At 37.5% G+C, this 143,192-nt stretch overlaps 1 protein-coding gene across 1 annotated transcript; it reads right to left on the reverse strand.

The window, feature by feature from the left end:
- Window positions 1-7,352: 7,352 nt before the first annotated feature.
- ADAM7 (ADAM metallopeptidase domain 7) lies at window positions 7,353-120,515 on the reverse strand. The gene is given in 26 exon segments (XM_066252634.1): window positions 7,353-7,507; window positions 7,681-7,841; window positions 9,664-9,740; window positions 62,805-62,949; window positions 63,657-63,693; window positions 63,696-63,761; window positions 64,624-64,702; window positions 66,015-66,095; window positions 67,648-67,667; window positions 68,881-69,062; window positions 69,996-70,098; window positions 70,484-70,679; window positions 72,021-72,110; window positions 81,492-81,666; window positions 83,464-83,594; window positions 85,214-85,298; window positions 87,942-88,111; window positions 93,129-93,200; window positions 106,127-106,180; window positions 107,461-107,507; window positions 107,510-107,655; window positions 108,601-108,674; window positions 110,710-110,788; window positions 111,956-112,032; window positions 119,391-119,494; window positions 120,464-120,515. Coding segments are annotated over 26 exon segments (2,658 nt in total).
- Window positions 120,516-143,192: the final 22,677 nt, after the last annotated feature.

Genomic DNA, 143,192 nt, shown 5'->3' on the forward strand with positions numbered 1-143,192 from the left:
GAGGATTTTTATCATGAGTAAATACAGATTTTTGCCAAATACTTTATTTCCATCAATGGATATAATGATAAGATTTTTTAGCTTGTTGTTAGGTTGGATCACATTAATTGATTTTGAAATGCTAAAACAACTTCACAGGTTTGAAATAAATTCCACTTGGTCATGGTGTATTTAATAATGTATAAAAGGTCATATTTCTTTTTATACATTATTAAATTAAATTTACTAACACTTTATGATGTTTATTTGGTTTTGATATTAAAGTAATGTTGACCTCATATAAGGCATGTTCCTTTACCTTCTATTTTCTAAAGAGATTCTGGAGAACAGATATAAGTTTTTCCTAAATGTTTGGTAGAATTAATCATTGTTTCCCCCCCCCTAAAACTCTGTAATTATTGTGGTAGATTTCTGTTCATAGACACAAAGGTATTTATAAGTTTTATATTTTATGTTTTAGAAAAAGTGGCCAATTTCATCTAGTTTATGAAACTTGCAGACATAGACGTGTTCATAGTATTTTTTTATTATCTTACTAATGTCCAATGAAATAAACTCTTTTATTTTGGATATTAGTGATTTGTGCTTTCTCTCCTTTTTTTCTTGGTTGGCCTGGCTAGAGGTTGATTAAGCTGGTTTATCTCTCAAAGACTAGCTTTTGGTTTCACTGATTTTCTCCATTATTTTCTTGTTTTTAATTTCTTTGACTTCTGTTTTATTTTTTATTATTTCTTTTCCATTCCTTGCTTATGCTTACATTAATTTCTCTCTTTCCCTTTTCCTCTTTTTCCTCTTCATTCCTCTCTTCCTCTCTTTCTAAAATCAATAAAAAAAAAGAAAAAAAATAAACCTTAACAACTTCTGGTCAATTATTTAAGTTCCTGTCATTGGTATAATGCAAACAGAAGCTAGGTGCTCACTTAAAGAGGTGATCTAAGAAGATGCATGTATCAGTTATGTTTGTCACAATAATCTTGCATTACAGATCATCCTAAAACGTATTGGCTTAAAAATGTTTATTATTATTCGTGAGTCTACAGATCAAGTTGGCAGCTTGTCGAGGTTCACTGAGGATCTCCCACATGCCTGTGGTCAGTGGGATATCAGCAGGCCGTTATGCTCACCTTCTCTGGGCTTTCTCACAGTTCTGAGACGTTCCTGGGCAGCCAGAGGGACTTAGCTCTGTTTCATGTGGTCTTTCGCCCTCCAGCATGTGGCTTTTGTGGAGGCAGAGCACCAAGAGAAAAAGTGGAAGTGTACAATTTCTCTCTGAGTCTAAGGTAGGAACTGGCTTAGTGTTCCTGCCATCACATTCTACTGGCCAAAAAAAGTTTTGAGGCCAGCTGAGATGCAAGAAGTAGAGAGATGAGAGTTTTTAGCTCTTGATTGGAGCTGCAGAGTTGTTCTTCAAAGAATGTGGATACAGGGAGGGGAGGTGGAGAATGAGACTATTTTTTTGTAATGAATATACTTCAGCAATTACATGTCAGAATGTGGGGTTGAATTAGATGAGCTTCAATGTCCTTTCGATTTTAAAGAAATTTAAACTTGAAAGGAATTCTTGACTTTTTTTTTTTTGTCTCAGAAGGGTGATCCAATGCCTCTGATAAGAATAATTGTTGATTTTAATATACATGGTGGTCTGGGAAGCAAACACCAAAGAAGAATTTTATACATATAAGGTGGGTTGGGAACCTATGGCTAGTGAGCCAGATGTGACTCTTTTGATGGCTGCATCTGGCTTGCAGACAAATCTTTAATAAAAAATAATAATAACGTAAAAAATATATAACATTCTCATGTATTGTAATACATGAGAATCCTACCATTCATTTCCTACCACTCATGTTCATGGTTGTGGGTGGCTGGAGCCTATCACAGCTGTCCTCCGGGACAACACCAAATTTTTATTGGATAATGCATATGTACATGGGTCGTTGTATAGCTCTCATGGAATTACATTTTAAAATATGTCACGTTCATGGCTCTCTCAGCCAAAAAGTTTCCTGACCTCGATAAGAGATTCACAGGAAATGCCAGTGAAGGCAGGGACCACTTTCAGACTATGATGCAACTAGGTACCTGTGCAAAGAAAAAGGAAAGGAGGGATTGGATAGAAAGATCCTCAGACTTCAGAGTAGTTCTGAGAAGTTTTGGTCATGCCAATATATAGGAATAATCCAGTTCAGTTATCTCTGATGTGCTCAGTTATTGGCTGAGAGCAGCCTATGTAAACTGTGTCTTGCTGTGAGCATAAAGATATATCTCAAAGTGTGGCAGCTAGAGATTGTCAATCCCCCATGTCCCCTATATCAGGAGTTCTGAGCAGAGTTGGTCAACCCCATCTACCATAAAAAGAAAGTATAAGATATAAAAAGTGTTCAAAAAATTTTTGAGGTCAAATTATTCCTGGGTTGGTCACATTAATGTAATCGGACCCAAAGTACTGGGATCCTTGGGCTGGATGCCCAAATTGTCAAGGGAGGGCACTACTCAAACACAAGAGATGATCTTATTTGTTGTGGATAGTACTAATCATCTCTCCATCCAAGCTCTTTCAATTTCTACTTCCCAAATATGAATATCACGTCTTCCTGTTACTTATGCTGTGCTCATTGCAATGCCTCTCATCTACTGCCCACTTCTCACACACCCACATTTCCAGATTGAGACCAAATTCCCACATGTATAATCACTCTTAACAACAAGTCCTTACCTCCAAACACCTAAGCAACATTACCATGCCACTCTTTACCACTGAATATGTCTACTCTTATGATATTGTTAGCTTGCCATACCACTTAAATTTTAGGTTATTTGAGGACAGAGACTATGAACTAACTATCTTTTATTTATTTACTTATTTTGTAGATAACTAATTTTTTTTCAATTAAAATTTGCTTTCAACATTATCCTGTATTAGTTTCAGATGTACGGGATAGTGGTTAGAAAATTTATATACTTTATAGAGTGGTCCCTCCGGTGTTTCAAGTGCCCACCTGGCCCCATACATAGTTATTACGATATTATTAACTTTATTCCCTGTGCTGTAATTTACATTTCTGGAAATTATCTTTTAGATTGCCAACATTTGTAATTTCTCTTTTCTTGTTTTGTTGGGTAATATGGGGAGAGAAAAGGGAGCTGGTGGGAAATCAGCCTGCTTTAAAGATATGCACAGCTAAAAGAGAATATATGTGGGATGTAGTGGTACAAAAGTAATTATTACTTTGTCATAAAAGAAATTCCAAATCTTCACACTATGCTTCTCTGTCAATGCAGTCTGTGTGCACTTTCAGTCACAACTAGACTGAACGACGAGTATCTGTGGGGCTTTGAAAATTGGTGAGACTCCCTCCCTATGATTTCTTATTTCCACATCCTCGTTCATTCTGTCTCAGATCTATGACAATGCTCTATCATCATCCCCATCATTATATTTGTTGGATCATTCTGATAGGCTCCTAGCTGGCCTCCCTGATTGTATTCCAGCACTCCAACCCATCACTTACTAGCATCTCCTGTCATTTTATAAAATTATGAATAAGTTATATCATTTTCCTGTGTGAAACAATAGTTGATTACAAATATGAAAACATTCTAATTCCAGATAGCCTGCATTCTTTCTCTTGGAAACAGTTTCTTCATGTATTTTAACTCAGTTGTCCTTTTAAATTTACAAACTCATTTTTTCATATGAAAACATTATATTAATGTTTTTATAAGAGTCTTCTTCATTTCCTCTGTTTTAAAATTCTTCAAGATTGAGTCTAGTTTTCTTATATTTTAATCCCAATTTTCATCTTGCAATATTTTCACTGGGATATAGATTTATTGAAATATTAACCCCCAAAGTTGCTTATGAGGATGAACTTGATCCCAGAGTCGATTCCAGCAATTTTCATCCTCTTCCTCTTATGGCACACATAAACTAAAATTCTGCAGCACACCAAAAAAATTTTTTTTGCTGACTGGACAAAAAAATGAGTATAAATTTGATTCATTCACACTGGATGGCTATTATGTTGTTGGCTGTTGCCATTTTTTAACTTGACAATCTAAGGGAAAAGAGGTCAGTGCCCTGACTAAATAGTCAAGTATTGCATGTTTTAAAACTTTTTGCGACACAGCTGGTTACAAATCTGGTGTATTGTATTCTGATATATTTAACCTTTCAGTTAAGTAACAAACTATGGTAAGTATTAATTTTTTTTCTTGCTATCTCTTCAGTAGTTTCACATCTCACCTTGAACTGATGGGCTTCTTAGAATTTAACTTAAAAGTTCACCAAGAGGTAGGTATATTTACATTCTTTTTTTTTCTTTAAAACAGTGAAATAAATTGGGCTGTTAGAAATGAGGATAAAGTGCAATGTAATATAAATTTAGAAAGTAGGTCAAGCCCTACTTCTATGTCAGGGATAAAAAAATGGATTTAAGATTCAGAAAGGGAATATTCAGTAATTGACACAAAGAGAGAAACCCCTAAAGTCAAAGTCATTTTTTATTCTGTTATGGAATTCAGGATCCGTAATCAACAGCATAAACTCTAAGGAAGGTAACTCCAGTTTGTTCACTGTTAAATTTACAAGGTATAATGAGATTTTTGAAAGCCAGTCAGTGAAAGAAGAAAAGAGAGAAGAAGTGAAAGAGACACATGGTCAGGCAGCGAGGGGTAGGGGAAAATCTGTGGATTAGAAACTGAGTTTAATTCTGGTTCACCACTTGTGACCAAAGGTCAGACAACAACAGACAGTGTCTGCTTGTGGCATAGGATGTGTCATAAAATGGAAAAATAAAATAAAATATGTGACATTTTTGAGAAGTACACATTTTTATTAAAAAAATGAACAATTCTTATGATTGACAATTTAAACTATGTATATAGTCAGTTATATATTTTAATTTATATTAAGATCAGTAATATAAAAATGACAACTACATTATTTTCATTAATATTTTTTATGATTAGGAAAATCACTAAATGAATGTGAAGGCTCTGGAATTAGATAAAATAAAACTTGTAAGTTTTGGTCCATTAAACATAAAAAATTTAGCTGAGAGTTCAAGAGGACTGCTCTTTGTAGAGGAGAACTGATGTCTTCAAAGGTTGCAGTGACTTTTTCAGGAACAGTGGGTAAAGTATATAATGAGTTTTACAAATTGAAACATTAGTGTATTATTCTTTGTGCTCTCAATTGTTTATGATGATATAGGAATAATCTTACCTAAGGCAGAAACAGGTAGTATTATGACTTCTGAAGATTATTTCTTGAAATAATTCAGAAATAAAAGAAGTGTTGTTAGTAAATGGAAAATATTATTAGAGAGGATGTACAGGTTTCTTTTATGCACTAATACCCACTTGGTTGATGTCATTAAGATCTTGTGTGGCTGCTAACAAGTAGATTGGCTCTTTAATAGATTTAAGTTAATCATTACCTTGTGAACCATTCCTCAAGAAGAAATATATTTAGAATATTAGAGCATTTGTTATCTATGCCTCTGTGTCTTTCCACTAATGGGTTTGGAGTTTTGTTTTTTTTTAAAGAGAGAGACAGACAAGGAGAGGGGGGAGAAAGATGAGGAGCATCAACTTGTAGTTGCTTCACTTTAGTTGTTAACTGATTGCTTCTCATATGTGCCTTGAACTGGGGGGCTCAAGCTAAGCCAGTGACCCCTTGCTCAAGCCAGCGACCTTGAGCTCAAGCCAACCTTGGGATCATGTCAATAATTACTGCGCTGAAGCTGGAGACCTCAGGGTTTCGAACCTGGGAACTCAGCATTCCAGGTCAACATTCTATCCCTGCACCACCCACCATCAGTCAAGCCCCATTTACTGCTGTCTCTGGAAAATGTTTTTCATTTATTCTTCACCGAATCTTTGCACCTTGAAAATTTCAGGTAAGTGGCATTCCTTAGATAAGTCTTTACTACTTTTTTAAAACTTAAATGCATGTTTCCACACTATCTTTGGCATAGGAAGATATTTATTACAGTATCTGAAAATTGTAGATAATTAGTCTGTTTCTTCCCATAGACCAAGTAGACGTAGGGGCAAGACCTTATAGAAATGTTTTTCTGGTTCTGAGAACAATACATGATATGCTAGTTTTTCATATGAAAACAATGAAGTGAAAATGAGCATGTCATTTCTAATTGGAAGGCTGAATTTGAGCCTCAGTTCAGCACCCTTCTGGTTGTTTCACTTTGGGAAAATCAATTAATCTCTCAGGTTTTTAGTTTTCTCAGATTTCAAATAGGAGTAATAACTTTGTTACATGCTTATTTAGATGTATAGGTGAGATTATGTAAAACTATTTTGTAAGCAGAAAAATGCTACACAAATATTACCATTGTTACTGTTCTATAAAAGGAGAGAGGTGTTAGGTCTTGGTCTCATTATACCAGATAAATTTTGATATCAAATGCCATATAGTAAAAGCCTCAAATCCTTCTACAAACATAATTCCTAACTAAAATTACATTATGAAACACAAAAGTATCAAAACTCTTGAGGGAGAAGGGCATGTTAAGATGTTTGAAACAAAGGTTTGGGGGAAGGGTGGAGTTAATTTCCAACCAATGTCACTGAAGCAGGGACAGGGAACAGAAAAGACACAAGTGTATAGCTTATTTTACCAGTGGTTAGATGCATAATTAGAAAACACACTTCTACAAAATGTATGAGTAAAGAAATTCTTATTTAGAAATTATTTGTAAGGTATTTTTCCCCGCCGAGAAGAAAGGAAGAGGGCCGGAGCCGCAAAGTGTGGAATAATAAACGGCTTTATTGAGTACAGAGCACACATCCTGCCCGGCAAGGTTCCCTGGCCCCGAGGAAAGAAAAATGGAGGCTAGGGAAGTTGCAAAGATTAAACCACGTGGGAGATATTTAAAGGGTCCCTCTAGGGAAGTGGAGCTACTATGACGTGGTAAAATTTCACTGGCTGGCAGACAATCGCTTCTTTCCAAATGGTTCCTGGGAAGCTTCCTTTGGCGGGCTTGATTGTGGGCGGTCCTAGCCAAAGTTGGGCGGGTCTGAGTTCTCCACATGAACATCCCTCTATCCACCGACCTTACATTATTAATGTACATATCATGTTCTATAAAAACTAATATTTATAGAAAAACTGGTTTTGATGGTTTCTCTTATTTTCAGTTGTAGATTAAAAACACACAACAACTTTTAGAAAAGATAAAATAAATGATAGAATGAAACATGTTATAGGAGACCTATGCTCCCACTAAAATCAACTAGAAAGTCAGGTAAAATATAATATTAGAAATAATAAGTGTCAGAGAACCACAGAACTATGAGAACTACAGAGTAAAATTGTAGAGAAAGGAAACTTAGATAGTCCAATCAGGACATTCTGCTCTTCGTGTGGACATGTCCGCTCTGGACTTGGGCTGAGTGTCTGGGCTGAGCCTCTGGGCTGAGCCAGCTGGCTGCAACAACACTTGAGGTGCAGAATATGCAGCAGGGATAGTGGCAGTCATGGAGCCTGGGTGACAGATTTAGAGATATGAAAACCCTCAAACAGATGGCCAATTTCCCTTTTAATACATCTGCTAAACTACAAATCTACCTAGGACAGGAGGCTAAAGAAGTCAGCTCAAATTTCATACGAGTTGAGTGGAATTTTCTGTGACTTCCTGCTACTTAGAAAATAAATACTATTGACAGGGACCTGGCCACAAGAGATGAGACCTGAAAATGCCCCAAGGACAGGTGGACGGGTCTGGAAACGGAGCTCCACCGTCTTTTTCCCTGGAGGCACCAGCAGACCTGGGTACAGCTGTAATTTAGGAATCCAGACCTCCAAAACAGGACCACTGCTGTAGACAGACACCAACAGAGCTTTTGTCATTTACTCAAAATTAGAGTGATAAAATTACAAACTTGAGGGGCTTTAAACACAGCTGGTCTCCTCAGGAGTATTGTCAAGTTGTCATATTATGTGGGATGGGGCGGCTAAAGACCTAGGCTGAAAACCCCTGAGAAGCAGGGAAGAAATTCCTTCCATTTTTTATTGCTAAAGAGACAAAGAATCACAATGGCCTTAACTCAAGAGCCACATCCTAGCAACAGGAACAAAAAATAACTTGACTGAGTCTTAACACAACTGCAATTTAGTGTTGGCTCACAGCAGTCTGGATTAAAGTGAACCATCTCGTTCTAACCATTAAGCAAAGGAAAGATGGCTCCTGTCTTGAAAAATATAAAATAACCTGAACTAACTACAGATTTTTGCTGCAATATGTGGCATTAGGAGATGAGAATATAGGGCCAACCCTAAGGCACAAAATAAACACTAGAAGCATACCAGCAAGTAGTCCATATATAAGAATTAGCAGACAAATTCTTTAAAATAAATTTGGTTATTATTGATTTGCTCAAGAAAATAGGGGAAAACACAATGCAGAATTTTAATTTGTAATTGGCATATATATAAAAAATCAAACGGACATTATTAAACTGAAAAAAAAATACAATCTTTGGTTTTTTTTGTTGTTGTTGTTTTTGTATTTTTCTGAAGCTGGAAACAGGGAGGCAGTCAGACAGACTCCCACATACACCCGACCGGGATCCACCCAGCACGCCCACCAGGGGGCGATGCTCTGCTCATCCTGGGTGTCGCTCTGTAGCGACCAGAGCCACTCTAGCACCTGGGGCAGAGGCCAAGGAGCCGTCCCCAGCGCCTGGGCCATCTTTTGCTCCAATGGAGCCTTGGCTGCGGGAGGGGAAGACAGAGAGAGGAAGGAGAGGGGGAGGGGTGGAGAAGCAGATGGGCGCCTCTCCTGTGTGCCTAGGCCGGGAATCGAACCTGGGACTTCCGCACACTAGGCCGATGCTCTACCACTGAGCCAACCAGCCAGGGCCAAAATATGATCTTTGAATTGGCGATTTTAACAGCAAATTGCATGTATCAGAAGACAGAAGAGTGAATAGGAAGTACAGTTTATAGGAAATATCCAAAATAAAATAAAACACACAGAGAACAATAACTTAAAAAATAGAACACTATAAGAGACATATGGATTATGCTCAAAGGGTATTTTCTATATTATCAACACTCAAGAGGGAGACGAGAATATGGAAAACAAGTTTTTGTGTGTGTGAAAATGGCTTTATTTTTCCTTAACTGAACTTACTTTATGTCTTTTTTTTTTAAAGAAAATTAAATTTAACAAGGTAACATTCGTCCACAAGAATACATAGGTTTCAGGTAAATATTTTTATAGTATTTGAACAGTTGATTGTGTTGTACACCCATCTCCCAAAGTGAAATCATTTTCTATTATCTTACATTTGTCCCTCTTTATGCCCTTCCTCCCACTCCTCTCCTTCCCCCTCCTCCATGTTTCCTGTCCCCCTGGTAACCACTGCACTCTTATCTATGTTCATGAGTCTCAGTTTTGTATCCCACCTATGTGTAAAATTATACAGTTTTTAGCTTTTTCTGATTTACTCATTTCACTCAGTATAATGTTCTCAAGATCAAGAAATAAAAGCTAAAAATTATTCAGAAGTGATAAAAAAAATCAGCTCATGGCCTTTTACCAGAGGAAATCAGCTCAAGAAAAGCTAGATTGATAAATATAAATTAAAAAGTATTTAGGTATTTAAACAGATATATTTTTAAAAAAGACACATTACCTTTGAAGGATCAATAGGTAGTTCACTTTCCTACAGAACTGATGGAATTCAGAAGAAAGTGTAATATCTTCAAAGTGCTGAAACACAAATAACTAACAATCTTGAATTCTATAACCTGCAAGAATATTCTTCAAAGATGAAGGTAAAAATAAGGACACATTCAGAATAAAACTGAGTGAATCCATCACAAATAGGCTTATATTTAAAAAAAAATACAAGAGTTCTACATAAAGAATTAATGATTTCATTAAAAGTACATAAAAGAATGAGAAGCACTGGCAAAAGTAAGTATGTGGATAAATGTGAAGAAATATTAACTGTAAAAAAGAATACTTGTACTATGAATTAAAATATATGTAAAATTAAAATGTGTGACAAAAATAATATGAAAGTCATAGGGAATAAATGGAGTTAAAGTGTTAAGTTCTAGCATTATTGGGAAGTGGTAAAAGTTATACTTATGCTATTATGTATGACTCAAGAATGACTACTACAAAATATGCAGTAATCATTATTCTTCATGTTTGAGTTATTTATCTCAATGTAATGAGAAGTTTACCCATATTTACAGAGGCGGATTAAGGCCGGTTGAGGCCCTGGGCACAAAAGAAAACATTGGCTCCTTAAAAAAGAGAAAGAGACAGGGAAAATAAAAATACATGTTAACTGTATTTTTAAATAAATAAAAAATATTATGTACATTAATGTTAAAATTGCACATATGAAACCAAACTTGATGTCATTAGAAAAAAGTATAAATTTGTATATAGTTTTGCAGGACCTTTCAGAAGTTGGGCGACCAGGGCATGTGCCCAGTGCGCCTGCCGTTAAATCTGCCTCTGCATATTTACCAGAATAAGGACATGCTTAATCTAGTCCCAGTTTGATGAGATGGTTCCATCTGGAGGCTAGGAAGTCTCAGATCCAGATGCCAGCCAGTTCCATTCCTTTCTGAGTCCTCGTCTTTTGGCTTGTAGGTGGTCGTCATCTTACTGTGTGTTCATATGATCTCTTTTTCGTGCATGTATTGGGAGAGAGAGTGAGGTCACTGGTGTCTCTTCTTATAAGGGTAATAATCCCATCATGGGATCCCCGACCCTCATAATCTCATTTAACCTGAATGACCTTCCAAAGGCCCCATCTCCAAATACCATCACAATAGGAGTTAGGGATTTAGATGAATTTTGTGAAGACACAAGATTCAGTTCATAACATCACTGTTCAGGAGAAAATAGTGACAAAGTGCTGGCCAAGTTCTGATTCTTACATTGGTCACTCTTGACATGGATGGGAACACTGTAAAAATAAAACAATATATATGGACGAATCACTGTATCTATAACTTAAAAATCTGTGCACATTTTGGTGAATATGTTATGATTTTAAAAAACAAGTGTCTCATAAAACTACATGATGTCCTTCTTGTATTCATTATAACTTCATGATTTCTTGCTTTTTTTTTTTAGATTTAGGAAAAGTGCCAAGACTGTCTATATAAACTTTAAATCCTTCTTTCATTCTAAGAAGCTTTATTTTGCATTTCTCAAAAAGCAATCAAGCCTTCCAAATATCAAACCTTATTTTGAAAATGATTTATAAAAATTCAACATGAGAAACTGGGAAATATATCTATTCATACAGATTACAATTTTTAAAATTAAAAAATAAATACAGGACTTAGCAGAAACTTAAATTTAGGTGGCCTTCCTGCAAAATTCTGAATCATTGTATTTCTCCATTATCCCCTGCAAAATCCTGAATTACTCTATTTTATACCCCAAATCCCCATAGTATTTACCCATTATTGTAAGAAAAAGTACTGTGGAGCCAAGCAAACTGAATTCAAGTTCTGGTACATCTGTACAGTGCTGCTTTTTCTGTAAAATTTTAAGTAGCTACTACTTTTATTGTACTTTTAGGGGGAAATTCATGAGTAGTGTAAATTATTCTTCTCCAGTTTCATGGACATATGAGAGAAGAATTGAAGGAAATGAGTTGCAACCAAGTGATCCCACAGAAACCTGGAACTTCTTTTTCTTTCTCTCTCAAAGTCATGAGCTAAGTGGTGATGATAGGGAATGAGCCTTCACCCTTATAAACCCTGGTCTGGGGCTGTTGAAATTGATCTTATTTTGCAGAAGATGACAATTATTTGCCACCACATTAATGGCCTTCAATTATTGTGATTTTTTGTTTCTCATGGGTGTATTTTGCTCTGCACCTCTCTTACCCATTATTGTCAGTGTTTAACATTATTTCTTCCTGCTCTCTAGAGTCCTTCTTCTAGGTTTAATGCCCTTCATACTCTCTAATCCTTGTGACTCAGAAGTTTTATAATCAAGGTCACTTGACCAGACTCTGCCCTGAGAATATGTAGATTTAAGAGACTGAGATTGAATGCCTGCTCCTTGTCATATGAAAAGTGAATGATTAGAGATCTATTTTCCTCCAGCAGGTTCTTGGCAGCATTCTAGAAAGTAGAGATTATTAGGTAAATACTATTAAATAAGCTAAGTTATTAGAGGAGATACAACTGGTATCTGTAGTCAAATATATATATATATATATATATATATATATATATATATTTCATCTCTAAGAGATGTATAAACACACTATAAAATTTATTTATTTAACAAATGGAACTAGATTATATGGACATCCAGGTGCAAAAGAATAAATCTAGACACAGAATTTACAGTCTTCACAAAATTTAACTCAAAATAAGTGTTATATTAGGGAAATAATGTAATAATCATTTTGTAGTGCCTTTAGAAAAGTGTTCAAAAACACATGTAATAAAAATGGTTATAAGAGTATGAAAATACAAACTTAAAATGGATTGCATATTTAACTGTAAAGTATAAAAATATAAAACTCTTAGAAAACATAAGAGAAAACCTACACAATCTTGGGTATGATGATGATTTGTTATATCCACAACAAAGGTACAGTTCATGGAAGAAATAATTATCTAGACTTAATTAAAATTAAAAACTTCTGCTATGATAAAGTCAAGAGAATGAGAATGCCTATTTGCAAAAGACACATATGATAAAGGACTGTTATCCAAAATAGACAAAGAACTCTTGAGACTTAACAATAAATAAAGAAACCAATTAAAAAAATAGAACAAAGGTCTTAACAGACACCTCTTAAAAGAAGATGTACAGATGGAAAATAAGCATATAAAAAGATGCTCCACATCGTATCTCATTAGGAAAAAACAACAATAATATACCATTACACATTTATTAAAATGACCAAAAAACTGAAAACACCAAATGCTGGCAAGATGTGGAGCAAGAGGAGCTCTCGTTCATTATTGGTATGAAAGCAGAATGGAACAGCCATTTTGGAAAACAGTTTGACAGTTTTTTTACAAAACTAAACATACTCTTACCATTGGATCTAGCGATCACACTCTTTGGTATTCACTAAAGGAAACTGAGACTTATGCCCACACACAAAAAATTTACACACGGATGCTTTATTCTTTTTTTAATTGAATTCATTGGGGTTACATTGGTCAATAAAACTACAATAGTTTCAAGTGTACAATTCTACCATACATCGTCTGTATATTGCATGGTGCAGGTGATTTATTCTGAACTGCCAAAACGTAAAAACAAAGAAGAATGAATAAATAAACTGTGGTACATCCAAATGATGGAATTTTACTCAGTATTAAAAATAAACGAGCTATCAAGCCACAAAAAGCTATGGAGGAAACTTAAAGGCATATTACTAAGTGAAAGAAGTCAATCTGAAAAGGCTACATACTATGTGGTTCCACCTATATGACATTATGGACAAAGCATAACCATGTATGCAATGAAGAGATCAGTTGTTACCAGGGGTTGAGAGGGATAGATGAATAGACAGAGCACAGAAGATTTTTAGGCCAGTGGAACCACTCTGTATGATACTATAGTGATGGGCACATGTCGTTATGCAGTTGTCTAAACCTATAGAATGTACAACCACAAGAATAAAAGTCAGGACTGACCAGACAGTGGCACAGTGGATAGAGTGTTGGACTGAGCTGCAGAGGACTCAGGTTCAAAACCTCGAGGTCACCAGCTTGAGCCCAAGGTTGCTGGCTTGAGCAAGGGGTCACTTGGACTGTTATAGCCCCACGGTCAAGGCACGTATGAGAAAGCAAACAATGAACAGCTAAGGTGCCGCAACGAAGAATTGATGCTTCTCATATCTCTCCCTTCCTGTCTGTCTGTCCCTGTCTGTCCCTCTGTCTCTTTCTGTCTCTGTCACACACAAAAAAAAGAGTAAGTCAGTGTAAACTGTGAACTTGGGGTGATTATGTGTCAATGTAGGTTCATCAATTTTAACAAGTGTACCACTCTGTTATGGGATATAGATAATGGGAGAAATTATGCAAGTGTACAGAGGATCCTCAGGTTACAACAGTCTCAAAATATGACGTTTCGAATTTACGATGCTCACTCTCATTAAAACTTAAAAAAATTGAGATGTGAGTGTTTCAGCTTATGCCGATAGAGTCGTGCTTACAGACTACATGGGTGAACCAGTTTGGTTGTGAGCAGCGGAAGAATATGCAGTACGGTGTACAGTACAGTATATTTCTGTCCTTTTTCTGTGGTTTAGTTGTGTTCTTATGTTCTAGATTATGATTTTACAACTGTGTGAGGATAAGTAAGTGACTTAGGCTAGTGTGTGTTTCGACTTACACCAAAAATTGGGTTCCATCACTGTCATAGGAACAGAACTGTGTCGTAACCTGAGGACTCCAGTATATGATAGAAACTCTGTACCTTCTCCTCAATTTTGCTGTAAACCTAAATCTATACTAAAAAAAGGATTTTAAAAATATTTTTGTATGTGCATGTGTGTATGGATAGATTACATCGATTAGTAGGTAAGTTGATAAGTAGGTAAATTTGCATAAAGAATTTGTCTGTGATTATTAAATAATAGTCTATTGTGTTAACAGTGTTAATAATTTTGACTGAAAATTAAAAGTATCTTGACTTCCTTTATACAGCTTTATATTTTTCCCAATTTGTAAAAAGATTAGCTTATGATTAGGGAAATAAGGTGTACAATTTTGCCAAAATAAAAACTATGTATAATTTTGAGGCCACCTGAGTTTTCTAACACTTCCTGGGGATCCAACAATATATATAGACCTTGTTTAAAAAAATAATGTGATTCTATTGTTTTGCAGCTGTCTGAATTGTGCTTCTTTTTCTTCTTCTTTTTTAACCAATTCATATTAATTCATGTGCCCCCATAACTGAAAGGAGGCTGATTAAGGGGAGACTCATTCAGTGATGCAAAAAGCTTTAGAGTAGGATACTGTATATATATATTTTTAAACCACTCAGCATCCTTCCTTAGCTAATTGTATCTGATTAGCTCAAAATTTATGGTTGCTATTTTAATTGTCTGAGAAAAACCATTAGAGAATTTTAGCTAGAGTGTGTTTATGCATATTCATGGGCATGCAGCTTCTGCATTAGAAACCACACCCCCATCTCTGCAGTATCTGCAGCATGAGTAAGGGCATCATCAGGAACTCAGAAGGAAAGGAAAACTTGACACCAGGCTCTCTGCAGAAGGCACAGAAGGTCAGCTTTGCTGTATTGACTTTTATATAAAAGTATTTCTGATCAACATTTTTGCAGCATGGAAATCTTTTTAAGCTTCTTTTATCTGTTTTGCATGATTTACCTAGTTACAAATTCCTCATAAAGTTAAGATCATCATTTTTTAAAATCAGAGATTGATAGGTAGCTTTGAAAAGATTTTATTCTTGTATTATTTTGGAAAGTACACGGAGGGAACATTTTGCATGTATACATGGTAATGAACCTAGAAAGTGGTTAAATATACAGACAAATATGATGGTTCATGCTAAGCATCTCAATGAGGCAATAATTTTGAATTTGATATATGAATATAGGGGCATATATAAGCGAGTTGATAAGTGGGTAAATATTGACAACTTGCTTAAAATCACATAACTAGCTGGCTAAATCTATTATATATATTAACTTCATATGTATTGTTCATGTATGTGCATGTGTGCATGTGTAACACAAGGGTCAATGGTAAACTTCCTGATCCTGTAGGAAGTAAGGAGTCCTCCACACAATTTTTTTTGTCAGTTTTTGTGACTTAGATTCTCATGGCTTCCTCTAGCTTATACATTGTCTTTGAAGTAATTGCACTAAGCAGGCAAAAGTTGACATTAGTCAATCTTTGAGAACCTCCCAGCACCCTTCATCCTCCCCATGCCAGTGGACCCACAGGAGTAGAGACATCAATAAAGTGTGGACTCACTGAAGTTTTCATTGGGAATAGAACTTGAAGCCAAACACAGAACTTCAATTCTCTTTATGGTGTGTTTTATTCTTAAATTTTCTACTAGGATCTCTCTTTTTGATCTAAGTATTTAATCTTTCTTTTTTGTTCTCTTTCCCCCTATTTTTTCCAAAAAAACTTTAGTATTTATGTTAATTTACAGAGAAATTCAGCAAATTTGCACAGCCAAACTTGTCAGTGTGTTCTCAAAACAAGTTTTTTCTCATCTACATAATACAATCTATTTAAGAACAGATGGGATTATATAACATAAAACAGATTATTTATTTATTTATTTATTTATTTATTTATTTATTTATTGGCTACAAAATACTTATTTTTAAGCACTAGTGCATCCAGGGTTCCATTTTCATTTTTTTCTTTTCCTCTCTTTCTCTCTCTCTCTCTCTCTCTCTCTTTTTTCTTTTTTGCAGTGAACAGAGAGGAGAGAGATGAAAAACATCAACTTGTAGCTGTGACACTTTAGTTGCCCACTGGTTGCTTTCCCATATGTGCCTTGATGGAATTAGGGCTCAAGTTGAGCTAGTACCTTGCTCAAGTCAGTGACTTTGAGCTCAAGCCAGAGACCTTGGGCTTCAAGCCAGCTACCTTTAGGCTCAAGACAGCAACAATGGAATCATGTTGATGACCTCATGCTCAAGCCATTGACCTCATGCTCAAGCTGGTGAGCACATGCTCAAACTCAATGAGCCCATACTCAAGCTGGTGACCTTAGGATTCAAACCTGGGACCTTTATATCCCAGGTCAAGCTTTATCCACTGTGCCACCACCCATCAAGTCAGGATTCCACCCTTGATTGCCTTCTCAAATGGTACTCTTCCTATATCCCCTTTCCTTCTCTAGTGTTTCAAGCTCCCATTTCTATTATAGTGATGTGCAAATTTCTGTAGCAACTTCCACCTCCTCCTGTTTTGCAAACCCACACATGGATCTGCATACTGAACCAATATATTTCAAAGTCCCTCTCACACCTTATATTCCACATATTCCAAGCAAATCTCACTACATTCCACAAACAACCAGCTATTTCCTTTTGTGCTCTTTATATTTGTTAATTCCATCATTATTTTTAGAAACACCCAATCCAGAAATCTGGGAACAATTATTAAGGTCTACCTTTACTTTATAAATAATATTGGATTACTAATGGAAATGTGTCTCATCTAAAATCTGTGGTATCCTTTTGAGGCCCATCAGCCCTCCTGACATCTTCATTATATTTTTATTCCTAGGCTATGGAAACTACCAAATTAGTCAATTTGCACTTTGTCTTGTTCATATTTCAATCTATTTTCTTCCAAGTGCCCTCTTTTACTCCCCTCTCCTGCCTAAAAGGTCAAGCTCAAGTATATGAAGAACAATAGTCACCCCTTCTTTTTTTTCTAGTGAGAAGAGAGGAGATAGGGAGACAGACTCCCACATGCACCCTGACTGGGATCCTCCTGGCAACCCCTGTCTGGGGACAATGCCCATGTCAACCGAGCTATCTGCAGTGCCTGAGGCTGATGCTTGGACCAACTGAGCTATCCTCAGAGCCCAGGCCAATGCTCAACCCAATCAAGCCACTGGCTGTAAGTGAGATAGAAGGAGAGATGTAAGAGGGATAGAAGGGGAAGAGAAGCAGATGATTAGTTCTCCTGTGTACCCTGACCAGGGATCCAACCCAGAACTTCTGCACATTAGGCCAATGTTCTCTCCACTTAGCCAACCAGCCAGGGCCTACAGTAGTCCTCTTTATTGACCATTTTGCTTCCCACAGTTTCAGTTACCTGTGGTGAACTGTGGTCGAAAAATATTAAATAAAAGATTATAAAAATAAACAACTTCTCAGATTTAAATTGTGCACTATTCTGAATAGTGTGATAATATCTCGAGCTGTCCTACTCTGTCTCACCTAGGACACAAATCTTCCCTTTGTCACTTGTAGCTATCTCGATTATCAGATCAACTGTCATGGTATCACAATCCTTGTGTTCAATAATTCTTATTTTACTTAATAACGGCCCCAAAATGCAAGAGTAGTGTTGCTGGTAAGGAGTTTAAGTCTCGTGCTTGTCTATATTTTACAAAGATAAGATCAATATTCTAATTAAGTAATTAAGCCTCAAGGCAGTTTGGCATGAATAGAACTGTGCTCAAAGACAGCCTGCATTAATGCACAGACTGCTTCCTCTTTTCCTGGGATTTTTCAACATATGAAAGCACCACTTCTAGTCAAGAGACTTGCTGTGCTTGCTTATAAAGGGGGCATACTTTATCACCAAAAAAATAAGAAGTCACCAATGTTTTCTTTTTTAAAAATGATAAGTTACTCTAGAAGTTGAGGTGAACATGTACATTTTTCAGAACTCATGTACATGCCATATTTAATTAAATGTTGTTGCATACAAGAACTCTATGAAGTAGGTTGGACTACCACAATTATTATTAGTCAGCTAAGAAACCTAAAGTTTAAGCAAGAAAACAAGAATAAAAAGAAGAAACTATATTCTAGAAGCAGTAAGTTATAGTACACATTTGCAAATGCGATTATAACAGAGCTGGAATGAAGAACCATCATTTTGAACTGGTAATGCTGTATTCCTTACACCAAAGCACACAAATATAATCACTGATCATTTAACTACATTTTAAAATCTCTTATGTAGGTTTTTCTTTGGATCCAGCAGAAACCTCTGCAGTATAGTTTATGTATGCGTATTTTAGGGAAATAATTCAGAGGAGGCTATCAGCAAGTTGAGGAGAGACTTCCTGTATTGAGTGATCATAAAATATCTTATATAAGCTACTGGAGACTATCCAGTTCTTTCTGGTTGCAGAGAAACTTGTCCTTTAACTCTTGGATACAGGAATTTTAGACTCAACCAATGAAGTTGAAGGGAATACATTACCTCATCAAAAGTGTGTTTCTTTGGCTGTTCACTTTTCAGGTAGCTTTAAGATAGTTTATATTACTTTAACCCTTGCATTTATAAATCTTCTATAGTACGGTATTAGAGCTAACTCCTGATACTAACATCATCTGGGTGATATAACACATGGTTAGATTAAAGAAACAAATGCCACTTATTTCTATTCAAAACATAAAACAATATTAACAATTTGATTTTTTAAAACTTTAATTTCCTTTCTGCTGAGTCATACTATCTCTATTTGCTTGCTGAAAAAATATTAGCCCTTGGGAAAAAAATAGAGCAGAGAGAATCATAATCTGATATCCTTTCTGTGTACCACACCTCGTGGTTTCTGAAATACCCAACATTTTCCGTGGACTATACCTCTTCACCCATTTGTCTTTAGCAAGCTGGAGAAGGGGGTTGAAATCAATGTATGTGGAAACAAGTGATGAATACAAAGAAGAGGTAGGAGAATTTTTAAAGGAATCCAGGGACGTATTACTCTTGGTTTATCAAGAACAGATAGATACTTGCTCTTGTTATAAAACACTGTCTTCATCTTCCTAATGCCACTGACCACTTGGGCAAAACTAAAATCCACATTGTGACCTATTTGCCCTATTTCATGAGAGTTTTGTACTAGTATTGTGACCTAGTGTATTGCTATTTGACAAGTTCTATATTGTGTTGTCAATTAGGTTGTAATTCCATGAGGTTAAGATTTAGGAGCTACTATATATATAGCATCTTTGTTAGAACCCATCACAATAAAAATCTGAAGATTCATTAATATGGTGATGATTGAGCCAGAACTCAGGAATACAAAGATGATAATGACCATACTTCTTAACAGTTAATAGGATGACAGAATCTACTCCAGAAAAGAAGACCTGGGTTTTTGTTTTTTTTGCTTGCTTGTTTGTTTGTTTCTTTTTCTCAGTTCACAGACCACAGACCTAGTTCCTTAGAATTTTAAAGTTGCTGAAGGTATAATGAGCTTGGAAAAGATCTAGATTTGGCACCTAACTCTGCCACACTTTCTGTGTTGTAATTTTGGATAAACAATTTAAGTGCAATGAGCTTCAGTTGCCTTGCTTATAAAACTGGGATGAGTGGAGCCTAGTTCACAAAATAATCATAGGGATTACCAGAAGGCACATAGATCCACTCACCTGGCCATCTTTTTTACCATCTTCCCTTTACTCTGGGTAAGATTATTCATTCTGGATGATAAGAAAGAAAATTTTGTAATTAGCAGAAATTTTCTGATTTCACCTCCTACTTTTTCATTCCTGCTCAGGTATGACAGACCAAAACCCTTCACTTGTTGCTTAACTTCTTTCTAAGTATCTAGCCAATGCCTATCAAGACAGAAAGAATAATATTGACATCATCCAATTTCTGAGTTAATGGATCTTAAATTAAATTTGTTGTCACTGATCTTCTTCACCTCTGATGAACCTTGACCATCTGAATATTACAGAGGTACAGTCTTCAGCTTTACCTCTGATGTGTGCCTCTCTGTTCCAAATGGCTGCGTATTGTCTCCTTGCTCAACTTCTCAGTTCCATGATGAGGTAAGAGCCTTAGCCTCAATTTTGCTTCCCTTTACTAAAACCTAGACCTTGTTGCTGCCAATTGCTGTTCCTCAAGAAAGAGCTGTGCTAGCCTCTCAAGCTAAGGGGACTCATGTCATAAACCACAGGCATGACCGGTTTCTCTGTTATCACTGCTCATAGTAACCTGTTTGTCTTGATCTTTTTTGGGAATTCCTTTGGATTACTGAGTCCCTAGTTAGCACACACATCCTTCACGATCAGTTCATTCATTCATTTACCCTTTCATTTTTTTTTTCATGCATGAGAATTAACTCCATTGGCCTTGATATGAGCATGTCTTAGCCTCGTGTACTATACTTATCCCACTATGACTCATAGCTGAGCCTGAATTATCCTTAAGTGCTATATTATATCTTTTATAGAAAAAGGTATTCAACTGGGAAATGAAAAAAATGTTAACAAATCCAAATACATCTTAAATAATTTGACTATATCTTGAAATTTTAAAATTACCTCAAAGGAACTAAGCAAGTAGGGCTTCCTAAGTAGAATTATTTACATTAGAAACAGACAGGTAAATAAAATAATAGGTTAGAAAGAGGAAACTCTTTAAATGTATAGTTAAGCAACATACTGCACTTGATTAGATAGAGACAGAACATCCAAAAAACAAAAAACAAATTTAATGCAAAATTCTGTCTTCTCTAAAAAAATGTTAACAGAGCGATTTTTTTCCTTTTTTTTTTTTTTTTTTTGTTTTTTAGTAGATGGATGATTTGTTATAGTCCTAATAAGTTAATGGAAATGATCAAAATCTTTCCAACTATTTCTTGCTTTTATTTAAAAAATCAATACCCAGCTTTCCATCAAATAACAATAAAGAATGAAGCCAATATGTAAACTACAGAGTCTGCCAGAGTGTCTATTTAAAATGACCTAAAGCAAGGACAAGTACCTTAATGCCTTTGTGATTCTCCAGTGTTGCACCCCTGGAGCCAGATGTGTGCTCTCTCAGCCAGCTTGAACAGGAACTGGGCCATCTATGACAGTTGCTCACCTCTGGTTAGCCATGGGGTTAAGTTATATTCTCCAACTGAAATTTCAGTGGTCCCAGAGATCTCTTTTCCTGCCAGGGTGACCTTGGATCTTTGATGTTGAGATGAACACACAGCAAAGCCACAATTTTAGTTTGGCCCTTGGGACACCAATTGGACTTACATGTTAGATTTCTCTCTGTTCAAATTGTTAGCTCCCTTCTACAGTTTATTTTTCTTATATTCTTTCTGGTCTCCATGATTAATATTCTGTTGTCCTAAATAGCTTGTTAATTAACTTATTTTCACAACAAATATTTATTGAACAATTACAATGTGCCAGGAAGGTACTGAATTAGAGCAGGAACAAATGATATTCTCTTACTCTCACTAAATTTATACTCAATTGAGGTGACAGATATTTCACAAGACATTACTACCAAATGTAGTGAGTCTTAATAAGGTTAAGTATAATTCCCAGCTCCTCTAGGAGCTCGACCTTGAATTCTGCCCAATGAGATAATTTCTTCATAATGACAATTTACCCAACTGCCAAGAATCCTGCCCCTTTCTCCTTTAATTTCTCCACATGATGTCCTCTCTATCTTGTTGTGTTTCTCAACACTGATCACTTAAAACCTCATAATTAAGGCCTTTTTCACCATTTCACTACCCTCGGAGCTGCCTTTTATCTCTTCAGCAGGCCTCCGCAGCAAGTAAGTTACTTCTAGCAAAGAGCTGGCATTGTCTCTGCCACCCACCCACCTTGTCTTATTCTCCCTCTCAGCTTTATGTGCTAGAGTCCCTGGATTCTATGCATATCAGCCTAGTACAAAGATTTCTGCAAATATATCTTTATGCAAACTTTGACTTAGCACTTTGTGACTTTTTAGGATGAAATGCAGTCTTTAACAAACCTGCTGTCTTTAACAGCCTAATTCATTTTAAGGCCACAGCTATATCAGACAGTTTATTAATGAAGTAGGAACTGTTTTCTTATGAACAACATGAAGATAATGAGTGTTGATTTGAGGATCAAAAAAAGACCATAGCCCTGTCCGATTGGCTCAGTGGTAGAACGTTGGCCCAGCATGTGGTTGTCCAGGATTTAATTCCCAGTCAGGACACACAGAAAAGCGCTCATCTGCTTCTTCACCCCTCCCCCTCTCGCTTTTCTCTCTGTCTTTCTCTTTCTCTATTCTCCTCCCCTCCTGCAATCAAGGTTCAATTAGAATGAGTTTGCCCCAGGCACTGAGGATGGCTCCATGGCCTTCACCTCAGGAGCTAAAAAATGGCTCTGGTTGCAAAGGAGCATGGGCCCCAAATGGGCAGAGCATCACCCCCAGTTGGCTTTCTGGGTGGGTCCCAGTTGTGGCACATGCAAGAGTCTCTCTCTGCCTCCCCTCCTCTCACTAAAAAAATAAAATAAAATAATAAAAGATCACGTGTAGAAAAGTACTTTTAACTGCAATGCACCATCCCCATGTAAAATATTCTTACAGTTGCTTAATAAGGGCTGCCCTAGAAAAATGAAAAAAGCACTATAACCATCAAGATGTGCTTACCCAGGAGAGTAAAATTTGTTCTCCTTGGGTGTCAGTTTTCTCTTTTATTAAATGCAAGGGCAGGGCCGAATGACTTTCTAGCATTAATATTGATTCCATACTGCTATTGTATCTTACTAACGTTTAAATGTTTCAGTAAGATAAATTAAACAAATCCACTATCTACAAACATTTATTATACACAGACTGGTACAAGAAAGTGTATTGAGTGCTTGGGACATACAATGATTTCACATCTGGCCACAATCACCGAAAGAGTCTCTAATTTGGAAGAGAAGCAACATGGATGGAAAGGTGTAACTGTCAGCATGCAGTTAAGTGTTAAATAAGAATAAGATAACAGAATTGAAGAATTGGAACAAACTTTTCCTAAGAACCAATGCTTTTACATCATTAAACCTCCATAATAACTGTGCAAGGTATATACTGGTAGTCCTATTTTGCAAATAAAAGCTATGAGACTGAAACAAAGTCCATACTTTATCAAGCTAAAACAGCTAGTTTTATAATAAAATATAGGATTTTCCACTTAATTAAAGACTTTGATATTAGAAACTACATGTTCCTTAGCTTATAATCTACTACTGAAACTGGAGAGCTGTTGAGAGTGAAAGGGTTACTGTTAACAATTACTCTGGAACAATAGACACAAAACAAAAATAACCTAGGGAAACTAGGATGTATGATTATCCTACCTACCATGTTTTATTTACTCTTTATCACTGGGGGCGGGGGGAAGATATGGAATAATTTAGAGCAGGATTGGAGGCAAGTGTCCATGTCAGTAACTTGGTGGAAGTGTCATGTCTCTGCTCTCTGCATCTTCAGCTGTTTTCTCAGATTGTTAGTAATAAAGTCAAATATTCCTTAGCTCTGTAGTCTTGATATCTTACATTGCTTCTTCCTTCATAAATTCAGCAATCATTTTCTTGAAATTTTCAATGAATTCATACAGTGGTAATGACCTTGGGCTTGCAGGTGGGTCCCCAAATGAACCTGTGAGCTTCCTTAACCACCATTGTACCTTATTTCTGCTAGCTGCCTAGTACTTGTGACATCAAACACAGTGATGTTTAGGAGTCATCAACTGGCCTAGGTTGGCATTTTCACTTTCCCTGAGAGTGTGGCATTTGGAAAGTTAGTTAGCTTGTCTTTGCTTGAGTTTTCTCATCAATAAAAATGAAATACTCATAGTGCCTACCTGATAGAATATTGCTTCCAAAAGTGTTAGATACTTTTAGTATTGCTATTAGATAATTAGAATTTTCATTTCTTTCTGCCAAGCAGAGAATAAGATAAATAGCTCAGTACATATGATTTACTGACACTTGACAAAGAGAATTACCAGTAGTGACTTTGAAGTTTTAAGTCTTGGGTTAAGATCTCAGCTTTTCCAAAGAATGCTTTTGGCCTAGACATGTTACCTTTTCTGAGTTTCTTTTCTGTATAAACCAAAATTAATGCTTGCATTCACGGAGTGATATCCACCTTACAAGGCCATTATGAACATTAGAATAAAGTATTTTATATTCTGAAGAAGGTGACATAAGAGAAAATGATTATAAATTGCAATTCTAACATTTCATAACTTATTTAATAATTTACTCAATAAAATGTGTATGGCACTTCCAAATATTTTTAAGTATAAAAATAACACAATAGGTGAATTATCATTGGCATGGTTGAATTAAGATTAAAAGAACAGTGTTTGGTGAAGTAAATTGCGTGCAGAGTTTGCTTATGAAGCAGAGTCATGGAGAGTAAGTGGATGCCATCTGCTCATCGTATGTCAGCCTTTGAATCCTGCATTCTCTTGTATATGTAGTTCATGTTCCAAAATTAAAATATATTCTATATTAAGAAATAGAGAAATGGAAATGTTATCAGGATTAGAGCTATGTCTGCTTGGAAGAAAATTCTGTGGCGCATTGCAGAGAAATTTGAGTAGCAATGCTGAATCCAGTTACAGAAGTCAGCTTCAATTCACATTTGCTACCGAGGTCCAGCAGCCAAAGAAGCCAAGAGAACCGGAGCTCAGCAGTAGGCCGGAAGGGATCCCCGGGGCAATTTTTCATAGAGATGTAATAAATCAGGGGAGAAAGAAAGGACTCTATACTGCTTTAAATTGTTATACAAATCAGATTAAATACAGAAGTCCCTAAGTGAAAATCCTATTAGGACAATTAGAAAAATGTAATTTTGTCTAAAATCTGTATTTTAAAAGGACATGGTGAGATTAATATTCACTGTTATTGAAAGAGAAGTGTTTCGATCAACATTCCCTAGGCATATGTGGATTCTGAGTGCCTGATGTTGTAATGCCATTATCTTGCTTATTATTCCCATCACGAGGGACAGTCCCATTTTCCATTTAGAGGAAACAGATCAGGTTAACTGCCCCAAGCTCACGGACTGACCATTCCGGGCTTGTTCTTTCTTGTTAGTAAACGCCACCATCATTCAAATATGTCAAGCAGAGAAATTTTATAAAATGCCCTTAACACTTAAGTGGTTGAAAGAGCTCGTGGTTGCTTAGCAACAGAGCTTCCAGAGGTAGGTAATGCGACACGCTGAAGATATCTCTAGAGGAGGAAGGAAAATATGATACTTCCAGCTGTAGATTCCTCACAATATTACGTGAGAATAGCATTTCAGTGCCCCGGGTCAGAGGTGGGCGTGGGGGTGGGGTGGAGAGGCGGAGAAGACCCAATGATAAAATGCTGTACTTGAACTAGATGGTCACCAGAGTTCCTTTCACTATTTTATCTATGATTGGATAAACCATCAAGCTTACAAAAATTAGGGGCTATTTAAAAATGAATATGAAGTAATAAAAAAAAAGAAGCATCTTATTTTTTTTAAATGAAAAACATCAGAAAAGCAAACGTAAATCAGAGAAAGTTGTTTGATTATGTAAATGAGATGCAAAACCAACTTTTATTTTATTGGCGAAAGTACTGGAATATCTGCACTGTCCCTGATCCCTTAATTTTAATATACTGTGAGCAGTATATTATAGCCTTAGCCCTCGAGACATGACATTTATCGTTGAATTTATCATTGATTACAGTGTGCTTGGCCAATCCCAAATCAAATTCCTTAGTTACCTAACTGTGTATATCAGATGCCATAAAGAGTTAATCTATGGTTCTTTTGTATGATTTACTTAAAAAATACTTTTGGAGCAAGCATAGCATGTAAGGCAGTGTACTTGTGCTGAGGAGTGAACCTAAGTAAATCACAAACTTCACCTTCCTGGAGCTCCTAGCCCTGCAGAAGGAAGGAAAACGGACACAAATATCTTTAAAACACAGAGAGGTTCATGACAGTTGCAGTGCTCAAGAGATCACCTAGCAAAGAGCCTTTTCATTAGCTTCCTTGAGACCTAGAACGCTTTTATTTTATGACAAAGTTTATATTGTAGCCAGTCTTGGAAAATCTTATGCATCTGCCATATCTTAACAAAAGAAGAAAGTGAGGCTAGCGTTAGATCATGCAGATAGTCAGTGGCAAAGGGACAATCCAAACTCATGCTTTCTGATTATACATTTAGTCATTTTATGCAAAACTGGCCCTTGGTATAAAGTGGAAATCTATCAATGTACACAGCAGATATAAAAAAACAAAGGATGGTCTTTGAAAGGAGGGAGAAGTTGCATCAGGAAGGAATTAGGAAAAAATCATGGAAGCAGTGGCATTTGAATTAGACATTGTAAGACATACTGACTTAGGTCTCTGAAGATTGTAGGAAAAACATTCTTGGCAGAGGGAATAATATGAGCAAAAGAAACCAAATATAGATAGTAAGACCATATGGTTCAGAGGCCATGATTTTATTTAGTAGGCAATTGATAGAAATTAACATTTTTGAGCAAAAGAATGTCATCATATTTATGGTCTTGGAGGAGTTGTATTTATAGTAGGAATAAAATGTCTTTGTCCAGATCAATTAGGCGGCAGCTGCCCTGGCTCAGGAGGCATGAAGGTGTCAAGCAGAATGAGGGCTATCAGGTAGGAAAAAGAGAATGGACTCAAATGATTTTAGAAGCAGAAAGAATGGTACTGTGGGATTAGATGAAGCAATGCTTAAGTGATCATATTGTCTCAAGTATGGTGACAGGAGGGTAGGGATGTGAGGGCTACAGCTGTAGGTCATGAAACCATCTATCCACAGGAAAATATTGCTAGACCGAATGTTGATAAGTGGGCTAAAGAATGATCAGGTCTTCTTTATAAAACTGTGTTCCCCAAATAAAGTAGCAAGGACCATATTTTTATGCTTTCATAATATTTAATTACAATATAAAATACCTTCAGAAAAATGTACAGATATTAAATGTGAAAATATTTTTTCTCAAAGCAATTGCAGTATTTTCTGCATTTCTGAAGAAAACCTCATATTCTATCTCAGTCTCTTTCTTTTCTCCCCAGAGGAACCCACTTTCCCATTTAGTTTTGTTTGGTTTCGCCCTTTATAAAACACACCATCTAGTATATACAAAATATAGTGTTTATTTTCTTTGACTCAAAATTGTGCCTGCAAATTCATCTATAATGTTTCATGCAGCAGTAAATCATACTTATTCATTCTTTTGTAGTATTTTATTGTTTAAATACACCACACTTTATTTATACATTCTACTATTTAATGACATTATACTAAACGTATATGACTTTAGATGCATGTATGCATGTATTTCTATTGGGTATATACATGGGAGTGTTATTTCTGGGTCTTAAAATGTACATACACACATATTCACACACCCACATGGCCTCGAACCTGCCACACACATACACACATCCTTAGCATACTACCAAAGAGTTTCCCAAAGTGATTATACCAATTATACTCTCACCAGCAGAAATATGAGAGTTCTGGCTCCTCTCCCACTTGATCATTATTTTATTCTATCAGCCTTTTCATATTATAATTCTGGAGAATGTTAAGTGGCATTTTATTGTGGTTTCAATTTGAATTTCTCTAATGGCTGATGAAATTGATCATCTTTGTGAATATGTTGTCATTGGGTCATTTGTGAATGCTTGTTTAGATTTCTTGCCTGATTCTGTTGAGTTATCTGTTGTTTGCTTATTGATAAGTCAGTCTTTTATATACTTGTAAGGCAAACACTCTTGAATTTTGTTTCGCAAGTGTCCTTCCTCTCCCATTCTGTTGCTTGTGTTTTGACATATTTACATGGCCACAAATTGCTAATTTTATTCCATCTATTCATATTTTCCTTTATCATTAATGTTTGTGTGTATGTCTTACCTTAGACATCTTTCTCTATCACAATATCATAAAAAGATTTGCATACATTATATTTTCTATTATTTCAAGTTAGATCTAACAATCTACCAGCAATTGATTTTTGTATTTGCAGTAAGATAGGAATCAATATTCACCTTTTATTAGAAGACTATCAAAGGGCCCAGCAGCATTTAATGAACGATTACCATTTCCCCACTGCTGAGACATGAATTGACACCTGTGTGGGTCTACTTCTCCACCCTCCTTTTCCTCTTATCACTCTTTTTGTTCTATCCTTCTATATTTACAGACTGTTTTAATTAGAGTAGCTTCATAAAGAATCTGGACGTCTGCTAACACTGTCTTCATCACTGTAGAATTTTATAAAATTCTTACTACCTGGAAGTATGGGTTATCAAGCTTGCTTTTCTATCTGAGCCATTTCCAGTCCATTTCATTTCCAGTTGCCAAATAATATTTTTAAAAAGCTTGCTATTTTTCATATATAGTTATAGCCCCCTCCCCCACACACACACAACTTTAAAGATTTTGGGTTGTAATAAATCTCTAGATCAGTTTAGGAAGAATTTACAGCTTTAAAATATTAAGTCTTCAGCCTGACCTGTGGTGGCGCAGTGGATCAAGCATCAACTTGGAATGCTGAGGTCACCGGTTCAAAACCCTGGGCTTGCCCAGTCAAGGCACATATGGGAGTTGATGCTTCCTGCTCCTCCCCCCTTTCTCTCTCTCTCTTGCTCTCTCTCTCTCTTTTCTAAAAAATGAATAAATAAAAAATAAAAATAATTTTAAAAATATTAAGTCTTCAAAACCATAAACATAATATGTTTCTCTCTCCATTTATTAGATCTTCTATAATTTCTTTTTAAAAGGTTTTGTTTTCTTTTTGCTTTTGTGACAGAGACAGAGTCAGAGAGAGGGATAGACAGACAGGAAGGGAGAGAAATGAGAAACATTAATTCTTTGTTGTGGTTCCTTAGTTGTTCATTAATTGCTTTTTCATGTGTGTCTTGACTGGGAGGCTACAGCAGACCGAGTGACCCCTTGCTCAAGCCAGCGATCTTGGCTCAAGCTGGTGAGCCTTGCTCAAACCAGATGAGCCCGTGCTCAAGCTGGCAACCTCAGGGTTTCGAACCTGGGTCCTCCACATCCCAGTCCGACGCTCTATCCACTGCGCCACCACCTGGTCAGGCAGTTTTGTTTTTCATGAAGAGATTTTCTAACATATTTTGTTAAATTTATCCCTAAGCATACAATTAATTTTTTAATTTTTAAATTACAACTGACATTCAATATTATATTAGTTTCAAGTGTACAGCACAGTGGTTAGACATTTATATAACTTGTGAAGTAATCTCTTCCATAAATCTAATACCCACTTGACCCATCTGGCACCATATGTGGTTATTACAATATTATTGACTATATCCCCTAGGCTGTACTTTACATCCCCTATCACTATTTTCTAACTACCAACTTGTATCCCTTCACCTTTTTTACCCAGTTTCCTAAACCCCATCCCAACTGGCAACCATCAGTTCTCTTTATTTATGAATCCGTTTCTGTTTTGTTACATATATATATAATTTATTAGTGAGAGGAGGGGAGACAGAGAGACAGACTCCCACATGTGCCCTACCAGGATCCACCCCACAAGCCCCCTACTGGGGGATGCTCTACCTATCTAATGATGCTGCTCGACAACCGAGCTATTTTTAGTGCCTGAGGCAGAAGCTCCACAGCTATCTTCAGTGCCTGGGGTTAATTCACTCTAACCAATCAAGCCATGGCTTTGGGAGTGTAAGAGAGAGGAGGGGAAGGGTAGAAAAACAGATGGTTGCTTTTCCTTTGTGCCCTGACCAGGACTCAAACCTGGGACATTCACATGCCAGGCCAATGCTCTACCACTGAACCAAGCAGCCAGGGTCTATATATATGTATTTTTTTATGTTTATTGTAGTGATTTTAGAGAGAGAGGAAGGGAAAAAAAAGAGAGACAGGAAAATCAGTTCCTGTATGTTCTGACCAGAGATCGAATTGGCAACCTCTGTGCTTTGGGACAATGCTCTAACCAACTGAACTCTCTGGCCAAGGCTGTTCATATATACAGTGATACCTCAGTTTTTGTCAATAATCTGTCTTAAAACAATCGGCAAAATCCAACTGACAAAAACCAAGGCAATTATTTCCATATGAATCAATGTAAATTCAATTACTGTATGTAGTAATCACTTACATGTAATTGTAGTATTAGCATTCACAATTAATAAAAAAAAAAGCACAAAATCACTGAGAACAATGGAATTGTTTGGCTAGATGCATGGGGTGATGCTTACACAATGAGAGACAACACCACACTGAGCAGAAGAACGCATGGGTTGCCCTCTGTTTTTGCAAAATTAGCAGCAAGGTCACGTGGGTACGCTGATGAAATCTGAGACAAATTTTTCACGGAAAAAATTGATAAAAACTGAAATTGATGATGATGGAAATAAATTAAAACTGAGGCATTACTGTATATATATATAATATATATATTTAGATTCTACATATAAGTGAAATTATATGGTATTTATATTTATCTGTATGACTATTTCACTTAGTATAGTAAATACCCCTTAGGTCCATCCATGTTGTCACAAATGACAAGATTTCACTCATTCTTATGATTGAGTAATATTCCGTTGGATACATGTACCACATCTTTAACCAATTGTCTATTGTTTGACTTTAAGTATACAATTTTTATGGTATGGTACATGGTATTTTTTAAATTTTATATTCTAATTGTTTTTTGATAATATAATAAAATACAATTTACATTTATATGTGTCATGAGACCTTGTTAAATGCACATAGTAATTGAAACCATCTGTAAATTTTGTTTATTCAACAAACATTTTTTTAATTATTTTTATTTATTTATTCATTTTAAAGGAGACAGAGAGAGAGAGAGAGAGAAGGGGGGAGGAGCAGAAAGCATCAACTCCCATATGTGCCTTGACCAGGCAAGCCCAGGGTTTTGAACCGGCGACCTCAGCATTCCAGGTCGAAGCTTGATCCACTGCGCCACCACAAGTCAGGCTCAACAAACATTTTTAATAAATAACATTACATTCTTTCTCTCTCCATCTTTATGTGATTTTTTCTCTTTTATTAGCCTTAATGTACTAGCCAAGCCATTCAACACATTGTTGACTAGAAGTAGTATTAAATAGAAATAGAAGACATCCAATACATTGTTGAAGAGAATGTATCCTTGTCTATTCCTGATTTCAGAGGCAAACCTTTATGTTTTTCACAATTAAGTATAAATTTTTCTATAAGATTTTGTAGATTCTTTAAATTAGGTTAAGTGAACATCCTTCTTTTGTTACTTTACTCTGAATTTTCATCATAAATGATGTTAAATTTTATGAAATGATGTTCTATATAAATCACGATAATTGTGTACTTCTTTTAGTTTATTAATATAATTTTTGTTGTTTACATTTTAATGTTAAATGGACCATTTTCTCCTAGAATAAACCTAAATTTGTTGTAATGTGTTATTCTTTTTATATGCAAATTAATTTTATTTGAAGCTATTTTCCTTTTGATTTTCCCAACCATATTTTGACTAACCTGCATTTTTTCTTTTTATAATATTCTTTGCAAGGTTTGGCATCAGGGTTATTCTCCTCTCATATTTTAAACTGGGAAAAGTTTTCCTTGTGCTATTCACTGTGAGAATTTTGCTACTCACTGTAAGAAATTGTGTAGAATCATAACAATTTATTACTTACACATTTGGTAAATTCATTGAAGTAATATTTGGATCTAGAGTTTTCATTGTGGGAAATTTTATGGGTTTTTTTTTGTTTATTTATTTTTTGTGACAGAGACAGAGAAAGGGTGAGATAAGGACAGACAGACAGGAAGGGAGAGAGATGAGAAGCATCAGTTCTTCATTGTGGCACCTTACTTGTTCATTGATTGCTTTCTCATATGTGCCTTAACTGGGGGTCTACAGAAGACCGCGTGACTCCTTGCTCAAACCAGTGACCTTGAGCTCAAGCTGGTGAGCCAGCACTCAAGCCAGTGACCTTGGGGTTTGAAACCTGAGTCCTCCACGTCCCAGTCTGACACTCTATCCAGTGTGCCACCGCCTGGTCAAGCAGTTTTATGTTTTTGTTTTTTTAAAAAAAATATTGTTTTAATATTTTAAGATGCATAACATTATTTACATTGTCTATTTCTTCTTATGTTGAATCATGCCTCCTTGATCTTTAATTCTTCCCTTATTTTCCAGTTACTGGTATATTGTATTTGTTCAAATAATATTTATTAAAGTAGTAAAGGACTTGGAAGTAGATTGGATGTATGAATATATGCAAAAACATCCTCTAGGAAGCCAGACTGTATATATGTGTACACACAATACCTTTCCATGTGTGTGATTCTAATTTCTAATTAGCCTGGCTATAAGAGGCTCTGTTGTAAGGCATGATGAAACCTCTACAACTGCTCAATGCAGAGCTGAATAAATTGACATACCCTGAACCTGAACTATGAGACCCAAATGTATTCCTAATCTCTGAGAGCATGAGAAATCCTGAATGAGTTTATAAGCAATATTATTTCTTAATATGGGTTGTCATTTATACACAGGGAGTATGATCTAATGGATGTTGCAAAATAAAGAGACCCTCTAAAGAGTGGAGATACAACTAGTCAAGTGAAATCAACATCATGAATGCAGAGAGGTGCATTTGGTTTGGAACAAAACAGAAATCTACAAATGAAGTCAAGAGGACAGGTCTAGTCCCCAAAATGAGGCCAATGAGGCCTAAGTCCTCTCTAGTTCAGTTGGGCTTTGCCTCCCATTTCTAATGTCATCTGGAGTAATTAGAGTGACAACCAGGAAACAGAAATGGAAGCCTAGGTCTATAGTCTAAAAGAAACTGGTGGTTTGTGCAAAACTGCAACTCAATTGACGGTTGAACATGAACGACCACAGATAGAACAGACTGGACTTGGTAAAAATAAGATCAATCCTTGATCCTAAGGATGGCAGCCAGTTTCCTTATAGACTTCTCTGGTGTCATCTAAATCAGTGCAAAGCTGAGTTCTCACAGGATAGACCAAGTTTAGTTCTCACAAGATAGCAAAGCCAGGAACAGGCTCATATTTTGATAGTGTAAATAGTCTTCCAACCCTATGTTCTCAAAGGAGTCTAATTCTAACTAGATTACCTATGTGTTTTAAAGACAAAATTAGGAAGTGTGTTGCCTTATCCCTTTGGAAACAATTTCTTTTTCTCAGTGGAATGTGAAATTTAGACAAGTAAACATCTAAGTTATGTGTGAGACCTAGAATCAGAAGTGCTTCCCCAGTGGGATTGCAATGAAAATACATGAAAAGGAAGTGCTCGCAAATTAGCTACAAAGTCATGCATGAGGAGGAAGTGCTAGCAAATTAATGGCCTCAAAGACAAAGATTATCATAAACATTTTACACTCAGGGTATTCTAGTAAAAAAAAAAAAAGCAAGCTGTAATAAGAAATTAAACAAGAAAATTAATAACGACCTGCCTTCTAGTTTCCCCCGTCCCCATAACTGTGAGGAGATGCCTTTCCTCTTTAGAGTCCTGAGCTAATGAGTTATGCATGGTTTTATCAAAAGCATTGTTACAATGCTTTAATTTGTTGCTGCTTTATGACCTAAAACAACCTGGGAGATGGGGATATGCAGGATGTCTGTTCTTGCTCTTTGATGATTCATTGTTGCCTTCTCTTTCCCTTGCTCTTTTCTGTGCATGTCAGTATTCATAAATATCTCTAATAGAATATTATTAAAGAGGATAAAGTAGGGAATCATAAAGTTAATGAAGCTATTTTTAACCCAGTAATATTTGCTGACATGTACTAATGTTTTCTAGTGCAGGTTCTCTCCCAATGGCTTTATGTATATTAATTCTTTTCATCTTTGTAACGACCTTTTGAAGTGAATATCATTATATTTTACATTTGAGGAAAGTGAGGCACAAGAAAGCATACAGAACTTGATCATGTTCACATGTGTAGGTAGCGTGGTTCAGGTTCAAATACCAGCCTTCTCAGCTCAATCTAACCACCAAACTATGCTGCCTCTTAATGATGTGTGAGCACTTTAGGCAATAAGAAGACACAATACTAATTTATTCAATAAACTGAACTTTAGGATCATCTATAAATTAGATACTATTGTGCTCTAGATATGGTAAATACACGTATGACATATTGTTGGGAGGATACAGAAATATATGCCTCAAACCACAGGTATGAAAATAGATACCCAAGTTCAGATTTTGTATCTAAGATTATTTTTTTTAAATCAGTGTTGGACTAGGAATAAATTCAGATTTTTCTTGCACCCAACTTAGACTTTAGCTGTAGCCCAGTATATTTGAACCACTGAGTTTTACAGAGGAATGTGTTCCTGCAGTGTTTTCATATCTGCTGGATAATTCCTTTATCACTATTCCATTTCTTGTTTTCCTTTCTGTTTATGATCTAAATAAACTTCCAAAGTCTATTTCTATAACTGGAGGTAGGTGAGAACACTAACTCCCACATCTTAGTTCAACCTTGTGGCACCTCAATTTGGCTTAAAGAATACCATTCTCAAGTGTTTGGTTCTGTAAACTATGAAGTTGTAGTTTCTGAGAACTGGTGTTGCTAACTGGAGTTACTGCAGTATAAACTAGACTGGCATCTAGGCTGTATTTATTGTACGTAAATTTATGCAGTATAATATGTAAATTTATGCAGTATAATCAAGTCAGCCAAGGGAAATGGATATGGAAGCAGTCACCTCATTGGCCACTGTACAGACATGTTGTAACACGATGACACATCTCCTGTTTCCCAGTGAATTTTATTACATTATATAATGTTTGGTGGCTTAAGGCTGATGGCTCATTAGGTCACATAGAGTCATTGGAATTTCAATGGTGGTAATTCCACAGATCACAAATATGAGTTTCTGTGATTCCCAGATATTATAACTTTATAATATTTTTTATTTTGCTTTTTAATAGAGAGAACTGGTATTTCAGAGAATAGTTGTAAGTAGCAATTCTATACCAAGTCTGGACTTGAGTGCGATAGGCTTATCAATCCAGGACATTGACAAAACACAAGGAACTTTATTTATTTTTTAAATTTTTATTGAATTTATTGAGGTGATATTGGTTATTAAAATTATAAAAGTTTCAGATGTTCAATTCTATAATACATCATCTGTACACTGTTGTGTGTTCACACCCAAAGTCAAGTCTCCTTTCATCACCACTTATCACCTTTTTACTCTCTTCTCTCTCTCCCATCCCTTTTCCTTCCAGTAATCACCATGCTGTTGTCTGTGTCTATGAGGGTTCTATTTTTTTGTTAATATCTTCACATTTTTCATTTAGCAACCCAAACCCAGGGAACTTTAAAAGTTGTAATCTTTCTCTACTTCTGAGGCTACAGAATGCCAGAGCCATCCTTGCTCATGGCCCCTAATCCTTGGCTGTTTGGGTTTTTTTTAAACCACTATGACTTGCAAAAATTGCTAATAAAGATTTTTCTTATCGCACAAGCAATAAGAAAGGATGTGAAACATTTGGGAAATACAAAGTGCTCTATGCATTTAAGCATGGTTCTGTTCATTCTAAACCCAGAACTACATGCATAATATCACCTTGCATGAAAGCAAATACTGTTTTTGCTTAATTAGGGGTGGAGTTGAGGCATTTGATGAATAAACTGATGCAGAGTGAAGAGACTAGAGTGTATTTTCAGCTTTGTCACTTACTAGGTACGTGACCCAGACAGATTGCCTCTGAGAGCCTCAGTTTCATAATCTGCATAATAATCACACACACACACTCATGCCTCTCAGAGATTTGCAAGGGTTGAATGAGATAACACAGGCAAAGTATTTAGCAGAATATTTAGCTATGGTTTTCCTCAAGTTTAAATGCTGAATCACAAGAGTGGGCAGTGCTCAATATAAGATACAGGCTAATAACCAGGAAAGTTACCACATTGAAAGAGAGAACCCTATTGGTATCATTCCTTCTTCCCATCCCAGCCGCTCTGCTTGTGATGGGGAACTCGGGAGTTAAAATTTTACCTTAAGTAATAGTGGCTTTAGTTATAATCAATAGGCTTAACAGTTTACACAAATAAAAGCTTTGTCCTAGAAACTGGGATACCTGAACGAGCCTACATGACTTAACAAGACTTGCAAGTAACACGCTTTTGTGCCCCAGGAACTGCAAGGCTTGGGATATGGGCTAGAGATGGCTTTGAGAACATAAAACCCCTGTCTCCTCAGATTGTTGACCATCTGAATAAAGCCCCCATAGAGATCTCAGTCTATACTTATTGGCTGAAGTGGTGACAGGCAAAACAAACTCCTAGAGTTCCAGTTTCACTTGGAATAAAATCCATGGGCAGCCAGATTAGTGTTCAATGAATAGATGTGACTCTCCTTGAAATGGTCCCATAATGGATCATGGTAGGTTCACTCATAACAAAGAAGTCACATTGGAGAAATTATCAAAGAAACATGGTGCAGTGGAGGTGACAGGCATTTAGAGATCTAGTTCCCTCTGGTAGCGAGCCAGCAAGTCACCTACATAGACTCTGTGTGTATCACTGTCCTCACCTGAAAAATCAAGAAAATAGCTCAATGACCTTCATAGCCTTGAACCACTCTGAATCCATAAAATAAAATTTCCTCATAAAAGAGATTTTTCTGCAACTTGGAAAATAAACCAACTGCTAAGGCAGAACTGTGAGCTGCCCGATCAGGCAGTGACACAGTGGATGGAACACTGTAGTGGAGCCCAGGTTCGAAACCCTGAGATCGCCGGCTTGAGCATGGGCTTATCCGATTTGAGCACGGGCTCACCAGCTTGAACGCGGGGTCAGTGGCTTGAGCATGTAATCATAGGCATGACCCCGTGGTCACTGGCTTGAGCCCAGGGTTGCTGGCTTGAGCAAGGTGTCACTCACTCAACTGTAGCCCCCCGGTCAAGGCTCATATGAGAAAGCAATCAGTGAAGAACTAAAGTGCCACAATGAAGAATTGATGTTTCTTATCCCTTTCCCATTCTATCTGTCCCTATCTGCCCCTCTCTCTGACTCTCTGTCTCTGTCAAAACAAAGAAAGAAAGAAAGAAAGAAAGAAAGAAAGAAAGAAAGAAAGAAAGAAAGAAAGAAAGAAAGAAAGAAAGAAAGAAAGAAAGAAAAAGAGAAAGAGAGAAAGGAAAGAAGAGCTGTGAGCTTTGAGTACAGGCACGAAGCTTGTCTCTGTCGTTTCCTGAATGAAATTTAGCTTTGACAGTCTCCGGAGCACTGGTTGTTGGCAAAGCAGTGGGCTCCATCACTGAGGAGCAAAGTATGTGTGACCTTATTCCAAATGGGAATGTTGCCAGCAGACACAGCAACATTTTTCTAACATTATTAACAGAGCTGTTCCAGACCTTGAGGATTTTACAATAAAGTCATATGTATATATTTAATAAGCATTTCATTTGCAATGTTTTTTTTTTTATGTAATGTCCATGCATTTTAATAAGTCCATTAGGCATTAGAAAGCCACAGTGCATTCTGTTCTCTCCTAACACTCTGGGAATTCAAATGTGTTAATAACTGTTTTGAGTGGCATTTCAGCCTCCTCCACATGAATAAAGTTCTCCCAGGACAGCAGCTGAGGCAACTGTTCTCATTATGTCCAGAGTATACAGCGTGGGTACTTAGTTTAATTGTCAATATGATGAGTCAGTGCTCACAAAGGTCCTAGGAAATGCTGACTTCTGAGTTAAATAAGTGGACAGGCAGTTCAACAAGCATCTACTAAGATGCTTAAATTTAGAAGGAAGCCCTATTCAGACCCTATTAGACCCAGTTAAGGAATCTTCACCTTTCTGAGTTTGAATGCAAATATTTTTTATTTTATTTGTTTTTTTATATTTTAGTGAGAGGAGGGGAGGCAGAGAGACAGACTCCCATATGTGCCCTGACCAGGATCCATCCCCCAAGCTTGCTATAAGGCGATGCTCTGCTCATCTGGGACATTGCTCCATTGCTCCATTGTTGAGTAACCCAGCCATTTTTTTAGCACCTAAGACAGAGGCCAGGAAGCCATCCTCTGCGTCGGAGGCCAACTCACTAGAACCAATAGAGCCATGGCTGCAGGAGCGGAAGAGAGAGAAAGAAGGGGGAGGGTGGAGAAACAAATGGCTGTTTCTCCTCTGTGCCCCGACCGGGAATTGAACCCAGCATCCACATGATGCTCCACTACTGAGTGTAGTTTCTAATCTATCCAACAACTATGGCTGTCATTTTTGTTTAAATGCAACTTTGATCATGTTACTGTCATTTAAATTCATTTAATGAGGTTTCATTGCCTTTAAGATAAACAGTTGAGGACATCCTGTACAGCTTACCTTCAACCTGCCCTCATATCACACTGTCCTAAACAGTTTATAATTCAGCTCCACTGTCTACAACAGGGGTAGTCAACCTTTTTATACCTACCGCCCACTTTTGTAACTCTGTTAGTAGTAAAGTTTTCTAGCTGCCCACCAGTTCCACAGTAATGGTGATTTATAAAGTAGGGAAGTAACTTTATAAAATTTACAAAGCAGAGTTACAGCAAGTTAAAGCATATAATAATTACTTACCAAGTACTTTATGTAGGATTTTTGCTAAGTTTGGCAGAATAAATCTTATAAAACAACTTACTATAGTTAAATCTATCTTTTTATTTATACTTTGGTTGCTCTGCTACTGCCCACCATGAAAGCTGGAATGCCCACTAGTGGGTGGTAGGGACCAGGTTGACTACCACTGGTCTACACACTAAGAGTGGAGCCATCAAACTCTGGTAGGCATACTCCCCGGTTCTCCCTGGAACAGTAATTCTCTGCTTGACAAACCTTTGCACATTTGTTAAAATTCTTCCTTTGTGCCATTCATCATATTATTTTATGATCACATAGGAGCCTATTTTGTTTTCCCATGAGGCCTCAGTTTATTAAGGTAGAGCTTTATACATCTGTACATCCTCATGTACTTGTAACAACACCTCGAGCACATGTAAAATAAAGAAGAAAATGGATAATTAAATAAGTGGAACCTAAATGTTATTGATCCATATTTATTTATTTTGTTATTTTTATGCCAATATCCCTCTGAAATCTATAAATATTATTGCTCTCTGTCTCTAGTTTTCATTTGTTGGTTTTTAGAAGAGTCACCTGGAGGAGCGGGGTCCTAGTGAAGAAGGTCCTGGCTCTGGCTGTGCTGTGATCTCAGAGATGATGTGTCGTCTGTCATTTTACCTTTCCCTAAGTCCGAGTGCTTGCTTTCTTAAAGATGACAGTGGACCCAGTGAGGAATTCAGTGTTAGATTTGGCTTGGGCCTGATAATTCTTTCTGAAGGTGCAATGTTGAGTGAAACAGTGTCCAGCTGGTGATATTTTCAGCATAGAAACCTGTTAAACTACAGAGGCAGCATTAATGAGATGGGGTGAATTGATTTATTTTTCTTCTGAATTGCTTGGCAGTCCCTCAATAGTCAGGCATCAAATTTGCTCAGTGTGCTACTTAGATTATTTCTTCCTTCCCTCAGCCAGTCTAATGACTGCAGTAGGTAATGCTATTTTAAACTATGTCCTTCTTTGGAGAGGATCAGACACATTTCCGGGAAGATCAAGTTAAGCTCTAGCTATCTTCCCTATTAGACCTCAAGAGGCATGCCGCCAAGTCAGGACTTTGGGTCATTATTTTTTTTATGTCACGATCTCTGATTTCTTGGCATAAACTTTTATGTCAGGAGGGTGATGCTGATATAATATGAGAAAAAAGAATAGTTTAAATATAGGATAAGAGTGATTTTAAATGCTGAAGGATTTGTTTAAAATAATTTGTAATTTTAATATCTAGTATTACTTGTTTGATTCCTGTTGAAATGGCAATAGACCTTTGAACATTTCCTTCCTTTTAATCACTAGTCTGAAGAACCTGGAGAAGATGTGATGTCAAATTAATACCCTATAGCTTTATGACAAAATCATAGGTTTGCCTAATTGGTGGTGGCACAGTGCATAGAGTGTCAACCCAGAATGTTGAGGTCCATGGTTCAAAACCCTTAGGTTGCTGGCTTGAGTGCATGCTAGCCAGCTTGAGCCCAAAGGTCACTGGTTTGAAGCCCAAGGTTGCTGGCTGAAGCCCAAGGTGGCTGCTTTCAGCTTGGGAGCACTGGTTCAGCTTGAGTCCCCCCATCATTCCATCAAGGTACAGAAGAGAAGCAATCAATGAACAACTAGTGAAGCAACTATGAGCTGATGCTTATCATTCTTTCCTTCTTCCCTGTCTCTTCCTTCTTATCTCTCTTTCCCTCTCAAATCAATACATTAAAAAAAAAATAAAAACAACTCTTCCAAAACAAACAAACAAACAAAAAGGTAGGCTCACCTACTATACTTTGATGGCAAACTTTTTCTAAATTAAAGTCACTTTTCTCAGAAATAAACTCAGGTCATTTAATCTGTCATACTTGTCATAGAGCTTCGCAGTGGATAGCACACAAAGAATGTGGAAAGGTTGAGCAGGTGCCTGAAATCTGAAAGGCTCAGTGCAGACACATTCTTTTCCTATGTGTTAAAAATGACCACTCATCTGGTGCATTCTTTATTTTATTAAAGCAAGGAAGAAAGTTTCATCTAAGGCTCTGTTCCTTTATTGACCCCAGCCATCCCCTCACCTATTTGCCATGCCAAGTGTCAATAATTTTGTTGGTTTTTCTTCTCTGTACATGGATGGTGAAGGCAGTAACAGAGAGCTTCCCCCAGCACTCTAAGCTGGATTAAAACATCACTCAGGCAGAGCTCTGTTCGGAAAGCATCTTTCAGAACCTGAAGTAGTTGTACAACACAAGAAACATTTCAGTGTCACCAGTTCCCTTAGGAACTGGCCAGGAGAACAGTAAAAAGTGTTAAACTCTCAGTTGCATCTCCAAATACAACTTCATCATGTATACTAACATCTCAACCAGGGTCTGGTTAAATCAAGAGGTGACTGCTACCTGGCTTCCCTTTCTCTTTCTTACTGTTTAAACCCATCGTTTTTACTGTGACTGAGAAGGTTGGAACATTTGGTGGATGAAAAATGAGAGTAGGAATGAGATATATTAATTTCTCTTACACATATCTGAAGGTCTATGCCTTTTCCTGAAAAATAAAATTACACCAACAACATGGTAAGGATTGAAAGTATACTCTTTGGAGTTAGACTTTCTGGGTTGATATTCTGACTATACTGCTTCTTAGGTTATCTCTTTTGTCCAATTATTTGATTTTGACTTTGATTTTCTCACACTGTAAAATGAAAATAATAATAGTAAATTCATAGAGTTGCTTTGAGTTTAATAATACCTATGAAGTGGTAAGAATAGTGCCTGAAAAATAGTGTGCACTCAATAAATGCTATCTTTGCTCTCCTTTAAGCAAATCATTGTATCCTTGAGCAAGAAGCACTATTAAATCCACTTATCTAAGATTTTATAATGCCGCTCTGACATTATCACTTCCCAAGTAGCACGCCTGTGATCCTGAAGGCTCCCTTTTCTATGTCTTCTATCCCTGGGGTCCCCTGAGGTTTAAACTCATGTGTATCTTCTTTTCTTAGAAATCAATATCCATTACATATAGCTCGCAATTACCACTTTTCCTGGAGGAAGATGTTAATGGGTTCTGTCGAGGCCCCCTAACTGCCACTTGCCTACCTAACAGCTCCAACAGCTCCTAAGTTCCCTAAAAGCCTGTGTTTCTGGTAGAAAGTGATCAAGAAGCTTTCAATAAGCTCAGGAGATTAATCAGTATATCTCACTCCTGGATGATGACTATTACAGAGACATCAGTTGTCATATATGGTCCACCACAAAGTCATATACCCCTCTGGCTTTTCCTGATACTCGCTATCCATTCTGTGTCTTTGGGCTAAGGGGGAGCTCTTCAAGTTTCCATGGAAACAGTGGCTAATTCGCTGGGATTTTTTTAAAGTGGATAAAGAGATAATAGAAAATTAAAATAAAACAAAGCCAAAAAGTAGACACCCACAGTTTATTTGTTTGTTTGTTTATTTGTTTTTTCAGGAGACTGAGTCATTTTGGGGTATTGACATGTCACCTTTGAGACTGGATTTCTGAAATGAGGGAAATAGAGTTAATTTTTCCAATGTAAAATCTGCATTCCAAGCTTTCCATTTGCCAGGCTGGGTCCCCTTGTGTTTAAGAGCATGGTCCCTGTTTGTGTACTTCAAGTCACTACCCTGGCAGAGAAAGGGCATGTGGCAAAATTGACCCAGGATTACATCTTTAATATCCAGGGACAGGAGTTTAACAAATTTCTTAGTAAACTGACTTAAAAATCATGATTCTGAAGGCCTAACAAAGGGATGATTTCATGGAATTTTCTAGCTCACAGATTTAGTTTACTACTAGATCACCACCTCGTGGTCACTGTAGAAACTTTATTGATGGGTTATCAGGTGTCCACTCTCCGGCCACACATTTGCACGTTAAGGAAATGATGACCTTTCTTTAGAATACAACTATTCAATGTTAGTGTATCCAACGTACTTTTTAAAATTCAAAAATACCACCTATCAGGACAGATGCCTTGAAAAAAAGGCCAAGTGGCTTTGTGGAGCTGGTTGACATTTGAGAATAATCAGTGTTATATTGGTAATGCGAGTTTTGTTTGTTTGTTTTTAGATCACATCACTGCTGTCCTGGCAGAGCTGATGTAAAAGTTGTCCTTAGCACAGTAGCATTTTAGATAATATCATATATAGTAGTGAATATGGGTTCTGATTTACTTTTCTGTGTCTCTTTGAGTTCTTATCATTATTTTTAATTTTTAAGAGTTTGAGCAAAAAATGTATTCAAATGAGGCAGTGCCAAAAGGGAATGAGCCAGGAGCACAGGAAGAGAACTTTTTTTATGAGTTGTTTTTGAATGACTTCCTTGAACTTCAACTGCAGAATCATGCCCACCCTGTACCCCCTGAAATGTGCAGCTGATGTCTCTGTGGGGGGTCTCAGTTCATGTCTTCTATTTCACACTGCTTTTCTGTGGGTTGCCCCAGACCCAGGTCACCTAGTGGGCCAGTGGTTTGAGCAGAGGTTTTGTTCAAACTCCCCAAGCTGGTAAAGCTTCAGCCTGGGCTGCTGACTTGCATGTAGGTTCTGGAACACAGTTAAAGCTCACTTGGTTTGCACCGATCTGTGAGATTTTACTCTCTGGATGCTCCTGTTGTCCTCACGCCCACGAAGGTCTTTACCCAGGCAGCAGGGCTGTGTGGATAGATGGTTACACCTGCTGCTCATCTCTCCCTGCCTGAGCCCCCCTTTCCCTCCCCCCCACTGCCCCATTCTGTTTTGAGCTGGTCCACTCCTCACCCTCATTGAGACTGCAGCCTCAGCCCAATAAAGATGCATCTTGTCCTATATTTTTTCCTATACACACTTTTGCTGATTAATCATTTGAGTTTCTATTCCCCAACCCACATCCAGCTCACTGGAAGTCATTAAAAAAAGTGAACACAAAATTATATTAAAAGTCTTGGCAGGGGCAATATATGTTGTGGGACCTGAGCTCAATCTTCATTAGGTTCCAGACAAATCCACCTCGGTCCAGCCCAGTGGCAGAGGGGACCTCAGGACCCAGACAGAGCATCCCAGGGCTGTCAGAAGTTCAGCCTCAGTTTAGGCAACTAAGAGCAACAGCAAGGGTTCTCAGACTGCTATAGATGGGGCAGCAAGACATTTGTGGGACTGAGCTGGACAGGCAGGCTACTAAGGCTGCAAGTCTGTCGTTCCACAGCAAGGGTTCTCCTGGCAGCAACTGTGGGTTCAAGGGAAAAAATCCAAACCACTGGAGTTGACAAGAGCCAGAAATATTAAGACTGAAATCATAAGTAGCTCCGTAACCAGGGACAGAACTGGGCTTCCTGATCTGTAGACAGTAGTAGAAGGAAGGTCTCTAAGGAGTACAGCAGGTAGTGGCAGCATCTGAATGGAGGGCCAGTAACATCTCTAAGGGCTAGAAGAAGTCAGCAAGGGTGAGGAATATCTTAGCTCTCAGAAGGCCCCTGGGATCCCAAGAGAAGGAAGCAGGCTAGAAGTCTAGAGTGATTATCTAGGCAGGCAGCATGAGGCAAGAGGATTTAGGGGATACCAGACATATTCATAATTGGAGGAAGAGAAGAAATTTGAAAAAAATCACTAAAAATGAATAGTTAGAGGGTTGTACAGCCCAAGGTAGAGCAGGTAGGTGGTGATGGTGTGTTCTCTGGAAGAGGAATGGGAGCAATAACAAATCAGGAATTCTATCCTTTTTTTTTTATTAATTTTAATGGGGTGACATTAATCAATCAGGGTACATATGTTCAGAGAAAACATCTCCAGGTTATTTTGACATTTCATTATGTTGCATACCCACCACCCAAAGTTATATAGTCTTCTGTCACCTTCTATCTGGTTTTTTTTTTGGTGCCCATCCTCTCCCCCACCCCCTCCTTTCCCGTCCCCACCCCTAGTAAGCACCACACTCTTGTCCATGTCCCAGGGTCTCATTTTTATGTCCCACCTATGTATAGAATCATATAGTTCTTAGTTTTTTCTGATTTACTTATTTCACTCAGTATAATGTTATCAAGGTCCATCCATGTTGTTGTAAATGATCCAATGTCATCATTTCTTATGGCTGAGTAGTATTCCATAGTATATATGTACCACATCTTCTTTATCCAGTCATGTATTGAAGGGCTTTTTGGTTGTTTCCATTTCTTGGCCACTGTGAACAATGTTGCAATGAACATGGGGCTGTATGAATCTTTACGTACCAGTGTTTTTGAGTTATGGGGGTATATATCCAGAAGGATTGCTGGGTCATATGATAGTTCCATTTTTAATTTTTTTTTTTTCTTTTTTTCATTTTTCTGAAGCTGGAAACGGGGAGAGACAGTCAGACAGACTCCCGCATGCGCCCGACCGGGATCCACCCGGCACGCCCACCAGGGGCGACGCTCTGCCCACCAGGGGGCGATGCTCTGCCCATCCTGGGCGTCGCCATATTGCGACCAGAGCCACTCTAGCGCCTGAGGCAGAGGCCACAGAGCCATCCCCAGCGCCCGGGCCATCTCTGCTCCAATGGAGCCTTGGCTGCGGGAGGGGAAGAGAGAGACAGAGAGGAAAGCGTGGCGGAGGGGTGGAGAAGCAAATGGGCGCTTCTCCTGTGTGCCCTGGCCGGGAATCGAACCCGGGTCCTCCGCACGCTAGGCCGACGCTCTACCGCTGAGCCAACCGGCCAGGGCCCATTTTTAATTTTTTGAGGAACCACCATACTTTCTTCCATAATGGTTGTACTACTTTACAGTCCCACCAACAGTGAATGAGGGTTTCTTTTTCTCCACAGCCTCTCCAACACTTGCTATTACCTGTCTTGTTGATAATAGCTAATCTAACAGGTGTGAGGTGGTATCTCATTGTAGTTTTGATTTGCATTTCTCTAATAGCTAATGAAGATGAGCATCTTTTCATATATCTGTTGGCCATTTGTATTTCTTTCTGAGAGAAATGTCTGTTCATGTCCTCTTCCCATTTTTTATTGGATTCTTTGCTTGTTTGTTGTTGAGTTCTATAAGTTCTTTGAATATTTTGGATTTTAGGCCCTTATCAGTGCTGTTGTTTGAAAATATCATCTCCCATTTAGTTGGCTGTCATTTTGTTGTTAGTTTCTTTTGCTGTGTAAAAACTTCTTAGTCTGATGTAGTCCCATTCATTTATCTTTGCCTTCACTTTCCTTGCCTTTAGAGTCAAATTCATAAAGTGCTCTTTGTAATCAAGGTCCATGACTTTAGTACATATGTTTTCTTCTATGTAATTTATTGTTTCAGGTCTTATATTTAGGTCTTTGATTCATTTTTATTAATTTTAGTACAAGGGGACAAACTGTAGTCGAGTTTTATTCTTTTGCATGTGGCTCTCCAGTTTTCCCAGCACCATTTATTGAAGAGACTTTCTTTTCTCCATTGTGTGTTGTTGGCCCCTTTATCAAAAATTATTTGACCATATACATGTGGTTTTATTTCTGGGATTTTTATTCTGTTCCATTGGTCTGAGTGTCTATTTTTCTGCCAATACCATGCTGTTTTCATTGTCGTGGCTCTATAATATAATTTGAAGTCAGGTATTGTAATGCTCCTAGCTTAGTAATTTTCCTTAGGATTGCTCTGGCTATTTGGGTTTTTTTATAGTTTTATATAAACCTGATGATTTTTTTGTTCCATTTCTTTAAAATATGACATTGGAATTTTGATGGGAATTGCATTAAATTTGTATATTGCTTTGGTTAATATAGTCATTTTGACTATATTTTTCTTCCTATCCAAGAACAAAAAATATTTTTCCATTTCATTATATCTTTTTCGATTTCCCTTAACAATGCTTTGTAGTTTTCATTATATAGGTCCTTTATATTCTTTGTTATGTTTATTCCTAGGTATTTGTTGTTGTTGCAACCATGAAGGGGATTGTTTTCTTGAGTTCATTTTCTGATGTTTCGTTGTCGGCATATAAGAAGGCAATGGACTTTTGTATATTAATTTTGTATCCTGTGACCTTACTGTATTGGTTTATTTTTTCTAGTAGTCTTTTGTGGAGTCTTTGGGTTTTTTTTCTTTTTGTATTTTTCTGAAGCTAGAAACGGGGAGAGACAGACAGACTCTCGCATGCGCCCGACTGGGATCCACCTGGCATGCCCACCAGGGGGCGACGCTTTGCCCACCAGGGGGTGATGCTCTGCCCCTCCGGGGCATCGCTCTGTTGCGACTAGAGCCACTCTAGAGCCTGGGGCAGAGGCCAAGGAGCCATCCCCCGCGCCCGGGCCATCTTTTACTCCAATGGAGCCTCGGCTGCGGGAGGGGAAGAGAGAGACAGAGAGGAAGGAGGGGGGCGAGGTGGAGAAGCAAATGGGCACTTCTCCTGTGTGCCCTGGCCAGGAATCGAACCCGGGACTTCTGCACGCCAGGCCGACGCTCTACCACTGAGCCAACCGGCCAGGGCCTTTGGGGTTTTTGATGTACAGGATCATATCATCTGCAAAAAGTGAAACCTGTACTTCTTCTTTCCCAATATGAATGCCTTTCATTTCTTTCTCTTGTCTGATTGCTCTGGCGAGAACTTACAGCACTATGTTAAATAAGAGTGAAAAGAGTGGGCAACCTTGTCTTGTTCCTGATTTTAGGGAAAAAGTCCTCATTTTATGCCATTTAATATGATGTTAGCTGATGGTTTATCATAGATGGCCTTTATTATGTTGAGATATTTCCATTCTATACCCATTTTGTTAAGTGTTTTAAACATAAAATAACATTGTATTTTATCGAGTACCTTTTCTGCATCTATTGATAAGATCATATGGTTTTTGTTCTTTGTTTTGTTGACATGGTGTATTATGTTAACCATTTTATGTATGTTGAAGCATCCTTGTGATTCTGGAATGAATCCCACTTGATCATGATGAATTATTTTTTTAATGTGTTGTTGTATTTGATTTGCTAGTATTTTGTTTAGTATTTTAGCATCTGTATTCATTAGTGATATTGGTCTGTAGTTTTCTTTTTCTGTGTTGTCCTTGACAGGTTTTGGTATGAGGGTTATGTTGGCCTCATAAAATGTGTTTGGCAGTATTGATTCTTCTTCAATTTTTTGGAAGACTTTGAGTAGAATAGGAACCAAGTTTTCTTTGAATGTTTGATAGAATTCACTATTATAGCCATCTGGTCCTGGATTTTTATTTTTGGGGAGGCTTTTAATAGTTGTTTCTATTTCCTCCCTGTTTATGGGTCTGTTTAGGCTTTCTGCTTCTTCATGACTCAGTCTAGGAAGATTGTATTGTTCTAGGTATTTATCTCTTTGTTCTATACTGTTATATTGGTGGTATATAGTTTTTCATAGTATTCTACAATAATTCTTTGTATATCTATGATATCTGTGGTGATTTCTCCTCTTTCATTTTGGATTTTGTTTATATGAGTCCTTTCTCTTTTTCCCTTGGACAGTCTTGCCAAGGGTTTGTCAATTTTGTTGATCTTTCCAAAGAACCAGCTTCTTGTTTTATTAATTTTTTCTATAGTTTTTCTGTTCTCTATTATATTTATTTCTGCTCTGATTTTTATTATTTCCTTTCTTCAGCTGGTTTTGGGTTGTCTTGGTTCTTTTTTTTCTAGTTCCTTAAGATGTGAAGTTAAGTGGTTTACTTGGGCTCTCTTTTTTTTGTTCATATAGGCCTGTAGTGATATGAACTTCCCTCTTATTACTGCTTTTGCTGCATCTCAGAGATTATGATATGTTGTATTGTTATTGTCATTTGCCTGTATGTATCTTTTGATTTTTGTGCTTATTTCTTCTTTGGCCTGCTTATTTTTTAAAAGTGTGTTGTTTAGCTTTCACATATTTGTCGGTTTGTTTACCTCTCTTTTGCAGTTGAATTCTAGTTTCAAGGCCTTAGGATCAGAAAATATGCTAGGTATAATTTCATTCTTTCTGAATTTGTTGATGTTATTTTTGTGGCACAACATATGGTCAATTCTTGAGAATGTTCCATGTATACGAGAGAAAAATGTATATTCTGGCACTTTGGGATGAAATGTCCTATAGATGTCTATCATATCCAATTGTTCTAGTGTTTCATTTAAGGCCAATATTTCTTTATTGATTTTATGTTTGAATGAATGATCTGGAGCCATCAGCGGTGTGCTGAGGTCTCTAAATATGATTGTATTTTTGTCAGTTTTTGTTTTTAAGTCAGTCAGTAGCTTTCTTATATATTTTGGTGCTCCTTGGTTTGGTGCATATATATTAAGAAGTATTATGTCTTCTTGATTCAGTGTCCCCTTTATCATTATGAAATGACTATTTTATGTCTCTGATTACCTTTGCTATCTTGTAATCAGCATTGTTAGATATGAGTCTTGCTACACCTGCTTTTTTATGGATATTATTTGCTTGGAGTACTGTTTTCCAACCTTTCACTTTGAATTTGTTTTTATCCTTGTAGCTTAGATGTGATTTTGTAGGCAGCATACAGTTGGATTTTTTTTAATCCATTCTGCTACTCTGTGTCTTTTTATTGGTGAGTTCTATCTATTTATGTTTAGTGTAATTATTGACATTTGAGGGTTTCTTATTGCCATTTTATATATAGCTTTCTGATAGTTTTGTACCTTATTTGGTTCTTCTTTTTTATTTTTCCATTATTTGTTTTTATTTGGTTGTAATCCATACTTATTTTCTCTGTTACTACTTTTTTTCAAGCCATGTGCTTTTGTGGTGGGTTTTTCAGGGGTGGTTACCATTAAGTAATGGAAAGGATACATATCATGTTCAGTGTAGTACATTATCTCATGAGTGCTTCTGCACTCCATCCTCCTTTGCTACTGTTAATCTTTGTCCTCTCCTTTTTTTTTCTTTGTCACAGATTAATCTTGTTTTTATTATGATCTTGATGGAGCTTTTACTTGTAGTTTTGTGTTGTTTTGGTTTTTTTTGTGTCTGGTCAGAAAACCCCCTTTACTATTTCCTGAAGTGGGGGTTTTCTGGTGATAAATTCCTTCATCTTTTCTGCATCTGTGAATGTTTTTATTTCTCCTTTATATTTGAAGGATAGCTTTGATGGGTATAGTATTCTTGGTGGGAAGTTTCAATCTTTCAGAACTTGGAATATTGGGGTCCACTCTCTTCTAGCTTGTAGATTTTCTGCTGAGAAATGTGTTGCTAATCTAATGGGCCTTCCTTTATATGTTGTATTCTTCTTTTCCCTGGCTGCCTTGAGAATTTTTTCTTTGTCATTGGTTTGTGCCAGTTTCATTCTGATGTGCCTTGGAGTAGGTTTGTTAGGGTTAAGATAACTTGGTGTTCTGTTTCCTTCTTGAATTTGAGGCTTTAGTTCTTTCCACAGGCTTGGGAAGTTCTCATCTATTAGATGGAAGAAAAAAATGATAAAAAATACAATAAAAAATGGAAAAAGTTATAAAGACTGTGGATTTTTCCTGGTTCATCAGAGAAGACAGGTTCTTCTCTGCTGAGAAGTTATCTTCTTTCTTTTTCTTCTCTCTCTTTTTGGCTGTTGGCACTGTACCCCAGGTTCTGCCCCTGTGGTACTCTTAGGCAGAGATCTACTGGTGTATCCCTATGGTGATAATATAAACTAGGCCTGTTTTATTGGTAGGCAGGGTTTGTTAGCATTTGCAGGCTCCGACATTTGGGGAGTCCGTTTTCTGGAGCCTCTACCCAAATCTCTTCTTCCTGAACCAGAAGCCTGGGGACCCAGCTGTGAAGGTACCCCAGCCACTGCCTGGAGAGCAATAGGTTCTAAGAGCTGCCAAATCCCCCCTCTCTCCCCACTCAATGCAGGGTTCTGGGTAAGGCTTTGCCAGTCAGAGCAGCCAGCGTAATCAGGCTGGACTGGGAGCCAATTGCCTTTCAGGTGTCTTTCTATGAGCCTCTGGGCATGTCTAATATGCCTCAGCACTCCACAGGTCTGCTCTCCAGAGTCTGTCTGAAAGCTGCCTGTGCACCCTTCCCCCCACCACTTCCTCAGTTTTCTTCCCCAGCAGTGTGCTTTGTTAGCCTGTATGGCTGGTGGAGGTGCCACACCCAGACAAGTCCGAGTATAGGGAAGCCAGCTTTCATGCACTTCCCACACACTGTTGTTTGGGAAGCTGGGATTATTCAGAAACTGTGGTCACAGCCAACACAGAGGGTCACTACTGACAGTCTCCAACCCAGGAATGCAGGCACCCATGTCTGAAGCACTAGGTGGATGCACTCACACACTGCCCACTCTCACTGACCAGGATACCGGGAATAAACAAGGCAACTGCTCACCCACCTCTGCTGGGATCTGCCGCTGGCATTAGCTCTATGTGGGCTGAGCCACAGGCACACTCTCTCCTCGGCTTGAACGTCTGCCCTAAGCCCAGCTTTTTCTTTGCCTCCAACCCTCACTTTCTCTCAGTTCCAAGTAAAAGCAGCCCTTGCTAAGGTCAGTGAGGAAAGCAGAATACTTCATTCTCCGTCTTATTTCCTTCAGAGTGGATTACATATTCAACTACCTTTTCACCCAATCATACCTTTGTTTGATGTATGTGTATTTCAGATGCTCCTGAGTTTGTTTTTCTGTCTCTAGTTGTTGAATTTGTTGATGTTTCAGGGAGAGGTATCAGGAGCACTCCTCACAGCGCCATTTCTCTGACGTCACTCAGGAATGCTATCCTTTTATAGGGGAACTAAGACATCACCAATATGTATACTGTTCACCAACATTCGTATTGTTCAGATGAACATGAATATGTTATTTCCTTTCATTTTAAACATCAGAGGATTATTGTTTGCTAGTCTATATGAGGTTTTATATTTTATATGGAATTTCTTTTTTCATAAATTTACATAAAATATTTAAATTTGCATCTTTTGCTTTAAGTACACATTTGTTAATATTTTTTCTTAAAGGGATGGTTTTAATTAGAATTACACTTACTGAGCATCCTAGGTATAAAGTGCTGAGTCACTGCTATCTGATCTCACTCTTTTCTCTCACCAACCAGTCAGCATAGCAACAAAAATCACCAATGACAACTAGGCTTCTTTTTTTTATTTGCAGCCTTTAGTTCATTGAATCGTAAAATTTACATTTAGCACTTGAAAACTTTATTTCAGTAAATGAAAAAATAATTGCATATACCTTTAACAGTTTAAAAAATAAAGAAGAGAGCACAAGAGAACATGCTGAGGAGCATCAGAATAAGAAGTAGCTGAAATCATTAAACCCCACACATTATAATCAAAGGATAGAGAGGGCTGGAGATGGCTCAGAAATCACTAAGTGCTCAAATCTATAAAATAGGAGGTTCTCACAAGTCCTTCATGGGAATCATATTTCTTCTCTGCTGGACTTAATTTTCTGAAATCCTTGTAACTCTCTGATTTCTCTGGCAGGTTCTTAAAGAATGCTAAAGTTTTGGGAATTTTGAATGAAATTCTAGGAATTGAGAATTAACCAGGAACATGTCAAGTCCTTCACTGCTGCCAACACTATTTTAAGAACTATTCTGCAATTATGGGAACTGTTCTTCTACCTCCCTCGCTGAAAGGAAATGAGTCAAACAGTTGTCTTTTTAATTAGCTGGTAGAATCCATGCCTTCCTGCACTGCACTGCTTGTCATTTCTGGGGGAGAGAACTTCATTTACACTAGATCTAGTAGCAATCACATCATGTTCAAATGAAGGTAAGTACTTTCATGCTCCCAAAGAAATAATTTCTTAGAAATAATGTTTTATGCTTCTTAGACTCAGGGTTGTAATTGACAACGCTGTTGTCAATTGACAACCTGACTGTCCTCAAGGTTATGACTCTTTTTTAAGTAACTAGACTAACATTTTTATAGGAAAATACTAGAGTAAGGAGACTGCTGATGTTTTCATTAAGTTAGAGGATTTGAAAAACTATAGTGACTTTTTGTAGCCTATGTCTACACTACAGGTTATGAATTCTACAGGCAAATATTACAGAAAAGAAGTTGTTTCTCTTCAACATTTTCTGTCAGGATGAAGAAAGTTTGAAAAACTGTCAACGTTTGTGTAGCAAATACAGAGGAACGATTGTGAAGGCCTTGCATCTGGAAGCCTCAGCCCAGCCTCACGCAGCCACCTTGGATATTCAGTTTCAAGCTCTAAATAGAAACATATGCTTAAAAATAAGTCATGCTTGGGGAAAAATCTATAAGCACATCCTATTTCAGTTACTTTTTATGTCTACTAATTACAATAACTTTCCTGGATTCTGCTGTTGACATTTATTCACATTTTCCCATCTCTCATTAGCCAAGGCTAATTAAGCAGTTACTGTAAAATGAACAAGCTTATCACGAAACAAAGAAAATCATGTAGGTTTTCATTACAGGAAACCAGTTTGCACTAGGAGTGTCTCTCTTCATGCTTCAGTATTAGACAGGTTCATCATGTAAAGAGGTAGGACCATTAGAAATATCCTTTCTATTCTCTATTCCAACAATGAGGTTGTACCAGGCAGGATTCCTTGTAAGAATGCTTTGCGGGGGAGGCTTTGTGTTAACCCAGCACATTGTAAGAACTCAACAAAAATCAAAGAATGGATGAAAGAAGGAAAGAAAACAAAAATTCTGTAATATAACCAAGTCCTAATTTGTCTACCTTTGACAAAAACCACATCTCTGATAAATTTTCTAACACAAATATAACAATTCAAAAGTGAAATTATCCCTCAGAGACAGTCAGGTATTGATTTGGTAAGTGAAAACTATAATAAAGGAATCATGAAAAAAATACTTCACCACTAGAAATGATACTTTTTCTGTGATTACCAGTACTATTATGGCCTTGAAAATACTCCATGAGAAACCATAAGTATGTATACCATGGCCAAGAAAAGTTTGAGAAAGAAGTTTTATTTTCTAAAATGTATTAAAAATTGACACTGTTGGATTCCAGGTATACAGAGTCTTGGATGAAAGCATCCTGCACTGGGTTGTCTATTAGAAATGTTAGTGTATTAAAGGAAACGATTCTAACCATCCTATTTTGATATAGCAAGGGATGTCCCCAGTCAATCAATGAGTAGGGAAAGAACACAAAAGGATGCTAGCATATGAAAATGTGCAAAGGTAAGGAGGTATCACTTGTCATGGGGACCTACCATTCTGGCACTTTGACTGGAATCTGTGAATCCTCTTGGCTCTGTACATGCGAGTTTCTATAAGACCTAAATGTCATTGTGTCAGCAACTACACCAGATATGGCACAGAGACACACCTTTACATGGGTCCATACACACACAAACCACTTCTTCTTGATTCATAAAAGCTTTAAGGCAGTTTGTAAATTCCTATGGGTTAGGGTGGGGAAGATGGTTCTGGTTAAGTGTAGTTCTGTCAGAAACCATTTTTGTTGTCAACCTTGTGAATGTCTCCAACAATATATTTGGTAAAAGATTTCCAAACATTCTTTAAATGTTAGAGCTTTCATTTAAAAAGTGTACCTATTGGAATTCCAGTAAAACCCCAGTGAACTCGCCTATTGAATATGCAGCATCCACTGAGACCCCCTTGTGTGATAGCAGAGTCTGGAAGTACAGACTGAAAGCTATCTCAGTCACAGCCTCTCAGCCGCAAATAAGACAACATAATGATAACTGCTCATTTTGAAGACATACAATTGAGAGTCTTGGTGCTTTTAGCACTTTGTTCTGAGTAAGAGACCCCTCACTCTGTGACCTTGAGGATACAGATGCAGACAGTGGGACTCTAGCATTTCAGGTGATCATAGGATCCTATAAAATCTCTTGTTTTGACTCAGTTTCTAGCTCATGGGTGTGCTGCTTTGGCTAATTTAGTTCTCTCTTGTCAGCACTGATCGGGAAATAAACACCTGCAGTCAGTGGAGAGTCCTCAGGTTGATCAAATCTCACCAGGGCCATCACTGCTTTTTGACCCCTGAGAACCATGGCCAGGATTAGCATGAGGTGAGTGAGGCATTTGTCTCAGGAGCAACATTTACAAGAGGCAAATGCAAACTCAGTAACTGTGATAATAATATAAAACTAATTGAACACTGTCAATATTTTAAATAAACACAGCCTCTGACCGTGTACTTGCACAAGCCGTTGTGCTTTCTCCTTGAATCCCAGCTGATCTTTTCAAGGGACCAATGAATGGTTTGGTGGCATCAAAATTATTACTAAAATGAACAAACGGGTAAAACTAACAGAAAGGACTACACCAGTGTGATGTAGTGAGGGCTGTAAAAACTGGTGGGAAGTCCTTCCAAGGACTCTGCAGTTCGTCACTGGTGAAGGAAACACTGAACCTGCAATTAGTATTCAAGCAAGTACAACTCTTTCCAAGCCCATGAAATAAGTTTTCCAGTCATCACTGGAATACAGTCCTACTCAATGTTCAAATATTAAAATTCATATGAACAATCTTATTCCCTGGGTTGCTCTTTTGTGATGGATGAGTTTAAGATTTTATCTATATAGCCAACTTACATATGAGAGGAGTGGAAGCTTCCTTATATATTATGTAATGAGTAGCACAAAGAAACTCGGTTATCCTCCAAATCTTAGTATCTTTAATCGACTGGGTTCCTGCAATTCTACAACTGTTACATCTCTTTGGAGCCTGAAGGTCTTTGAGGACCTTTGGAACTTACTATGGTAATACAGATATGCCTAAGGTTATCCCTCTCCCCCTCCAAAGTGCTCTCTGTTAACCCCCAGCAGATATTAATATAACTAAAAAGCACACTCCAGTGGAAACAGGATCTAGGAGAGGCATTGGTGCCAGAGGAAAATATGACACTTATGTAAATGTACTTAGCACACAGTGCCTGGTTTATATTTAGCACTTAATATGTGTTAATTATCAGTTATGCAGTTTCCTTAAATTAGTGTGCAAAACAGGTACTATTGATGTAACAGGGAAAAGATACCAAACACAGACTTTCCCAAACAAATTTTGCTGAGAACTGCACTTTCACGGGTAAATAATATGTCACACAAGTACCAGGTAAATCATTATTATGTATATAATTTTATGACAAAAATACAACAAACCTAAACATGAGATTTGAAGGCCCAAACTCTCCTACACAAACTACATTTGTATGGTATATACACCATTTGTAGTGAGTTAAATTCATATATTAAACAAATATTAAGTTCTTCTTCTAAGTTCTTCATTTATCTAAAAAGCCAAAGGCCCTTAAGAAGTTCGCATTCTAGAAGTAGTCAACATATCCCAACTTTATTTAAACCTCTCACTGGCTTCTGTCACTACTCGTCACTGATCACATGCACAGGCCACCTTTCCCTACTGTCTTCTGTGGGAGTGCACCTGTTTTGCACACTAATTTAAGGAAACTGCATAGCTGATAATTAACACATATTAAGTGCTAAATATAAACCAGGCACTGTGTGCTAAGTACATTTACATAAGTGTCTTATTTCAACCTCAAGGCGAGTATATGACATTGACATTAAAATTGTGTGATTTCATCTCACAACACCTTAGTGTAGCTTAAAACATCACACAATATTCTCTGTCCATTCAAGTGAACAATTAAAATTCATTTTTATCACCTTGGGGTCACTACTGGCATAATAAAAAGCACAAATGGATAAACATAATAAACTATCATATAATCAGAGAAAGATGATCTATGTGTCCTTCAATACCAGTAGAAGCATTTCTGGCCCTGGCCGGTTGGCTCAGTGGTAGAGCGTCGGCCTGGCGTTCAAGGGGTCCCAGGTTCAATTCCTGGCTAGGGCACACAGGAGAAGTACCCATCTGCTTCTCCACCCCTCCTCCTCTCCTTCCTCTCTCTCTCTTCCCCTCCCGCAGCGAGGCTCCATTAAAGCAAAGATGGCCCGGGCGCTGGGGATGGCTCCTTGGCCTCTGCCCCAGGCACTGGAGTGGCTCTGGTCGCAGCAGAGTGACGCCGTGGAGGGGCAGAGCGTCGCCCCCTGGTGGGCATGCCAGGTGGATCCCGGTCGGGCGCATGCAGGAGTCTGACTGTCTCTCCCCGTTTCCAGCTTCGGAAAAATACAAAAAAAAACCCCAAAAAACAAAAAACAAAAAAAAAAGAAGCATTTCTGGTCCAGTGTCATATATGTGTTCCTGGGGGTGTGGTAGCAGCAGGATCTAAAATATTGTGCAGGCAAAAGCAAAGGGCTTATGGGACATGTAGATTTGGAGCGAAGCATTCAAAACCTCTGTTGCTCTGTAACCAGGGCACCAAAACACCAACTTTAAAATACTAGCACCTTTATGTTTCATTAGTATTTGCATCATTATAACAATAGTCAATTGATAGTTTGCCTCAAAATTTAAGGCTTATACTTCCTCCTTCAAGACAATCCCATTAAGCAGTCTCATCAGTATACTCTTATCCAGCATGCTTTCTTAAGCCCTGATGGGTTGGGTCAGTGGATAGAGTATCTGCCCGGCATACAGATGTCCCAGGATCAATCCTTGGTCAGGGCACACATAAGAAGTGACCATCTGCTTCTCTTCCCCTCCCGTCCCCCTTCTATCTCTCTTTCCCTTTCACAGCCAGTGGCTCAATTGGTTTGAGTTTCGGCCCTGGGTACTGAGAATAGCTCGATTGATTTGATCATCAGTTCCAGACAGGGATTGCAGGGATATCAGCTGGGGCACATGGGGGAGTCTGTCTATCATCCCTCCTCCCACCTAAAAAAAAAAAAAGAAAAGAAAAGAAAAAAGAATGCTTCATTAATTTTTTTAAGGAAATGCCTTTATAGCTCCTTAATCTGCACTTACAGTTTACAGACTTTTACTGTGAGGACATTACTGTAAATGGTTTCTGATGTCCACATGTACACATTTCTGTTGGGTTAATGCATCTGACAGGAATTGCTGGCCACAGGCCATGGGTATGATTAGTTTTAATGATCAGTTTTAATAGTTCTGTTTTCTCCCATTGTTTATATCATTTAAATTTTCATTAGCTGTGTATGAGAGTATTCATTGTCCATATCTCCATTAGTAATTAGTATTGTGTTCCTTTATTGACTTTTAATCAGCTCACAGAACAATATAATATAGGTAAGAAACACAAGAAAAAGATTCATGGCTTAATGAACTCTTTGAGGTAAATATCCTTGTAATCACTGCATTGATTAAGAAATACAACTGATGCCTGGCCTGTGGTGGAGCAGTGAATAAAGCGTCGACCTAGAAACACTGAGGTTGCCAGTTCGAAGCCCTGGGCTTGCCTGGTCAAGGCACATATGGGAATTGATGCTTCCTGCTCCTCTCCCTTCTTTCTCTCTCTCTCTCTTCTTTTATCTCTCCTCTCTAAAATGAATAAATAAAAAATATTAAAAAAAAGAATAACGGGCAACTATATAAGGGAACAAAAAAAAGAAATACAACTGCAACGTCAACTTTCCTGTCATTATGCCTATCCACTTCCTCCCCACCAAAACAGTCACTTTTGTGACTTAAAATAATGACTTATTTCTTACATGGGGTTATGGTTACATGGCATTATAGTTTTACCCCAAATATTTATCTCTCAACTTTATAACCTAGTCTTGTACATTTTTAAATTTTAATTTTTGTAAGAAAAAAGATGCCTATACTTCTGTGTATATTGCTGTTTAAGTTAATTTTGTCTATTATTTGAGGACTAGGTCAAGGTTCCTATCTGTACATATGCATATTCCATTATTCTATCACCACCTGTGAAAAGGCTCTTTTTTCTCTACTGAATTGCTTTTGCACCTCTGTAAAACTTCAACTGGTTCTAATGCCTCCTTATTTAGGTCTTTGAAATCTTTTCTCAGCATTGTAGTACCATTTTGCATGTAAAGTTTAGTTTCATATTTTGTCAGGTTTATCCTTAAATATTTTATGTTTTTGGTGGTAATTCACATTATATTTTAGAGTTTATTTTCACACTGTTACCAGTATATGAAAATATAATTCATTTTTGTTAATCGTTCTTTGTTATATAACTTTGCTAAAATTATTTGTTTCACAAAAAGTTCTGCAGATAATTTGGTCAGGATTGTTTTGAATCAATAGATCAATTTGTGAAGAATTGGCTACCCAACAATAGTGAACCTACTGATTCATAAACATATATAGTATTTTAATCCATTTATATTGGTCTTTAATTTTCTAATCAATGTTTCTTAGTTTTTTATGTTTAGGCTTGTACTTTTTTGCCAGATTTTTCCTCAAGTATTTCACATTTTTATGCTATTCTAAATGGTATTTTGTTATATTATTTTGTTTTTTGAATTGTTCATTACTTTTTTATGGAAACACAATAGATTTTTGTTTACTAATTTGTATCCTGAAATCTTACTAAATTCACCTTTATTCAGTATAGGATATTTCTATAGATGACTATGTCTTCTGTAAATCAAAAGAGTTTACTTTTTTCTTTATAATTTTTTCCCTTATTATAATGGCTATAATCTTAAGTATTTAATAGAAATGGTGAGAGTGCTTTGTGCTTGATACTAGAGGCAAAGCATTCAATCTTTTTCATAAATACGATTTTAGCTGTAGGTTTTTGGGAGATATCTTTCATCAGGTTCAGTAAGTTTCCTTATATTTCTAATTTATTGTGTTTTATCAGTAGATATTAGATCTCTTTCAAGTACTTTTCCTGCTTCTATTGAGATGATTATACGATTTTATTATTTTAGTTTGATAAAACAGTGAATTAACTTGGAGATTTTTTTAAAATTTTAAATGTGCCTTGTATTCCTGTGATTAACCCCAAGTGGTCACAATTCATTAGCCTTTTTCTGTGAGATTTAATTGACTACAATTGAATAATAATTTTTAATCTTATTTTTATTAATTTTAATGCAGTGACATGATAAATTAGGGTACATATGTTCTGAGAAAACATCTCCAGATTATTTTGACCTTTGATTATGCTGCATACCCCTCACTCAAAGTCAAATCGTCCTCTGTCACCTTCTATCTGGTTTTCTTTGCGTCCCTACCCTCTCCCCACCCCCTCCCTCTCCTTCCTCGCTCCCTCCCAACCCCTCCACCCCACTCCCTGTTACCATCACATTCTTGTCCATGTCTCTGAGTCTCATTTTTATGTCTCATCTATGCATGGGTTCATATAGTTCTTAGTTTTTTCTGATTTACTTATTTCACTCCGTATAATGTTATCAAGGTCAATCCATGTTATTATTGTAAATGATCCGATGTCATCATTTCTTATGGCTGAGTAGTATTCCATAGTATATATGTACCCAAGCTTTTTAATCCAATCATCCTCTGACGGACATGGGCTGTTTCCATATCTTTGCTATTGTGAACAATGCTGCTATAAACATGGGGGTGCATTCCTCCTTCTGGAACCATTCTATGGTGTACTTGGGGTATATTTCTAAAAGTGGGATGGTTGGGTTAAAAGGCAGTTCGATTTTCAAATTTTTGAGGAATCTCCATACTGTTTTCCACAGAGGCTGCACCAGTCTGCATTCCCACCATCAGTGTAGGAGGGTTCCCTTTTCTCCACATCCTCGTCAGCATTTATTCTGTGTTGTTTTGTTGATGAGCGCCATTCTGACCGGTGTGAGGTAATAATTTATGCACCCAGAAGTATTGAGAAGTAGTTTTACTACTGTGATGATTTTGATTTTGGCTGGGTGGGTAATAGAGAAATACTGCCTTCATGACGTGGGTGGGGATCTTTCTATTTCCTCTCATTTTCTGGAAGAGTTTGTATAGAATTGATATTATTTTATCATTAAATATTTGGTAGAATTCAGTAAAGCTATATGGGCACAGAGTGTTCTTTGTGAAAGACTTTTACTACAAACTCAATATTAGAAACTTACATTTCTTTTTCTTTTTCTCTTTTTTAAGTGAGCTGAGAGGAAACAGTGTGACGGAACCCCACATGTTCCCCAACTGGGATCTACCAGGCAAGGCCTGTCTGGGGCCAATGCTTGAGTGAACAGAGCTATGGAGTTATTTTTAGTTCCTGAGGCTGGCACCCTTGGACCAACCATTTGAGTTATCCTCAGTGCCGGGTGCCACACGTGAACCAATCGAGTCACTGGTTGTGGGAGGCAAAGAGGAAGAGATGGAGGAGAGAGAGGAGGAGAGAAGCAGATGGTCGCTTCTCTTGTGTTACCTGATCAGGAATTAAACCTGGGACATCCATAAGCCAGGCTGATACTCAACCCAATGAGTCACTGGCTAGGGCAAAACTTCAATTTCTTTATTAGGTAGACACGGGGTTATTCAATGTATTAATTTTTTTCATGAGTAAGCTTGGTAATTTGTAACTTTCAAAAAACTTATCTCATTACACTGTCATATTAAAATGATGCTTTTTTATATTTTTTATCAATTTAATAAATGTATAATCTCCTGTGATGTCATCTTTCTGATTTCTGATAGTCTGTGCTATCTCTCTTATTTTTCTTCTGATCAGCCTTGCTGAAGTTTATACGATTTATTAATGTTCTCTGCAAAACATATTTGTTTTACTTGGTTTTCTGTTATCTATTTCATTGGTAACCAATCTAATATTTTATTTTTTCCTGTTCTCTGCTTATTTTCATTTGCTTTACTCTTTCTCAGTTTCTTAAATTTTTTTTCCATTGATTTAAAAGAATGGAAGAGATAGAGATTAGAAGTATCAACCTGTTGTTCCACTTAGTTGTACACTCATTGGTTGTGTCCCATGTGTGTCTTGACTAGGAATAGAACTTGCTGCCATGGTGTGCCAGGATGACACTCTATTCACTGAGCCACCTGGTCAGGGCCCTTTTTCTAATTTCCCAAAGTGAAAACTGAGGTCACTAAAAAACGGAGGTCACTAATCTGATACTCGCCTTGTTTTCTAACATAAGCAGTTACTGTTATAAACTTTCCTTTAATTACTAAATTCACTATTTCTTACAAATTTTGACATGTTGTGTTTTATTTTCTTGTATGTTAAAATACTTTATAAGCCCATGTGGTGGTGTATTGAGTACAGCATCAGCCGGGTACACTGAAGATCCAGGTTCAAAACCCCTAGGTCTCTAGCTTGATTGCATGCTGATCTAGCTTGAGCACAGGCTTACCATTCAGGTTTCCGGCTTAAGCGTGGCATCATAAACATGACCCTATGGTTACTGGCTTGAGCCCAAAGGTCGCTGGTTTGAAGCTGGATTGAGCCCAATGTTGCTGGCTTGAGAAAAAGGTCACTGGCTTGGTTGGAGCCCCCAGTCAAGTCACATATAAGAAGCAATCAATGATCAACTAAGAGTACTACAACTATGAGTTAATGCTTCTCATCTCTCTCCCTTCCTCTCATTCTCTCTCTATTGCTTGAAAAAGAAGAAACTTTCTAATTTTTCTTTTTTTGACCCATGAGTTCTTTGGAACTTGTTACCTAACTGGTGATTTTTTCAGGGTTTCTTTGTTAACGACTTTTAATATTATTTTATTTTGAGAACATATTTTGTATGACTACAATTATTTTAAATTTATTGAGACTTGTTCTTTGTCCTAGAATATGGCTTATGTATTTTTTTCCAGTTGTGTACAAATCAATACTTTATTTAACCCATGTAGTTTGCTCTGAGATAGTGTCTTAGTTTTCTTGAGACCTGCAATCCTCTCCCCCCCCATATGTAGATTGGAACCTTGATGGTATGAAATAATGTGAAACTGTTCTGCACATCCTCCTTCATTTAGCTCTAGAGCTAGTTCCACTTCAAACACACATACAACTACTTTTTAAATTAATTATTGCAAATTAATTATCTTACATTCAGGGGATGAATATCAGGCAAGATTAGCTCAGTCCTTGTCTGAAGCCCATCACCAAAATACCCTTTATTCTCCACGCCCAGTATATTTGGAGGCAGGCGGTCAAGAAGGAAATTAAGTATTGACACCAGATATGGGATAAGTCTGAGGGTAATATTAAATCATCTAGAAGTCTTTAAAAAGACTGTTATTCAGGTTACATCCTATAACAGTTAAATATGAGGGAAGAACCAAAATTAGTATTTAAAATAATCCTATAATTTTAATGTGCTGCCAAGCTTGGGAACTACTGGGATAAACATTAGGATGAGAACTCGATTTATTGCTACTCTGACTTGGTCTTCAATAAGAGGTTAGAGTTCGTGACCCTGGCCAGTTGGCTCAGTGGTAGAGCATCTACCCAGCGTGTGGAAGTCCCAGGTTTGATTCTCAACCAGAGCACACAGGAGAAGTGCCCATCTGCTTCTCCACCCATTCCCCTCTCCTTTCTCTATATCTTTCTCTTCCCTTCCCATAGCCAAGGCTCCATTGGAGCAAAGTTGGCCTGGGCACTGAGGATGGCTCCATGGCCTCTGCCTCAGGAGCAATGCCCCATATGGGCAGAGCATCGCCCCTTGGTGGGCATGCTGGGTGGATTCCAGTCAGGCACACAGGAGTCTGTCTCTCTGCCTGCCTGCTTCTCACTTCAGAAAAATACACACACACATGTGCACACAAACACACACACACACACACACACACACACACACACACGAGGTTATAGTTTATCCCATCAAGTGTCCTCTATGGCCACAAACCCAATAGATTCTCAATAATGGTCTTCTTCTTCAATACAGAAAATACAGACATACCTCTGAACTTTCTCCAACTTAATACATTTTTGGTAAAGAATAAAACTGTGATAGCCCCAACACTGATAATGCTCAGGACAAACACAATAGCCAGGATGGCGATATCTGGAATAGTAAAAAAAAAAAAAAAAAAGCTTCAACCAGGATTTCGACTTTAAGACAGTGGGATATTAACATTTAACTGAGCTGTTATGAACTTGGTTCTCTTCTTAAAAGACTTTGATCCTCCTCCCAACATTGAATATAAAGTAAAAGGCCAGATTATTATACAAATTATCATCTATATTAGAAATTAACACTCCACTCAAGATCTCATTATATTTAAGGGAAGCACAATCAGAAGAAAATTTTTGATTATCAGTTATTAACAGACTACAAAAAAACCCTTTGTTGGATAATGGGCTCTTAGAAGACCTAATCCAAATTTAACTAAAAGAAGATATATTAATTCTAAAAAACAATGGAAATAAATTCAAATTTAGATATTTATGCAAAATAATTTATAAAATTCCATAAAAATTCATACAGAAACAAAATCTATATGTGGTAGACTCAGAAAAATAAAAGCTTTTTCATTGGCTAGACTTCTTTTTTTTTTTTTCAGGGACAGATAGAGAGTCAGAGAGAGGGATAAATAAGAACAGACAGGAACGGAGAGAGATGAGAAGCATTGATTACAGTTTTTCGTTGCGACTCCTTAGTTGTTCATTGATTGCTTTCTCATATGTGCCTTGACCACGGGCCTTCAACAGATTGAGTAACCCCTTGCTCGAGCCAGCGACCTTAGGTCCAAGCTGGTGAGCTTTGCTCACACCAGATGAGCCCATGCTCAAGCTGGCAACCTTGGGGTCTCGAACCTGGGTCCTCCGCATCCCTGTCCGATGCTCTATCCACTGTGCCACTGCCTGGTCAGGCTCATTGGCTAGACTTCTGATATATGAAATACAGTAAATTCTAGAATGCTCACTGGTAACATTTAAGGTTTCTTCCCAGTCCACAAGTACCTCGTCTTCCTCACACGGGCACTTGAGTTCACTTCCATCCACCTAGAAGAGCAGTCAACCATATAAACAATTTTATCAAATGACTGACATAAGCTGTGTTTTGCACTTTACTTAGCTTACTGCCAACTAGTTCTACATCAGACACACACACACACACACACACACACACAAACATTTTAATGTTAATTAACTAAACTGCATAATAAAATCAATTTTGGAAAGAATAAGCAAACAAAATACAAGAGTTAACCACCTTTGAAGACAACTTTTGAACAAGGAAATAATTCAGACAAATTCAAGACCAGATAAGGAAGACAGCTTGAGTTATCTTGCTAGCAGGCATCAATTTCATTAAAGGAACAGCCCCTGCTAGAGTTGAATATATCAGGACCAAAGAACAAACTCTAACTAGGTTTAATAATAATAAGGTAACATAAATGTGGGATAAAGGTGATGGAACAATTTTTTGTTCATCAGAGAGCATTATTTAATGATTAAGAACACACACACTTCCTATGTTTAAGTCTCAGCATAAATTGTGACTTTTTCTTCATCTGTCAAAATAGGCATAGGAATAAGACTCATTTTTTTTAAGTTGTTATGAAGGTTTTAAGAGTTAATAGATATGTAAAGTGCTTGAAACAGTACCTGATACATATAGAACTCTATATAAAGTGTTACTGATTAATTGAGCTTAGGAAAGATGTTACCCACAAACATAACTGCTAGGTTCTGCTATTATTGAATAGTGTGATACAGTAAAAAGATATATAATTTTTTGTTTTTGTTTTTTTAAACTTCAGGCAAATGTTGACATTGATGTAATTTAATTATAAGTGATATTATGATAGATCCAACTTTTAAACTTTAGGTTTAAACTAAATGTACATAAGTTACAAGTTTTCTTAGATTGCCCATCTAATAATAAAACATATATTTACAACACTAGCAATATCTATATGTGATACCTGGTTTGGCTCTTTGGATCAATTTTATTGTTGATATGTGAAAAAAAATGGTTCCCAAATGTACATTTTATTTAAAAATCACCACACACATGCACACACACAAATACAAACACACACATACATAGGCCCAGGAGTAAGTTTTATGTTAATAAATGTCCAGTGAGACATTAATTTTTATTAAGTTTTTTAGATAAAGGAGAAGAGAGATAGAAAAGGAGAGAAAATCAATATGTTGTTCACTTATTTATGCATATTACTGGTTGATTCTTGTATGTGCCTTGACCAGGTATCAAACCTGCAACTTTGGTACAATGCTCTAAACAACTAAACTCCATAGCTAGCAGGGCCTATGGTAAGACATTAATTAAAAAAAAATAAAATCTTACAGCATTTTTATTGTACTGAGAGGACCAATTGGTTGAACTGTAGACCTTTTCAATAGTCAGGCATTCACCGTTGTTGCACACCTAGAAATGAAATAACCAAAAAAAAAAAAAATAGAATTTACATAATTTTTTTTACTCTGAAAAATCACGTGTAGAATCTTCTGTAGAATAAGAAATCCTCTATAAATGTTTGACGGCCATTTGAAAATAATGAACTGTACATTCAAATATTGTTATACACACCTAGGCTATATGCAGTTCATCGTTGAACAAAATGTTATGTACCACATGGCTATACAGGATTGAACACTGGAAAACATTGTTTTAAAACCTATGTAGATATCAACTAGAGGGAAATAATGAGATATTTCTTCTTTTGATTTTTCCATTTCTGAAAGTTTAATAAAGAGATAACTATAGTTTTACACCAGTTCTGTGTCAGAGAGCAGACTAATTTCCTCCCTCCTTCTCTCTTCCTATTTTCTATTGCTTTCCCCTCTCCATTCTGTCCTTCTCCTTTCTTCCCTTCTCTTTCTTTTTTTCCTTTTTTTAAAGTAAATTATCTATCTCCTAAATTCTGTGGTATAACTAAGGGAAAGGGTGCTCAGGAACAGTGGAATATGTTTGCCCTATTGTCCTATGCCAAATTAAAATCTAGCCAGAAAAAAATAACTACTAAGACAAACTAGAATACTTTTTATTCATTTTCAGTTCCTCAAGTTTAAAAATAGTATCTCAATGTAGGAAAAGAAAAAAATTTGTACTTACATCTTTGTGATGCCTCTGTACAGTACAATGACACTAATAATAGGTACACTCTGGACTAAGACTTCTCTGGATAGAGTAGGCACCTTCTGTAGTGCTTCATGGCCACAGTGTATGAAAAGATCAGATGTGTTCCTTAACAACTGCTCCCCTATCAACCCTTTATTCAATCCCTGCCGCTTTTTTTTTTTTTTTTTGTATTTTTCTGAAGCTGGAAATGGGGAGGCAGTCAGACAAACTCCCGCATGCGCCCAACTGGGATCCACCCGGCATGCCCACCAGGGGGCGATGCTCTGCCCACCTGGAGTGTTGCTCTGTTGCAACCAGAGCCATTCTAGCGCCTGAGGCCATAGAACCATTCTCAGCACTTGGGCCAACTTTGCTCCAATGAAGCCTTAGCTAATCCCTGCCACTTTTTTTTTTTTTTTCCATTTTTCTGAAGCTGGAAACGGGGAGAGACAGTCAGACAGACTCCCGCATGCGCCCGACCGGGATCCACCCGGCACGCCCACCATGGGGCGACGCTCTGCCCACCAGGGGGCGATGCTCTGCCCATCCTGGGCATCGCCATGTTGCGACCAAAGCCACTGTAGCGCCTGAGGCAGAGGCCACAGAGCCATCCCCAGCACCCGGGCCATCTTTGCTCCAATGGAGCCTTGGCTGCGGGAGGGGAAGAGAGAGACAGAGAGGAAAGCACGGCGGAGGGGTGGAGAAGCAAATGTGCGCTTCTCCTGTGTGCCCTGGCCGGGAATCGAACCCGGGTCCTCCGCACGCTATGCCGACGCTCTACCCCTGAGCCAACCGGCCAGGGCTCCCTGCCACTTTTAATGGCGTTCTATGAAGGAAATGTCCTACTTCTGCTTTGTACTTCTGGCTGATTTTCCTTACCTGAAGTGATAAAAAATTGTTTTATTTTTCTTTAATCTGATGCTTCACTCTATCTTGTTGAAAATTCCCTATCTAGCCTGTGGCTGGTACACACATAACTCAATTTTCACAAATATAGATGCCTTGTGATTCTGATATTGATTTAGTTATTTAATGGGAAACTATAGCTAAATATTTGGACTTGAAATATCGGTCTCTGTTAAGTTCTTAAATTCTAATTTTTTTACATTTTGAATTTTTGTTTTCCAACTTGTCTATTACATTATATTGAGGATGCTATAATGTTTGTGAATGTTGGCATAGAGAAGGGAAACCATAGCACATGAAGAAACTATTCAATTTCAAAATAGCTAATTTTTTAAAATACAAAGTCTTATGTTTGTCATATATTCTTGTGTTTATAAACCTGGGTGATCTGGCCATTGTGTTTGTATGCATTCTAAAATTTTATCCTGGAAAAATAAACCCTTTCCAATCTGGCTTCATTCTACCTACTCAATTTCATTTTTTTCCAATTCACCCAAGCTCTAGTCACACTGAAATTGTCAATTATCTGTCTATTCCATAACCTGGTAACTTTGAAAAACATAGTACTTGGGCATTTCTTTCTAAACAGTCTTTTCTCATTTTCCATGTGCTGAAAAATGTTGTCCATCAAGTCAAAACTGAAATGTCACTCATTTAATGGCATTATTAAGATATCATTCCATGCTTTCTCAAGTGAAGTCAGGCCTCTGGACTCAAATGTATATGGGTTATACCACTAGGGAAGCACTTGGGTTGGATGGTAATGATATATTTCATTTTATCTGTGAAATTCTCAAGTAAGCTCATCTTCACATCACCTGTGTCCGGCAGTCACTAGCATCAGAGCACATGCCAAGTTAATGCAGCTGAATGAATAAAATAAATGAAAAGTTTACAGCTACTTCATAGTCAAATTAACTCAAAAATGATGTTTATAATTTCATTAGATGTCTACTGTAAGATATTAATTAAACACATTTATGACACTTACATATTATGCTGTATATAAAGATTAGACAAAATGAATATTTGCGATAATGTTATTGCTACTCTGCTCAATAAAAAAGTAGCCATTTTTTTTTCTGTTTTCTCATATCCAGTCCCTCCAGAACCAATGATCGGATCGAAGGACATTTTAAAGTGGCCGAACCCAGACATTTAGTAAAACAAAGAGTGTTCATCTTACCATCCCATCTCTTTGTTCCAGGAGCAACCAGGCCCAAATCTTTAGAATTGTGATATAAGAAAAAGGTTTTGCAATCAATGGTGACATTCTTTTTTGGAGCCTTAAGGTGATAGATCTTCTCTTCTGCAAGGACAGATAAGCGTCCCCCTCTGGTGCAGTATATCTTTCCACATTTGACATCTCTGAGGAGGAGGGACAATATTCTCAGACTTGGGACCAGAAATAAAACATTAGAGACTAATCTTGCCTTAAAGTGGCCTGGCCACCCTTTTCTAGACTCAGGTCTGGCAGCAGGTTGCACAGGGGCCACAAGGGGCTGGGTAAATGGTTGTCTGGTCAAGTCCTGACCCTGGGAACTGAAAGGAAGAGGTACAGGTGTAACCTGATCATATTTTTTTCTGATCTCTCCATGGTTCTCACAAATGAATATCAGCTTAAGTTTACAGTAGAATGTTTCTGTTAGTAATTTGAATTAGCATAGCTTTAATCAGGATGCTAATATTTTGTTCTTATTCTCTCTTGCATAGAGCACCTCAGTTGATTCTCACAACAAACTTGTGAGGTTGCTCTCTTTATAGCCCCCACTTGTAAAGATTAGAAAGTAATTGAAAACAAGGGAAGTGAAATGACTGCCCACTTTCATCTCACGTATTCAGGAGCAAAGTTGAACTCGACCTTAGGTTTGTGCTGTTGTTTTCAGGCCCACAAAACGCCATGCCTGGTGTCAGAAACAAATAATGGAAGGAAGGATGGCTCAGCCCAGGCTTTTAAAAATCAAATCTGACTTCCAATGCTTCCATTTCTCTTCCAAAGAGCTTTTTCTCTTTCTCCTTTTCTGTTTATTTCCCCCTCCTCCTGTTTGCCTCTTTATCTTTCCCATAGCTTTGATTCCTCTCTTTCTCTATGAAGAATCTGAAATCATTTCCATCTATCCCCCTTACAATGCAGGACCTTAATAAACACATAGCTGAAGCCCACAGGCGCGCTGGCACGCATACACTCTCTTCGGCTCCCCTCCTGCTGGTCTCCAGTTACTTAGCAGCTGTCAGAACAGAGCTGCTCTGATTCTGCAAAGCCCTCTTAAGGACACTTACTTTTCTTGATAAGGCGCTTACTTATCTTCACAAGGTATCAGTCTGCTCTCCTTGTTTCTGCAGTATCCAAATCTGTTTCCCATTTTATTCATCATGTAGCAGATCTCGGGACTGTCTCTTGCCTCTGGGATGCAAAACAGCATCATATAAGTAAACAATGAAAGCATGGATAGTGCTCATTATAAAACACTTTATTTTTCTGATGTAATTGAAAGTTCAATTGGAATAAATAAGTAATTAAAAAACCATTCTATTCCCTCAGGAGAATATTTCAGTATGGATATAGAAAAGTAATAAACAACACCTTTAACCTACATACTGAGTGAGTCAATTAATATTAGAAGTAATATCCATTAATATGAAAGGTCATATGTGAAGGAATGATAGATAATATCTTGAAAAGATTCCAAAAATGGCATTATTTCCAATCTGCCCCCCCCAGTATAGGACAATAACAGAGAAATAATGGATATTAGCTTTATCCACCATCCACTGTAATTGTCTCTCACCAGGATCAAAGAATTCAGAGCATTGGTCATTTCGGGTGGGACATTTCCCCATGAAGCAGTAGCCTTTTATATTCTTTCAAGGAAATCCATTTATTTGGAGTTCATCCTTGGGACACACAGAAGAGTGTCCACTACATGCTTCAGGAAAATCACTCTCATCTCTTGCTGTTCTGCATATGGACCCTACTTTTCTCATCTGTTGAAGAGAAACAAAGAGATTGAATCTTGGATGCATGTAGGTAAGTGATGTTCAGTAAGTAGGAGAAAGGTTGACATATGTAACTGATCCAGAAAATTTGGGGGGGCTGAATGGCAACTTCCTTTCTCATTCCACTAAGAATTATCATCACTTGTGAATTTCTCAGCTTTTATTAATTTAAGCCAGGGGTCCCCAAACTTTTTACACAGGGGGCCATTTCACTGTCCCTCAGACCATTGGAGGGCCGGACTATAAAAAAAACTATGAACAAATCCCTATGCACACTGCACATATCGTATTTTAAAGTAAAAAAAACAAAACGGGAACAAATACAATATTTAAAATAAAGAACAAGTAAATTTAAATCAACAAACTGACCAGTATTTAAATGGGAACTATGCTCCTCTCACTGACCACCAATGAAAGAGGTGCCCCTTCCAGAAGTGCGGCGGGGGTCGGATAAATGGCCTCAGGGGGCCGCATGTGGCCCGCGGGCTGTAGTTTGGGGACCCCTGATTTAAGCAATGCCAAGATGGTGTTTTTGCAATTTGATGCTAGAACAGCACTGAGCACAGTTGAAATGAACATAAATTACAGAAATGAATAAATATTCTGTTCACCTTGTCTTCTTCAACCCTGCTCCAGCACTTCTCCCCTCCCCCAACTACACATGCACACTGCTGGGAGCCCCTTTCTACCTACAAGGAGGAATCTCCATTCCCAAGAAATCATATTTCTCCCCATGTAATAGAAAAATTCCCTGGCTTTTATTGATGGGCACTGCATGGAAGGATTCTCTCATTCAGCCATTCAGTATGCATTTACTTGTGCTAATTTCTGGAAAAAGTTCAAGATGAATGAGACATATTTCCCTTCCTTTGTGATTTCACAATCTACTAAGGTTAAAGAGCGTTGATAAATGCTTAAACAGAGCCATTTAGTTTCCTGGTTGTTATCCTAGTAATATATCTCTAATTTCAGCATAATCTATTCTCTGTTAGATCACTCTTCTTGGGATGCAAATCCACCCCTCACCCCAACCTCAAGCTAAGTTTAAATAGGTTAGTAATAATTTACAAAGGAGTAAGAATAACATTAGCAATATAATTACATTTCTGAAAGACTTCTTTTCCAGTTTTTCACTTCTGCGACCATAGCTGTACCCAGTACTTACAAATTGGAACATTTTAGCAGAGCCTCGATTGTACACCAGTAAGCCTAGCCCCAGCCTGGGATTAGTGGTATAGGGTCATTCAGTGGTCAGACGACAGCTCTTGAGTCCTCTGTTGACTTAGTACACTGAAAACAGAGAAATCCAGTGCTAGCAAAGTATCTTACCCGACAACATTCACAGCATTCTCCTTCTGCGCAAGTAAATCCTGGCTTCAACACACATTTGTCTGCATCACAGCAAGGATTAACGCACTCCTGGCAATAACCAAAAATTAAAGATCAGAAACTGGTTGGCAGTTTGGCGCCTGTGTGAAATGTTAATTAATTGTGCTTCTGTGTAATTTATATCTTTTGTCTTTCAGACATAGTCCTTGGCTATGACATTTATACAGAGTGTGGCAAAGTGGGTTAACAGTTGCAATTATACAAAACAGTTTACTCTTGTATCATTATTTATGGTGTTTGGGACTTTTACTTTGTTTTCTTCCCAAGTGGCTCCTCAGTACCCCAGAGCTAATGAACTCTCACTGGCAGCATACAAAGTCCGAGCTGTGACTCCCATTCTCCTGATGGCGTCTGCTCTCTGAAAGGGACTGCTGCTTCTCTATACTAAAGGTTTGATGCAAGATAATACCTCTTCTGAAGATAGGATTTCACACTTCTGCAAGATGCCAAGGATTTTAGGCTGACCTCTTTTTAATAAATGCATACTTAATAATAACAGCAGGATGGACACTTTGGACCTATCTGCTCAAACAGTATTTAAGTTGCAAACAAAACTGTCAGCAAGATACTTCATATGTTAAAGCATTAGAACCATTCCAAAGAAAGCACATGAGCAAAGGCACCGATTTCCAAAGTGAAAGGCTCTTGACATTTTAGTGACAGATGTTTGAAGACTTGATGTGTTATAACCTCGGGACGTCACTGTTCCCACTCTGATCATGGAGTCTCTTAATTGCCATCTCATTAGATTTTTTTGAATTGTGCCTTGTCATGAGTATCAGCGTTCCAAATGTGGTCCTTGGACCCTCAGCATGAGCATAATCTTGCAAGTTGGGAGAAACAAAGGATCTCAGTCCACTCCAGACCAATTAAATCAGAATTCACATTTTAACACATTCCCAGCTGATTTATATGCACTTGATAATTTTTTTTAATAAATTTTTATTAATGGTAATGGGATGACATTAATAAATCAGGGTACCTATATTCAAAGAAAACATGTCTAGGTTATTTTGTCATTAAATTATGTTGTGTACCCCTCGCCCAAAGTCAGATTGTCCTCCGTCACCCTCTATCTAGTTCTCTGTGCCCCTCCCCCTCCCCCTAACTCTCTACCTCCCTCCGTCCCATGTCCTCCCTCCCCCCACCCCTGGTAACCACCACACTAAGTCCATGTCTCTTAGTCTCATTTTTATGTTCCACCAATGTATGGAATCATGTAGTTCTTGTTTTTTTCTGATTTACTTATTTCACTCCTTATAATGTTATCAAGATCCCACCATTTTGCTGTAAATGATCTGATGTCATCATTTCTTATGGCTGAGTAGTATTCCATAGTGTATATGTGCCACATCTTCTTTATCCAGTCTTCTATTGAAGGGCTTTTTGGTTGTTTCCATGTCTTGGCCACTGTGAACAGTGCTGCAATGAACATGGGGCTACATGTGTCTTCACGTATCAATGTTTCTGAGGTTTTGGGGTATATACCCAGTAGAGGGATTGCTGGGTCATAAGGTAGTTCTATTTGCAGTTTTTTGAGGAACCACCATACTTTCCTCCATAATGGTTGTACTACTTTACAGTCCCACCAACAGTGAATGAGGGTTCCTTTTTCTCCACAGCCTCTCCAACATTTGCTATTACCTGTCTTGTTGATAATAGCTAATCTAACAGGAGTGAGGTGGTATCTCATTGTAGTTTTGATTTGCATTTCTCTAATAACTAATGAAGCTGAGCATCTTTTCATATATCTGTTGGCCATTTGTATCTCTTCCTGGGAGAAGTGTCTGTTCATGTCCTCTTCCCATTTTTTTATTGGATTGTTTGTTTGTTTGTTGTTGAGTTTTATGAGTTCTTTGTAAATTTTGGATATTAGGCCCTTATCTGAGCTGTCGTTTGAAAATATCAGTTCCCATATAGTTGGCTGTCTGTTTATTTTGATATCAGTTTCTCTTGCTGAGCAAAAACTTTTAATTCTGATGTAGTCCCATTCATTTATCTTTGCCTTCACTTCTCTTGCCATTGGAGTCAAGTTCATAAAATGTTCTTTAAAACCCAGGTCCATGATTTTAGTACCTATGTCTTCTTCTATGTACTTTATTGTTTCAGGTCTTATATTTAGGTCTTTGATCCATTTTGAATTAATTTTAGTACACGGGGACAGGCTGTAGTCGAGTTTCATTCTTTTGCATGTGGCTTTCCAGTTTTCCCAACACCATTTGTTGAAGAGGCTTTCTTTTCTCCATTGTGTGTTGTTGGCCCCTTTATCAAAGATTATTTGACCATATATATGTGGTTTTATTTCTGGGCTTTCTATTCTGTTCCATTGGTCTGAGTGTCTATTTTTTTGCCAATACCATGCTGTTTTGATTATCGTGGCCCTATAATATAGTTTAAAGTCAGGTATTGTAATGCCCCCAGCTTCATTCTTTTTCCTTAGGATTGTTTTGGCTATTCGGGGTTTTTTATAGTTCCATATAAATCTGATGATTTTTTGTTCCATTTCTTTAAAAAATCTCATAGGGATTTTGATGGGAATTGCATTAAATTTGTATATTGCTTTGGGTAATATGGCCATTTTGATTATATTTATTCTTCCTATCCAAGAACAAGGAATATTTTTCCATCTCATTGTATCTTTTTCGATTTCCCTTAACAATGCTTTGTAATTTTCATTATATAGGTCCTTTACATTCTTTGTTATGTTTATTCCTAGGTATTTTATTTTTTTTGTTGCAATCGTGAAGGGGATTATTTTTTTGAGTTCGTTTTCTAATATTTCATTGTTGGCATATAAAAAGGCTATGGACTTTTGTATGTTAATTTTGATACCTGCGACCTTACTGTATTGGTTTATTGTTTCTAATAATCTTTTTGTGGAGTCCTTCGGGTTTTCGATGTATAGGATCATATCATCAGCAAAAAGTGATACCTTTACTTCTTCTTTTCCGATATGGATGCCTTTTATTTCTTTGTCTTGTCTGATTGCTCTGGCCAGAACTTCTAGCATCACGTTAAATAAGAGTGGAGAGAGTGGACAACCCTGTCTTGTTCCTGATTTAAGGTAGAAAGTCCTCAGTTTTATGCCATTTAATAGGATGTTGGCTGATGGTTTATCATATATGGCCTTTATCATGTTGAGATATTTTCCTTCTATACCCATTTTGTTGAGAGTCTTAAACATAAAATTGTGTTGTATTTTATCAAAACCTTTTCTGCATCTATTGATAAGATCATGTGGTTTTTGTTCTTTGTTTTGTTGATATGGTGTATTACGTTAACCGTTTTGCGTATGTTGAACCATCCTTGAGATTCTGGGATGAATCCCACTTGATCATGATGTATTATTTTTTTAATATGTTGTTGTATTCGGTTTGCCAGTATTTTGTTTAGTATTTTAGCATCTGATTCATTAGAGATATTGGTTTGTAGTTTTCTTTCTTTGTGCCATCCTTGCCAGGTTTTGGTATGAGGGTTATGTTGGCCTCATAAAATGTGTTTGGAAGTATTGCTTCTTCTTCAATTTTTTGGAAGACTTTGAGTAGAATAGGAACCAAGTCTTCTTTGAATGTTTGATAGAATTCACTAGTATAACCGTCTGGGCCTGGACTTTTATTTTTGGGGAGGTTTTTAATAGTTTTTTCTATTTCCTCCCTGCTGATTGGTCTGTTTAGGCTTTCTGCTTCTTCATGACTCAGTCTAGGAAGGTTGTATTGTTCTAGGAATTTATCCATTTCTTCTAGATTGTTGTATTTGGTGGCATATAATTTTTCATAGTATTCTACAATAATTCTTTGTATTTCTATGATGTCTGTGGTGATCTCTCCTCTTTCATTTTGGATTTTATTTATATGAGTCCTGTGCCTTTTTTCCTTGGTGAGTCTTGCCAAGGGTTTGTCAATTTTGTTGATCTTTTCAAAGAACCAGCTCCTAGTTTTATTGATTTTTTCTATAGTTTTTCTGTTCTCTATTTCATTTATTTCTGCTCTGATTTTTATTATCTCCTTTCTTCGGCTGGTTTTGGGTTGTCTTTGTTCTTCTTTTTCTAGTTCCTTAAGGTGTGAAGTTAAGTGGTTTACTTCGGCTCTCTCTTGTTTGTTCATATAGGCCTGAAGTGATATGAACTTTCCTCTTATTACTGCTTTTGCTGCATTCCAGAGATTCTGATATGTCGTATTTTCATTTTCATTTGTCTGTATATATCTTTTGATCTCTGCGCTTATTTCTTCTTTGACCCATTCATTTTTTAGAAGTATGTTGTTTAGTTGCCACATTTTTGTGGGTTTTTCCCCCTCTTTTTTGCAGTTGAATTCTAGTTTCAAGGCTTTATGATCAGAAAATATGCTTGGTACAATTTCAATTTTTCTAAATTTGCTGATATTGTCTTTGTGGCCCAACATATGGTCAATTCTTGAGAATGTTCCATGTACACTAGAGAAAAATGTATACTCTGTCGCTTTGGGATGAAGTGTCCTGTAGATGTCTATCATATCCAGGTGTTCTAGTATTTCGTTTAAGGCCACTATATCTTTATTGATTCTCTGTTTGGATGACCGATCTAGAGCCGTCAGCGGTGTATTGAGGTCTCCAAGTATGATTGTATTTTTGTTAGTTTTTGTTTTAAGGTCAATAAGTAGCTGTCTTATATATTTTGGTGCTCCTTGGTTTGGTGCATATATATTAAGGATTGTTATGTCTTCTTGATTCAACTTCCCCTTAATCATTATGAAATGACCATTTTTGTCTCTGAGTACTTTTTCTGTCTTGTAGTCAGCATTATTAGATATGAGTATTGCTACGCCTGCTTTTTTGGGAGTGTTGTTTGCTTGGAGTATTGTTTTCCAGCCTTTCACTTTGAATTTGTTTTTATCCTTGTTGCTTAGATGTGTTTCTTGTAGGCAGCATATAGTTAGATTTTCTTTTTTAATCCATTCTGCTACTCTGTGTCTTTTTATTGGTAAGTTTAATCCATTTACATTTAGTGTAATTATTGACACTTGTGGGTTCCCTACTGCCATTTTATAAATTGCTTTCTGTTAGTTTTGTATCTAGTTTGATTCTTCTCTTTTGTTTTTCTATCATTTGTTTTTGTTTGTTTGTGTTCCATACTTCTTTCCTCTGTTGCTACCTTTTTTAAGTCAAGTGTTTTTGTGGTGGTTTTTTCAAGGGTGGTTACCATTAAGTAATGAAAAGGGTACCTACCATATTCATTGTAGTACCCTATCTTATAAGTATTTCTGCACCTCATCATCCTTTGCTACTGTTAATCTCCATCCTCTCCCCCCTTTTTTTCCTTTGTTGTCACAGTTTAAGTTTGGTTTTATTGTGTTCTTGGTGGAGCTGTTACTTGTGGTGTTGTTTTCTTTTGTTCTTTGAATCTGGTTGGAAAACCCCCTTTAGTATTTCCTGGAGTGGGGGCTTTCTGTTGATAAATTCTCTCATCTTTTCTGTATTTGTGAATGTTTTTATATCTCCTTCATACTTGAAGGATAGCTTTGATGGGTATAGTATTCTTGGCTGAAAGTTCCTCTCTTTCAGGGCTTTAAATATTGGGGTCCACTCTCTTCTAGCTTGTAGAGTTTCTGCTGAGAAATCTGATGATAATCTAATAGGCCTTCCTTTATATGTTGTACTCTTCTTTTCCCTGGCTGCCTTGAGAATTTTTTCTTTGTCATTGGTTTGTATCATCTTCATTATGATGTGCCTTGGAGTGGGTTTGTTGGGGTTAAGAAAACTCGGTGTTCTGTTTGCTTCTTGAATTTGAGGCTTTAGTTCTTTCCACAGGCTTGGGAAGTTCTCGTCTATTATTTGTTTGAGTATATTCTCCATTCCATTTTCTTTCTCTTCTCCCTCTGATATACCTATTATTCTTATGTTATTCTTTCTGATGGAGTCAGACAATTCCTGTAGGGCTTTCTCATTTTTTATTATTTTTGAGTCTCTTTCTTCTCTCTGTTGTGCCTCAAGTTGTTTGTCTTCTATTTCACTAATCCTATCCTCAATCTGGGCTGTTCTATTAGCTAAGCTTGTTACCTCATTTTTCAGCTCGTGAATTGAGTTTTTCATTTCTGTTTGATTTGTTTTAATAGTTTCAATTTCCTTGGTAATATATTCTTTGTGTTCATTGAGTTGTTTTCTGATCTCCCTATATTGCCTTTCTGTGTTTTCTTGTATATCTCTGAGTATTTTTAAGATTTCTATTTTAAATTCTCTGTCATTTAGCTCCAAGGCTTCCAGTATGTTAAGTCTTTTCTCCATAGATTTTTCCACATCTATTTGTGTTACCTCTCTTTCTTTTGTATCCATAATATTCGATTTCCTCTTTCTTATTGACATCTGAGGGTGGTCTTGTTGATAGCACTAATTAGAATTAATAAAGAGTAAAAAGTAAAAAAAAAAAAAAAAAAGGTAAAACACCCCACAAAAAAAAACAGCAATAATTTATTATTTCCCCCTTTTTTTCTTTCTTCTCTTTCCCTCTTCTCCCCTCCTCAGGGAAATATCGTGCCTGTAATGGAGGGCTTGATTTGGGGTGAAGAGTTCAAGGGGCAAAAAAAGGGAGTAGGGACCTACTAAAGGAAAAAAAAAAAAAGGAAGAAAATTTTAGACAAGCATAAGATGATTTGCTTGTAAGTGATGGTCAACTAAGAGATATAATGAGAGGGATAAGAGGGAACCAGAATTAAGGACCAAAAAAAGAATAATAAAGAAGAAAAAAATAAAAATAATAAGTAAAAATCTGTTGTATTAAGTGGAGCGAAGACTAAATACAATGGAGACCTTGGGTTGGGAGGACCCAAAATGCCACAAAAATAAACAAACAAGAAAAAAACAAAAGCAAAAGCAAAAAAGAAAAATAAAGCCAAAAAAAGCCTTGAGTCCCAAATTAACTAATTTGTTCGTGATTGAGGATTAAATGGGAGGAAAGTAAAACGAGAAAAGAAAAAACGAATAGAAAGGAAAAAATAAGAAAAAGAGAAAAATGAAGGAAGAAATAAAAAAAGAAGAGAAAAAAACAAAATAAAGCAAATCAAAAAAAAACAAAAGAGGAGAGAGTGAGAGTTAAGTGTTTTGGAGTATAACCTTAAAGGAGGGTGAGGATGAAGAAGAAAAATAAAATGTAAGAGTTATGGGTAGTGTAGTTCAAGAAAAGGGAAGCATAAGATGGGCAGAGAATAGAAGGACCGAGGTGGAGGAAATAAAGACAATAAGATAGAAGAAACAAACAACAACAAAAAAAAAATTAGTGGAACAAGTTGTAAAGTCTGTGGATTTTTCTTGATTTTGATAGGTTAACTTCTTCCTTTTTCTTGTCTCTCCCTCTTCCTGGTCGGTGACTCTGTACCCCAGGCTCTGCCCCTGTGTCACACTTAGGTAGGGATTTGCAGTTGATGGGATTCTATGGCAATGTCATATAATTGGCTTTAGTCTTGCTGGTAGTCAAGGCTTGTTGGCGTTTGCAGGGTCCAACGATGAGAGAGTTTGATTTCCTGGATTCTCTCTCCTAGTCCCCCCTTCCTGAATTAGCCGCCTGGTAATCCAGCTATAAGGCTGCAACTGCTTCTGCCTGGGGAGTAAGAGGCTCAAAGAGCTGGGAAATCCCCACTCTATCCCCACTCAGTGCAAGGCTTTGGGAAAGGCTCTGGCAGTCAGGGCCTCCAGTGTAATCAGGCGGGGGTGGGAGTCAATTGTTGTCAAGGTGACTGTTCAGCGCCTAGCATTCAGTTGGACCTCTCAACCCAGGCTTTCCACACTTTGTAGCCTGTTTTGGCTGGGAAGAAGAGGCACTAGTCTCTGTTTGCGACTAGTGTAGTATAGATCTTATTATCTGCCAAGTCCCTCTTGTTAGCGTTTATCCCTGAATATGGAGGCTCTATCAATCAGAAGTTGCCCCCACCCCTTTAGCGAGAGGCTCTAAAAAATATCATGCCTCTTGTCTTGGGTCGCTGAACTGAGAGAGATCTTATCAATTAGAACCGAGGGTGCGCAGATTTCATGGGTTAAGCTAATTTCAGTGATTGAGTCGCAGCTGTGCTCCCGAAGGTATTTTAGGCTGCCTGCGTGTGCCCCTCCCCCAACGCTTGATTGTTAGCTTGAATGGCTGGGTGAGGTGCCCCGCCCACGGAGAGAATCTCCCAAGTAGAAGTCCACCCTGATGCCTCTCCCGCTCGCCCTGCCGCTGGTGGCTGAATCGCACCAGGTGCAGGATAATGGGGCACCCTGGGTGTGCGGGCCAGTAAGGTGCTCTGGGCGTGTGGAATGCCCAGGGCACGCGCGCGAATGGGGTGCTCCGGGCACCGGTGGCTGGCGACTCTCACTCGCAGTGCGCGGGCCGCTGGGAACGTTAGCGGTGCTCGCTCTGCAACCGGACCGGCGCACGCCGGCGGCTGCTTGCTGCTCCCGAGTGTGGGCGGTGCTCGCTCTGCAACCGTACCGGGTGCTCGCCAGCGGCTGCTCGCTGCTCCGGAGTGTGGGCGGTGCTCACTCTGCAACCGGACCGGGCAGGCCGGTGGCTGCTCGCGCTCCAGAGTGTGGGCGGTGCTTGCTCTGCAAGTGTACCGGGCGCGCGCCAGCGGCTGCTCGGGGCTCCCGAGTGTGGGCTGACTCACCACAGGCGCACTCCCTCGCGGCTTGAATGAACGTCGCTGCGGTCGCTTCCTCCACACCCTCGTCTCTCAGATTCAAGTGATAACAGTCCTTTCGCTTTCAGTTTGTGTGGAACTCCGGAATGCTCCGAGGATAAATTTTTCTGTTTCTAGTTGATAAATTTGTTGTGATTTAGGGGAGATCTGTCGGACGCGCTGCTCATGGCGCCATTTCCGTGACGTCACTCGCACTTGATAATTTGAGAAGAAATTGTCTAGGACAATTTCTGGAAAAAATAACTTCTATATTGGAGAAAAGCAAATTAAAAATTACTTTAAACTCTGCCTCAAAGAACTATTCTAAATGTTTTAGAGACCAAGAATGCAATAAATACATGAAAGGTTAGGAGGTTCCTGCTCAATTAAGACAGTTTCCTTAAAACATGAACTGCTCCACGAGGCTATAGGCTAGCATCATAATTTTCAGAGTAAAATTAGATTAAATATGAAGAATTTTGTAGAATGAATTCCTACTGTGCATGAGAGGTCAGTCAATGACACAAATGGACCCTTCTCACAACAAGAGCCAATTAATGTACAAAGCAGGCAAATGTGATGGTGTGAACCACCTCTATCTGCAGCTTTGGACTTGGTAAGAAGCCTTCGGTGAGGCTGCACCAATAGCTTGTTTCCCAAATAAGCAAAAGAAAAGCACAGTTTTTAAAGCTTTACGGGGAACACTGTGGTTGATTAATGGCTCCATTGCTGCCTAGGTTCTAGCTGAGCACAAACTTTATAACATCAACATCACATCGTTTGCAAATACCTGAACTGGTCCACAATCACATTCTTCTCCCTCATCCAACTTCTTGTTTCCACAATATGGAGAATCACCTAATTTATCAGAAAGTAGAACATTGAGCACGCATATTGGCTTATAATCCTTCAGGAATTGCTCATACTGGATTCTGCTGCATTTACTGAATTTTAATGCAGGAATGCTAGAGATAAAATGAGTTAAAAATAATGATTAATCATATCAATGCATACTGGTAGAACAACTGTGAACATTTTATAAATAATTTAGTAAGAATTCATATAAATAATAAAGTCCACTTACTTTTCTTCCTCTTGTCTTACAGTTATAGCAGAGTAACTGGGCTTTTTATTACAGAAAATGTCTTACGGAAGCACAGTCAACATATACTATCTTAGTGAGAATGCTCTCACCATACACTACCCAGCCGGTCCTTCCTGACACCCACAGTTTAGACTGATTGTGCTTGCTTCTCCAGTATTACTTTTATTTGTTCCTCTTTTTCATTTAAGATTTTACTTATTGATTTTTAGAGAGAAAGGGAGACAGAAAGAAAGAGGACGAGAAGCATCAACTCATAGTTGCTTCATTTTGTTGTTTATTGATTGTTTCTCCTATGTGCCTTGACTATGAAAGCCCAGGGTTTCAAACTAGTGACCTCAGTGTTCCAGGTCGACACTCTAGTCACAGAACCACCACAGGTCAGGCTATTTGTTCTTCTTGAAATAATTTATATACTTGTTTATCATGTAAGATTATATGTTTCTCACTGTGGGGGACTGTATCATGTTCGATTTTTTTTTTAAAGTAAGTACTAGTTAACACAGTGCCTGGAACAGAATAGCTCTCTATAAACATTTGTCAAAATGAACTATATATTTAGTAATATCTTACATATCCTAGGAATATGATATGTTGATATGTTCTAAAAAGAACTTTAAAGTAAAAAAAAAGAACACCCTGAAATTCACCTCTCTTACATTTTCTGTTTGTTTTGACTCCTTTCCCATTACAGGTATTGTTGATGTGATGATTAAATACAGATGGACTTTAGATTATTAGATTAGGGTGGGAGAATCCTGAAAATAAACATCAGCTACTGAATTCTTCCTCTGTACCAGTCACCCTATTGGGATGCTTTAGCTACTTTCTTTCATTTAATCAATATATAGAAGCACTGACCACCATCAACAAATATTTTTCTTAGTGTGTACAATGCGCCCTGAGTGCCCACTATGAAAGAGTTCAATGATGCACATGGCTTAGGACCTGACTGCAGGTAACTCAGCGCTGGAAGGAAGAAGGACATTCTTTCATTCTGCATCTATGGAGTACCTAGTATCTGTCCTGGACTTTTCTAACTGTGGTTCCATAACAGTGGACAAAGCAGAAAAACAAACAAACTAACAAACAAAACCTCAGACCTCATAAAGCCTGTATTCTAATGAAGGAGTAAAATAATAAATATGTAACATGTGAACTGTATTTTAAAATGGTTAGTACTAAAGGGTGGGAGGAATGAAGCAAAGGGTGAGGGCGTGCATAGTGTTAGTATATATGGGTAAGGGGGCAGGATTGAAAAATTGGATCAGGTGGTTGGGAAAGCTCTGCTGAGAATGGTGTTTGAATAAAGATTTGGAGGAGAAAACTCTAGCTTGTAGTAAAGATGATACATTAAGGCACGTGGACTATATTCCTCTCCTTAGCACCTCAGTATAATTACTAATGGATTGTCATGTACTTTTGCAATATGTTCAGATAGATTTAAGAATTCCTCTCATCATATCACTGAGATGTTACCAATAGGTAAGATTTAGCTCCCAAAGGGAAACACCTTACCATATTTGCTTCTGCAATAGACTTTCTGGAGTATAATAGGAAAAATTCCATATAATCATAACATATCCCTATAATACAGAGTTTTCATCAAAAGCCACTCCCAAAATATTTCAATGTATTCTCTATATCATTTGAGTCTTACCTTCCAACACTATCCATCACACATCTCCCTAAAGTACAGGTACACAGGTAATCATCGTGCTGCATCCCAAGGTTATGCCCCAGATGATGTGCTATTCTGCTTGCAATTACATTAAGGTCAGGTAAAAGATCCTGGTGCCAAAAACAGATGTACATGAGAAATTTCTACAAGATTGTACGCTGTAGTACATAGTGCTTTGTTTTTTTGTTTTCTTTTGTTTTTTAAATTTTTTTATTTTATTTATTGATTTTAGAGAGGAGAGGGAGAGACAGAGAGAGAAGGGGGGAGGAGCTGGAAGCATCAACTCCCATATGTGCCTTGACCAGGCAAGCCCAGGGTTTTGAACCAGCGACCTCAGCATTTCCAGGTCGACGCTTTATCCACTGCGCTACCACAGGTCAGGCCATAGTGCTTTGAACTAATGGTTGAAACCTATTTTCTAGCTTCTGGTAACTAATACTTATTGAGAGGTCATGACCTTAATTATCTCCCTCTTCTGCACCTCAGTTTCTTTAGTTAAATAATAAAGTTAGACAAATGATGTTTTGAGTGTCTTTAGTTCTACCATTTTGAAATTCTTTTCTTGTAACATAATACTGGTCATTGTTGGAGTTATAGAAACACATTCTTAAAAATAGCTAAAAACTAATGCTTTATCCAATAAAATAAACATTATTTATTGTATTCTATATACTAGATATTCAAAGAGGGTAAAATAAAAATATTCATGGTTCATGTTTTTAATGCACAACATTGTTATGCAATTATGAGAAGGGAATTTCTACTATAAAGAAAACAATATGGTCAGTGCTGCAAAAGCCAAGCAAAGTTGATTGTTACCTCTTTGTAGCCCTACTTAACAATTTAATCTTTGTATTAATGAAAAATATTAATTTCCAAATGGGGTGGGATATCAGGTTATTGTAAAATACCCCTAATTTGGTCATTTCATCTTGCTCATTTGAAGTTTTAAAATGTGTTCTAAATTGGTCATAATTGGAGTGGTGATAGTCTGTATTAGATTACATTGACTCTTTATAAAAAAATTATGTTATTAAAATTCTATAGGCAAAACCCAAAGCATATAAAGAATCATATAATAAAGGGGTCATGAAGTCATTTTAAGAGTACTAGCTTTTAATTTCAAAGTCTTAACAAGACTAGGCTGAGCATAGCAACAACTAAGCAGAGACACTAAAGAAAAATATATAAATCTTGAAGTTTTCAAGAATTTCTTAGATATGGTTACTGGACAGTGTTTACTAGAAGCATAGTGACTTGAAGAAGGATCAGATAAACAAAGGGATTCGGCAGTTTGAAGGTCTTACACTTTGGAAAATAAATTGCAAGTCTGCCTTGATGTAATATTTTAAATGGTCTATGCCACTTCATTTCAGCACAGGAACAATTATCCTCACTTGCTAAATCAGCCAAGTTTAATGAACTTTACATGTCCTTGTATACAACCATATTTAATATGCAGAAGAGCTTTCTTAATATTTGTATGTTAATCTGTATATGATGTTCTTTTAAATGATGAACACTGATTTATCTGTATTACTTATTTAGAATTTTTTAATAAAATATTTCTCAGTTAGGGAAGGCAACATGACAGTTTGATCATAGCATATTTTGGTGGGAATATATGAAGGGATGCACACATAGTCCCTTTCAAAAGGCCACAGAAAATTACAGAAATTTAATTCAAACTTTTAACTAAGTAATATAACATAAATAAAACGTTACCCACCTTAACGCCACTGGAGGAATAAAAGAGCAAGCACATACCCTCTGGATAGGAAGTTCCTTGTGCATGGGTGTATAGCCACTTTCCACTGTAGACAAAGTGAAAACACACTCTTCAATCTGAGGTAGGAATTTAATTAACACATAGATTGAATTGCAGTGAACCCCCACAATGCTAGTGCCTTTGCACATAAAAGTGCCTTTTCTTTTTCCTGGAATTAGGAATGACCTCAGTGGATATTAAGCTCATTTTAAACCTATGACATAGGAGAGGCATTGAAAAAGTCAATGCAATATTAAGCCAAAATCATATAAAAAGTACTTTCTAAAAAAACAAACAAAAAAACCCCAAAATAGGGTGGAGTCCCATTTTAGTTGACTTTAGTTTACTCTACACTCAAGCTTTGGATAAAATCACTTAAAAGAACAAAAATATTAAGTTAAACATGTTCAGAGAGGAAAATAAAATATAGTGAATAGACGTGATGATGTGATTAATTAGCTGTGGTTGAAAAAATTTTTAAATGTTTAACCAACCATGAAAACTAATACACAATTTAATAGCTATAATTGCCTGACCTGTGGTGGCGCAGTGGGATAAAGCGTCGACCTGGAACACTGAGGTTGCCGGTTCGAAGCCTTGGGCTTGCCTGGTCAGGGCACATATAGGAGTTGATGCTTCCTGCTCCTCCCCTTTCTCTCTCTCTCTCTCCCCTCTCTCTAAAAATCAATAAATAAAAAATTTTTTTTTAAATAGCTATAATCAAACATTTAAAAGAGTTGTCATGTGAAGAATGGACTATCCCTAGTTTACCTATGAAGATAGGACTATCCCTAGTTTACCTAAAAAGACAGATATAGATGTGTATAACAAGGAACCCAAATTTGGTATGCTTTCAAGAACAGTTAGAATTGGAACATTTTAAAGAGAGCTATTATGGGATGGAGAGCCACATGTAGTGGGCAATAGAAAGGATTTAAATACAAGAAAGGTGGTCAAGCTAGATGATCCTTTTTAGTTTTTAACTTTTCCTTTTAAAATTTTAACTTTAAAAAATTTAAATATGGCTAGATATAAGATGGATTCTATTTCTTCCTTTATGATTGAAACGTCCCTGTTCCTATATTTGAAAGTCTTCGTATTTGCCTATACATCTCTGAAGAACATAGAATTCTGGTCTTCCTAGACTGAAGATCGTTGGGAGACACCATCTATGGCAAGGAAACACCTGAGGAAGCACAGTCCAGATTCTGACTTTGCCCTTGGCCACCTCAAACCAAAAGTCACACCATGATGATGCCATATACAGTGACTTATCACTTCTAGATCTATGTGAACACAGATGAAAAGAAACTCAACACCTAAGAAATCCCAAATATAATGCCAACTAGACATATAGTAGCACTCAACACTCCATCATTTCTCTATTTGTAGACATACTATTGGTGAGAGAAGTTATGAGACATTCATGGAAGTAAAAGGTTTCCCACTTACACCCATTTAAATATTCTAGGCAATTTTATTAAGTATTTTGAGATAACGTGTCTAAGGAATAGGCAAAGGGGCTAATCTTGACCACTATAAAGATTATAGAGGTATTTTACTTTACTGCTCAAAATTTTGGATTATTTCAGTTGATGAATATTCAAGCCAGGTACATTTCCCATGGAAATATGTGTTATTGGCCATCCCAGATATGAAAATTAGAAATGATATTACTTTGAGGTCTGGTTCCCTTTCATCATTCTGACAAAGAGCTGGACCTGACCTCTGATTACAGGCTTTGAAAGCTTCATAATTCTGAGTTCAGACTGAAACCTAATATACTGCTCACAAAAATTGGGGCATATTTCAAAATGAATATGAAGCAATAAAATATCCCCTAATTTTTGTGGGCTGCATATATAGATAATGGTCAAAAGCACATTTGCAGGCTGTGTCTGCAAATCTCAGGAGAAACACAGGTATTATAGATAGATAAAGTGGGTGTCCAACGTTTATAATAGCTTTAAGGGCATCATGAGAGATGCTAAAAGATTCCATTGCTCCAAAGTTGTATTTCCATAATTCAATAGTCCTTCTGACAACAGGACTGTGCAAAGCACAAGGTTGAAGTCAGTCCAGTTTCATAATTATTTATCACTTCCCTATAGGCTGAGAAGTGTGCTTAGGTATTTTGAATGGCAAAAGTGATTGAAAAAAGTTACCCTTATTTTTAAGAATTAATGATCTGAGTATTCTAGATAAATTCAGACTTTTCCTTAGGAATATTAGAGCTATGGCCATTTTAATTTCTCACATTAGTTTTCTGTCAGTTTGAATAGTAGAGAAGATAGATGCCTTTGGCCCACTAATTACTGGAGGGGCACATGGTGCTGAGAATAAGGTGCTTCCTCAGCAAAGCTGATTTGGGGGGAGCATTGGAATCATATGACCTGGAAGGCTGAAGGAGGTTAGTGTTGGAAGTAAATAAGTAAAGTAAATGAATTCCAAAAGCACTTTACTTACCTAACGACATTTTCAACCCTGCTCAGGACTATGAATGTATTAGATTTTTCCTTTCTAGCAGTCATCACTATTAGGAAGAAAGGTTATTAAAAAGTGCATATGGAAATTTCTATGTAGCTAAGACATAACGTTAAAATATTTTAGTTGTTGCTCACTTGTTTTTTTTGGTTTTGTTTTTTAATAATCCTCCATAGGTATGCAGGAAAATAGAGCAGTTACATACCCGAGTAACAAAACATGATAAAAAATCTTCCTTTTTTAAAGGATTGTTTGTTGCCAAGCTGAAAAACGCAATAGAGTAGTTTTTATATTGGAATCTACTTCTATTTTATCTCCATTTGTCCACATGTCAAGGCCAATCAATGTGACATGAATGTCCAAAGTTTTATAAATCTGTTCAAAAGGAAATAATTGTTCACAAAGTCAAGTTGCAGAAGGATCCTCACCATTACTATATTATTTTACATTTAAAAAAGTAATTTTAATACATGAGTTACATAAGCAAAAAGTGCAGACTTAAAAAAAAGTTATATTGAAACCTAATGCCCCTGACCTGTGGTGGTGCAGTGGATAAAAGCATCAACTCGGAACTCTGAGGTCACTGGTTCGAAACCCTGGGCTTGCCTGGTCAAAGCACATTTGGGAGCTGATGTTTCCTGTTCCTCCCCCACCTCTCTTTTCTCTCTCTCTCACTCTCTCTCTCTTCTCTAAAATGAATAAGTAAAATCTTTAAAAAGATAAACCTAATGTGGTGTGAATCTCTCAGAATTCTGGTTGAATGGCCATGGCTAGCAAAGAAACTAAACTAAAAATGTCTGTTTCCCCATGACCTGTCATAAGCCTTATTGGGCAGTGGGCTCAGAGTGTTTCTGAATAAATAATTCAGTAAACCTTTGAGATTACAACTGACCTGAAAATGTAAATTTACTAACAGTAGCACACAGTCGAATAAATATCCTTTTTTCATCTTTTTGCTTTGAAAGAGTTGGTTCTATGGCAGATTAGAAAGTCTACATTGGTTTAAAAAACCAATGGTTTGCTGCCATGTTTGTTCTCCATGTTTGATTTTGGGAATTATTTTGTTGTCTAAGAAATCTTACTGTGGATTGCTCAAAGCAGGAAGAAACAATTATAGCACATAAGCCTTCTACCTCTATTTCCATCTGCTTTTTTTTTTTATAAATACCTAGTTGATAGATACTTAATGTCAGAACAAAAAAGGACAATTTTAAGCAAATATGTATTATGAAGATTTTGAGACAAATAACTATGTGGTGTATCAGTTGTCCATTCCATAGCAGCTAGATTGGAAGAAAGAATCAATAATAAACTATGAACACTGAATTAAGAATAGAAATGGAGAGCTTACTTAAGTGATATTAATAGAGAGATATTAAAAAGTTTAATACATATATCATTGTTATAACAATAATCTTGTGTTAATTTTCTGCTTTTCTTAACCTATATCATATGGATATATTGAATTCGACGTTGTCAGTATGATAACCTAATAAGGTCCATTTCATAACCATGAGAACTAGGTTTCTTTAATTTAAAAAATTATTTTTTGAATTTATTTGGGTAATATTGATTGATAAAATTATATCGGTTTCAGGTGTACAGTTCTATAACACATCATCAGAATATTGTATTCTGTGTTCATCACCCTCAGTCAAGTTTCCCTTCATCACCATTTATTCCCCCTTTACCCTCTTCTCCTCCCCCACTCCTTTCCCTCTGGTGAGCACCCTGCTGTTGTCTGTGTCTGTGTTTTTTTTCCATTGTTAATCCCTTCACCGTCTTTCACCCAGCCCCCCAACGCTAATCCCCTCTCACAGCTGCCAGTCTGTTCTCCATATCTATAAGTCTGTTCCTATTTTTTTTTGTTAGCTAAGTGAAATAAGCCAGTGAGAGAAAGACAAGTGCCATATGATTCCACTTTTATGTGAAATCTAATTAAAAAATGAAATAAAATAACTGTTTTTTTTTTCAATTTTAATGAAGTTACGCCTTTAGTTAAATTGTCATTTCAAATCTGTGATGCCCACTCCTTTCTGTCCAGAGTTTATCATGGAATAATCTTATGAGTCAGATCCCTCAGAGCAAAAAATTATTTTTACCTAGGCTCTTTGGACTTTCTACATTTTTGGGTGGGCTTTAGGTTTATAAAACTGGTTGCAAGTGCAAATGAAAACAATATCTGTCATCTTATGAATGTATTCTCTTCTAGTGATAAAGTATCTTATAAAATAAAGACATTTTACTCTGGAGAACAATCTGTTCAATGAGCTAGATCCAGCTAGATCTGGGGCCAGAATAGAGATTGCTTCCTGTGAATGCCTCTCCCTTATGGGCAATATGGGGGATCAAAGGCCAGGGATAAGTGATGTGATTGAAAGGGTCAAGGACTTGTAGGCAATGCTACTTTAAATTGTTTGTGGTATAATCTCCTAATCTAAACTTGAAAATATTTAATGAAAGTTCAACAACATGCAACAATTTTGTATGTATTCTAACTTTGGAGATGAAAACCCAAGGAGAGAAATTGAATTTTGTATCTGGATCAATGTTAGGGTAATGACAAAGACAAAAGAAATAAGAGCAAACAGAAATGACTATTAGATATACTCATTTCACTTCACATTGCCCTACATTTTAGAAAAAGTCATAGAATTTTTAATTTCCATAGACCTAGATTTATATTTAAGAGTAATTCTGTAATTCTGCTTCTGACTAAGGTGGACATAGAAAGAATGCTGCTTCTTCCCTGACCAAAAGAAAAAGCCAAGGAAGCTACAAAATCCTATCTTTTGTTGAAATCATGAGTGCGGAGGTAATTGGCAAAAAGATGCAGTCTGAACCTTAAAGGAACACAAACTCCTTCGAAGAGAGATGGTCCTAGAGCATCTCCCAGTGGCAGAGAGTGAGAAGAGATGCTATATGCCAAACAGCCAGAGAAGAAGATGCCATCAGATATTTTTAAGGAATTGCTAAAAGACAAATGTGGGATAGAGTGAGCATGTAAGACCCTCTGCTCCACAGGCCTCCTCTGGACACCCATGAACACAGAGAAGGACAGACTGGGAGACTGGAGCTATCCTCCCTTGGTGGTACAGGCCTGAAGGATGGGAGCAACTGCTGCCTTAGAACATCTTTGTTGTTGTTGTCATTGTTATTAATAGACAATTATTTATTATTTACAAAATGTGGGCATATGCATTGGCTAATGGGACTTTCTGGCAGTAGACATTAGCATCCCTTGTTCTTTTTAGACTGACCATAGTTCTAACCCAGCTTTCTATAAGGAAATGCTTCTTAAACTTGAATATGCATTCTAACTATCTCAGTAGAGCTACTGCACTTTTCTATCTTGAGAAACAAAACCTTAAGCTGCTATATGAACTGCAGCAAACTTTTTCTTTACATCTCCAGAACTCAAGTGAAGATCTGCTGTGGCTGAAAGAAGAGACAAGAAAAACACCTACCCCTAGAGAAGAAGGAAACTGTCTTGAGGCCTGGCCATTCAGGGTTGTCTCCAAAGGAGGAAACCATGAACGCTGGGAAATATTTACCCAAAGACCCATGGACAGGACTTTCCTAAAACCAAAGGTAGATCAGGATAACAGAAACACCTTGGGTCCCATAACTAGGCCAGCAATTACTGAATAAAAACCAAGAATAGGTTGCTCTGAAGAAGAGATAAGCAAGTGAAGGAAGACCTTTGAGCGCTGGCTTCTAATGAAGGCCCAGGGTTGAGGTTGAAGCAGGAATTCCCTCCTCAACAACCCAGAACCCACTCTGAGCACAAGGTAACATTACAGGAATTGCCCGTGGTGCACTGTGCAACAAGAGCATGCAAAACCCTCAACCAGTGTAATTGCCAGCAAGATTGATTCAATCCCATTTGTTAACGGCCTACCAAAAGAAGAAGTGTACATTTCCAGGTATAAATACAATTTCCTTTGTCCCTACTGTCCTATATATAATGTACAGTATCTAATAAAATATTAAATAACACAGAAAAAAGCAAGGAGAAACAACCCACTGTTTAAGAGATGAGTCAATAAAACTAGACTCAGAGATGATATAAATGTTAAATTATCTGACTGGAAATGTAAAAAAAAATTATTAATAAATTAAAGCTCTAGTGAAAAACTTACATGGTTAGGAAGAATTCTAACATAAAGACATGTAAAAAATGACCAACTATTCTGAAATTAAGTGACATATATAACCACTGAATCAAAAATATTTTTAAATTAAGTGAAAATTAAAAGCAAACCATATAAAAATTCACTATAACCAGCTAAAAAGCACATACTTACCATTCAACACCACATTCTTGCTTCTTAGTCATTTACAAAAAGAAAATAAAATTTATGTTTGCACATACATATGTATGCAAATGTTTTAAAGAATCAAACGTGAATTCATCATCGCAAAAACTACAAATGTCCTTCAACTGGGGAATGAACCACCACTGACCTAGATAAGGGAGTTTGGTGACTTAGGGCAAGTCAGCATGAGAAAAATATCTACAATTTACAATATTATCTTTAAGAAAGGTTATAGCTATTTCTATTTTAAACAAATCTATCTCATTAGTGTATTTTACTAAAATATTTTTCCTAATTTTTGTGTCAAAACATAAAAAACAAATTATAGCTTGAAAACCTTTTTGCTGTGCAAGGTTGTGGAGCAGTAATTTAAAATAGTGGATTTGATTTACGAATGATGAGTATTCAAATCTTTGTACATTGCTTTATAAATTTTTGTGATTAGTGACCAATATTTGAAACTCATTGAAATGTTTAAGTATTAAATGACATTTACTTAGGAAACCAAAACTCAGACCTGTGGTTTATTTGTTGTTGTGAATTTTTAATGAATATTTGCTAATTAGTCTACTGGATAAAGTTTTGTCTTTTTGGCTTTTTTTTTTTTTTTTTTTTTTTTTTTTTTTTTTTATAGAGACAGAGAGTGAGTCAGAGAGAGGGATAGACAGGGACAGACAGACAGGAACGGAGAAAGATGAGAAGCATCAATCATTAGTTTTTCATTGCACATTGCGACACCTTAGTTGTTCATTGATTGCTTTCTCATATGTGCCTTGACCGCGGGCCTTCAGCAGACCGAGTAACCCCTTGCTGGAGCCAGTGACCTTGGGTTCAAGCTGGTGGGCTTTTGCTCTAACCAGATGAGCCCGCGCTCAAGCTGGCGACCTCGGAGTCTCGAACCTGGGTCCTCTGCATCCCAGTCCAATGCTCTATCCACTGCGCCACCACCTGGTCAGGCTGTCTTTTTGGCTTTGCATAGCAGAACTACCAAAAGAATTCAGTAATATCTATATTAAAAGTTTTTTTTTTCCATTTGTATTATTAGCTTAATTTAAACTGTATAAAAATCTTACCATGTTGACAAAATTGACCATTCCCCAAATTCGGTTTCTCAGTTTACTTTGAAGATTATTATTTCTGTGATACTGGAAATAGAAACATCAGACCGATATTTATTAATAATAGGAGTTGCGTGCTAACTCAATAAAGTATTTCACCCATTAACAGATTTTCTTTTTTTTTTTTTTTTAATAAATTTTTATTAATGGTAATGGGATGACATTAATAAATCAGGGTACATATATTCAAAGAAAACATGTCTAGGTTATTTTGTCATCAAATTATGTTGCAAACCCCTCGCCCAAAGTCAGATTGTCCTCCGTCACCCTCTATCTACTTCTCTGTGCCCCTCCCCCTCCCCCTAACTCTCTCCCTCCCTCCCTCCCATGTCCTCCCTCCCCCCCCACCCTTGGTAACCACCACACTCTTGTCCATGTCTCTTAGTCTCATTTTTATGTTCCACCAATGTATGGAATCATGTAGTTCTTGTTTTTTTCTGATTTGCTTATTTCACTCCTTATAATGTTATCAAGATCCCACCATTTTGCTGTAAATGATCTGATGTCATCATTTCTTATGGCTGAGTAGTATTCCATAGTGTATATGTGCCACATCTTCTTTATCCAGTCTTCTATTGAAGGGCTTTTTGGTTGTTTCCATGTCTTGGCCACTGTGAACAGTGCTGCAATGAACATGGGGCTACATGTGTCTTCACGTATCAATGTTTCTGAGGTTTTGGGGTATATACCCAGTAGAGGGATTGCTGGGTCATAAGGTAGTTCTATTTGCAGTTTTTTGAGGAACCACCATACTTTCCTCCATAATGGTTGTACTACTTTACAGTCCCACCAACAGTGAATGAGGGTTCCTTTTTCTCCACAGCCTCTCCAACATTTGCTATTACCCGTCTTGTTGATAATAGCTAATCTAACAGGGGTGAGGTGGTATCTCATTGTAGTTTTGATTTGCATTTCTCTAATAACTAATGAAGCTGAGCATCTTTTCATATATCTGTTGGCCATTTGTATCTCTTCCTGGGAGAAGTGTCTGTTCATGTCCTCTTCCCATTTTTTTATTGGATTGTTTGTTTGTTTGTTGTTGAGTTTTATGAGGTTCTTTGTAAATTTTGGATATTAGGCCCTTATCTGAGCTGTCGTTTGAAAATATCATTTCCCATTTAGTTGGCTGTCTGTTTATTTTGATATCAGTTTCTCTTGCTGAGCAAAAACTTTTAATTCTGATGTAGTCCCATTCATTTATCTTTGCCTTCACTTCTCTTGCCATTGGAGTCAAGTTCATAAAATGTTCTTTAAAACCCAGGTCCATGATTTTAGTACCTATGTCTTCTTCTATGTACTTTATTGTTTCAGGTCTTATATTTAGGTCTTTGATCCATTTTGAATTAATTTTAGTACACGGGGACAGGCTGTAGTCGAGTTTCATTCTTTTGCATGTGGCTTTCCAGTTTTCCCAACACCATTTGTTGAAGAGGCTTTCTTTTCTCCATTGTGTGTTGTTGGCCCCTTTATCAAAGATTATTTGACCATATATATGTGGTTTTATTTCTGGGCTTTCTATTCTGTTCCATTGGTCTGAGTGTCTATTTTTTTGCCAATACCATGCTGTTTTGATTATCGTGGCCCTATAATATAGTTTAAAGTCAGGTATTGTAATGCCCCCAGCTTCATTCTTTTTCCTTAGGATTGTTTTGGCTATTCGGGGTTTTTTATAGTTCCATATAAATCTGATGATTTTTTGTTCCATTTCTTTAAAAAATCTCATAGGGATTTTGATGGGAATTGCATTAAATTTGTATATTGCTTTGGGTAATATGGCCATTTTGATTATATTTATTCTTCCTATCCAAGAACAAGGAATATTTTTCCATCTCATTGTATCTTTTTCGATTTCCCTTAACAATGCTTTGTAATTTTCATTATATAGGTCCTTTACGTTCTTTGTTATGTTTATTCCTAGGTATTTTATTTTTTTTGTTGCAATCGTGAAGGGGATTATTTTTTTGAGTTCGTTTTCTAATATTTCATTGTTGGCATAGAGAAAGGCTATGGACTTTTGTATGTTAATTTTGTATCCTGCGACCTTACTGTATTGGTTTATTGTTTCTAATAATCTTTTTGTGGAGTCCTTCGGGTTTTTGATGTATAGGATCATATCATCAGCAAAAAGTGATAGCTTTACTTCTTCTTTTCCGATATGGATGCCTTTTATTTCTTTGTCTTGTCTGATTGCTCTGGCCAGAACTTCTAGCACCACGTTGAATAAGAGTGGAGAGAGTGGACAACCCTGTCTTGTTCCTGATTTAAGGTAGAAAGTCCTCAGTTTTATGCCGTTTAATAGGATGTTGGCTGATGGTTTATCATATATGGCCTTTATCATGTTGAGATATTTTCCTTCTATACCCATTTTGTTGAGAGTCTTAAACATAAAATTGTGTTGTATTTTATCAAAAGCCTTTTCTGCATCTATTGATAAGATCATGTGGTTTTTGTTCTTTGTTTTGTTGATATGGTGTATTACGTTAACCGTTTTTGCGTATGTTGAACCATCCTTGAGATTCTGGGATGAATCCCACTTGATCATGATGTATTATTTTTTTAATATGTTGTTGTATTCGGTTTGCCAGTATTTTGTTTAGTATTTTAGCATCTGTATTCATTAGAGATATTGGTCTGTAGTTTTCTTTTTTTGTGCCATCCTTGCCAGGTTTTGGTATGAGGGTTAGGTTGGCCTCATAAAATGTGTTTGGAAGTATTGCTTCTTCTTCAATTTTTTGGAAGACTTTGAGTAGAATAGGAACCAAGTCTTCTTTGAATGTTTGATAGAATTCACTAGTATAACCGTCTGGGCCTGGACTTTTATTTTTGGGGAGATTTTTAATAGTTTTTTCTATTTCCTCCCTGCTGATTGGTCTGTTTAGGCTTTCTGCTTCTTCATGACTCAGTCTAGGAAGGTTGTATTGTTCTAGGAATTTATCCATTTCTTCTAGATTGTTGTATTTGGTGGCATATAATTTTTCATAGTATTCTACAATAATTCTTTGTATTTCTATGATGTCTGTGGTGATCTCTCCTCTTTCATTTTGGATTTTATTTATATGAGTCCTGTGCCTTTTTTCCTTGGTGAGTCTTGCCAAGGGTTTGTCAATTTTGTTGATCTTTTCAAAGAACCAGCTCCTTGTTTTATTGATTTTTTCTATAGTTTTTCTGTTCTCTATTTCATTTATTTCTGCTCTGATTTTTATTATCTCCTTTCTTCGGCTGGTTTTGGGTTGTCTTTGTTCTTCTTTTTCTAGTTCCTTAAGGTGTGAAGTTAAGTGGTTTACTTCGGCTCTCTCTTGTTTGTTCATATAGGCCTGAAGTGATATGAACTTTCCTCTTATTACTGCTTTTGCTGCATCCCAGAGATTCTGATATGTCGTATTTTCATTTTCATTTGTCTGTATATATCTTTTGATTTCTGCACTTATTTCTTCTTTGACCCATTCATTTTTTAGAAGTATGTTGTTTAGTTTCCACATTTTTGTGGGTTTTTCCCCCTCTTTTTTGCAGTTGAATTCTAGTTTCAAGGCTTTATGATCAGAAAATATGCTTGGTACAATTTCAATTTTTCTAAATTTGCTGATATTGTCTTTGTGGCCCAACATATGGTCAATTCTTGAGAATGTTCCATGTACACTAGAGAAAAATGTATACTCTGTCGCTTTGGGATGAAGTGTCCTGTAGATGTCTATCATATCCAGGTGTTCTAGTATTTCGTTTAAGGCCACTATATCTTTATTGATTCTCTGTTTGGATGACCGATCTAGAGCCGTCAGCGGTGTATTGAGGTCTCCACGTATGATTGTATTTTTGTTAGTTTTTGTTTTAAGGTCAATAAGTAGCTGTCTTATATATTTTGGTGCTCCTTGGTTTGGTGCATATATATTAAGGATTGTTATGTCTTCTTGATTCAACTTCCCCTTAATCATTATGAAATGACCATTTTTGTCTCTGAGTACTTTTTCTGTCTTGTAGTCAGCATTATTAGATATGAGTATTGCTACGCCTGCTTTTTTTTGGGTGTTGTTTGCTTGGAGTATTGTTTTCCAGCCTTTCACTTTGAATTTGTTTTTATCCTTGTTGCTTAGATGTGTTTCTTGTAGGCAGCATATAGTTAGATTTTCTTTTTTAATCCATTCTGCTACTCTGTGTCTTTTTATTGGTAAGTTTAATCCATTTACATTTAGTGTAATTATTGACACTTGTGGGTTCCCTACTGCCATTTTATAAATTGCTTTCTGTTAGTTTTGTATCTAGTTTGATTCTTCTCTTTTGTTTTTCTATCATTTGTTTTTGTTTGTTTGTGTTCCATACTTCTTTCCTCTGTTGCTACCTTTTTTAAGTCAAGTGTTTTTGTGGTGGTTTTTTTAAGGGTGGTTACCATTAAGCAATGAAAAGGGTACCTACCATATTCATTGTAGTACCCTATCTTATAAGTATTTCTGCACTTCATCATCCTTTGCTACTGTTAATCTCCATCCTCTCCCCCCTTTTTTTCCTTTGTTGTCACAGTTTAAGTTTGGTTTTATTGTATTCTTGGTGGAGCTTTTACTTGTGGTGTTGTTTTCTTTTGTTCTTTGAATCTGGTTGGAAAACCCCCCTTAGTATTTCCTGGAGTGGGGGCTTTCTGTTGATAAATTCTCTCATCTTTTCTGTATTTGTGAATGTTTTTATATCTCCTTCATACTTGAAGGATAGCTTTGATGGGTATAGTATTCTTGGCTGAAAGTTCCTCTCTTTCAGGGCTTTAAATATTGGGGTCCACTCTCTTCTAGCTTGTAGAGTTTCTGCTGAGAAATCTGATGATAATCTAATAGGCCTTCCTTTATATGTTGTACTCTTCTTTTCCCTGGCTGCCTTGAGAATTTTTTCTTTGTCATTGGTTTGTGTCATCTTTATTATGATGTGCCTTGGAGTGGGTTTGTTGGGGTTAAGAAAACTTGGTGTTCTGTTTGCTTCTTGAATTTGAGGCTTTAGTTCCTTCCACAGGCTTGGGAAGTTCTCGTCTATTATTTGTTTGAGTATATTCTCCACTCCATTTTCTTTCTCTTCTCCCTCTGATATACCTATTATTCTTATGTTATTCTTTCTGATGGAGTCAGACAATTCCTGTAGGGCTTTCTCATTTTTTATTATTTTTGAGTCTCTTTCTTCTTCTCTCTGTTGTGCCTCAAGTTGTTTGTCTTCTATTTCACTAATCTTATCTTCAATCTGGGCTGTTCTGTTAGCTAAGCTTGTTACCTCGTTTTTCAGCTCGTGAATTGAGTTTTTCATTTCTGTTTGATTTGTTTTTATAGTTTCAATTTCCTTGGTAATATATTCTTTGTGTTCATTGAGTTGTTTTCTGATCTCCCTATATTGCCTTTCAGTGTTTTCTTGTATATCTCTGAGTATTTTTAAGATTTCTATTTTAAATTCTCTGTCATTTAGCTCCAAGGCGTCCAATATGTTAAGTCTTTTCTCCATAGATTTTTCCACATCTATTTCTGTTACCTCTCTTTCTTTTGTATCCATAATATTCGATTTCCTCTTTCTTATCGGCATCTGAGGGTGGTCTTATTGATAGCACTAATTAGAATTAATAAAGAGTAAAAAGAAAAAAAAAAGGGTAAAACACCCCATAAAAAAAAACAGTAATAATTTATTATTTCCCCCTTTTTTTCTCTCTTCTCTTTTCCTCCTCTCCCCTCCTCAGGGAAATATCGTGCCTATAATGGAGGGCCTGATTTGGGTTGAAGAGTTCAAGGGGCAAAAAAAAGGGAGTAGGGACCTACTAAATGCAAAAAAGAAAAAAAAAAGGAAGAAAATCTTAGACAAGCATAAGATGATTTGCTTGTAAGTGATGGTCAACTAAGAGATATAATGAGAGGGATAAGAGGGAATCAGAAAAAAGGACCAAAAAAGAATAATAAAGAAGAAAAAATAAAAATAATAAGTAAAAATCTGTTGTATTAAGTGGAGCAAAGACTAAATACAATGGAGACCTTGGGTTGGGAGGACCCAAAATGCCACAAAATAAACAAACAAGAGAAAAAAAAATAAAAACAAAAGCAAAAAAGAGAAATAAAGCCTTGAGTCCCAAATTAACTAATTTGTTCGTGATTGAGGATTATATGGAGGAAAGTAAAATGAGAAAAGAAAAAACGAATAGAAAGGAAAAAATAAGAAAAAGAGAAAAACGAAGGAAGAAATAAAATAGGAGGAGAAAAAAACAAAATAAAGCAAGACAAAAAAAAAACAAAAAAAAAACAAAAGAGGAGAGAGTGAGAGTTAAGTGTTTTGGAGTATAACCTTAAAGGAGGGTGAGGATAAAGAAGAGAAATAAAATGCAACACTCATGGGTAGTGTAGTTCAAGAAAGGGGAAGCATAAGATGGGCAGAGAATAGAAGGACCGAGGTGGAGGAAATAAAGGCAAAAAAATAGAAGAAACAAACAACAACAACAACAAAAAAAAATTAGTGGATCAAGTTGTAAAGTCTGTGGGTTTTTCTTGATTTTGAGAGGTTAACTTCTTCCTTTTTCTTTTCTCTCCCTCTTCCTAGTCGGTGACTCTGTACCCCAGGCTCTGCCCCTGTGTCACTCTTAGGTAGGGATTTGCAGTTGATGGGATTCTATGGCAATGTCATATAATTGGCTTTAGTCTTGCTGGAAGTAAAGGCTTGTTGGCGTTTGCAGGGTCCAACGATGAGAGAGTTTGCTTTCCTGGATTCTCTCTCCTAGTCCCCCCTTTCTGAATTAGCAGCCTGGTGATCCAGCTATAAGGCTGCAACTGCTTCTGCCTGGGGAGTAAGAGGCTCAAAGAGCTGGGAAATCCCCACTCTATCCCCACTCAGTGCAAGGCTTTGGGAAAGGCTCTGGGAGTCAGGGCCTCCAGTGTAATCAGGCGGGGGTGGGAGTCAATTGTTGTCAAGGTGACTGTTCAGCGCCTATCATTCAGTTGGACCTCTCAACCCAGGCTTTCCACACTTTGTAGCCTGTTTTTGCAGGGAAGAAGAGGCACTAGTCTCTGCTTACGACTAGTGTAGTATAGACCTTATTATCTGCCAAGTCCTTCTTGTTAGCGTTTATCCCTGAATATGGAGGCTCTATCAATCAGAAGTTGCCCCCGCCCCTTTAGCGAGAGGCACTAAAAAATATCACGCCTCTTGTCTTGGATCGCTGAACTGAGAGAGATCTTATCAATTAGAACCGAGGGTGCGCAGATTTTATGGGTTAAGCTAATTTCAGTGATTGGGTCGCAGCTGTGCTTCCGAAGGTATTTTAGGCTGCCTGTGCGCGCCCCTCCCCCAACGCTTGATTGTTAGCTCAAATGGCTGGGTGAGGTGCCCCGCCCACGGAGAGAATCTCCCAAGCCTCTCTCGCTCGCCCCGCCGCTGGCGGACCGCACCAGGCGCAGGATAATGGAGCCCCCTGGGTGTGTGGGCCAGCAGGGCGCCCTGGGCGCGTGGAATGCCCAAGGCACGCGCGCGAATGGGGCGCTCCGGGCACCAGTGGCCGGCGACCCCCACTCGCAGTGTGTGGGCTGCTGGGAACATCAGCGGTGCTTAACCGGACCGGGCGCGTGCGCGGCTGCTCACGGCGGTTCGCGGCGGCCGCTCGCGGGGGCTCGCGGCGGCTCGCGGTGGCGGCTTGCGTGGGACGCTCGCGGCGGCTCGCGGTTCCCAAGTATATGGGCTGACTCACCGCAGGCGCACTCCCTCGCGGCTTGAATGAGCGTCGCTGCTGCGGTAGCTTCCTCCACACCCTCGTCTCTCAGATTCAAGTGATAACAGTCCTTTTGCTTTCAGTTTGTGTGGAACTCCGGAATGCTCCGAGGATAAATTTTTCTGTTTCTAGTTGATAAATTTGTTGTGATTTAGGGGAGAGCTGTCGGACGCGCTTCTCACGGCGCCATTTCCGTGACGTCACTCAACAGATTTTCAAAGAAAAAAGTTTATTGGCATTCCTTCTAGTCGGCTAAAAATCTGGGCAACTTACGCAGAACCATATTTTTTATATAAAATAGACACAGCACTATCAAAAGACATTCTTCAACTTAGCAACTACTTTAAATATTTTTAACTTTGTCCCATTACATTATATTACATGATTTATCAAGTCAACTAACAAGCGTTCTTTAGAATTCATATTTATCATACTGATTAAACAAGTTATTAAAGCTCCACAGCAACCATTATGTTGTCAGAAGATAGCAACTTTACTAGTTCTTCTGTGTCCATGGTGGTCACAAACTACGGAGCATATAGTCAAGGATCACCTGGAGCCGGTCTGTGTGAGGAAAGAGCCACAGAACTGTGGCTTCCTTTCTTTCTGGGAAAAGACTAGGAAGGCAACACCGGTTTTCCTGCTCTGGTCTATTTTGACTTCTGTTCTCTTTTTACAGATGGATTCTCTATTTTGCTATCATAACCTTATTTTCAGCATTATTAATTTAGGTGTGATAAAATATACTTAGTAATAGCATAAGGTATCTTGTAAAGACAAATGCAAATGCTCAAGCGTCTTACCTAATAAAAATAAAAAATATGCCTTTTCTGAATTTTGCAAGTATCCTTTAGTTACCTTTGAATGCTGACCTATTATGTTAAATATCTATATACCTCAAAGATATACCATTAGAATCTCTTCCATTATCATCTCCCACCCAGTCCTCAACTCAATACTCATTGGCTTGACTGTTATTATTCCATTGAAATTATTCTTAATAGATCCATAAATGTCCTCTTAATTATCAATTCATTGAACATATTTTCCTCATCTTCTTGGCCATCTTATTCACATTTAATATTAACCATTTTCTCTCTAAACTGTCTTATCATCATGGTTTCTATTATCCTCTATACTTCTGTTGTGCACAGGCTTCTCTTTTGCCACCATTCCCTTAAATTCTAGACAATGAATATGTTTTCACTCGGGAATTCCTGTGGATGAATTTGCAAGGCTGTCTAAAAAACACAGTTGAGAGAGATTCTGAAGCTATCTCAGGATCACAGGAACAAGGTAATTTATCAGTCATTGATTTCTATCCATGGGGTAAGGGTATGGGTAGGGGTATGGGTCCTTTGCACATTTATTTCAAAGCCTTTATTAAATGTTTCGTGTCCCCACACAGAATAAGACATTTGTGCTCTGCTTTCTCTTTCAGCTCACTGCCTCTGAGTACACACATCCACACCCTCGCTCTGCTTGGTTGCTTAAAGCTCATCACTCTGCCTTAAAGACGTGCAAAACCCTCCACTTGTTTTCCAAAGCTGCCTTTGCTTTTCCTTGTCTATCTTACCAAAATACCCTGTTAGTCTTTACTAATCAATTGTTGTTAAGAATAAAGTTTATCTTAGCAATCTTTTAAAAAGTTAGTTAACTTGTTCTTACCAAAATGCTAATGTAAGCCTATGTATTGATTAGTGCCTAGATCTTATGAATTCATTTTTTAGAAAATTTATAGCTTAATTGTAGTTTCTCCTATTGTTTAATGGTGCAATAATGTTATATCTTTTTAATTAACATAGATCTTATATTTTCTCTTTTAACATTGGCTAGGAATTTCAGCAAATGTGTTGAAAAAATCTATTTACCATGAACAGGTGTATCTTGTTCCCAACTTTGTAGAAAAATACTCCAATATTTCATTATTAAATTCAATGTTTACACAAGATAGGATCTTGGTAAATATTCTTTATTTTCTTTCATTTCTTATTTGTTGAGAGTTTTATTATAAATTTTGAACTATAGATATGATATGATATTTGAGATAATTCCATGGTTTTAAAAATTGCATGATTATATACCTTCATGATCATGTAAACTTTTTTAATATGTGCTGAATTGGGTTTGCAAATATTTTAGGATATTTGAAGCTGTGTTTATAAGTGAAATTGGCTTATAATTTTACCTCATTTTATGACTGTGTTATCAATGCCATAAATTACAGTAATGACCTTCTAAGGAGTCTCTCTTTTAGATATCCACACTCTTGTGTAGTTCTCTCTAACATCACTTCTAGGCCTAGCCATGTGACTTTGGTGAATGAAATATTAATTAATGTAATACAAGCCGAAGTTTGCAAAGCTCTGAAACACTGAGCCAGGCTTCTTTCTTGATGCTTTGATACCAAGCTCAGATGTGAGAAGCAGGCAAGCCTGCTGGAAACAGGTGGCCAACTGAGACCCAACACTGTCCTGCAATCAGTGACTGACACTGTCTTCCACCAGCCAATCAGCCTGGTCGGTGCAGTCATTGGGTTACTGAAGTGTAAGTGATCCACACTATGTTTTAGGTAGATTGTTAAGTAGCAGCAGGTAACTAATGTGAAGGTTATAATAACTATAAAATATATGCAGAATTTTTCCTCTTTTCTTAGTCTTCAGAAAAGTTTGTAAAAGGTAGGGTTAACTGTTAAACACATTTTGACAAAATTTGTCTTTAAACTCATCTGAGCCATGTCTTTATTAGTTCATAGACTGTGGACTCCTTATTTAATTTTTAAAACTTGTTATGATCTTTGTGAAGTTTTCTGTTTCTTCTTGAGTCAGCTAGGTTACATTATATACTACATGCTTCTGCTCATAAATTTATTGGCTCAAGGTTGTAAATTTTTTTAAATGATGTAGAACCTCTATAATGTTTATAGTGATATTTTCCTTTTATTTCTAATTTTACTTGTACTTTTATTTTTTCTTAATAAATATTGTTAGAAGTTTCTCTATTTCATTAATCTTTTCAAAGAATTACGATCTGTTTTTGTTGATCTACTCAATTGTGTTTTTTGACTGTATCTTTTATTAGTTTTACTCATTGTCAAAATCATTTTCTTCCTTCTATATTTTTTGAATTTACTGTGTTTTATTTTCTATCTGACTCTTAGTTCATTACACTTCTTCTTTTTTATTTTTGTGACAGAGACAAAGAGACAGAGAGAGGGACAGGTAGGGACAGACAGAAAGGGAGAGAGATGAGAAATATTAATTCTTCATTGCGGCTCCTTAGTTGTTCATTGATTGCTTTCTCATATCTGTTTTGACTGGGGGGCTACAGCAGAGAGAGGTACCCTTTGCTCAAGCCAGCGACCTTGGTCTCAAGCCAGCATAAATGAGGTCATGTCTATGTTCCCATGCTCAAGCCAGTGACCCTGCACTCAAGCCGGTGACCTCAGGGTTTCAAACCTGAGTCCTCGGTGTCCCAACCTGATGCTCTATCTACTGCACCCACTTCCTGGTCAGGCTTTCTTGTCTTTTTTTAATAGAAATGTTTGTCCTCAAATGTCCTACTAAAAACGGCTATGCCACTCACATCTAATAAATTTTATTTATACTAGTCTTTTCTCTCTTTTTTTTTGCTATAAATATGTCATAATTTCAGGTGTATTTTTTTAGTCACTTAATATTTGAAAATATATTTTGCTTTTAATTTTCAAACCAATGATCTTTTAATCGGATTCATTTAATAATTTTGTTATAGTTTCAAATCTGGTTCTAGTTTTTTAAAAAAGTAATCTCTATAATATCTACTCTTCCTTATTTCCTTTTACCTTCTTTGTGGCAAAATATCAGTTTAATTTTTAAAATTTTTAGTAAGACAAGGGGAAGGCAGAGACAGACCCCTGATGCACCCCCACCGGGATCCACCTAACAAGCCCACTAGGGGACGATGCTCTGCCCATCTGGGCTACTTGCTTTGTTGCAACCAGAGACATTTTTGCACCTGAGGTGAAGGCCACAGAGCCATCCTCAGCATCCGGGACCAACTCGTTCTAATTAATCATTGGCTGCAGGAGGGGAGGAGAGAGAGAAAGAGAGAAAAGTGAGAGGGGGAGGAGTGGAGAAGCAGATGGTGCTTATCCTTTGTGCCCTTCCCAGGAATGGAACTGGGAACTTCCACATGCCTAGCCAATGCTCCACCACGGAGCCAACCGGCCAGGACTTCAGTTTAATTTTTGAAGATATGTTATCTGCACTTGAAAAAATACATATTGTCTATTTTCTGTGTACGAGGTATTTTATCAAATGAGTAAATCAAACATATTTCTATGTTCAAGTCTTTTCCATTTTTGTTGAATTCTTTTTTTTTCTTTTTGCTTAGCCTAAAATGTTCTGTTAAATGGAAGAAAAAACCCTTACTTTTTCTGCAATCCTGTTGTTTTTGTTGTGTATCTTCTTAGAAGAAGATGTTAGGTTTATAATCTGAAATATCATCAGATGATTTATTATTCTTAGAGAGCTTATTTTCCTTTTCATTGCGTTGGTTGACTATTTCTCACATGGTTAGTCTGATCCACGATTACAAAAATGTCTTTAAAGAGCATGTTTGATTTGGGTTCTAGCAGTTCTCTAATCAATTTTTATGTTAAGACCTTTGCTTGGCATTTTTGCATCTGAAAACAATATATAACATCATGCCCCACACCATGCATGACACAGGTTTAAGATTTTTTGCTTTTACCATACATAATATTTTCCTGCCCTTGCCACAAGCAGACAAAATATTTCCTTTCTTTTTACATTTTTAGTACACAGAATTTTTCTTGTTCCTTTTTCAGGGATGAGCCAGCCATTCCTGGCTCTGGGCTTCATGCACAATATTCTACATATTGTGGATCACCAAACCTTTGAATTTTATTTATTACTCTAACAAGATGTTTTTCTCATTTTTAGCACTAGGAGAGGTTTCACAGGTGTGTATTTCTTTTCTTTGAGCTCACTACAGAATACAAATATAGTTTTAACTTTTTATGTTGTTCAGCATTTTCATATATTTGTACTGAGACAGGTAGTTCTATTTTTGCTTAGTCTACTGTCTTGCCAAAGGGCCCAATCATCTCTTATATAAATCCATTTTGGGAAGCTAAAAACAGATTGAGCCCAGAATAAAATTCTGGTTAATATTTTTGTTGTTAGAATTTTAAATCTAGTTTCATAAGAATGAATGAACAGCAGATGTTCATCTTAAAACTTACCACGTCACCATCAGCAAAAATGAATAGTTCAATATACTTTTTTTTATGAATGATCTGGAAATTCATAAAATATTTTTATAAAGCAGTTGATATTTATTTTAGCTAACATTTGCAATGTAAGAAATTTTAATTTTATCAGTACAAGGTAAGATATAGAAGTATAGTTAATAACTCTAGGAAGTTATCTAACTAAAACCCATTATATTATTAAAACATGTGTCCCTGTACATCAGATTGTAATAAACTTCAAATAATATTTCATATTTCATTATCCCTTTTTTCTGGATTTAGTCTTTCAAATAAAATGAGTTATAAATAAAAAGTTATAAACCTACTTTTTAACATTTAGTGGGGTTTTTTTATGTACAAAGTAAATGCTTACTAAATAAGCTCTTGTAAAAAAAAAAAAGTAGCACCCATCTACACAGCTCAGAACCAATCCAGAACTGACTATTAGCTATAGTCAGTCTAACGGGACTGATAGGTTACCACTTACCCCTGCTCTCTCTCCGAATCTCCTATGTTGCGGTAGTCTCAATTCTAAGCAAACATGTATAAAAGTTGTTAATTATAGATCTTTTACAAAAAGGCAATACTAAGAAATTCTAAGTTTTCAAGCTTTCAGTGGCATGCATTGATGTACCTGTGTATTGTCTGAGAATAAACCAGGGGCAGATATTTCAGAGACTAGATCATTCTTATGTGAACTAAGTAATTATTCATTAATTGATTCATTGATTCAATTAAAAAATATCCATTAAGGATTTAGTATAATTCAGACCCTGTCTGGCACCATCGATATGTGAGAAAAGGAACATTCTTGGTGCTAATAGGCTAACAACAGTGGGGATTTAAGGAAGAGAAGAGTTTGTTGTAGAGAAAATCCTAAAATACAGAGGACCTCCTTGTGCAATCATCTCACCAGAATTAAACTTATTATTACTTTCAATTTCCTTAACAGTTAGAACATTTGACATGATGAAAGGGAGAGAATCTGGTTTATAATGGCAGAGAGGACAAGAGCAGACAATATCTAGGGTAGTTTTCAAGACATTGTAAATTTCATCTTTCCAACCACTTATAGCCTTACTCTATACACCTATATATATCATTGTAGATAACTTCCTTCCTTGAAATCAATGGGATAAACTGAGATTTACTATAGGAACAGTCACTTACTATATATGTAACAAACACAAATGTTTGACACTTCAGATTTCAAACAATAAAGAGTTTGACTCAGGTTGTACGTTTACTTCATTCATTGGGTTTATAATTATTATGTTAAGGTTACAAAGGAATAGAGAAAAACATTTAAAAAACAAAGCACTCACTTTCATTTTGAAGTCTTCCATGGATTTAGTAGTATTGTTTGGAACAACTTCTTGATTAAATTGAGCTCTATACAAGAAAAATTAGCAGCATACTGCTTCTCTGGTTCATATTTGAACACCAAATGTTCTTCCTCACCTGAATATTTCACTGGTTCAACGAGGTACCTTTGGTCATATAACCTGAAGAATCCCCTATGGAAATATAATGTATAGTTAAGACTTTTTAATACTACATTGCTACACAAAATCACTCTATTTCATTTTTATTAATGTTGCCTTTTAAGAAAGGAGAACTATATAATGGCAGAGCCTCATGATCATGCAGCCAGGTGTTTTGAGTGATAAAGATATGGAGATAATATGTGGTCTTTGGTTGAATTCATAATGTTTTGAAAGAGTCACCTCATATGGAATTTTTGGAAGTTTTTTGGATGGCCCAGTCTCTACTTTGAAGCATTAGATAGAGCAGCAACTCTTACCTAGTATTGTTGATCTCTGGCAAATCTCAGATTAATTGTAGAGTATATATTAAAGTCCAAATACTATTATGCAATAATTTTGTTATTAAAGGGGTTCTAGTGCTTGAAAATACTCAGAACTACTCAAGTCATCATCAAGGGAGACAGAGTTTCTATTTCTCCTACCCTTTGCCTCTCCATATCTTTCTTCTTTGTTCTTGAGCCACAGATTTATATAGAGAACTTTTACAGGCTTTATTTCTGACATTTTTACTTTCTAGGGACTGAAAACACTGTGTAGTGTGGTAGGAATTCACAGGATCAGAAGTTAGGAGACCTGCTTTGGACTTAGTTCTACCACTAGCAAATAGAATGTTCAGGAGCAAGTCTCTGATTTCAGTATCCTGACCTGTAACATGAGATTTCCAGGGTCTTCCAACTCTGAATCCTTTGATCACACAATGAAAAACTTGTCTTGCTTAGGGCTGGCATTAGACATCTTTTTGTCAAAAGTGAGCATAAACAATGAACAAAGTGGATACTTATGATGAAAACACACAGTAGCCTTTTTCCACTTAATTCTATTTACAAGCTTTGTTAAAAAGAAAGATGAGAAATCCATTTCTTTAAAAATCCATAGAAAAATTTGTAAAGAAAATAGAAAGATACTATGCATTATCTGAGACCATTGCATGTGCTGATGCTGGCCACAGAATCATACTCATGTATAACAGATCCTTGATAATAACAGTGATCCTAAAACAGATGAAGACACTATTTGATATAAGTACATAGAGTGATATATAAATAAAATATCTATATATTTTGTGTTTACAGTGTATCAGTATTTCATTCTTACAAACTGTATTTATATTTACTCATGCACTCATTGATTGCATTCTTTCATTTGAAAAAATTTGAAACTACTTTAAAATTTTTATATTTTAATTGCATAATTATTTTCTGTAATATTACTACTGTTATCCATCTTATAATTTATGCCAAACTACCGCTTCTGTTATAATTTTTCTGCAGTTGAGTTGTCTATGAAATCAAGCCAACGTTTGCTGTTTTTTTAAAATTAAATTTATTGGACTGACATTGATTCACAAAACCATACAGGTTTCAGTTGTACAACTCAACAAAACATTATCAGCATGCTGCACCATACAACCACTGCCCAGAGCAAAGTTGAGTTCTGTCCCCATGTTTCCCCCTTTGCCCACCCCCTTGCCCTCTGACTGTCACCACACTGCTGTCTGTGTCTATGTGTTATGTTTAGGTTATTTTGGCTAATCTCTTTACCTTCCTTCATCCAGCTCCCCCAACCCCCCCATTTCTGACAGCTGTTAATCTGTTTCATGTATCCATGTCTCTGTTTCTGTTTTGCATGTTAGTTTATTTTGCTCATTAGGTTCCACATATAACTGAGATCATGTGCTGTTTGTCTTTCTCTGACAGGATAAGACAAAGTTTTTGATGATTGTTGAAATTAAGTCTCACTCTTTCCTTCAACCAAGCTAATTTCTTTATTACAGCCTTCTTGATGCTCCGTCCATAGCAGGTAATAACTCCCTTCACCATTTTCATCTGTTCAACTGCCGCCTATATGTGGCACTTGTCAAGGTCCTCCAGGGACCTCAGACCCTCACAGGCCAACCACCACCCCTGCACACCAGAATGCTTCCCACTTTTCTCCCTGTTCTACTTTATAAAGGTTTCATGATAACTTAGATTTCACAGTTGACAGCTGCTTTAAATAGAGAAAATAGGTTTTAAAAGTATCCTTTTTGAAAGAAAAAATAATGGTTTCACTGGTTAGAAGGTTGCAGAGGGCATGTTCTGGAAAAGTGAGTAAAGTCATAAAAAATAAAACCTGTATCCACTGAAAAAGTACTAATAAAAAATAATCAAAGATTGATTTGGAGAATGAGGGGAAGCCTCTGTGCTGGTGCATGAGGGGGGTGGGACCCATGGATGTGACTCTCTTAGGGTCAGTTAGCTGGAGAGTTTTCAATCGTGTCAGTTATTTAGGTTTTATCCATTTAGCTTGGTTACAACCTCATCAAGGTGCCTATACTCATTTGGTGTCTTGCTTCACCCTTCCTCCAGACTTCTGAGGTTAGAAATCAGTTTGGTAAAGAAAAATATGTTAGTAGTCATTGGTTTACTTGTTTTGCAGTTATCTGTCTCCTTTAGAGCTCAAAAGGTCATATTTTCTTTTTTTTCTTTCTTTCTTTCTTTTTTTTCTGAAGCTGGAAACGGGAAGAGACAGTCAGACAGACTCCCGCATGCGTCTGACCGGGATCCACCCAGCACGCCCACCAGGGGCGACACTCTGCCCACCAGGGGGCGATGCTCTGCCCCTCCGGGGCATCGCTCTGCCGCGACCAGAGCCACTCTAGCACCTGGGGCAGAGGCCAAGGAGCCATCCCCAGCGTCCGGGCCATCTTTGCTCCAATGGAGCCTCGGCTGTGGGAGGGGAAGAGAGAGACAGAGAGGAAGGAGGGGGGGGGTGGAGAAGCAAATGGGCGCCTCTCCTATGTGCCCTGGCCGGGAATCGAACCCGAGTCCCCCTCACGCCAGGCCGACGCTCTACCGCTGAGCCAACTGGCCAGGGCCAAAAGGTCATATTTTCTATGCTAGGATCATTCAGTGACAATAATCAATGCAGGATTCACTTCTGATGTAACAGTTTCTGAAGCTGCTTGTAAAGCTAGAATTGGCTTGCAAAACCACATGAGGAAATGATAGTTTCAGTGAAGAAACATAGGAAGGTTCTATAAGGTACCACTGTATGAGGATGCTTGGTGATCACTTCTCCCTTCCTGGAGTAGTATGTTTCACTGTAATTTGAGGCGAGGAAGTCCCTGGTAAAGAAGACAGAGAGGGACTGAGATTTACTCATTTTAAACAGTTAATATATAAAACCAACTATGTGAGTGAGAAGCCTCCAGGCTGTTTTCCAATCCCAGGAAGTCCTCATGTGCTAGAAATAGATAAGCAAAATCAACCCCGCTCACACGAGAAACCTTTCTACCCAGATTTCATGGTTTGGTCAAGAAGCAGAGGAGACAGAAAAAAATTCTGGCATTTTTAGCAAGGTGACACTGTGGGAAGAACCTGGAGAATATATCACCTGAGTAAAAATCACTTACCTTAAGGGTCAAAATTATGTAAAAGAAAAATCTCATTAGAGACTATAAAAGTCACAGGAGAAGGAAAAATGTCAGTTTCTTTTACCAAAAGAAAAAAATAATTCTGTCAACCCATAATTTCATATCTACAAAAAAATGGCCTTCAAGAATGAAGAAAAAAACCATTACAGATAAAAGTAACCTTTATAGTTCATTTTTATAGTTTAAATAACAGAGGTATGCACATTTATCAAAATTCCATGAATGTAAACTTCATGGTTGTGTATTTCATTACAAAAAGTTTTACATCAAAAAAGAAAACTAAACAAATATTAAACTCTAAGGATATGCTTGTTTTTTAGGGGGAATTATTTTGATGTCTGCAATATAATTTGAAATGCATAAAAATAATGGATGGATGGATAGACAAGGAATTATAATATAAACAAGCATAAAAATATTAATGGGTATATGTGTATATGTCTATCTTGATATGATTATGAGCATACATATATTTACTGGGTATATAAATGTTCACTATAAAATTCTTTCAACTTTGCTCTTTGTATAAACAGAACTTGGTTTGATATCTTTTTAAATAACTGAGATTAAAAATTTCTTTTGTTCTACTGATTTACAAAGCAGTGATGCATCAACTCTCTTTTTAGGGTAGATGGAGGTCAAAGTACTTCAGTACCTCAAATAGGGAGTAATTTAGGGACTGGAAAACTTTACTATAATTGGTAAGCTGTTGAAATGAGGGGGCTTATATTAGAAGGGTAAGAATTAAGGTTATGTACAGACAACAATGACTTGAGGAATTCACTTCACTGGCAATTTTTATAAAACTATAATATTATGGACTAATAAATCTGTGTTATTAACCATAATAGAACTTACCTTGATCTTATAAGGTGAAGTGTTAAGGTTTTTTCACTCAGATTTATTTCATATAATAATTCATCTTCATAAGTTTCCTGAAAAACAATAGCCATCATGTGATTTTAAGTATGTGTCATCCTTGAGTGTAGGTTGGAGGTGGGTAAAGACCAGGGAGTCTACCCAACAGTCCAGCTGAGCTGTCCTTTCAGGCAAAATGGTAAGTAGAGATAAAGTGGAATTTATAATAGAGCTAATTTATGCAGGATTTTTCTTTCAAGTTGTTTTTAATTAAATTTTTGATCTTTATTATTAGTTAAAAATAAAATAAAATAACTTATGTTGTCCCCTTATCCAGAGATACATGCTATATGTCCTTTCAGTTCCAACTCCAAAAAATCTTCTGTTCATGTATTTTTAACAGTTTTGTGAAACTGTATGATAGCCTGCTTTTTCACATAAAAGTAAATCATGACTATGACCATTTTCTTATTCCAATAAGCATACTTTTATAGTACATATTTGTAGGAAAACGGTCGTAGATTGGAATGCTGCCCTGACACGAGTCTCTGGTGCGGACTTTGGACCGCCAAGTCCTGCGGGGGCAGAACACTGCCCAGGCAAGCACTGATGAGATTGTTTAAGGGAAGCATCTGAACCCTATAGCCATTTCCTGCATACCTGAAAAGTTTTAGTTAATCATCCTTCTCAGCACCTGAGCCCATGCTTAATGATTTTTTTTTTTTTACATTTGCTTAATAATTAAAGAAACAAGTAAATACAATGAGGCTGCAAAGATCTGGCCTCTCAGTCCTAGAGGCTAGGAGTCCCCTGTATCCATCTTTTCTTTATGTTGTGTCTTGTGTGTTTTTTTCTTAAGTCCTGCAGTGCCTTCCTCTAGTGCACACTCATTGTCAAGCTAGTCTCAGCAATTGGCACCCAACGTGGGGCACCAGTGGAAGGATTGCCATAGTGATACATAAAGTAAGGAAACAACTGCTGGACCCTGAGGGGAAATAGAGGCCTCAGTCCATCACAGGTAAGTTGTAAGGACACTCTCAGGAAAATACAGGGTAACAATGGGGAACAGGGACAGTGTTATGAAATGCTGTTCCTATATCTGTCTCTTAATTGTTGAAGACTGGCAGGGCTAAAGCCAGTGAAGCAAAACTTTTAGAATTATTACAAGTAACAGAAAAACATTGTACTTGGTTCCTTACTTTAGTAAGTCTAGATTTACATGACTGGGAAAAGGTAGGGAAAGAGTTGAAAAAGTTACATACTCAAGGTGTTCCATCAGTCAGATTATTATCTGGCCAATTTGGACCTTAGTGAAATCCATTTTAGAACCTTTACAAACATGATGATGATGATGATGGAGGAGATGAAGAATTTGAGGATACTAAATACACTGAGCCTGAAAGTGCTCTGAAGGTTGACAAACCTTTGCCATCTGCTCCTTTCATTGACTTTGCAGAACTTTTGCCGCCCCTTCCACCACCTGTTTTTGTACCTATGGAGTCTCTGCCACAGTTATTGGCTCTTCAGCAAGAAATATTACAGGCACATAGAGAGGGAGATTTGGATGCTTTACAGATAGCTTTTCCAGTAACAGTTACAGAGAGAGTGGCTCCTGGGGTGGATCCTCAAAATCCTAAGTATGAGGATTCTACCTCATACTACCTGGCAGGAACCTTTATCTATGCCCCCACCATCTTTACTGATGGCTCTGATAATGGACGTGCTGGCTATACCGGGCAATACAGAAATGAATTTCCACCCCGGGTTTTTCTGCTTAACAGTGAATTATATGCTGTTATTTCTGCTTTGCAAGATTTTCCCAATCCAGTTAACATTGTTAACTGCTTAAGTAGTTAACAATTGATTCTGCTTAAGTAGTACAAGTCACAAAGATGATTGAAACAGCTTTGTTAAAACCTTCTTTACTGCAACCTCTTACTAGTCCTTTTTCTCAATTACAGCGAGCTGTCTGACAACACTGCTTCCCTTTCTATATCACTCATATTCATTCACATATTGTTCTACCAGAACCCTTAGCTGCAGGCAATGCTACAGCTGACAAACTGGTTATGCCTGCTCTTACAGAGGCAAGTCAGTTTCATGACTTGACTCATGTTAATGCTACAGGACTCCGTGCTAGATTCCAGTTGTCTTGGAAACAGACTAAAGATATTGTACGCACATTTCCTAAATATCAAATCATTAACAATCTCCTCCTGGGATTAATCCCCAAGGCTGGGAACCAAATCACATTTGGCAGATAGATATGACGCACAGTCCATCTTTTGGTAAACAATCATGTTCCAAAAAGTTTATTGGAATGCTAATCACTGCTATCATGGGCATTATAGCCCTTACTACTGCTGCAGCGATATCAGGAGTAGCTTTACATGAAAGTATCCAAACTACTGCATTTATTCAAAAATGACATGAAAATGCTAGTTTAGCATGGGGAAGTCAAATTCACATTGATCAAGAAATTAACACATTCCTGGTAGATTTAGAAAATGTGGTGTTGCTGCTCGGGGAAGAACTACTAACTAAAATACAACTTAAACTTTACTGTGACTGGAATCACCCCTCCTTTTGTGTAACCCCACAAGTTATAATGAGACTCTTACTTGGAATAGTGTCCGATGTCATAATCTTAATTTAGACATCGCACAGCTTCAAGCTGATGATTTTAACATGCAACATGCAGTTACAATTTTTTATCAGCTTCTAACACTGTGCATGGCATTGCTGATGGTCTGCAATCCCTCAATCCTATTTCTTTGATAGAACAATGAGGTACTGGATTATTGGGAGGTCTCATTGATATATGTATTATTTTAATATGCTTTTTTTAGTCCTCAGATGCTTGCAACAAACCCTCCAACAATTAATACAGAATGAGGCTGCAAAAACTCTTTATGAGTTATACAAAAACCAAAAGGGGGACATGTAGGAAAATGGCCGGAGATTGGAATGCTGCCCTGACAGAAATCTCTGGTGCGTACTTTGGAACGCCAAGTCCTGCGGGGGCAGAACACTACCCAGTCAAGCACTGATGGGATTGTTTAATGGGAAGCATCTGAGCCCTATAGCCATTTTTTGCATACTTGAAAGGTTTTAGTTAATCATCCTTCTCAGCACCTGAGCTCATGCTCTGTTAATTTGCTTAATGATTAGAAAAACAAATAAATATGATGAGGCTGCAGAGACCTGAGCTCTCAGTCCTAGAGGCTGGGAGTCCCCTGCACCCATCTTTTTTTTATGTTCTATCTTGTGTGTTTTTTCTTAAGTCCTACAGTGCCTTCCTCTTGTGCACACCTATTGCTGAGCTGGTCTCACCATGTATGTTATGGTTGAAAAGGATAATATGAATTTATTTAATCTACACTTAGATCAGAAATTTGATTTGGACTATTCATTATAGTTAGACAGAATTTCATTGTCAACAACATAGCAGAACTGTAAAGTTTTTGGTAAGTCTTGCAAGATAACCCTGAAGAATGGAAGTACAAATTTAGATTTCATTAGAAATGAATAGTGGTTCTTGTTTCCCTGCCTTAAATATTATAATTAATAAGATCTTTAAAATAACAAAATAACTTATTGTGAATAAATTGTTCTTTTTGATGATAGAATTGACATTTTCTTTTGCTTAGTTATTTATATATTCATATATGAATTTCTAATTTATGTCTTTTTACCATTTCCTTTTTCTGGCATTTTATTTCTTTATTATTAATAAGAATTATTTATAATTTTAGGATTCACAGTTATTGGCTATATATCTTACATATATTTTAGTTTACTGTTCACTCATTTATTCTATTTCTGTTATTTAAGTCACAGTGATAATAAGGAAAATATAATGGTGCACAAGTTAGAAGGTGCTGCCCCAATGAAGCCACAGCTTGACAAAAAAGAAAATCAAGCAAGTGCTCTTGAATATTATAAGCACCATAATAGGAGAAACACAGTGACTGCATCAGGGATTTTGAATGGAGGAGTCAGGGACAAGGAATAGCACTCACAAAGGTCCTGAGATAGGAAGGAGCTTGACATGTTTGAAAAACAAAGAAGTTTCAGTGTTGTTAGAAAGTCAAGTTGAGTAGAAACGAGAAGTAAAAAGGTAAAAAGGAGCCAAATCATGTATTGCCTAGTAAGTCACTTAAGAGAACTTAGACCTTAATAGCAAAGAGAAGCAAAAGGTTTAAGCAGAATAATGCAGTAGGTATGATATTTTAGATGACTTACTTATTTTGAGTGAGGGATCAGCAGAGATCATGATTGTAGGCAGGAGAAGCATGTAAAGGGTGTGATAGAATACCAGTGGTTTGGGCAGTGAAGTCACCAAGGATAAGGAAGAACAGATAATTTTGAAGGATATTTACATGCTAGAATCTACAAGGCTAGGTGATTGATGAGGAAGGCTGAAGAGAGGAGTCAGGGATTACCTCTCATTTCTGGTTTGTTTAACTGGGTCACTGCTCAGAGGAGGGTCCTGTGAAGAGAAGCAGCTTTGAAGGAGAGAAAGGGGAGTTTTTGTTTGTTGAATGTGAGCTGTGCATCAGTTAAGACTTTTTTATTGCAAGTTTAATATAAAGTTAGGACTTTATTATAAAGACATAGTACTCACAGTGGGCAGACAAGAAACAGATGCTTACTTAAATAAGTGTTGAATCCCATTTTACAACATGATGGCCTTTGTGTGTAGATATGTGCCTATGTCTGTGTGTGTAACAGGATGGTATATCAAAACTTTTTGAAGTTTAAATGTTTGAATATGGATTTTACATTAGTATTGAAGAACTATTTTATATGGTCAAATGTGATAAAATTATCATTAATCTTGTCATTACCATTGTTTTAATAGATAGAATATTTCATTTTATTTTAGAATTTTATTTAATTTTAAAACTTATTTTTATTTTAAAATCATTTTAGATTTAGAGAAAAGTTAGGAAGATATTTCCAAAATTCTCATGTATACCACAACACAAATTTTCCTATCATTGGCATCCTAACCTTACTATAGTGTATTTGTCACTACTGATAAGCCAAGATCAATATTACAATGACAGCCTATGCTCAGCCAGATTCCTTAGTTTGTGTCTGATGTTCCTTTACTGCTGTAGGATCACATCCACAGACCACATTACACTTAATTGTCATGTCTCCTCAGGCTCCTCCAGCCTATGACAGTTTTTCAGACTTTCCCTGTTTGTGGTGACTTCGACAGTTTTGAAGAGCACCAGTCAAATATTTTGTAGGCTGTCCCTCAACTTTAGTTTCTGAGACTTTCTTTTTTTATGCTTGAACTGGGGTTATGGAGATTTGGGAGAAAACAAAATAAACTGCCATTTATATCACGTCATATCAACATGACATCATTGGTGATGTTAACCTTGGTCACTTGGTTGATGTCACATTTGACAGCTTTCTCCACTGTAAAGTTATACGTTTCCTTCTTCTTTATTGTATTCTTTGAAAGAAAGTCACTATGCACAGCTCATGCTTAAAGGGTCAGAAGTTCTATCTCCCTCTCCTGGGCAGGAAATATCTACATCCATTTTCTGATTCTTCTGTATGAAATATTTGTCTAGTCTCTCCTCCCCCACATATATTTACTTATTAAACCATTTATTTATCAGTATAGTTTTTCTGAGAGTGTGTGAGAGAGACAGAGAGAGAGAGAAAGAGAGAGAGAGAGAGAGATAGGGACAGACTGGCAGGAAGGAAGAGAGATGGGAAGCATCAGTTCTCTGTTGCAGTTCCTTAGTTGTTCATTGATTGCTTTCTCATATGTACCTTGACCAGGGGGCTACTGCAGAGTGAGAGACCCCTTGCTCAAGCCAGTGACCTTGGCTTTAAACCAGCAACCTTTGGGCTCAAGTCAGTGACCATGGGGTCATGTTTATGATCATACAGTCAAGCCAGCTACCTCACGCTCAAGCTGGTGAACTCATGTCCAAGCTGAATGAGCTCACACTCAAGCCAGTGACCTCAGGGTTTTGAACCTGGGTCCTCTAGGTCCCAGTTAGACACTATCCACTGCGCCACCACCTGGTCAAGTTATCAGTATAGTTTTATGGATATTAATTTATACTTTGCTATGACCCAAAACTATGTTAATGTATTTTGTTTTGCTCAAATTTTTTCTTCTTTGGCCATTGGAAGCTATTTGAGTCAGCTCCTGTGTTCTTTTAACATACTCTCCTTATTGTGATTCTGGCTTTTTGTTGGTTCGTTTAGGAACTTCCTTACTTCCTGGTAAACAAGGCGCTTACTCCAAATTCAATCTTTGTATTTCCTGCCTCAGTTCAGGCTCACCTTGTATATTTATTATGGGACTGTTAATATTGGTCTTGATAAGTTTTAAGTGATATATGCCAGAGGAACCCCCAGCTTTTACACAATGGGTGATAGAAAGCTGGTTTTGTCCACGTAGCTGAGTAACAACATGCAACGTGTAAAAGGTTTGAGAAGTTGAGAAAAGAATTGGAGTTTAAGATAAATCTACTTGTAAGGAGATTATTAGAAAACCTGTTTAGACATTATTTTCAAAGGCAACAGATAGAGTCGGTTTTTAATCATCTCAAGCCATGTAAAGAAGGCTCAATAGTACCATTTGGAAAGTTGAAATGTGCCTGACCTACAACTGAGAAACCTAATGAGGAAAAGCCTGGAAGTCTGGCTCTTCTGTGATGGAAGGAACAGAAGTCACTGCATTGGGAAAGGTTTTCCTTCTCAAGGAGGGTTGGAGCAAAGTGGCCACCATTCCCTGTGGGCCAAGCTGAAAACCTAGGGCTCAAAATGTGAGCGCCTGGTATTAAACACCTATGAGCAGTCATTGAGGTCTTTCACAACAGTTGGAACGGAAAATAACCTACTTTTAAAGCTTGTGCCCTATGATGCACATTATATATTTTCTACATAAATAAACATTTATCATTTTTGAAAATAAGATAGACTTTTTTTTTTAAATTTTAACACCTAATTAAACATCCTTCTAACCAACAGGCCAAGTAGGCTTTTTGCTCCCATGAAAGTCTTCCAACTTTGCCGCAGGATCTGTAAGGAAACAGCCTGTGTCTCAGGGCCCGGGAGAGCAGAGCGCCCTGAGTGCACAGTTCCCGGCAGCCACACGGAGCAGGTATAGTCACCGCACATCCATCTGGAGAGCTGTCAGAGAACGCCACACAGAAACTGAAAAATGTTTTCTGGCATTCCCTACAATTGGAACTTAATTTTTAGTGTTTCCTTATCTGTCAAGGAGCTGCTTTACTCTCAACCCCTCTTTTACCTCCCCAAGCACAGGCTGTCCGCTGACTGGGGTCCTCAAAAAAATTGAGGCTCCTCTCTCCTTTGCTTCTGAGTGGAAACAGAGGGGATGCTTTCCACAGGCCCATGAAAGCAATGCATTTTATTATTTCAAAATCTATACCTGTATGTCATAACCATGCGTATGCCAAACATCCCACTTCCGCATCAGAGGAAGTCACTTAGGATAAACCCCTTTTTGGCCCTCTATGCCAACAGCTTCCTTTTCTAAAAGGAAGCACAGAGGGAGATTCATGCAGCGTCAGTGTTCACCCACAGCTGTGGGATCACAGAAGTGCTCCTGCAGAGTTCACCTGCTTCCAGTCAGCAGCCTGTACAATATCATGAACTAGCATGCCCACCTCTCAAGGAGAGAAACTGATGGGTATTTCCACATGAGGAGGAAGGCATAAGCAGAATTGGGAGGAGGCAAAGAAATCAGCGTCTTTCAGCTTCTTCCATCTTTTAACCTCGTTCTCAGTTGTCACCTTTGTCATCTAATTCTCCTCATGCCTGTCTCTTGATTCTGCCACCTGTCGAAGCCTGCCCCAGAGTGGACCGTTTTCATGAAAATCACTGTTTTTATCTCCCAGGGAAAGTTGCATCTGAAGTCTTAACTCAGGTAGCTAAATAGAAGGCTTCCCTTGTTAAGGGATTGAGGTACAACTCAATCAGCATTAAACACAATCTACACATCTTCTGTCACTATGGTTGTCACCTAGGAGCTGAGCCCCACTCCCTCCATTCAGGGCCACGTTGAGGAAAGAGCCTGGAGTTCAGAATCTGCTCTTATTTAAACCAATGTTTCACCAGTTTGTTAGCAGTATGACGATGAGTTGCACATCTAATCTCTCTGATCTGTAGTTATTAGTCTCAATTTCCTTATCTGTGAACTGGAAGTCTTAATACAAAATTCAAAGTGGCTCATGGCTAGCATTGTCTGGCATGGTACAGACAATCAGTTCACCCTTGCCTTCTTCCCACTGTAACTCGGAGTATTCAAGAGTGATACGGCATTTTATGGACTCATGGAATCTCAACATTAGCCCTAATCTAGTCCAAAATCCTATGCTGTGTTCTCAACAAAATCATCAATGACTATTAATGTGTTTATCATTAACAATTTAAACTTTGTGATTAAAGAGACATTACCTCATTGCATAATAAAAAAACCTTGATGAAAAGATTAAGACATACCTTTAATCTGAAAAGAGAGTAAAATTGTGAAAAATAAACTCCCGGGAAGCATTCTGAATGATTCTGGTAGAAGAGGGTGAGTGTACTTGAGAAATAATGTGCACAGTTCTCTGTCCTTGCTTCTACAGCATGGATGAAGGACCTAACCGGGAGATAGACCATTTTGATCCAACTGAAGGAAGTGTTCCTTGATCACATTACACAATTCATGAGGTGCTTGCGGCTAACCCTGAAGGAGGGACAGCCTGTACTAATTAAAAGCAATCACTGCGGTGGTGGAGAGGGTGACCGGACAGGATCCCTCTGCCTGCTACTATAAATAGGGTTTCTGGTGTATTAAAAATTGAATTATGAGAGATAAAAAAATATGTATGTCTTAGAAAAAAAATCATTGAAGAAGGTTTATATAAACTTTGGTTGAGGGGCCCTGGCCGGTTGGCTCAGCGGTAGAGCCTCGGCCTGGTGTGCGGGGGACCCGGGTTCAATTCCCGGCCAGGGCACATAGGAGAAGTGCCCATTTGCTTCTCCACCCCCCCTCTCCTTCCTCTCTGTCTCTCTCTTCCCCTCCCGCAGCCAAGGCTCCATTGAGCAAAGATGGCCCGGGCGCTGGGGATGGTTCCTTGGCCTCTGCCCCAGGTGCTAGAGTGGCTCTGGTCGCGGCAGAGCGACGCCCCAGAGGGGCAGAGCATCACCCCCTGGTGGGCAGAGCATCGCCCCCGGTGGGCGTGCCGGGTGGATCCTGGTCGAGCACATGCGGGAGTCTGTCTGACTGTCTCTCCCCGTTTCCAGCTTCAGAAAAATACAAAAAAACAAACAAACAAACAAACAAAAAAAAACTTTGGTTGAGGAAGTTCTCTTTATGCAAAATGCCACATGTAAAAATCATGAAGGAAAATTTGATAAAACAAACAAGATAGAAATATTGAGAACTTGTATTTTCTAGCTACATAAAGGTGTGGGTCATGGCATTTAGAGTGTGTATGAAACACGAGCTGGTCACCCTCTCTCACCCCTGCCCTGATAAAGACTGTGGAGAGTCCAGGCAACAGGGAGAAGTGGTGAAAAATAACTTAATCTTTTTTTCCTTCTAGTTTTATTGAGATACAATCGATATATTTCACTGTTTAGGGTGTATAGCATAGTGATTTAACTTAAAAATATTGTAAAGTGTTTACCACAGGAAGGTTATTTAATATCTATCATCTCATATAGATACAAAAAAAAAAGAAAAACATTTTTGTATTAAGAACTCATAGGATCTGCTCTCAACAACTTTCCTACAGCAATGTTGACTAGTCCATCATGCCGTACATTATACTCTTAGTACTTATTTATGTTATAACTGTACATTTGAACCACCTTTATTAAAACTCATGGAAACTTATTTATGTCATAAAACTCAAATTAGTTTAAATTAAATGCACACAACACATATAATAAAAGTTTAGAGTAAATATTCTTATAATATAGAACTCCTTCAAATCAATGCAAAATAAAAACATTAATAGGTAAATGTGTGAAGAACCTGTACTATCCTTTCTATATGTCGGTGCTCTTTGTTATATGGTAGAAGAGATATTCCTTTGCCAATACAATGGCTTATCTGTGTTTGAGATTCTATCTCTACCCATGTCTTACACGATTGATTATCTCTCTAGTAGTCCAAAAGCTGAGACAATCTATGACAACTGAAAGTTTTCTCTTGATATTTAAATAAGCTCATCTTTCCCTTTTAAAATATCCTACCCTCAAACCTATATTCCACAGGCTCCTACCATTCCCTTCTTTTTCATTCCCTTTTCAGCTAAACTTCTCACAAAGTTTATATTTCCTGTGATAATTTTCTTGCCTACATCTCATCCTAACACATTTTACTCAGGCATTTGTGTTTATGATTCTACTGATATAGCTGCCTGTCTCCAATGAGTTCATAATTTCTACATCCAATGGATATTTTGATGCCTCATCTTACTTACCTTCTCAGCAGTATTTGGCACTGTTGACCAAACTCTTTTCCTTGAAATATCATATTTAATTCCCTTGATATGTGTCTTTTTACATTCATCTTAGATCTTTGGCAACTGGTAATGGTATCTTCTTTTATCCGGCTTTTACACTTTGGAATTCCCCCAGTATTTTCTATACCTTCCTTCTTCTAACAGTATGCTCGTTCCAATGCCAGCCCACCTTCAGTTAGGCTTCCATTGGCACCTCAATTCTGTGCCTCACTTTTTGTATTTCCTGTTATCTGAGGATAAACCTTTATAGCCAACTCTCTACTCAATATCTCCACTGGGAAGAATAAAAAACCCTGCAAACCCAATAGGTACAAAACTTATTGTACTGACTCCTTGACTAGTTTTCCGCTTTAGTTAATAATGTCATTGTTCATTCCATGTTGCAAGTCTGAAACCCAGTAGCCATCATTTTTTTATTCATTTTAGAGAGGAGAGGGAGAGACAGAGAGAGAGAAGGGGGGAGGAGCTGGAAGCATCAACTCCCATATGTGCCTTGACCAGGCAAGCCCAGGGTTTCAAACCGGCGACCTCAGCATTTCCACGTTGACGCTTTATCCACTGCGCCACCACAGGTCAGGCCCAGTAGTCATCATTGATATCCCTCACAATCAACCCACCACTAAAATAATGTTTTTATCTTCTAGAAATATATCATCCACTTTTCTCCAGCTCTTCTGCCTTCACCATAGTACAGTTACCATGGACTCTCTTTGGCTAGATGCCAAAAAGCATGATCTCAAAATACAAATCTGATCATGCCATGTGCCTGTCGAAAAGCCTTTAATAGTTTTTTACTGGTGTTATCATTAAGACTTACTTAGCTTTAAAGCCTCAGAAGGTAAATTGCCTGATACTTATTAATTCTGAGGGTTTGAGCAAAGGATGAAACATCTTTGTACTATGATTTTCTGAACTACAACTTGGGTATTATAATAATATGTATCTCCTAGGATGGTTTCAATATTAAATGAATCTGAGCAGACAAGCAATCTTACATTCCCTGTTTCATCCATTCTCTAATTCTTTTGGCTGACCGTTTTACATTCTCTCTTCTCTTCCCAACTCTCTACATCTCCTCTTAGTTACTCTCAGCTGATCATTGTGCTTCCTATTTCACTGAGAAAAAAGAAGTCATCAAAAGAAAATAAAATTGCACCTTCTTCCATGTTCACATCTACCTTACTATCAAGGTGTGTGCCAATATAGACCAGATCTCCCATTTTTGTGGATGTACTGCCCATGCCTCTCAGGTTCACCCACCATGAACATATTGGATTCCATTTCTTCTTGCCTACTGGTGTCATCACCCTAATAATTGTTTCTTTCTGCACTGAATCATCTCAATACACATATAAACAAACATGCTACCATTTTTTCTATCTTTTATTTTTCTTTTAATTTTTAAAAACATTTTTAAAGGTTTTATTTATGGATTTTTAGAGAGAAAAGAAAGAGAGAAAAGGGAAAGGTGGAGAAGCAGGAAGTTTCAACTCATAGTAAGTGGGTGCTTCTCATATGTACTTTGACTTGGCAAGTCCAGGGTTCCGAATCATTAACCTCAGCATTCCAGGTAGGTGCTTTATCTACTGCACCACCGCAGGTGGTCAGGGCCATTTTTTTTATTTTTTAAAAAAAATTTCTTGGAGTGATGTCAGAGAAATGGCACCATGAGGAGTGCTCCTGATACCTCTCTCCAAAATTTCAACAAATTCTTCAACTAGAGACAAAAAAAAAACAAAACACAAAAATCTATCCCTGGAGTGTCTGGAAGTCCCACACACTGAACAAGAAGGTATGATTGGGCAAAAAGTTGGCTAAATATATAATCAACCCTGAAGGAAATAAGGTAGAGAACAGAACACTCCGCCTTCCTCACTAACCTGAGCAAGGGCTGCTTTCACTTGGAACTGAGAGTGAGTGGTGGCTGGGGGTGTGGAGGGAGCCAGGCTGGGGCACAGACATTCAAGCCAAGGAAAGAGTGTGCCTGCGGCAATCAGCCCATGCGAGCCAACGCTGGCGCCGGACCCCAGCAAAGGTGAGCGAGTGGCAGCCACTATCACCCCTAATATCTTGGTCGGTGAGCACGGACAGTGTGCAAGAGGTTCCTCCAAGCACCCTGGGAGTGGGTGCCCATGTTCCCAGACAGAGGGGCAGGGTCAGAGGCTTCTGTGTGGGCTGAAGCCAGAGTCTCGGTGTGGTCCCTGCTCCCCCAGCAACAGTGCGTGGGGAATGCGTGAAAATGAACTTCCCTATGCCCGGATTTCTTTGGGAAGGTGGGGTACCTCACCCAGCCATTCAGGCTAACATCCCAAGGAAGAAATAATACAAAAGCACTAGGAGGAGGGTCGTGCAGGCACTTGCGAATATGGATTAGACCTGCGGATCCAATCACTGAAATTAGCTTAATCCACATTCTGCTCACTGCCCAACTGGTTTACGTGGCTCTAGTTGAGAAGGTCTGTCTCAGATCAGTGATCTAAGATAAGAAACCTGATATTTTTAGTGCCTTTTGCTCTGCACATAGGGGCGGGGGCAACTTCCTGCCAGCCGATACAGGGTGAAAAACACATTCCTACGGAACAAACCTCAGAAAACACTGCAGAAGTTAAACAGGCTAGGCTGTAGGCTTTTTAACAAGGAAGAAGTCTTCAGAAAGCAATCCCATGGAATGCTAAGGCAAATTTAACTAGATATACCTGGGGAACTGATCAGAAGTCAACACGCCCCCCTACGTGCTTAAACTGCTGGCTCTGATTGGCAGAGCTTTCATACTCAGGGCTATGTACTAAAAAGAGGGACTTGGCAGCTTTTAAAACCTCCTATTCTGCAGGCAGTGACTAGGGTATCTTATTCCCAGCCAATACAGGTAACAAAGTGCAAAAAGCCTGGGGAGAGTGGTCCCACAGAGTGCAAAGGCATACTGGACATGCCCGGAGGCTCATAGAAAGACACCTTGAGAGCAACTGGCTCCCAACCCTGCCTGATTACGCTGGTGGCTCTGACTGACAGATCCTTACCCAGAACCCTGCATTGGGTGGGGATAGAGTAGGGATCTGCCACCTCTTTGAGCCTCTTAATATCCAGGCAGTGACAGCAGCAACCTCATAGCTGGATCATCAAGCTGCTAATTCAGGAAGGAGAGTAGGTGAGAGGCTCCAGGAAAATGGACTCTCCCATTGTTGGAGCCTGCAAATGCTAACAAGCCCTGACTATCAACAAGACTGAGGCCTACTATATGACATCACCATAGAGACACATCAACTGCAAATTTCTACCTAAGCATGCCACAGGGGCAGAGCCTGGGGTACAGAGCCACCAACCAGGAAGAGGGAGAGGAAAGAAAAAGGAAGAAGAGAACCTCTCAAAATCAAGAAAAATCCACAGACTTTAACAGTCTTTATAATTTTTTCCACTTTTTTTTGTTTCTTTTATCTTCTTATGTTTATTTATTTTTTCTTCTTCTGCCTTGGTCCTTTTCTTCTCTGCTCATCTTATTCTTTTCTTTTCATCTTGAATTACATTACCCATAAGTGTTACATTTCCCATTTTCTCCCTTTTTTCCCCATCTCTCTTAGTTTCTTCTTTTCTCCTTTACTTTTCCTCTCATTTGATCCTCACTCATGAACAAGTTATTTTATTTTGGATTCAAAGTTTTTCTTTGTGGCATTGCATACTTTTTACTTGGCTTTTTAACTCATCAGCATTGCCCCCAACCCCAGCTCTCCATTCTATGTAGCTTTTGTTCCACTTAATACAATAGTATTATTTTTTTTCTTGTTTCCCTCTTATCACTTTCACAATATCTCTCAGTCAACCATCATTTACAAGCAAATTATTTTATTCTTGATCTAAATTTTTTCCTTTTTGCATTTTGTGGGTCTCTACCTCCTTTTTCCCTTTCTCATTTCTCCCCAACTAAGGCCCTCACTTATAGTTAGTTTTTGTCCATTTAGCACAATATAATTCTCAGTTTTTTTATGGTATTTTTTCAAAGAGGGAAAGAAAAAAGGAAAAAAGAAATAATAATACATTTTTAAATTATTTTTTTGTGTTTTTTAAATTTTTACTTTTTATTCTTTATTAATTCTCATTAGGGTATTAACAAAACCATCATCAGATGCCACTAAGGAAAAGGAAATTGAATATCATGAATACAAAAGACAGAGATGTAGCACAGATAGATGAGAAAAAATAAATAGAAAAAAAATTTAACAGTTTGGAAACCTTGGAGTTTAATTCTCTTGGACAGAGAATTTAAAATAGAAATCCTAAAAATACTCAGAGATATACAAGAAAACACAGAAAGTAAATTTAGGGAGCTCAAAAAACAACTCAATGAACACAAAGAATATATTACCAAGAAAATTGAAACTATGAAAACAAATCAAACAGAGACGAAAAACTCAATTCATGAACTGAAAAACAAGGGAACAAGCTTAGCTAATAGAATAGGCCATATAGAAGAGAGGATTAGTGACATAGAAGACAGGCAAATTGAGGCACAAGAGAGAGAAGAAGAGAGAGACTCAAGAATTTAAAAAAATGAGGGAGACAAGATGGAGATGGAGTAGGCAGATGTACCAACTTTCACCTCCCAGAACCAAAGTGGATTATAAACTAATTTTAAGAACCATCATCTGTAAAAACCAACTTTGGACTAAACTAAGAGGACTCTTCAACCAAGGAACACTGAAGAAGCCACATTGAGACTGGCAGGAAAAGCGGAAGTGCAGAGAAGGCTGCCCAGCTCCCAGGAGCAAATGGCAGCTGGGAAAGACTAGAAAGGCGGGAAGTGAGTTTAACAGAGAGGGGAGGGTCCTGAGTCCCAGGAACAAAGCCCCAGCCTGCAGCCTCAGAGCCTAGAAGAGGCATATAGAAAGTGTTTAGCTGAAAACAAGACAGGATACTGTTTGTGAGAAAAAGACTGATTTCTCAGACCCAGGATTCTTCTTAAAGGGACTGCGCAGAAAACCTTTCTCACAACCACTCACCCATGGCTCCAGGGGATGGGGAGAGAGGAGAGGACCAGAGTAGAAGGAGGATAGTGTAATCTAGGAGGCACAGGGAGAAACATTTGAGAGACAGCCACCCTAACCCCTGAGACGAGTCACTCCCCAAATCTGAAGTGAATATTTTCCCTGGAAACAACAATATCAGCAAAGGGAAGCAGGACACCAGCCAAACAAGCTCTCCTGCGGCACTCAGAGCAGAGTCACTTAGAAGACGGAGCTTTCAAGACTATAGTAGTAAGTCTTAGAGTCTGAGCTGCAGCGCCCCCACCCACATGGCTGAGGTCTCGCCCAAGGGCAGGGGGCGGCAGGACATGGAAGCGCAGTTCTGTCAGCAAGGGTGGAAGCTGGCTGGCCATCACTGAGGCCCAGGTGTGAGCTCAGTATTAGCAGACTGGGGAGGAGGGGACGTGCAAAAGTGGTCAAGCCCAGCTGTGGGCCGCCTGCAATCCAGCCTGCGGGGGAAGGGCAGGAGCCCTGGAAGGGGTGGAGACTCACCCTTGAGCAAGGGCACAGGAGCACAGCCTTGCACCGCCTGTAGAACTGAGGCTTGTGGCCTGACTTGGGAGCTGGCCCCTCCTGCGGGGGTGGAGCTAAAAGCCCAGAACAGGCAGAGTCCCACTACTGAGGGTGGGCACACAGTCCCACCAGGCCTGTGGAGCCAAGGCTTGCAGCTGTCCCATGAGCTGGTCCTCCTGCAGGGGTGGGGCGAAAGCCTGGAATGAGGCGGAGACCCACAGCTGAGCAAAGATGCTCACCCCTGCCCTCAGGGCTGAGCATAACACCACCTGTGGGAGCAGGGTGAAGGCCAAGGCCTCTGAGGCTTGTACACCCAAGCACGTGATCACAGCCACTCCCATGAAGGAGAGGCAGAAACCACAGCAACAGCACCAGTGGGCAGGCACTGTCAATGCCATACTCAAATGCCCTGGGCAGCAACAGCAGAGGGGGTGTTGGACCTGCAGACAGACCACACCTATAAAACACAGAGGCCACACCCAGTGGACACCAGTGGCCAAAACCTTCTTTTACACAGACAAAATGTAAAGGCAGAGAAATACAACACAAAAGAATAAAGAGAAATCCCCAAAAAAGGACCTGAATGAGTAAGATATAACCAAATTATCAGATGTAGAGTTTAAAATTATGATTGTTATGATGCTCAAAGATATTAGAACAACAATAGATGGTCATTACAAACACCTAAATAGATAACAAATATAAAAAAATTTAAATATTAAAAAAGAAACAGTCAGAAATGAAAATACAATATCAGAAATGAAGAAAACAATGGAAGGAATTAAAAGCAGGATGGATGAAGCTGAGAATCAAAGCAGCAAGTTAGAGGACAAGATAAATGAAGGCACAGAAGCAGATTAGAAAAAAGAAAAGAGACTCAAAAAGTCTGAGGAAACTCTTAGAGAGCTCTGTGACAACTTGAAGAGAAATAACATCCGCATCATAGGGGTTCTTGAAGAAGAGAAAGAACAAGGGGTAGAGACTTTGTTCAAACATATCATATATAAAAACTTCCCTCAATTAAGACAGGAAAACTTCTCACAAGGTCAAGAAAAACAGAGAATGCCATTAAAGAGAAACCCAAAGAAATCTACACCAAAACACATCATAATTAAAATACCAAAGCTAAGTGATAAAGAGAAAATATTAAAACCTGCTAGAGAAAAAAAGACTATCACCTACAAAGGAGACCACATAAGGATGACTTTCAACTTCTCAACAGAAACACTTGAGGCCAGAAGGGAATAGCAAGAAATATTCAAAGTAATGCAGAACAAGAGCCTACAACCAAGACTACTTTATCCAGCAAGGCTATTGTTTCAAATTGAAGGAGAAATAAAAAGTTTTCCAGACAAAAAAAAAACCTCAATAAATTCACTACAACCAAACCAATGCTGCAAGAAATGCTAAAGAGTTGTTGTAAACAGATCAAAGGAGAAAAAGAGTATAGCAAAAGAGGAATACAATTTTAAAGATTAAAATGGCAATAAACAACTACATATCAATAATAACCTTAAATGTAAATGAAGTAAATGATCTGATCAAAAGAAAAAGGGTAGCTGTGTGGATAAGAAAACAGGAACCATACATATGCTGTCTACAAGAGACACACCTTAAAACAAAAGATGCACATAGACTGAAGATAAAAGGATGGAAAAAATATTTTACTCAAATGGAAATGAAAAAAAAGCTGAGGTAGCAATACATATATCAGACAAAATAGAGTTTAAAACAAAGGTAAGAGATAAAGCCTTCTACATAATAATAAAGGGAGCAATCCAACAAGAAGATATAACCGTTATAAATGTTTACACACCTAATATAGAGCACCTAAATATATTATGCAGACTTTGGTGGATTGAAAGGGAGAGATCAACACCAATACTATAATAGTAGGGGATTTCTATACCCCACTAACATCACTAGATAGATCCTCAAGAAAGAAAATTAACAAAGAAACAGTAGAATTAAAGGACATACTAGATCAACTCAATTTAATAGATATCTTCAGAACCTTTCACCCTAAAGCAGCAGAATATACATTCTTTTCAAGTGCTCATGGTACATTCTCTAGGATAGACAACATGTTAGGACACAAAAGCAGTCTCAACAAATTTAAGAAGATTGAAATCATATTGAGCACTTTCTCTGATCACATGGCATGAAACTAGAAATCAACCACAACAGAATAACTGAAAAATACTCAAACCCTTGGAAACTAAATAGCATGCTATTAAATAATGAATGGGTTAATAATGAGATCAAAGAAAAAATAAAAAATTCCTAGAAATGAATGATAATGAGCATACATCAACTCAAAATTTATGGGACATAGCAAAAGCAGTCCTGACAGGGAAGTTCATAGCGTTACAGACATACCTTTAGAAGCTAGAAAAAGCTCAAATAAACAACATGATGCTGCATCTAAAAGAACTAGAAAAAGAACAGCAAGTGAAGCCCAGAGGTAGTAGAAGGAAACAAATTATAAAGAACAGAGTGGAAATAAATGAAGTAGAGGCTAAAGAAACAATACAGAGGATCAATGAAACCAGGAGCTGGTTCTTTGAAAAGGTAAACAAGATCAATGAACCTTTAACCAGACTCACCAAAAAAAAAGAGAGGGCTCAAATAAATAAAATTACAAATGAGAGTGGAGAAATAACAACTGACACAACAGAAAAACAAAATATTGTAAGAAAATAATATAAAGAACTGTACACCAAAAAACTAGACAACTTAGATGAAATGGACAAATTCCTTAAAACATATGATCTTCCAAAAATTAGTCTGGAAGACTCAGAACACCTAAACAGACCAATTACAAAAACTGAGATCAAAACAGTTATCAAAAAACTCCCAGAAAAAAAAAAACGTCCTGGGCCTGATGGCTTCACAAGTGAATTCTATCAAATATTCAAAGAAGAACTAACCCCTATTCTTCTCAAGCTATTTCAAAAAATTTAAGAGGAAGGAAGACTTCCAAGCTCCTTTTATGAGGCGAGTACAATTCTGACTCTAAAACTAGGCAAAGACAACACAAAGAAAGAAAATTATAGGCCAATAACCCTGATGAATATAGATGCTAAATCCCCAACAAAATATTAGCAACCCGGATCTAGCAATATATGAAAAAAATTATACACCATGATCAAGTGGGATTTATTCTTGGGAGGCAAGGCTGGTACAATATTTGCAAATCAATCAATGTGATTCATCACATAAACAATAGGAAGGATAAAAACCACATGATAATTTCAATAGATGCAGAAAAAAGCATTTGATAAAATCTAGACCCATTCATGATCAAAACTCTCAGCAAAGTGGGAATACAGGGAACATACCTCAACATGATAAAGGCCATCTATGACAAACCCACAGCCAACATCATATTCAATGGGCAAAAATTAAAAGCAATCTCCTTAAGATCAGGAACAAGGCAGGGTTGCCCCCTTTCACCACTCTTATTCAACATAGTTCTGGAAGTCCTAGCCACAGCAATCAGACAAGAAAAAGAAATAAAAGGCATCCAAATTGGAAAGAAGAAGTAAAACTATCATTATTTGCAGATGATATGATATTGTATATAGAAAATCCTGAAAGCTCAGTCAAAAAACTGCTGGACCTGATAAATGAATTCAGCAAAGTGGCAGGATATAAAATCAATACTCAGAAATCAGAGGCATTTTTATACACTAACAATGAACTGTTAGAAAGAGAAATTAAGGAAGCAATCCCCTTCACCATTGCAACCAAAAAAATAAAGTACCAAGGAATAAACTTAATCAGGGAGATTAAAGACTGATACTCAGAAAATTATAAAATATTGATAAAAGAAATCAGGGAAGATACAAACATCTGGAAGCATATACTGCACTCATGGTTAGGAAGAATAAGCATCATTAAAATGTCTATATTACCCAAAGCAATTTATACATTCAATGCAATACCGATTAAAATACCAATGACTTACTTCAAAGATATAGAACACATATTCCAAAAATTTATATGGAATAAAAAGAGAACACAAATAGCCTCAGCAATCTTGAAAAGGAAGAATAAAGTGGGACGTATCACACTTCCAGATATCAAGTTATACAACAAGGCCATTGTACTCAAAACAGCCTGTTACTGGCATAAGAACAGGCATGTATCATAGATCAATGGAACAGAACTGAGAACCCAGAGACAAACCCACACTTTTATGGAGAACTGGTATTTGAGAAAGGAGGTAAGAGCATACAATGGAGTAAAGACAGCCTCTTCAACAAATGGTATTGGGAAAATTGTAGAGCTACCTGCAAAAAAATGAAAAGTAGACCACCAACTTACACCACTCACAAAAATAAACTCAAAATGGATAAAAGACTTAAATTTAAGCCATAAAACCATAAGCATCTTAGAAGAAAACATAGACAGTAAGCTCTCTGACATCTCTTGCAGCAATATATTTGATGATTTATCTCCTTGGGCAAGTGAAATAAAAGACAGGATAAACAAATGGGACTATATCATACTAAAAAGCTTTTGCACAGATAAAGACAAGAAGAACAGAATAAAAAGGCAAACTACACAATGGGAGAATATATTTGACAATATATCTGATAAGGGGTTAATAGCCAAAATTTATAAAGAACTTGTAAAACTCAATACCAGGAAGACAAAGAATCCAATAAAAAATGGGCTAAAGAAATGAATAAACACATCTCCAAAGAGGACATACAGATGGCCAATAGGCATATGAAAAAATGCTCAATGTCACTAATCATTAAAGAAGATGCAAATTAAAACTACAATGAGATATCACCTCTGACCAGTCAGAATGGTGCTCATCAATAAAACAACACAGACTAAGTGCTGGTGAGGACGTGGAGAAAAAGGATCCCTTCTGCACTGCTGGTGGAAATGTAGACTGGTGCAGCCACTGTGGAAAGCAGTATAAAGATTCCTCATAATATTAAAAATTGAAGTGCCTTTTACCCAGCTATACCACTTTTAGAAATATACCCCAATAACACTATAGCAGTGTTTGAAAAGAAGAAAAGCTCCCACATGTTTATGGCAGCATTGTTCACAATAGTGAGGATCTGGAAGCAGTCCAAGTGTCCGTTGGTGGATGAGTGTATTAAAAAGCTTTGGTACATATATACTATCAATTCTACTCAGCCATAAGAAATGATGACATCGGATCATTTACAACAACATGGATAGACCTTGATAATATTATACTGAGCGAAATAATTAAACCAAGAAAAACTAAGAACTATATGATTCCATACATAAGTGGGACATAAAAATGAGACTCAGAGACATGGACAAGAGTGTGGGGGTTATGGGGTGGTTGGGGAGAAGGAGGGTGTTAGGGGAGGGGAGGGGCACAAAGAAAACCAGTTAGAATATGATGGAAGACAATTGGACTTTGGATGATGAAAATGCAGCATAATCAAATGTCAAAATAACCTAGAGATGTTTTCTCTAAACATATGTACCCTAATTTATCAATGTCACCCCATTAAAATTAATTTAAAAAAATTAACCCTAAAAAAAGAATTAAAAAAAATGAGAAAGCCCTACAGGAATTATCTGACTCCATCAAAAAGAATAATATAATAATAATAGGTATATCAGAAGGAGAAGAGAGAGAAAATGGAATGGAGAACATATTCAAACAAATAATAGATGAGAACTTTTCAAGACTGTGGAAAGAACTAAAGCCTCGAATTCAAGAAGCAAACCAAACCAAGTTATCTTAACCCCAACAAACCTACTCCAAGGCACATCATAATGAAATTTGCACAATCCAATGACAAAAATAAAATTCTCAAGGCAACCAGGGTAAAGAAGAATACAACATATAGAGGAAGGCCCATTAGATTATAATCAGATTTCTCAGCAGAAACTCTACATCTAGAAAAGAGACCCCAATATTTAAAGTTCTGAAAGAGAGGAACTTCCAGCCAAGAATACTATACCCATCAAAGCTATCCTTCCAATATGAAGGAGAAATAAAAACATTCACAGATACAGAAAAGATGAGGGAATTTATCATCAGAAAACCCCCACTTCAGGAAATACAAAGGGGGTTATCCAGCTGGATACAAAGAACAAAACAAAACAAAACCACAAGTAAAAGCTCCACCAAGAACACAATAAAACCAAATTTAAAATGTGACAACAAAAAAAAGGGGGGGGGAGAGGACGAAGATTAACAGTAACAAAGGACGATGGAGTGCAAAAGCACTTATAAGATAGTGTACTACAATAAACATGGTAGGTACCCTATTTATTACTTAATGGTAACCACCCGTGAAAAAACCACCACAGAAGTGCATGATTTAAAAAAGGTAGTAACAGAGAAAAGAAGTATGGATTACAATAAAACAAAAACAAATGATAGAAAAACAAAAGAGAAGAATCAAACAAGATACAAAACTAACAGAAAGCAATATATAAAATGGCAATAGGGAACCCTCAAGTGTCAATAATTACACTAAATGTAAATGGATTAAACTCACCAATAAAAAGACACAGAGTAGCAGAATGGATTAAAAAAGAAAATTCAACTATAAGAAACTCATCTAAGCAACAAGGATAAAAACAAATTGAAAGTGAAAGGCTGAAAAACAATACTCCAAGCAAATAACATCCAAAAGTAAGCAGGTGTAGCAATACTCATATCTAACAATGCTGACTACAAGACAACAAAAGTAATCAGAGACAAAAATGGTCAATTTTTAATGATTAAGGGGACATGAATCAAGAAGACATAACACTTCTTAATATATATACGCCCCAAACCAAGGAGCACCAAAATATATAAGACAGGTATTGACTGACCTAAAAAGAAAAACTGACAAAAATGCAGTCATACTTGGAGATGTCAATATGCCGCTGATGGCTCTAGATCATTACTCCAAATAGAAAATCAATAAAGAAATATTGCCATTAAATGAAACACTAGAGCACATGGATATGATAGACATCTACAGGACATTTCATTCCAAAGTGACAGAGTATACATTTTTCTCTAGTGTACATAGAACATTCTCAAGAACTGACCATATGTTGGGCCACAAAAATAACATCAGCAAATTCTGAAATATTGAAATTGTACCAAGCATATTTTCTGATTATAAAGCTTTGAAACTAGAATTCAACTGCAAAAAAGAGGTAAAAACCCCCACAAAAATGTGGAAACTAAACAACATACTTTTAAAAAATTAGTGGGTCAAAGAAGAAATAAGTGCAGAGATCAAAAGATATATACGGACAAGTGAAAATGACAATATGACATATCAGAATTTCTGGGATGCAGCAAAAGCAGTAATAAGAGAGGTCATATCACTACAGGCCTATATGAACAAACAAGAGGTGCCCAAGTAAACCACTTAACTTCACACCTTAAAGAACTAGAAAAAGAAGAACAAAGACAACCCAAAACCAGCCGAAGAAAGGAAATAATAAAAATCAGACCAGAAATAAATGAAATAGAGAACAGAAAAACTATAGAAAAAAATTAATAAAACAAGGAGCTGGTTCTTTGAAAAGATCAACAAAATTGACAAACTCTTGGCAAGACTCACCAAGGAAAAAAAAGGAAGGACTCATATAAACAAAATCCAAAATGAAAGAGGACAAATCACCACAGATATCAAAGATTTACAAAGAATTATTGTAGAATACTATGAAGTTATATGCCACCAAATTCAACAATCTAGATGAAATAGATATATTCCTGGAACAATACAACCTTCCTAGACTGAGTCATGAAGAAGCAGAAAGCCTAAGCAGACAAATAAGCAGGGAGGAAATAGAAAAAAACTCTTAAAAACCTCCCGAAAAATAAAAGTTCAGGCCCAGACAGCTATACTAGTGAATTCTATCAAACATTCAAAGACTTGGTTCCTATTCTATTCAAAGTCTTCCAAAAAATTGAAGAAGAAGGAATACTTCCAAACAGATTTTATGAGGCCAACATAACCTTCATACCAAAACCTGGCAAGGATGGCACAAAAAAGAAAACTACAGACCAGTATTTCTAATGAATACAGATGCAAAAATACTAAACAAAATACTGGCTAATCGAGTATAACAACATATTAAACAGATAATACATCATGATCAAGTGGGATTCATCCCAGAATCTCAAGGATGGTTCAACATATGTAAAACGGTTAATGTAATACACCATATCAACAAAATAAAGAACAAAACCCACATGATCCTTTTAATAGATGCAGAAAAGCATTTGATAAAATACAACACAATTTTGTGTTTAAAACACTCAACAAAATGAGTATAGAAGGAAAGTATCTCAACATGATAAAGGTCATCTATGATAAACCATCTGCTAACATCATATTAAATGGCATAAAACTGAGGACTTTTCCCCTTAAATCAGGAACAAGACAGGGTTGTCCACTCTCTTCACTCTTATTTAATGTGGTGCTAGAAGTTCTAGCATGAGCAATCAGATAAGATAAAAAAAATAAAAGGCATCCATATTGGAAAAGAAGTAAAAGTTTCACTTTTTGCAGATGATATGATCCTATACATTGCAAACCCCAAAGACTCCACCAAAAAGATTACTAGAAACAATAAACCAATACAGTAAGGTAATAGGATAAAAAATTAATATACAAAAGTCCGTAGCCTTTCTATATGCCAACAAGGAAACATTTGAATACAAACTCAAAAAAATAATCCCCTTTATGTTTGCAAGAACAATAAAAAAAATATTTAGGAATAAACATAACAAAAAATCTAAAGGACCTATATAATGAAAACTACAAAGCATTGTTAAGGGAAATTGAAAAAGATACAATGAAATGAAAAATATTCCATGCTCTTGGATAGGAAAAATAAATATAATCAAAATGACCATATTACCCAAAGCAATATACAAATTTAGTGCCATTCCCATAAAAATTCCAATGACATTTTTTAAAGAAATGGAACAAATAATCATTTGATTTATATGGAACTATAAAAAACCCTGAAAAACCAAAGCAATCCTAAGGAAAAAGAACGAAGCTGGGGGCATTAAAATATCTGACTTCAAATTACATTATAGAGCCATGACAATGAAAATGACTATAATTACATTATAGAGCATGGTATTGGCAAAAAAATAGACACTCAAACCAATGGAACAGAATAGAACGTCCAGAAATAAAACTACATATATATGCTCAAACAATTTTTGATAAAGGGGCCAAGAACACACAATGGAGAAAAGAAAGTCTCTTCAACAAATGGTGCTGGGAAAACTGGAAAGCCACATGCAAAAGAATGAAACTCAACTACAGTTTGTCCCCTTGTACTAAAATTAATTCAAAATGGATCAATGACCTAAATATAAAATCTGAAACAATAAAGTACATAGAGGAAAACATAGGTACTAAACTCATGGACCTTGGTTTTAAAGAACATTTATGAATTTGACTCCAAAGCAAGAGAAGTGAAGGCAAAGATAAATGAATGGGACATCAGACTAGGAAGTTTTTGCACAGCAACAGAAACTGATAGCAAAATAAACAGACAGCCAACTAAATGGGAAATGATATTTTCAAACAACAGCTCAGATAAGGGCCTAATATCCAAAATATACAAAGAACTTATAAAACTCAACAACAAACAAACAAACAATCCAATAAAAAAATGGGAAAAGGACATGAACAGACACTTCTCCCAGAAAGAAATACAAATGGCCAACAGATATATGAAAAGATGCTCATCTTCATTAGTTATTAGAGAAATGCAAATCAAAACTACAATGAGATACCACCTTACACCTGTTAGATTAGCTATTATCAACAAGAGAAGTAATAGCAAGTATTGGAGGGGCTGTGGAGAAAAAGGAACCCTCATCCACTGTTGGGGGGATGTAAAGTAATACAACCATTATGGAAGAAAGTATGATTGTTCCTCAGAAAACTAAAAATAGAACTACCATATGACCCAGCCATCCCTCTACTGGATATATACCCCCAAAGCTCAAAAACATTGGTACATAAAGACACATGCAGCTCCATGTTCATTGCAGCATTGTTCACAATGGTCAAGACATGGAAACAATCAAAAAGCCCTTCAATAGATGAATGGATAGAGAAGATGTGGTACATATATACTATGGAATACTACTCAGCCATAAAAAATGATGACATTGGATCATTTACAACAAAATGGATGGATCTTGATAACATTATATGGAGTGAAATAAGTAAATCAGAAAAAACTAAGAACTGCATGGTTATATACATAGGTGGGACATAAAAATGAGACTAAGAGACATGGACAAGAGTGTGGTGGTTACAGAGGGGGAGGGGAGCAATAGAGGGAGGTAGAGGGGGGAGGGGAGGGGCACAAAGAAAACCAGATAGAAGGTGACAGAAGACAATTTGACTTTGGGTGATGGGTATGCAACGTAATTGAATGACAAGATAACCTGGAGATATTTTCTTTGAACATATGTACCCTGATTTATTAATGGCACCCCATTAAAATTAATAAAAATTTATTAAAAAATATGTCTTTTACATTGCTCTTTCCTCCACCTAACTATTCTCTTATTCTTGAATTCTTTTATTAATGAAACTTCATGAAAGATAACAGTGTCCAGTTCTTCTCTCTTGACATTACCCTAATCGTGCCTTTATTTTTAACTCAACAAAACACTTTTTGTCAATGTTACTGATGATCTGCACCTTGCTATATCCAGTGGTTGATTCTCAATGCTGACTAACTCAGCCTTTTAGCAGTTGTGACCACATTTTGCCATTTCTGCCTTTTGAAGAGTTTGATTCACGGTCCACCATGGATCTCTCCTTGCTTAGCCATTGCTTCTTCTGAGTCTCTTTTCTCAGTCTTTCTAACCTCCCCAGTGTTCAAATATTTTGGATTTCCAGGGTTCAATTCTTGAAACTTCTATCTTCTCTATACTTAGTCATTAATGAGATTGTTTTCAACTCAACTCATGGCTTTAAATGTAATCTGTAACATGATGGCAGCCAAATTCATTTATTTAACCCTAACCTCCCCTAATTTCAGAATCATAGAAGCCACTGTTTTTTTCAATATCTTCACTTGAATATCTAACAGATCTCAACTCAAGTACACATGCCTGGGTTCCTGATCTCCTGGAATGAACCAGTATTTCCACAGCCTGTTCTGAGGGTATCGAAACTCCATCCTTTCAGTCACTCAAGTGTCATCTTTGATTCATTTTCCCCCACTGTTTGCATCCCAACCATCAGCAAATCCAGGTGTCTCTATCTTCAGAAGAGACTGAGAATGTGCCCATCTCTCATCACACTTTCTGCTGCTGGGCTGGTCCAAGCCATCATCATTTCTAGCCTACTTTACTACAGTAGCTTTTGTTTTCCTTAAGTGAGAGGAGGAGAGACAGATTCCTACATGTGCCTCAACCAGGATCTACCCAGAAACTCTCATCTTGCGCCAATGCTCAAATCAATTGAGCTATTTTTAGTGCCTAGGGCTGATGCTGTGGGAGAGGAAGAGAGAGAAAAAGGGGGGAGGGATAAGCAGATGGTCGCTTCTTCTGTGTTACCTGACTGGGGATTGAACCAGTATATCCACATGCTGAGCTGATACTCTGTCCACTGAACCAACCAACCAGTGCCTACAATAGCTTTTTTTGGTGTGTATATTTTTCTGAAGTGAAAAGTGGAAGGCAGAGAGACAAACTCCTGCATGCACCTGACCAGGATTCACCAGACATACCCACCAGGGGGTGATACTCTGCCATTCTGAGACATTGCTCCATTGCAACTGGAGCCATTCTAGTGCCTGAAGTGTAGGCCATGGAGCCATCCTCAGGGCCCTGGGCCAACATTGCTCAAATGGAGCCCTGGCTGCAGGAGGGGAAGAGGGATAGACAGGAGAGGGGGAAGGATGGAGAAGCAGATGGGTGCTTCTCCTGTGTGCCCTGGCCAGGAATTGAACCTGGGACTTCCACATGCTGGGCTGACATTTTACCACTGAGCCAACTGGTCAGGGCTATAATAGCTTTTTAATTGATCTTACTTTTTTTCTCTTGGTTTATCACAGTGTATTATCTACACATCATCTAGAATGATCTAATTAATATACATCACAGTATGTTATTTTTCTTCTCAACCAAAAAACCCTTCAATAGAAAACTGGATAAAGAAGATGTGGCACATATACACTATGGAATACTACTCAGCCATAAGAAATGATGACATCGGATCACTTACAGCAAAATGGTGGGATCCTTTTTTTTCTTCTTCTTCTTTTTCTTTTTTTTTCTTTTTTCTGAAGCTGGAAATGGGGAGGCAGTCAGACAGACTCCCGCATGCGCCCAACCGGGATCCACCCGGCACACCCACAAGGGGGCGATGCTCTGCCCATCCGGGGCGTCGCTCTGTTGCAACCAGAGCCAGTCTAGCGCCTGAGGCAGAGGCCATAGAACCATCCCTAGCACCCGGACCATCTTTGCTCCAATGGAGCCTTGGCTGCGGGAGGGGAAGAAAGAGACAGAGAGGAAGGAGAGGGGGAGGGGTGGAGAAGCAGATGGGCACTTCTTCTGTGTGCCCTGGCCGGGAATCAAACCCGGGACTTCTGCATGCCAGGCCGATGCTCTACCACTGAGTCAACCGGCCAGGGGGAATGGTGGGATCTTGATAACACTATACGGAGTGAAATAAGTAAATCAGAAAAAAACAAGAACTGCATAATTCCATACATAAGTGGGACATAAAAACGAGACTAAGAGACATTGACAAGAGTGTGGTGGTTACGGGGGCGGGGGGGCAGGAGAGGGAAAGGGGGATGGGGGGCACAAAGAAAACTAGATAGAAGGTGAAAGAGGACAATCTGACTTTGGGTCAGATTGATAATTGATCAACATAATTGATCGACAAGATAACCTGGACATGTTTTCTTTGAACATATGTACCCTGATTTATTGATGTCACCCTAGTAAAATTAACAATAATAATTTAAAAAAAGCATTTTCAACGGCTTCCATCTCAGAGTAGCAACTGAAGACCTCTGATAGCTTCTAGGATCTATGTAAAACAGCCTGATATTCTCTGGGTTTGTATCTTATACTCTCCTCACTCACTCTGACCCTGTCACTGTGTGCCTTGGCTGTTTAATGAACACACCAACCACATTTTTCTTCAGGTGCTTTTACTTGTTGTCACCTCTGCCCAGGATAGTCTCCTTTCAGCCACATCCTGTTTCCTTCTCCCTTCAGATCTCTACTCAAATGTCATCATGCCAGCGAGGGTCTTTTCCAAAAACACTATGCAAAAGGGACATGCACACTTCCACCCTGGTACCTCTAAACCCTTTACTGCCTTGCTTTAGATATCATCTGGTATGCTGTATACTTACGTATTTACTTATTTTTATTTTAGCTGTCTGCATCTCTTCCTAAAAATGTAGATTCATAAAGACAGGGATTTACATCAGTATAAATGACTTTGAGTAAAGTAATGGTAAGCACCTAATATAAGTAAACTATAAATATTTTAACTTGTAATTGTGAGGAGGTTAGCTAGTACACTGAATAGGAGTACACAGTCAGATGCAGACCACCTGAGCGCAGTTCCCAGCACTGAGAATTCCTACCTGTGGACCTGGGACAGTATCTGATCTCTCTCAGCCTCCGTTTTCTCATCCTCCAAAATGAGCATAACAATAGCATTTAACTGGTAGCAGCTGTAGTAAAGATTAAATGAGATAATTTATTTAAACCATTAAAAAGTAATGCCTGATGCACATTAAAAGCTGGATAAGGCCCTGGCCGGTTGGCTCAGCGGTAGAGTGTCGGCCTGGCGTGCAGGAGTCCCAGGTTCGATTCCCGGCCAGGGCACTCATCTGCTTCTCCACTTCCCCCTCCTTCCTCTCTGTCTCTCTCTTCCCCTCCTGCAGCCAAGGCTCCATTGGAGCAAAAAGATGGCCCGGGCACTGGGGATGGCTCCTTGGCCTCTGCCCCAGGCGCTAGAGTGGCTCTGGTTGCGACAGAGCGATGCCCTGGATGGGCAGAGCATCGCCCCCTGGTGGGCGTGCCGGGTGGATCCCGGTCGGGCGCATGCGGGAGTCTGTCTGACTGCCTCCCCGTTTCCAGCTTTGGAAAAGTAAAAAAAAGTAAAAAAAAAAAAAAAAAGTAAAAGCTGGATAACTGTTAATTTTCAGAGGTATGTTAGTTCATTTGGTTTTTGTCCCTTTTTATTTACCAGTTTCATCCACTTTTTATTTTTCTTTCCTTTTCTGAACTTCTGATTCTCTGGCTTTCTCTCTTTAGCTCAACATGCCATACTTTTTCCCATTGAGCATACTGACTTCTCTATCTGGAGTTCTTTCTTCTCCTTTTTGTGGCCCAATTAATTCCTCATTCTTCAGTTCTTAGTTCAAGGCTCACTCACTCAGGAAAGTTTCCCCTAACCCCACAGTCAAGTTTCTATCTGAAACAAGACTTTCTTTCTTTCTGAAAACTTAGGTTATCACACACCTACTCATCTAATTATTTGATTATCTATCTCCTCCAACAGATGATACTTTCCAGAAAGCAAAGACTCTGCTTGTATCACTTCTTCTGATCCACGCACCTGGCAGACTCTGTATTCAATATAAATTTGTTGAATGCAATAAACTAATTTGCAATATAATTATTGTCTAGTTATATCCTTGTGTGTTTTCAGAAATTTTGAGCATAATTAAATCAACTTTAATCCAGAAGATCATCTATACCAATAGAATTTCTGACACTTGGGTCAATACAAGAGATAGTTGAAGGCTGATAGGCACACTAAGTGCATTTGACCGGTCACCAAACAAATTTATCCACAAATCAAATTAAACTTATCAGCTTCATTCACAGTAACAGCTGAAAAGTGCATTGTAAATAAGGGGCTAAGAATTATAATATTGAGCTTGCCTGTTACAGTTAAAATTATGGGAAATAAAATAAACGATTTTTCAAATATCAACTATGAGATCTCAGTTATTTATGGTGTCATGTTAAATGATAAGACTTTAAGGTATTTGTCTGTTGTCTTTGAGTAAGTTATGGCTAGGCTTCATTTCTAGCATATGAAAAATCTTAAAGGTACATCATTATCTATGGTTAACCCAAGCGGAAAAAACATGAACTTTCAAAGAAGAAAAAAAATATAAGTTATTCAAGTCATACAG

The sequence above is a fragment of the Saccopteryx bilineata genome, chromosome 1, assembly GCF_036850765.1.
Source record: "Saccopteryx bilineata isolate mSacBil1 chromosome 1, mSacBil1_pri_phased_curated, whole genome shotgun sequence".
Taxonomy (NCBI): Eukaryota; Metazoa; Chordata; class Mammalia; order Chiroptera; family Emballonuridae; genus Saccopteryx; species Saccopteryx bilineata.